General features: G+C 37.3%; 7 protein-coding genes and 1 long non-coding RNA gene across 26 annotated transcripts; 5 read left to right on the top strand and 3 right to left on the bottom strand.

The window, feature by feature from the left end:
• Nucleotides 1–2,280: 2,280 nt before the first annotated feature.
• Nucleotides 2,281–7,084, top strand: them6 (thioesterase superfamily member 6). Of its 2 annotated transcripts, none has more exons than XR_013797620.1 (3): nt 2,281–2,400; nt 3,751–4,506; nt 4,844–5,803. XR_013797620.1 is itself a non-coding variant. In XM_079612834.1 (3 exons), coding segments are annotated over exons 1-3 (618 nt in total). In that variant the 5' UTR covers nt 2,281–2,398; the 3' UTR covers nt 6,134–7,084. The 2 variants fall into 2 exon arrangements, 1 of the variants encoding a protein (XP_079468960.1); XM_079612834.1 differs by lacking the exon at nt 4,844–5,803 and adding an exon at nt 6,023–7,084 and having other exon boundaries at nt 3,751–4,255.
• A 142-nt stretch (nt 7,085–7,226) lies between these two features.
• On the top strand, nt 7,227–10,928 carry LOC306998624 (protein THEM6). Of its 2 annotated transcripts, none has more exons than XM_079612839.1 (3): nt 7,227–7,349; nt 7,786–8,290; nt 9,997–10,928. In XM_079612839.1, the coding sequence occupies exons 2-3, from the start codon at nt 7,790–7,792 to the stop codon at nt 10,102–10,104; spliced, it is 609 nt and encodes a 202-aa protein (XP_079468965.1). In that variant the 5' UTR covers nt 7,227–7,349; nt 7,786–7,789; the 3' UTR covers nt 10,105–10,928. The 2 variants fall into 2 exon arrangements, 1 of the variants encoding a protein (XP_079468965.1); XR_013797621.1 differs by lacking the exon at nt 9,997–10,928 and adding an exon at nt 8,823–9,120 and having other exon boundaries at nt 7,302–7,349; nt 7,786–8,676.
• A 1,299-nt stretch (nt 10,929–12,227) lies between these two features.
• On the top strand, nt 12,228–20,297 carry ftr67 (finTRIM family, member 67). The gene is made up of 7 exons (XM_079612809.1): nt 12,228–12,920; nt 12,994–13,089; nt 15,749–15,982; nt 17,756–17,909; nt 18,033–18,092; nt 19,000–19,086; nt 19,221–20,297. Exons 1-7 carry the CDS (start codon nt 12,324–12,326, stop codon nt 19,274–19,276), a joined length of 1,284 nt encoding a protein of 427 aa, XP_079468935.1. The 5' UTR covers nt 12,228–12,323; the 3' UTR covers nt 19,277–20,297.
• A 1,153-nt stretch (nt 20,298–21,450) lies between these two features.
• Nucleotides 21,451–27,522, top strand: ftr87 (finTRIM family, member 87). The gene is made up of 7 exons (XM_079612785.1): nt 21,451–22,092; nt 22,180–22,266; nt 24,041–24,274; nt 24,475–24,634; nt 24,753–24,812; nt 24,929–24,982; nt 26,655–27,522. Exons 1-7 carry the CDS (start codon nt 21,517–21,519, stop codon nt 27,203–27,205), a joined length of 1,722 nt encoding a protein of 573 aa, XP_079468911.1. The 5' UTR covers nt 21,451–21,516; the 3' UTR covers nt 27,206–27,522.
• Nucleotides 27,520–40,395, bottom strand: eef1da (eukaryotic translation elongation factor 1 delta a (guanine nucleotide exchange protein)). 11 transcript variants are annotated; one of them, XM_079612793.1, is made up of 10 exons: nt 40,042–40,155; nt 35,233–35,738; nt 34,006–34,126; nt 33,587–33,658; nt 30,688–30,753; nt 30,163–30,250; nt 29,168–29,268; nt 28,859–29,056; nt 28,565–28,759; nt 27,520–27,652 (listed from the first exon to the last, which is right to left on the bottom strand). In XM_079612793.1, the coding sequence occupies exons 2-10, from the start codon at nt 35,733–35,735 to the stop codon at nt 27,614–27,616; spliced, it is 1,383 nt and encodes a 460-aa protein (XP_079468919.1). In that variant the 5' UTR covers nt 35,736–35,738; nt 40,042–40,155; the 3' UTR covers nt 27,520–27,613. The 11 variants fall into 11 exon arrangements, with proteins under 11 accessions (XP_079468919.1, XP_079468922.1, XP_079468928.1 ...); XM_079612796.1 differs by having other exon boundaries at nt 35,233–35,742; nt 40,042–40,127; XM_079612802.1 differs by lacking the exon at nt 35,233–35,738 and having other exon boundaries at nt 40,042–40,180.
• Nucleotides 40,396–45,626: 5,231 nt separating this feature from the next.
• Nucleotides 45,627–73,389, top strand: ghrhra (growth hormone releasing hormone receptor a). 4 transcript variants are annotated; one of them, XR_013797615.1, is made up of 14 exons: nt 45,639–45,797; nt 46,321–46,429; nt 52,063–52,170; nt 55,157–55,257; nt 55,729–55,826; nt 55,994–56,126; nt 57,369–57,522; nt 59,093–59,153; nt 59,390–59,459; nt 59,598–59,689; nt 61,158–61,287; nt 61,404–61,445; nt 61,952–62,205; nt 73,272–73,389. XR_013797615.1 is itself a non-coding variant. In XM_079612806.1 (13 exons), the coding sequence occupies exons 1-13, from the start codon at nt 45,753–45,755 to the stop codon at nt 62,105–62,107; spliced, it is 1,299 nt and encodes a 432-aa protein (XP_079468932.1). In that variant the 5' UTR covers nt 45,627–45,752; the 3' UTR covers nt 62,108–63,694. The 4 variants fall into 4 exon arrangements, 3 of the variants coding, with proteins under 3 accessions (XP_079468932.1, XP_079468933.1, XP_079468934.1); XM_079612806.1 differs by lacking the exon at nt 73,272–73,389 and having other exon boundaries at nt 45,627–45,797; nt 61,952–63,694; XM_079612807.1 differs by lacking the exon at nt 73,272–73,389 and having other exon boundaries at nt 59,643–59,689; nt 61,952–62,905.
• adcyap1r1a (adenylate cyclase activating polypeptide 1a (pituitary) receptor type I) lies at nt 66,966–98,330 on the bottom strand. Of its 4 annotated transcripts, XM_079612789.1 has the most exons (15): nt 98,094–98,307; nt 95,590–95,693; nt 91,277–91,382; nt 81,925–82,032; nt 81,286–81,386; nt 80,491–80,588; nt 79,422–79,554; nt 75,322–75,475; nt 75,031–75,091; nt 73,575–73,644; nt 73,367–73,458; nt 72,370–72,453; nt 69,852–69,981; nt 68,888–68,929; nt 66,966–68,125 (listed from the first exon to the last, which is right to left on the bottom strand). In XM_079612789.1, the coding sequence occupies exons 2-15, from the start codon at nt 95,683–95,685 to the stop codon at nt 67,922–67,924; spliced, it is 1,479 nt and encodes a 492-aa protein (XP_079468915.1). In that variant the 5' UTR covers nt 95,686–95,693; nt 98,094–98,307; the 3' UTR covers nt 66,966–67,921. The 4 variants fall into 4 exon arrangements, with proteins under 4 accessions (XP_079468915.1, XP_079468917.1, XP_079468916.1 ...); XM_079612791.1 differs by lacking the exon at nt 72,370–72,453 and having other exon boundaries at nt 98,094–98,330; XM_079612790.1 differs by lacking the exon at nt 72,370–72,453 and having other exon boundaries at nt 66,966–68,138; nt 98,094–98,280.
• Nucleotides 98,331–106,061: 7,731 nt separating this feature from the next.
• On the bottom strand, nt 106,062–110,464 carry LOC306998634. The gene is made up of 4 exons (XR_013797626.1): nt 110,402–110,464; nt 108,439–108,479; nt 106,933–106,981; nt 106,062–106,166 (listed from the first exon to the last, which is right to left on the bottom strand). It is a non-coding gene; the product is annotated as an uncharacterized lncRNA (long non-coding RNA).
• Nucleotides 110,465–121,896: the final 11,432 nt, after the last annotated feature.

The raw sequence follows: 121,896 nt of genomic DNA, 5'->3' as shown, positions 1-121,896 counted from the left end.
TCTTTTGATATGCCACTTTATATCTACTTTATATAGATTAGTTTGTGCAACTCCTAGTCCACCTCATCATGCGACATGACTTTATATGAATAACCAACGACCACATTTTCTGCTAAAAACTTCTTTACTGTTCTACTGAAGAAGAAGAAAAAGACGCCTACATCTTGGATGGACTTTGGGTTAGTAAATTAACAGCAAACTTTCATTTTTGGGTGAACTATCCCTTTAAGATAAATCTATCTGAAAGTCCAAGCCACTCATTCCAACTCACTGACGCAAACACTCACAGCCCATCAACACCGTCGTCTGTAAATACTCCTCAATGCTTTTCAGCAGCTACCCCTCAATATGCTCATTACGATTTCAGAAACACATTGCAGCACAATCGATACATTTCCATTAACGTGATGGACGACTGTTTTTCAAATGCTCTCCTGTCTCAACAGAACCACAGGATGCCGTTTATGAGACAGAAGTGTCATGACTAATGCTCGCTCGCTCCTCAGACGACGTCTGTCTTCCTGGAATTTCAGCCCATTTAACTTCAGCCGATTATTCACATTCAGACACACTGCAGAGCTATTATTTTCACGTTAAAGCTTTGATGAATTCATGTAGTAATGCCTTGTGTGAAAGGAGAATGGGGGAAGATGGCTACAGTCATTTTCCGTTTCTTTCAGACGTTTCCGAAGGCCCGTTCATCCCTCTCCGTCACTGACAATGCCAGACTCAATCTCCTATAATTCATCATTCATATTGACTTACAGGACTTCACAGAGGACACAAACTGCAGCCAAAGCAGGAATGAATCCAGCAGATATGAATACCTGAATTCATAAAATGACAAGGAACCTTAAAAACATGTAAATTTATGCATCCCACATGCTCATTAATAACAAAAAAGAAAAATGAAAACACATTAGCAGCATGGATGTGCTATAGTTTTTAAATAAACACTCATTCACAACATGAATTCTGTGAGAATTTTCTCAAACTAATGCAAATCTGCTCATGCTAGGATTTTTTTAGATAGTCAGTACATCCAAATTTGAGCTTCTGAGATTCATAGCCTACTTAACGTAATGTAAAACAATATGGTTATATGCAGCATATCTACTGCTACTACACACACACACACACACACACACACACTGTGTACAGTATACAGTATACACATTTTATGTAAGAATGGAAAACCTACAACATTTGCCAAAATGTAGCTTACGTTATAAACAGCATCCCACAATGGAACGTGCTTGACAAGAATGTTGCAACGGAACCACAATAAATCCCACAACCTCTTTGATTCATTTTTTGAAAAGGCATTTTTACACAATATTAGAATAAAAATAGCCGTATTTATTTCTGAGACTGAAAATACCTACTCTTATAAATACATTGAATATTTAACTGAATTATTACTAAGGCTGTATATAAGCAATAACAATTCCGATTATTTCTACCATTAGTTTTTTTTATAAATAAATCTATTACAGATTTAAAGAAAAGAAAAAGAAAATACATAATACAGTTCAATTAAATACTTTTTATTATTAACCTTGAATAACAATAACATAAGAACGTTGCCAAGGGAATACACACACACACACACACACACACACACAATAAATTATTTCTACATGATTTACGCATGACCAAACACATCTTACAAAAAATTGAAAATAATTACAAATTAGTCTAATATCAATTACATAAATAAAATAAAAATCGAAAAGTTTTTAGAACAAACAACATAATCAAAACCTTGCGAAACAACATGACAGCGACACAAACACTGCAATTGTATTACTACATACAGACACTGATACAAAAATGCTTCTAAATACATGGATTTTCTTTAAATATTTATTCATAATATTTAAGAAATCTCACGGTTTTAAGGAGATTTAAGAAGAGTTTAATTCAATTTCAAAGTGGGGATAGGATGGAATACCATTAGCAAACTTCTGTCTCCTGAAACAGAGTGTAACATTGGCAGAATCAAATATGTGAGAACCTAGGTCAGACCAAATTTGTTTGGATATAGGGCAACCAAAAAACAGATGTGCAAATGTCTCCTCTGCTTCTTTACAAAAATAACACGAGCTGTCAATGTCCAAATAACAAATGATAAATACATATTAAAATATTAAATATTACTATTGTCAGGCTATATTTTATGTACAATTTTGAAATGTATTTAATTTGCCTCGTTAAAATACAACATGCTCCAGCACTAACAGGTAAAAGCCAGGCCCTTCTCCAATCTGCCAATCTTCTACCATTTTCCTTCCGAAGCGTTTCACGTTACGTCATATTTAGGGGGCGTGTCATCGTGCGTTCAGTCTGGAGACGTGAAGCACGTAAAGCAGCAGCTGGTGGTGGAAACAGCGTGGACATGTAAGTGCTGTGTTTGACACTTTCACTACTGTTCATTTACTTTTAACGAGTAGTTTTATCGTTGTAAATGTGTAATCGATTTAGCCAAGGTTTAACTTTACACAGTGCACAAAGTTGACGGTTTTCTTTAACAGTTTCTGTTCAAATGACAACTCTGGTCCTTCAACGTTGTAAATAATGTGAAAGTGCTGCATAGTAGGCTAGTTCATACAACAAAATAGTATGTTAATGCATGAAATACAATGAGCAATATGTGTTACAGTATTCATTAACCTTTGTTAACGTTAGTTAAATTAAACAAAAGTACATAAAAATACAGCTGTTCTTCGTTAATTCATGTTAGCTCAGGTCTATATTAGATATAACTTTTGATCTTAACTAAGACATTAACTAAGATTAATAAACACTTTAGAGCTGTGTTTTATTGTTAGTTCATGTTAACTAATGAAGTTAACTAAATGTAATGGCTTATTGTAAAATGTTACCACAAAAGCACAAGTATGCTGGCTAGTTAATAGTTGTAGTTTTCGCTCAAACAAAACCCCTATGTTAAAGTGTTAGGGTTAGATTTAAATTAAAGTGGCAATGTGGATTTTAATCAATTTCTCAATGCATTAATCAAAAAGATTACTCAAAATGTATTTATATATATATTTTTTTTTTTACCACAAATAATACATTCTCTGGTGTCTGGTACTGGAAATACGTTTAAAATCAGATACAAACCTCGTTTAAAACGTGTTCACAAACCAGCCTAACTAGTCCTACTTGAATGAGGCTTGTAGCAAAAACCTAAAAATCTGTCATCATTTACTCACCCTCAGGTTGTAACCTGTATAAGTTTGTTTCCTCTGTTGAACACAAAAGATGATATTTTAAAGAATGTTTGTATTAACCAGACAATTGACGGTAGCCATTGACTTCCATTGTACTTTTTTTTTTTTTTTTGGTATTTTTCTGTATTTTACTATGGACGTCAACTGGTTACCGTCAACTGGTTACCGTCAACTGGTTACCGTCAACTGGTTACCGTCAACTGGTTACCGTCAACTGGTTACCAACATTCTTTAAATTCAAAATATTATCTTTTGTGTTCAACAGAAGAAAGAAACTCATTCAGGTTTGGAACAACTTTGTGAGTAAATGATGATAGAATAAAACATTTTGGTTGCACTATCCCTTTAAGATAAGTGCAACTTTTTAAATAACAACATAGAATTGTAATAATAAAATAGAATAATTTTAATGCTAAAATAAATTAAAATAGTTGTTTAAATCCCTGATATGGCGTGTCAGTTGCCCATGCATGTGTTTAATATGTCTCCTCACTTTGACTTCTGTCTATGGCAGGGAGGACACACTGCTGTGGATTCTGGGTGTGTTGCTGCTCCTGTTCTGCAGTGTGGATGTGTGGTATTACATACGCGGAGTGGTTGTGGTGGTCAGGGCCTGGTTCCTCTCACCTGTATTTGACATCACAGGAGAGCAGACCGCTGGCGGACGAGTCCTTCTCCATGACGTTGACCTTTGCCATATGAACAACGCCCGCTACCTCCGCGAGTGTGACTTTGCCCGTTTGTCTTTATACACCCGCAATGGGGTGTTCAAGGCGTTAAGAGCTCTAGGGGCCAACATGGTTGTTGGGGCAAGTACCATCCGCTACAGACGCCCACTGTGTGTCGGGGAGGCGTTTGAGCTGCGCAGTCGAATCATCACCTGGGACGACAAGTCATTTTACCTGGAGCAGCGCTTTGTGTCTTGTAAAGATGGGATGGTGTCCGCTGTTATGTTCTGCAAACAGAATGTCCTGCGCAGCAGCCCGGACAAGATCCTGCAGTTCCTGTGCAAAAGAAAGGTGAGCAGCTTTAAAAGATTTATTAAACCTTTAGTTTTAACTCTCTGTTGGTCATCGGTGAATGCGATTTCACCAAGTACAACATGTTCCTGGATCAACATTTCAATCATCCAAACCAAATTTTAGGGACAGGTTTACAGTTTGTCAAGTTTAGACTAATAACCAGGGTTTGGTGCTTCTACATTAGTGTTATTCACCTATCATAAGTTATGGGTAGGGATAGGGTTAGCAGAGGAGGACTTAAAGGATTAGTTCACTTTTAAAATGAAAATTCTGTCATCATATACTCACCCTTAAGTTGTTTCAAACCTGTATGAATTTCTTTCCTCTGCTGAACACAAAGGAAGATATTTAGAAGAATGTCAGTAACCAGACAGTTTTTGGTACCCAATGACTGCCATAGTAGGAAAAAAATATACCATGGCAGTCATTGGGAACCAAAAACTGTCTAGTTACTGACATTCTTCTAAATATCTTCCTTTGTGTTCAGCAGAGGAAAGAAATTCATACAGGTTTGAAACAACTTAAGGGTGAGTATATGATGACAGAATTTTCATTTTAAAAGTGAACTAATCCTTTAACCATCAGGCAAAGGTAGGCGGCCCCCAAAAACCAAAGCCCCCCTGACATGCTTTTTAAATACGAAATGCGTGTTCATCCACGTTGACCGTGCTTCTTGTGTATCCTGCTTGTAGCAAATGAAAATATCATGCATCTGAATCTAAATACTGAGCAACATTGTGTATTATATTTGTATTGTTATAAAATGACACTCACTCGTTTCTGTGAAGGGCCCAAGTAGAGGATGCATGTGCAGATACTTTGCACAACTCAACTTCATTTTTGGTTGAAATAATCCTTAAGTGTGTGAATGTATAATTTCCTTTTCATTATTTTTTCACTTTCATTTAAATTTGTACCTTAAATAAAAACAAATGTGTTTTTAAAGTTTAGAATTACAATGAAAATTACCCCAAAGCACCACCTAGTGTCCAACCTACTTTAATACTGGTTTCACCTGTTTTAACATGAATACTGTAACATGAATACTGAAAATTATAGGGATTATTTTTCTGGGGCCTCCAAATCACTACAGTGTATATCCGCCCCTGAGGGTTAGGACTACATTTTTTGGACAGGAATGTTGTTCCTTAGACAGGAACATGTCTTTCTTGGGAAAATCACGGTGACTGGTGGTCTTCGGTCATTTTAGACTAAATTATTTCATGTAATGAAATGATAATGAAATATATTATTGTAATATAAACACACACAAAAATTGATTAGAAAACGTAAATGGTCTTAAAAAATACAGAGCAATTTTTGGGGTACAATCTACAAATCAGCCTTGATGAAATAGTCGTTGTTAATGTCTAAATATATGCAAAACTTAATAAAAGATAAGTAATGTCTCCAAATAAACTTATAAGCAACTAATGAATACTCAACCTTATATATACATTGTATTAATTGAAAATATAAACTGTTTTTATATAGAAATAAATGGTGCATCATTAGAGGGGAATATTATACCATGAAATCCATCCCAAAAAAAAATAAATATTAAAGAATAAATATTATTGAAATAAAAAAGTACATTAATTTTATTAAAAAAGATATGCTTCTATCTTTTTTGAGTTTGACTCACCCTTAATTGACGAATACCAGAGAGTTAAAGGAATTGTTTACTTCATGTTGTTCCAATCGAATATGAATTCCCGCATTTTGAAAACACTGAAGCCTGACATTTATAATCTGACTTTCTAGGTTGAAGTGCCAGAATTTCCTGAAGACCTGCAGCACTGGATCAATTTCATCTCGGCCAGCAGTAAAGCCCTCAGGGGGGAATGCCAGCTCGATAATAGAAAGAACGAATGATGGCTCACTGCCTTAAATGAACTCTTAGTCAATGGTTTACAAAAACACAAGAACGTTCTGATGCACATTAATGTTGGATACTCGTATGCAAAATAAAAATGAGTTCTGCTGTACTCTAAAAGCCTTATTCGTGCCCCATTTTGTCTCATGCAAGCTGGAAGATTGTGAATATCTAAAAATATATTCTTAAAAACAATGGATGAATATTTTCTGGTGTATTTCACGGTTTATTAACGCCACCTACTGGACTGGAGTGGAAACAAAATAATATTTAAGGTGAGACACTACATACAATTTTTTTTTTTCATGCATGAGTTAATTTTGGGCTTTTTACCTTTTCAACAAGTTTTTTTTTTTTTCAGATTTATAGTGGAAAAAAAACATCGAAAAAATACTATTAAGTGTATATTTTATAGCACCTTATCTATTTGCGTCTGTAGTTTTCAATTACAGTACGTAAGGCCGTTTTTTTCTCTAAATGTGTTTTTCTGCATTGAGCCAGAAATCTCCACTTCAGCAGCACTTGCATACACCAAACTTCAGTTTGATTCCTATCTATATCCTGAAGGTTTTTACAGAGGAGGTTGTTCATATATAATTTACCTAATATTATACATTCTATTAAAAAAAAATGGTGAAAATTACAGTGTTTTGTTTCTGGCTGTATTTTCTGATCTATGGAGTAATAAAAAGAGAAATTCAAAATCCCCTTTATAAAAACCTTTCCCTTTAATATGTAAAAAAAAAAAAAAAAAAAATTTGAAACTTGACTTCATCCAATGTTTAGATTTTCGTTCTAGAAATTTTTAATCAGAGAAGTCCTCATTTGCATATTTAAACATAACTTTTCAGAAATATTGTAATAAAACATGTTTGCAAATTTTTTTTTACCCTATTCATCTGGGGAGTTTTAAGTAGGCCTAATTAAAATGTAATAAACAACTATTTCATATGTTTTAATCCTGTTTCTCTGAGATAATTATTTCTCTATGTATTTTAACTATCTTAGTACACATTTCTGTAACCACCATCCAAAATATTTTGTATAAATATGAAATATGTTTTGTCTTGGAAACCTGTTTTCTAGTGGGATGATAGAAATCTGGCGTCATGTAGTGCGGCCTACTGCTCAGTCACGTGATCTCATTACACCAATCCGAGCGCAGTATCTGTCATTGCGGAAGTGCGTGAAGCCGGTTTTTTGGGTGTCCATCGCGTGAGTAGATCAAGAATATCATCTTTGCCAAGATTATGCTTATAAACATTGATAAATGCACCTAATTCACCAATTTATATGTATTTAAACTCAAACCAGTAGACTTGGGATAGGTTTCGTTGCACGATATTGTCAATGTTCTGTATGCGTTTTGATATTTAATCTAAATGTAGATTTTTCATTAATTTCCGAAATGAATGAGTGAACGTTACATGTGTTATAACAGCAACTATTACATTAACATTTTAATAATGACCTAATAATGTCTTGCGTCGTATTTTGCAGCATCTAAAGCCTGTCAGCATCGCTTTTTCTTTACTATCAGAGTAGCCTAAATGTAAAAAAAAAACTCAATTAACCCAGTTCTGTATCTCCATCTGACGTTCGTGAATTATTCATGATGTGAATAATTAATACTCTTCACTGTGTGTAACAGAATCATGCTGCTGTGGATTCTGTCCGGGTCTCTGGTTCTGTTCGGCAGTTTTGACGTGTGGTACTTCCTGAGAGGCTCGTGGATGGCGATCAAGTGCTGGTTCCAGGGTCCGGTTCGAGATGTTCTGGCCGAGCAGGTCGTTCACGGACGGGTTCTGCCTCACGACCTGGACTTCATGTGTCACATGAATAACGCCCGCTATCTGCGCGAGTGCGACTTCGCTCGCTTTGCGCACTGCACCCGGAACGGGCTCTTCGGGGCCGCGCGCGCGCTCAACGCCACCATGGTGGTCGGGGCCACAACCATCCGCTACAGACGCTCGCTGGCCCTCGGCGAGGCGTTCGAGCTGCGCACCCGCATCGTGTCGTGGGACGAGAAGTCCTTCTACATAGAGCAGAGATTCGTGTCCAAGTCAGACGGGTTCATCTCTGCGGTCATGCTGTGCCGACAGAACGTGATTCGCGGAAGTCCACAGACAATCTTGGATTTCCTTTGCAAGAGGGGGGTATGCATTTTTCTAACATTTATGTGCATTAAAGCAGTTGTTGTTTTATATATGTTAAAAGACACTGGACTTGTCCTCGTGTAAACCCCATCCTTCCATTTAAAAGGCAGTTAGCTATATGTTTTTATAAAGACCCAATTTATACCGTAATAGAATAACATTATGGTTACACTTTATTTTGTAGACCTTTAGTTTAGGGTCGAATTCTCACTATCAACTAGTTGCTTGCATAGGATATTGGCTGTTTATTATAAAGCACATATTAATGCCTTGTTCTGCATGACCATATTCTACATCCCTTAATCCCAGCCTACCTAAACTTAACAACTACTAACTATTAATAAGCAGTAATTAGCAGTTTATTGAGGCAAAAGTCATAGTTAATGGTAAATGGACTGCATTAATATAGCGCTTTCACAGACCCAATGGCCACCAAAGCGCTTTACATTGCCTCACATTCACCCATTCACTCACTCATTCATACACCGACGGCGGTGTCAGTACGTTATGGGAGCTGAAACGTACGTAATAGTACGTTAATAGTGAGAATTGGACCCTAATCTAAAGTGTGACCCTTTATTTTAAGGTGACATAGTTACATTGTACTTAAATAAGTACTTAGTAATATTAATAAACTATAACTTACTATAGGTTAGGCTTTGGTTTAGGGTTAGTTACTTTTACATAATATGCTAAACTTACTCTTATTACTAAGTAGTAACGTGCAACTACTGTAGGTCACCTTCAAATAAAGGGTTACCTAAATAGTCATAAATATTGTTTTGAAAATATTTAATTTACGTTACTTAAAATATAAAACCCCATACTAGAAAAAAAAAATATGTATAAAGACCCAATTTATAGTATAAATATACATAACATACTACTAAAATTGTGTGTACGATATTATTTTGAAAATATTTAGCTTCCATTTTGCTACATTACATATTTTAAGTATTATTTTTTATTTAAATGGAAATGTGAAATTAAAGGCTTTAATTTAATAAAATGTAAGTGAAAATGTGTGTAATAAATATGTGTAAAATATTATTTGGAAAATTAAGTTTCTATTATGTTTTTCCGGTAACACTTTACAGTAAGGGTCATTAGTTTACTACCTTATTTAACATGAACTAAAAATGAACAATACTTCTTCAGCATTTATTAATCTTAGTTCATATTAATTTCAACATTTATTAATATGTTATTAAAATCAAATGTTGTATTTGTTAACATTAGTTAATGCACTGTGTAGTGTACTAACATAAACAATGAACAGCTGTATTTATATTAACTAATGTTAACAAATATTAATAAATACTGTAACAAATGTATTGCTCATTGTTAGTTTCTGTTAGTTAATACTTTAACTAATGTTAACTAAAGAACCTTATTGTTAAGTGTTGCTGTTTTTCCTTATATGCCTAGTACTGTACTGTTAGTTGTTTTTTTACTTTATTATTATTTGTAAAAAATAATAATCATATTTTTGTTTATTTTGTTTATATAAAATCAATGTTTTAATAAAATGTTTTATTTCTCAACTTATTCACGGATCATCTTGCGGCCCCCGGGGTCCCGGTCCCAATTTGAAATTAGAGCATATATTGTTGGACATGTACAGTACCGTGGTAATACCATGGTAATTTTCTTTGAAGCATGTTCCTGTTTGACTAACCTATAACGCATATGTCTCTAATTTTAAGGTGGACTGCCCTGACATTTCAGAGGATCTTCAGCACTGGATTAGATTCATCTCTGCCAGCAGTCAGGCTCTGAGAGCAGAGAGCGGACTAGACGAGAAGACCAAATGATCATACCTAAAACTCTTACCGTAAGCCTTCCTTGTGCATGTAAGTTTCCCGTGATGCTAACCTTCAATCATGTAGCTTATCTCTAAATGTCCGTTTTAAAATGTACAAAAGGGTTTTCTGGTCCAGAACCTGTGTTTGGAAGCTTCAGTGTTTACTCTATCATATACCAGCCCTTTGTAGAGTTTATTTTAGTTCAGAAGTATTGCACTCTCATTATTGCATTTACAAAATCCACTCCAGAAGCTGCAAGGAATGAACCTGACAAACGCAGAGCATGTTTCTCTGTTGACAAAGAGAACGCATGAACGAATGTTGAAAAATCTTGAATGCTTGGAGCTTTTGAACGCTCCCATGACCAAATACGCACATGAACGTAACGAAAATCACTTTAAAAGGATTTGCACTGAATATTTTAATAGTTGAAATGGTCAATGAGATCTGAGCGTGTTGTTTTATCATATCACCTCATGAATTTGTTGTGCCGGTCAGATATGTTATTATAGTTTACCTTTGTTATTATTATTATTTATGAAAAGGGAACATGTATTTATTCAAGTCAAAAAATCAGAAATTTGCATCATTTATTTAAGAAGAGTATTTATGTAAAGTTATTTAACCACCTGTAATGAAACCTGAAGACTTGCATTATGAAATAAAGTACTGCATCATAAATATTGTTTGTATATGTTTCTAAGTTATTAGAAGCATTTGCTTATAAACACTGTTCATGTATCTGTATCAAGTGAAAGCAGCACTGCTGCCATCTAGTGTCGTGTTACACTCTCAAAGTGGGGAAAGTTGAATTAAAAATGTACATGAATTTCAGAATGTCTCAGCGTTTGTTTATTTGATGAACGGCAGCAGCACTGGAGATTAACATGAATAAACCCTGATGATCATGTTCTCCATGATTTGAGATGTTCCAGAGAACATCTTGTGCTTCAGTGTAAGCAAACACAAATCTGACAATTATGTTTTTCTAATCAGTGTTACTTATTTAGTTTTATCTGACCAGAGAACTCCGAACAATCGGAAATATTTTGTATTAGTTTTACGATGCAATGTTTCTTTGTTACGATATGATGTTTCTTTGTTTTACTTTAAAAATTTTAATTATTTAGTTTTATTTCCAAATTCCAAATATTATTTGTGGACCTCGGAGTGTATATTAAATAAAAAGATAAGATAAGATAATAAAGTTTAATATATGATCCTAAAAACGTTTTTTTTTTTTTTTTTTTTTACCTCTTGTTTATATAATATAATAATTATATATAATTTAATTAAGTTACCTTTTTGAAAAAAATCTTCTCTTTTATTTAAATATATAGGCTATAAGAGAAAAATAAGTTAAAATAAATAAATAGAAAGGTGTAAAACATTTTATAATTGTATTTATATAATCATATTATATATATATATATATATATATATATATATATATATATAAAATCTTATTTTTATTTTGTATTGTTATAAATAAATGTATATCTGAATATAGAATATAAATCATTCAAATAATTATTGTTTTAACTGCTGGTATATATATTTATATAAATATTGAAATATATTAAATAAAATATATTTTATACATGTGAAACTCGAATTAGAACATCGTGCAAAAGTTCATTTATTTCAGTAATTCAACTTAAAAGGTGAAACTAATATAGACGCATTACATGCAAAGGATATTTCAAGCCTTTATTTGTTAGAATTTGGATGATTATGGCTTACAGCTTATGAAAACCTTTTCACAATATTCTAATTTTGAATTTGGGGTTTTCATAAGCTGTAAGCCATAGTCATCAAAATTATAACAAATAAAGGCTTGAAATATCTCACTTTGCATGTAATGAGTCTGTATAATATATTAGTTTCATGTTGAATTACTGAAATAAATGAACTTTTGCACGATATTCAAATTTTTCGAGTTTCACCTGTATTCATATATATATATATATATATATATATATATGTGTGTGTGTGTGTGTGTGTGTGTGTGTGTGTGTGTGTGTATATTTAGATGTGTGAGATTCACCATCTAATACTCGTAACAGAGCTGAACACTGTTTTCTGACATGCTCAGTTGTTGTGAGAGCAGCTGTTCCGCCCCTCCCCCTCCTGTCAGACTCTGGTCACATGACTCACTTCCTGCATAAACAAAGCTTGCCTGGGCTTCGTTCTGCCACTGGGGCTGGACGGCAAGAATCCTTTTCAAAATGGCGCAAGCTGGGGTTTTCCTGGAGCATGACCAGTTCAACTGTTCTATATGCCTGGATGTCTTAAAGGACCCTGTGACTATTCCATGTGGACACAGCTATTGTAAAGACTGCATTAAAGGCTACTGGGACCAGGACGAGTATCTGGGGATTTATGGCTGCCCTCAATGCAGGCAGAGCTTCGCTCCCAGACCTTTGCTGGGCAGGAACACAATGCTGGCTGATGTGGTGGAGAAACTGAAGAAGACAGGACTTCACGCTGGGCCGACCCCGTCCGATCCCACCCAAGCTGAAGCTGGAGATGTTGAGTGTGATGTGTGCTCTGGGAAGAAAAACAAAGCCTTTAAATCCTGCCTGGTCTGCCTGGCGTCTTACTGCGAGACTCACCTTCAGCCTCACTTCGAGTCTGCTGCCTTTCAGAAACACAAGCTGGTTTCTCCTTCTAAGAAGATGCAAGAACAGCTCTGCTCTCGGCATGATAAACTACTTGAGGTGTTTTGCCGCACAGATCAGCAATGTATTTGTTACCTTTGTTTGACGGATGAACACAAAGGACATGACACTGTTCTAGCAACAGCAGAGATGAATGAGAAAAAGGTAAAATTGTAGAGCATTTGGGATTTTTACGAGTCAGAACAAACGATTATGTAACCTGTGTTTTTCTTCCCAGAATGCTCTGGCGGAGATGCAGATGATTTCCCAGCAGAGGATTCAGGAGAGAGAGAAGGAGCTGGCAGACCTGAGACAGGCTACACAGACGCTCACTGTGAGTGCTTTCTGTTTCCCAACACAAACTTCACTGAAGCTCAATCCGAGGAAACCGCTAGCTTTTTAATAATAGTTTATTCATTGGGTGCAAATAACACTGCTGTCTAGTTTAATTTATATATTAAATGTTCATTGTGAGAGGAAAACAAGTTTAATGTATTACTATTTTATAGTTGTATGTATGCTACCGTTTGGGATCAGTAAGATTCTTATTTTTAAAGAAATTAATACACCAAGGATGCGTTACATTTATAAAAAATGACATAGTTTTTAAAAGATTTCTAGTTCAAAGAAATTCTGTTCTTTTGAACTTCTTATTCATCAAGGAATCCTGGGGAAAAAAGCCCAATTTCAACAAAAATATAAACAATATATTAAAAAATAATATACAGCACAAGTTTTCAATATTGATAATAATCGGAAATGCTTCTTGAGCAGCAAATCAGCATATTATAATGATTTCTAAAGGATCATGACACTAAAGACGGGAGTAATGATGCTGAAAATACACCAGATATATGTATTTTATATACAAATATTCATAATATACACCAGTATATGTATAATATATACAAATATTCATGATGTATAGTTATTTTAAATTGTAACAATATTTACTGTATTTTTGGTAAGACATATTTATTACTGCTCAAGTACAGAAATAAACCTACTGTATATCGAGGCAAAATCAAACAAAATGATTACTACGTTTCACTAAAAGTGGACACAATTTGTTTTTATACTTTTATTCTTTTAAAGCTCTTGACAATAATTTAAATCACAGTAATGTCAATATCTCAAATGAAAGAACAAATGAAAATAAGATGAAAATGTTTATCTTAAACTCTGTCATGGAAACGAGCACTTATGAACCTTAATTAAACTATTTAATAATAAAAAAAAAGGAATTTACGCTGTAGCCACATTGGACGAGCGGTTTGGAAAATGGATGGATGGATGTTTCAGTTGCTGGCGCCATCTTCTGGTCAGACGCTGGAATTTACTCAGCGCTCCATTCTCACAGTGCATTATGGGTATTCTCTAGCTGTTGAGCATACATTGGTTGTACTTATTATTACGGTGCATTATGAGATTGAATGAGTGCACTCGATAATGTCCACTACTATGGTTTCAGACACCACTACAAATGGCTGTCCCCTCACATAGTGCCGTATTTAGGGGTATAGGGGGCGATTTTAAACACAGCCCTAGACTAGACTGACTAAGACTAAACTAAAAGATTCAGATCCAGAGGAAACCCCTTTGAGCCACAGATCCAGGGCAAGACCCATTGGTTCATCAATCAGGCAGTCCATGATTGAAACAAATAAAATGCTGAATGTATTTCAATAGTCATTTAAAAGGCTCAAATTGTTTTCAACTTATTTTTATTAGTTCTGTTTTTTTCACAAAAATATCAATACACTCCTACGCGAGTATGTTACATCTTTGACTACGACACAGGCGCAGTTATATGGTCTCAAATCCAAAGGCCGTATAAAGACGAATAAAGATTTCTGAATGAGTTTTTGCTCTTAAAGGGAAAGTTCACCCAAACATGAAAATTAGCCCATGATTAATAAATTGATTAATGGTTAATAAAGGCCTTCTGAAGCTATATGATGCATTAGTGTAAGAAAAATATTAATATTTTAACACATTACAAAATAAAATTCTAGCTTCCGGACAAACAAACATACGCAGTGTACTTAAACCTAAAGCACAACTTGCGTAACTTATGACGTCAAAAGCAGTGTAATAAGTCATGGCGTAGTGTAAATATCAGCAGTAGCCTACGTCTCATTACTCGCATAAGACTTAAGTGAAATCCATATGTTTGTTTGTTGAAGTAGGGCTGGGTATCGATTCAGATGTTCCAATTCGATTCGATTTTGATTCGCAAGCTCTGAATTCGATTCGATTTCGATTCTCGATTCAATTCCGATTCTAAATTCGATTTCGATTCCCGATTCGACTCAATGACTATAGATTTAATACAAATCCTATATTTATTTATTTTTGAACATAAGTTTACGAGTGGTTAATTAGTAAAAAGAAATAGAGCCACAAACCTGTATATTAAACTCTTTTTATTTTAGGTACTCTTGGGGACATTAGAACCCACCTTCAAATGCATACAATGAATAGACAGGATTTTGATGCAAGATGAAAAATTGATGCTGAAAATTAGACAAGTCAGATCAGCATGCCTTGATCAATCAGGATCAGGTTATTTTATGTTTAAGAGAAAACTAATATAAAATCTCACAGCATTATCTGTAACATGGAGGCTGCAAGCCTATGAACACTGTAGGAAAACTAATACTGGCTTTTGGGTGATAGGTATAAATAAATATGGGAAAAAATTTATTTTTGGCCTTTGAGAATCGATTTTGAATCGACCACAAAGAATAATGTCATATACACACACCTAGGAGGAATTGAGGGTGAGTAAATCATGGGCTAATTAAACATTTTGGATGAACTATCCCTTTAAATTTCAGTGAATGTTCTGGTTGGAAGGAGTTGAAAGTTACAGTATGTCTATAGTACATCAAACTCTCACTTCAAAAGCGCAATACAAATCCTGTTTTCCACGGCGTGACCCCTTTACAGCCGAAGTCATGCGTTCTGGTTATGCTTTTGTCTCCCGTCAGCTCTCCGCACAGTCAGCCCTTGAGGAGAGCGAGCGCATCTTCACAGAGCTGGTGTGCTCTATAGAGCGACGGCGCGCTGAAGTGAAGGAGCTGATCCGGGGTCAGGAGAGGGCGGCAGTGAGCCAGGCTGAAGCGCTTCTTCATCAGCTGGAGCAGGAGATAACCGAGCTGAAGAAAAGACACCGTGAATTAGGAGAGCTCTCGCAAACAGATGACCATATCGCCTTCCTTCAGGTAATGCTGCTGGTTATTCACAAATTGCTTTCTTATCCAAAGTTACCGGTAAGTGCCTTATCCAAGCACACAATGGTGGTTAGTTCATGAAGCACATTTTCAAACCTAATCAGTGTCTTTAACCACTAAGCAACACTCACTTACTCGTTTTATTGTTTTGATTAGATTTTTCAGGTACAGATTTTTCACGTTCATATGAATAGTTTTTTCTTCACCTTCATGTTGTTTCAAACCTGTGAGTTGATGCAACAAAAGAAGATATTTGGCAGAATATCTGAGCTGCTTTTTTCTTCTAATGAAAGCATATAGCCTAGCAGCTGGAAGCTTTTTAAAGTCAAAAAGGCACCATAAGTAGGCCGTGTGACTCATTTTGTGTTCAATAAAAATCTGTAGCTTCTAAATCTATTTTGTATGGAAGCCTGTTTCCACCTCAGAATAAAAACATCAAAAAGGAAATTGTTACTTTTTTTTTTTCAGATTTCAGACTTCTTTTTTTTCTCAATTTATTGTAGAAAAAAAAAATCAGAATTGTAACATGTTTACTCAAAGTTGTGTCTTTATTTCTCACAAAAAAAATCAGAATTGTGGCAAAAAAAAAGTTGAATTAGGATATGTTACCCTTAAATTTGCAATGTATAAACTCATATATATGTAGTATTTGTGTTGTGACGTATAAACTCATAACTCTGAGAGAAACTTCTGAATTGCGAATAATGTCAGAATTGTGAGATGAAAAGAAGCAATTATCTTTTTTAAAAAACGTGTATTATTCCGTGGCAGGAACAAGCTTCCACACTTCCAAATACTGTATTGTTTTAGGATTAAAGTTTGCATGAAACGGAAGTTTGCAATTAGTCTTTTCTTCCTTTTTGTGGCTGGGGCCAGATTTACCTTATATTATGACATAGGAAAAAAAATTTTTTACTAAATAAAAAGTCCCAAAGTGTACACAATATTAAAAAAATCAGTCGGACCAAACTGCGCGCGGCACTTCAGATGAGGTTTGACTGACAGTTAGAGGAGCCAATGGAGTTACGAGGTTTAGTCACACGCTCTTTTTAATATTTTTCATTGGTTAAATATTTGCACAAACCATAGACAGACATAATTAGAGACCTGTAATGATTTCTGAAAAAAAAAAAAAAATGGAGACATGAGGTTTCTGCCCGACAGCTACAATATGTAATTTTGTATTAATTGATAAAGTAATTGTCTTACAGAGAGATTTAGCATTATAGTGAAATAATAATCATTATTTTGCCTCTTTGTAATCCCCCCCCCCCCTTTAATTAAAGATACTATAAAATATCATGTATGAAAAGAGAAAAACAAAAAGAAAAAAACGTGTGCACGGAAATGTAATTTATAATAAGCACTGCAAAACATACTGTAAAAAAAAAGAGAGATAATTGGCCATTTTTAATTTCATGGTGACTTTAAAAATGTTTATTTTTGGGTGACCAATTCCATCAAATGTGAGCATACGGAATTGTCCTCTGGACTGTTTGGTATTCCTGGTTTTCACTGAGTTTCACATGGTGAGTCTTTATTTGAAAACTTCAAAGGACTCAAAGAGAGACACAGAATTGAGATTGCATCAGTCTGTGCTTTAATCTGTCACTGTGTGCTGAGATGAGATGAGAACTAGCCTTTGTGAACTGAGACCAGTATCAGGAATTGGATTTGGGTTGCGTTCGCTTTTGGTTGGCTAAAATCTCTGCCTATGGCTAACATAGTTGCAATCATTTTTTCCCCCCCATTGTTCTTCTTCAGAACTGCAAGTCTCTGTGTGCTCAGCCCGCTCCTGTTGACTTGCCAAACATTACCTGTGACCCAAACTTTGGGACAGTGATGGCGGTGCTGACGGAGTTTCAGGCTCTCCTCGAGGACGTCTGCCAGGGGGGATTTGAAAATATCTCCGAGATAGGTAAACAGCCTTGCATTGTGTTTTAAATGCCACATTTCAAGCCATTTAAAACTAAATCAATATTTCATTGTATTGTGAAATGACTCTTAATGCTCAGTCTAACACTCCTGTTCCGGTTTGCAGTGAGTGATGTTACTGTTATTCAGAGCATTAAACCAAAGACAGATTCAGAGTCAAATGAAGGTAAGAGTCCATACAGTTAAAAATGCCTTAAATGAAGTCTAGACAAAATCCTGCTTCTAGAATCTGTTCTAAAACCTAGTGAGCTGCTTTGATGCCTGCTGTCGTCACACACACTTAGTGTGAAGAATATTTTGTGGATTGGAAAGTGTTGATGGATGTTAAGGGTTCCTGAAACATCAATGCTAATAAAGAACAGTTATTTTTATATAAAGAACTCGCAATTGATTCCAACAGGATCTGGCATTAGCTTGTTAAACCACTAATTCAAAATTGTAATATGCATATAAAAATACATTGCACTTTTACTATTGTTGTCTATACTTTTTAGATTTCAATTAAATAAAAATAGAACAGTAATATTGTGAAATATTTTTACAATTTAAAATAACAGCTTTCTATTTAAATATATTGTAAAATGTAATTTATTCCTGTGACCAAAGCTGAATTTTCAGCATCATTACTCCAGTCTTCAGTGTCACATGATCCTTCAGAAATCATTTTAATATGCTGATTTGCAGCTCAAGAAACATTTCTTATAATTATCAATGTTGAAAACAGTCATTTTTTTTGGTAACCGTGATGCATGTTTAAGGATTCTTTGATAAATAACTAAAAAAAAAAATTATTTGAAAAATATTATTTTGTGTTACATTGTAACTGTAATTTTTGACCAATTTAATGCATATTTGCTTTAAAAAAGTAGCATTGTTTCTTAAAAAAAAAAAAAAAAAACTTAAGTGATGCCAAACTTTTACTTTGTAGTGTAGATATTGACTTAAAATGCTGTCTAGGTAGGCAGCTCACTAGGTTTTGGAACAGAGCTTAACAATCAAAAACTTTAGAGGAAAATATTATTAATACTTTATTAGCTTCAAAAGCTTACAGGATTTTTTATTTTATTTCATAGCTTTAGCACCGTTGTTTGGCCAGCCTGTACAGATCCCTTTTACCGTCAGCGTCCCGACAATTGGTGTGTTTCCATTCTCGTCTTTTGGTGAGTATCAGGAAAAGATTTTATTCTATACTGTTGACATGAAGAGATTACTGGTAAAACTGTGACCATGGTCTCATCTTTGACCTCTTTGTTTCTGTATACGGTAAATCATTGTCTTCTCATCTTCTCTTCAGGATCGAGAACACAAGGTCCTCGTCAGAGACTACAGCCACGTAGGAGACGAAGGTAGCCTTAAGTGTGGCCTGAGAAACGCCTGAGTATAATTCATTGAAGAGGCCAAAGTCGGATTGTCATAGTGGTTTGAAATATGTACATTTTCAAGGTAAAAAATGTAAAGCTATATTAACCACAAACTCTTATTACTAAATAAGACAGAAATGTAAATGCAGATGCGTTTCAGTGTCTACTGTCCAAGTCTCAATGGTGTAAACTTTAAACTTACAGAATGTTAAACTGTATATCTTATAATTACAGATGTGCTTGAAGTGAAAGTTAGAATATTGTGTGTTCCAAACTTTTATTGAGGCCATTATGCTCTTTTATGAAGTTTCATGCTTGAATGTAAAAAAAACAACTTAATTTCCACATATTTGATATTGTTGCAGCTCGTCTTTTCCCAGTCTGTCAGTAACTCTGTTTAGTTCCTGTCTCTATGAAGCGCCTCCTTCTGAAAAAGCACACTGTGCTCTGATTGGTCATCTTGACAAGTGTGTTGTGATTGGTCAAGCGAGTTTAGGAAGCAACATGTTTAGGAAATGCACCGTGGCATTTACCAAAACCGTGAGTTTTAACAAACTAACTCAAGGCCTCGTCCATTAATTCTGCGTTGGGTGGGAATTATTTAAATGAGGAATATAGTGATGTTTTCGTTCCCGGAGGCGTTTCAGGAGTTCAGAAACAGTGACACTGATATAGAGAATAACTCCCGCTGGAGGGACTCGTTGTAACTTTGCAGACCATTTTCATGCTCAAACAGCAACAGATCAAAGAGAGTTGAACATGTAAAAAAAAAAAAAGCAAAACCTGTTGACTATAAGCTATGATTATAGTATTTTCTTAAGTATTAATCATACACATTATATAGAGTGCTATATTGGTGTAATTTATCAGTGTTTATAAACTGATGTCTATATTAATTGAACTGTTATTTTAGCTTCATACGTTTGAACTGTATTTGTGTGTATTAAACATTGTTTAATTGCAAGTATTTTTAAAATTATGATTTAAAAAAAATAAAGTTTCTTACAAGTAGTTTGATGGCTCTGAGATTTTACTGTGGAAACAATTTAATTTCACACAAAAAATCTCTCTCTCATAAGAAGAATCAAGGAAATAATTATCTGAACATCTGGATCTGCACAGATTTGCAAACGCTTGCAAAATCTGCATTAAAGGGAAGATAAATCTGCTCGTGAAAAATAGACTAATGAAGGTGGATTTTATAATCTGAGTCTGTCACATGAGATTTACATTTGCTTTAAAATGAACAGCTTCATTGTAAATAAACATGTAAAACTAGACAAACTATCAAAAACTATCTGCAGGTTTTATTTTACTATGCAAAAAAAAGAATAGAAAAACAGAGCTCACATGAAACACATACATTGACTACAACATAATCAGTTATTAATATTTCATTGGTTCTCTCTTGTTTTTGCATGTTCATTATTTCTTTGTATGACAGCCTGATAAAAAATGATGCCCACACAATTTGGCAAGTTTCATTGCATTATCACAAATAAAACAATTGAGCACAACTTATGCTTACAAAACCTTTAACACATTTTTAATAATATTTAAATAAAGGATGATGTCAATTTTCCTAAGCTGGACATGACTTTTGTCTGCAGATTATATCTCACACTCATGCCTTTATTCAGGAGTCCCATAATAATACTAAAACTATTCCAAAGAAAATACCACATGTCAACTAAAAAGAACAAGTGCACTTATATTATATTCTAAAATGTTTTTGGCGGGTCTTAGCATGAAAATATTTGGGAACCCCTGTTCAATGAAACGAGACTGAAGAATATATGTTTAGAAATTGATGGAATATTTTCTCAAAAACGTGGTTTATCACAACCACAATTTAAATAATGAGAAACAATACTTATATCAGTAGAAAGCAGGGACTTTCCTTTTTTTATGCTTAAAACCCACAAACTGTGTTTCTCAGAATGGTGGAGCAGACCACAAAATATAATGTATGTATGTTGCATGTAAAGCAAGTTTACCCACCTGGAACTTGGATTTGCATAAAAGCAAAGAAGTGGCCCTTTCCTGTTCTTGTGTGTGATTGGCCGCTTCAGGCTGTTCAGACTGAAACCTGATAAGCTTCTACTGTACCTGCATTATGTTCACGCCCAGTATATACACAAACAATCATTGTTTCGTCCTCTCTGTCCTTGGCGACCGGTTTACTGCCTTTCATTTCACTCTCCTCTGACTGTACACATGTAGGGGGAAATGGCAGGAACAAATATCTCCGTCGATAAGGACCAATTCTGTTGCTCCGTGTGCTTGGAAGTGCTGTGGGAACCGGTCACTATTCCCTGCGGACATAGTTACTGTATGGAGTGTATTAAAGGTTACTGGAGGAAATGCGAGTTAAAAGAGGAGTACAGCTGTCCTCAGTGTCGACGCACCTTTAGCCCCAGACCTGCGCTGTCCAAAAACACCATGCTGGCTGATATAGTGGAAAAGCTGAGGAGAACCGGCGTTCATGATCCTGGTGCCAAGGCAGAGGATGTGGAGTGTGACGTTTGCACCGGGAAGAAACACCGAGCTGTTAAGTTCTGTGTGAAATGTCAGACGTTATACTGCGAAATTCACTTGAAGCCACACAATGAAAGGAATCGCGGTAGAATGCATCCACTTATTGAAGTTACAAAACAAGCGCAGAAAAGAATCTGTTCTCGGCACAATAAATTGCGGGATGTTTACTGTCGCACAGACCAACAATGCATTTGTAGTTCGTGCTTAAAAGACGGACATAAGGGGCACAGCGTGGTGTCGGTGATGGAGGAGAGGACGGAAAAACAGGTAACAAAAACTGTAAAGAAAATCTTTAAATTGCACAAAATAGAGTTTGAAGAAGGCGAAGTTCTCACGTGCATGGTTTTCAAACAGAAAAATCTTGAGGAAGCGTGGAAGAAGTCAAAACAGAGGTGCAAGGAACGAGACAAGGAACTCCGAGACATGGTGAAATACATCAAGGTAGGTCTACTGTCATTGTGCTGAAAATGTACTGTGCTTTTGCTTTATTAACCCCTGGTCCTGTTCGAGGAAATAAAATAAAAACTACTTTAGAGGAATGGAACAAAACTTGGCGGTGAACACCAAATGAATGAGAAATATGAAAACAGAGCAATTTTTGTGGGATACAAACTACAAAAAAAAATCCAGCAATGAATGTTAAACTCTCTAAAACATCTAGGCCTGGATTCACAGATAGGGCTTAGATTAAAGGAACACCACTTTTTTTGGAAATAGGCTCATTTTCCAACTCCCCTAGAGTTAAACAGTTTTACCGTTTTCGAATCCATTCAGCCAATCTCCGGGTCTGGCGGTAGCGCTTTTAGCATAGCTTAGCATAGATCATTGAATCTGATTAGACAGTTAGCATCTCTCTCAAAAAAATTACCAAAGAGTTTCTATATTTTTCCTATTTAAAACTTGACTCTTCTGTAGTTACATCGTGTGCTAAGACCGACAGAAAATGAAAAGTTGTGATTTTCTAGGCCAATATGACTAGGAACTATACTCTCATTCCTGCGTAATAATCAAGGAACTGCTGCCCTACCAGCAGCGCAATGATATTACGCAGCGCTTGAAAATAGTCCCCATCTCTGTAACTTCCAACGTGACCGGCACTAAGTTTGTAATATCATTGCGCTGCTGGTATGGCAGCAGTTCCTTTATTATTACGCAGGAATGAGATCTCTCGAGAATTTCTGTTGCTCTACATACGTCATCTGGTATAATTGAAACGACTGGCTATGAGCTACGTACATTTGATAGACATTCGTAGCGGCCAATAAACGGCTCTAGGCATTTGTAAACCACGCCTCAAATACGAGAAAATTAACATGTGATTCCCAGACCACGTCTCAATGAGACGAGGTCTGACGTTAGGCAGGCTAAGGCTGCCCATCAAAAAGTGTCCCAATTGATAATCTGTTTTGTATATATGATTATTATATATGAATTTTACAATCGCTAGCCGCTAGGACAGATTTCTGAATACTAGGGTCACTTTTTCAAAACTCTTCCCACAGTGAGCACAACAGCAGTCTGTGCGCTAAACTGTGGATCATTTATCATTGCTTTGGAAGAAAATGCATTCAGTGACTACTTCTTTCAAATAGTATGAATTAATTTCTTAGACACAAACACCACCAAAACTACAGGCCAATTTGCACATTTACAGCACATACTGTACTCTTTTCAAAACTGCTAAGCTTAAGTTCAAAACCGAACAGAATAAGACATCAATTTGCTGCATTTCTACAGTAATACCATATCAAAATATGTTACAAATCTAGATCTTAGATGTAGCTGAACACCCACGCATGCGTTTCATTACCATCAACAAAAGGGGAAACTTCATTTTGTGAGTGTGTCATTCTTGTTTTGTAAAGAAATTTCACAAAACAAAACATTGTGTAATGCTATCTATTGTTGGTGTTTTTTATGTAATTGTTTTTATGAATAATAAAGTCGATTTGTTGCATTATGGATGTGAAATTGAAAGCTAGTTATAACTTTGTGAAGAAAATTGACCTATGTATTGAGAAATGTATCCTAATGATTGTACATTTTTAAATGGATTAAATTGGAAAAATTTACTAAGGAAGAAAAATATAGCACATTCATTTTGTTTAAAAAAGATACATTTATGGTATTCGCTCTAGACCAGCGAACAGTGCGAGTGTGACCTGTAAGTGAACAGGGCCGGAGGGTTAAATAACCCTTTCTGTCATTGCAATAGCGTTCTGCACAAGCGTTTGAGGAGGACAGTGAGAAGATCTTCATCCGACTGCTGCGCACCGTTGAAAAGAAGCATTCGGAGGTGAAAGAGCAGATCAGAGGTGAGGAGAGAACGGCTCTCAGTCAGACGGAGAAGCTTCAAGAGCGACTGAGTCAACAGATAGTCGAACAAAGAAGAGGAGAGGCCGAGCTAGAGGCGCTCTCAAACACTGAGGATCATATCCATTTCCTACAGGTGAAGTCTGAAATATCAACTCAATTTGTTTGTTTGTGCTGGAGGTTACGATACTCCACTAGAAACGAAATGTGAACAGCTGAAGAAAAGAAGTTGCTTTCATTCTCTTTGTTTATAGTCTGTGGGGGAAATTGGGCCATGCAGTGAATTAAAAGGTGTGTGTTTGCGTGTACATTAACACACTAACTTTACCTGTGCAGAACTATAAGATGCTCTGTGCTCCACCGGACACTGGAGGTCGGCCCTGCATTGATGTCCATCCGTACTTTCCTTTGCTGATATTGAGGAAAGCTCTCACAGAGCTGAGAGATAAAGTCAGCGAGGTCTGTGACAGAGAATCGACAAAGATCTCAGAATTAGGCGAGTATATAAACACAGATCCACGAGATCTAGCTCTCCAGAGCCGACGCATGCTTTGAATTGTATAATCTGCTGATGCACAAATGACTGTTGACTGCGATCACTGTTATATTTACAGTTGTTGAGCACGATCAGTCAGCTGAAAACTCCTTGAGTTGTCCGTTGAACACTGAAACAGGTACGGACACTCACATCCCTCCCAGCAAGTGAGTCATCAAAGCACATCAACTCACCCTTGTTTACCGGTGTAAGTTAAATGCATCTGACGTCATTCAACTCTCTGACCTTTTCCAGCCCATAGACATTTACAGCAGACTGAGCCGAGGACCAGAGGAGATTTCTTACAATGTGAGTTCGGATTTAGCACACATTGGTTATCAAGTACATCCAGTTGGTTGTTATCGCAAAATAAACCCTGACAGGGTGTTCAGAACCCCCGACACGAAGCTGAATGAACATTATCTCGCTTATTACACAGCTACTTTGCACATAAGTCATTTTGAGTTGAAATATTTGATTAGCTCATTATACCATGGTCTGCCTGAATACTGGATTTTTATTGGCAGGAAGGTGCGCATTAAAACTGTTTAATGCAGGTAGTTCCAGTCAGTTTAATCAACCACCACCACACACACACTTTATATTAGGCATCTTTAACTTATTTACTTACTTGCATAAAAAAATAAGTATACTTACATTGAAATTTGCAAAACACTTTTTCTGCTACTGAGGTGAGAGACAGGTATGGTTAGGGACAGATTTAAATGTATAGGTTTAAGGGTGGGTTAAAAGGGTAACTATAACAGTGTAATAACTTATTATAGCTTTAATTACATAAATTAATTACAGAAGTAATTATATGCAGGTAATTATAATAAGTGCAATGTAAAACATGAACATAAGTGCATTGTATAAAATGATTAATTTAATGTTAGTTCACAGTTAAAAGACACCTAACATAAAGTGAGACCCTTGATCTCGATTGGCTGGAAGGTGTGCATTAAAACCGTTTAATGCACATGCACTGATTTCATTGAAGCGTGCCGAGATCACACACAAAAACATTCCAGAGCACAGAAACTGGATATCAACGCTGCCATGTAACTTTTATTAATAAAATAGCTACTACATTATATTTCTCAGTGAGGTGCACATCGCTGTTTTTGAAGTTATTAACCTCACAGCTCTCTCTCTCGATAATTAATTCAAACTAGTGCTATGATTTATTTAAATAAATATAATCTTACCGCACTACTATATCTGTGTCTGATTCAAAGCAGGCAGAATAGATCTGACAAGCCGTAACTGATGAAAGTAACCGTCGTTTTTACTTTTCCAATCAAATATTGCACTGCAAACATCAATGTCCAGTTTTAACATACCAATGCTGGAAAATGTCCATGGTATAACCGTGATAATCCATGTCTAGCTCCATTTCGATTCGAGTGGTTCTTTGCAAGCTGTGTAGCCTATAAAAACGATAAATGCACGACTTGGAGGAAGTGGATTATGCCTGACTTAAAAGAAAAAGTTTCCACAAAGAAAAGTTCCTAGCTAGCAGTTTTGAGCCTAGACCAACAAGTTCAAACAAAACAAGGATTTTAGGAATAATGTACAGTCATTTCACATACTATACAGCTTTTCACCACAGAAAGGGACAGGATATTGATTTGAGAAGAAACAGTTTTAAAATCTTACCTGTGTTATCTTACAATCCATTACAGTGTACAATCGTTCAAGACGAACACTTCAAAAATATTTCTGCATGCCTAATATTAATACTGACGCCATCGGTTTCATTTGACCGTAAATACAGTCGATAATTCAGGTGCAAGATGGCACTAGCACCCATCTGTGGTGTAAACGTGAGAAAGAAGCACTGGAGTCATTATACAGCATTGCTATTGATGATGGTCATTATCGGGGAATAACTGACCAATCACAATAAGACTTCAGAGAGCAATGTAATAATGTAAATTGTTAGACGAGACTTCTTAGCAAAGTATCTTTCCTCTTTCAGACTTCTGTGATTTGACGTTAGACCCAAACACCGCCAACACTTTCCTCCATCTTTCTGGAGATCACACAGAGGTCACGACGGTCCAGGAGCCTCAGCCGTACCCGGATCAGCCGGAGCGCTTCGGCAGCTGGGCTCAGGTCCTGTGCACTGAAGCTCTGTCTGGATGCGGATACTGGGAGGTGGAGTGGAGAGGCGCTGGAGGAGTCTCTATTGGAGTTTCCTACAAATCAATTCCCAGGACTGGAGGGAATATGGACCGAAAACTGGGATGCAACTCAAAATCGTGGAGTTTAGATTTCTCCGATTCTCTTTGTTTGTTTCGGCACAGTAAGTTTAGTGTAGAAATACACACTGCGACACCACGCAGAGTCGGTGTGTATCTCGATCGCGGCGCTGGAACTCTTGCGTTTTATAGCGTTTCTCTGGCGGATGATACCATGTTTTTGCTGCATCGGGAGCAGACTATGTTTGCACAGCCTCTCTACCCTGGTTTCTGGGTTGGACTGGGGTCCACTTTGAAACTCTGTCGAACTTTCAGCTTCTCAGCTTAGTAATGCATTCTGTGCTCTCATTTTGTTTAACAGACAGTTCACCCAGAAATCATAAGCATGTCATTGTTCGCTCACCTTCATGTTGTTTGTTTTCTTCCAGTGGCTTGTTATTGTGGAGGCTAAACCACCCATGCAACCATTATGAAAAGGAGGACTCAGACCATAATATATCTTTGTGTTACATTTTTCATTTCATTTTTGGGTGAACTAACCCTTTAAATAAATAATAATAGTTCAAATATAAAGAATGAATATAATGGAAACTTGTAAAACCAGGACAGGAATAAAGAGCATACAAATAAAGAGTCAATACAGTGAGTTTGTTCATGTGGCTGAACAGTTTATTGCAAACCGTGTGATATAAAAGCAGCATGACCCAGTGTGAGGTGGTTCTTCGTGGTGAGAGGCTCAGATCTTGTTGAAAGCAGCAATATCAACACTCTGGACCTACAACAAAATGAGGAATGAATGTAGTTTTGGTCAATAAAACTTGATTTTTTTTAAAACATTTTATAAATCTTATCAAAGAGTAAAAATATCACAAACATTTCCATTCATATTTCACCCAAACAAAGTAATTATCGTAAATAATTGAAGACCAATATGTTTTTTTGTCATAAATATGTACTGATACACAGCACATATACACACACACATTATATATATATATATATATATATATATATATATTTTTTTTTTTTTTTTTTTTTTTTTTTTTCATGTATTTTTTAGATACCGGTAACTTATTTCTATTTTCATTACAATTAAGTAAATTTGTCAACTTTTCCTGAATTATTTTATTACAATTACTTTAATGCAATATACACACATTTGTAAATTGTTCATACATAAATATAAAACCATCTGTATTTTGCTGCAATTCACAAAATTACTAAAAAAATGCATATTTGCTTTTAGATATCCAGCTTCGATGGTACTTTAATTCATTTTTGTTTTGTCAAACACGCCATCAGGCAACTTTTTAAATGCAAACTAGCCCTAGTTTTTCAATATAATATTATATAATTATCTTATTTAGTTATTTTTATGACAATGAAATGAATGTTTTCATCCATTTTATAAAAATTACAGTAATGTAATAAAATAAAACACATTTGTAAAATATACATTATTGTAATATAATCAGTATTGTTCTACAGCATATAAAACAATTACTGTAATAAAGTAAATAAAAAGTAAAAATGCTAAAGTACAATGTCACATTGGACACATTACAGTAATGGAAATTGAATGAGAAAATGTGGGGGAAAAACAGCCCTAAATTTTTTTTTAAATGGAAAATTAAAGTGACCAGATTTTTTTAAAATCATGATTCAACCAAAAACATTGTGCACTTACGTAGTCCTCATATTTGGTGATCTCCTCTTCCAGAATGTCTGTTCCTACTTTATCGTCTTCTACCACGCAGTTGATCTGCAGCTTTTTGATGCCGTAGCCGACAGGAACCAGTTTAGAAGCTCCCCACAGGAGCCCGTCCATCTGTATGGAGCGCACACACCCTTCCAGCTTGGACATATCGGTCTCATCGTCCCACTGATCAATGAAAGACACATGATATATTCAAAACTAGAACTCAGCAGGAAGGAATTATACTTGCTAGGTTAAAGCTTGTGTGTGCTGAAGGTCTCGTACGGGTTTGACGTCCAGCAGGATGGATGATTTGGCGATGAGGGCTGGTTTTTTGGCTTTCCTCTGAGAGTACTCCTTCACCCTCTCTGCTTTGATACGCTCTGCCTCCTCATCTTCCTCATCACTGCCAAACAGGTCAATGTCGTCATCATCGTCAGCACCGTTATGTTTCTCAACCTTGGGCTTCTGGACAGGAGCAGCCTTCAGATAAAACAATATATATGGTATGTAAATAATTACAGTTGTATTTGCTTAATGCACAAAGCCGGCCTTGTTATTATTGACTTCAAGATGGCAGTATCTCACAACTACCTTGGTGACGGTAACAGACTTTGAAGCCGGCGATTGGCCCTTCTCCAGCGTGGCCATTCTGGACTCCAGTTTGGACAGCGTGGCTCTTAGATCATCCACCACTGATAAACCAAACACACCATTAATCTCACACGGATCACAATATGCTCAAACTGTGTCAATCTGTTCCAAACCCTAGTGTGTTGCATCACTGTCCACACAGGCATTTATGTTGGTCTTATGTAGGAAATAGGGCTGCACGATTAATCGCAATTGACATGTAATCGCACTTAAATCGAGATTGCTTATGGCGATTTTGAAATTACAAAGGCTGCGATTATCTTTTCTGCGCAGCTCGTCATTGTTGTACGGCTCTGTAAATGCTGCTCCATCTGAAAGCACTGTGAGTTTGAGTCTCTTATAACGTGCATTTGAAAAAGCAACATGCGTCAAAGATCTTACCAAACATGAGAAGCATTTATGAACCTCTTGTCCAACAAAAGACAACATTTAATAACATGCATTTACTCCAAACTCACTTCATAACGACAGATGAGCATCATTTGTGAGATGATGTGGCTTCTTACACAGAATAAGGCAATCGTGCATTTATAAGTCATGTTTAATCAAAGCATTTAAATCTTCTGTTTATTCAGTTATTTATACGTTATTGTACTTCAGCGGTGGGGCATATTTATCATGTCTGAGTGAGAGCGCCCTCTGGCGTTCAGATGAAGCAGTATTTACTGCACTGACAAATGGTGCATAAAATAATCGCAGCCTTTGCCAATTCGCGTGCGGTTTCATTGTGATTAATCGTGCAGTCCTAGTAGGAAAGCCTGTGGGAATTGTGCATTTATGGACATTCCCACATTGCATCGCTAACAATCACCGTGTCTTGACTTCAAGTCACTCCAAATCACTGTTGTGCACAAACAACCAACAGCCTTCTGGTCAGGAACTACAAAATTGTTTTCTAAGTAGGAAGCCATATCTCAGTCTTTTCTCATACGTACCTTTGTGCAGATTCTTGTTGTCCAGTTCTAGACTCTTGAAACGAGAGGCCAGCTCACTCTGATCCTCAGACTTACTGGCATTCTGACTCTGCAAATCAGATGGAGGAGAACTGAACATTAGTGAATTACATCTCATAAAGAGCTGACTGTTAAAATCACACCATGCAGGGCTGCAGACATGCCCAACAAAAGGTTTGTCAACCAATTAAGAACCACAGGAAACCACTTGAATGCATTTATAGCAGGATATGTTTGAAACATTGAAATACAATAAAAAATTCCACTTGATTTGCATGCAATTTACTTTGGTGACGGCTAAAACTTTAAACCAATGCATGAAAACACAGTCATGCATGACGTCTGTGCCCTTAATGTGTAAAAACCTCCCATGAAAACACTAGTCACACAGTAAACAGGCTGTTTTGGATGAGTCAAGCTGAAATGTGTGTATAATCCACGCTGCTCCAGGCTCCATTCACATGCTTTTCACACAGATGAGCAACTGAAGCGCCCCAGAGCACTTACGGTCTTCCTCTCCCGCGGTTTTTGAGAGCGCGTGTGCCCTTTACTACCCTGTAGAGAAGTCTTCACCTGAGAGATTCACATTTAACCACCACAACCAGAAAACAAATCAGAAGAGAGACAGATAAACTGCTGTAACAGAAACTGAGTTTTCCTCTATTCAAATTCAAAGAAAGAAAGACATCAGAGTAGTATGGAAGCTTGTTTCCACCGGGGAATAAAAGAGAATTGCAACTTTTTATCTCACAATTCAGATTTTTTCTCAGAATTGCAGGAAATAAACTTGCATTTGCAAGCTATAAAGTCAGAATTTCAAGATATAAACTTGGCTCTCACATTTCTGCTTTTCTCAGAATTGTTAGATAAAAACTTGCAGTTGCGAGTTATACAGTCCAATTCTAAGGGGGAAAAAAGACTGACTTTATTTTCAGAATTGCGAATTTATCTTTCACAATTCTGACTTTATAACACGCAATTCTTAAAAAAAAAAAGAATTGTTTTTCTTATTCAGTGGAGGAAACAAGCTTTCATAGAAGAGATGCATGCATTAACTGTGTATATTGCCATTCAGTTTTTGCTTCACTAAAAAAGGGTACATGACGATTTTTTTTTATAAAATGTTTGAGGTTTAATTATAATGTTAATAAAGTTTTATTTGCACAAAAAAGGGGCGGCTTCTTTAAGGATTGTCAGTAAACAACCACTGTTATGATTGGCTAACGTCATTTTATAGAAAACAGTATCAACACCCATTCGCTATTGCGCACAAGTGTCTTGAAAACATTATCCATATAAAACCGTCATTTACAGACAAAGTATTATGAAAACATTTACATATGGTTTGTAATGCAGCTTCTGTCAGATAAAATGCCCGCATGATCTCGCAAATCCCACAATATCCAAACAAGCCATTTTTGGAGCTTGATTAAATAAGTGCTTTGTTTATTACAAGGAGGACGTTTTAAGCTCTGAACCTTGCATGATATTTTAATGGTATCTCATGTCAAAAAGTAAGGCAAATTTTATATCTCATGTCACGATTCCTTTAAAGTGGTAAATAGGTTGCTTTAAATATATTTGCACAACTGTGCATAGCTCTTTTAAATAAAATTACAGTTGCACACATATCTTTGCACCTTTTCAAGAAGCAAATAAAAGCATATGTTTGCAGTGCATGTGTGAGGTCTGCTCACTTGAATCTGAGTCAGACCAAGAACATGCCATAAAAGCATAAACCACAAACACACACTAACATCTTCAGGCAACTGCAAAGCAACCTGCTTCCTTTTATAATATGAATGATGACAGATGAACAAGACTGAGAACGACAGAGCACAGCACATGCATTGCAAAATGAACAGGCACATAAAGACAAATAAAGATGTCATGTTGTAGTGAACGGAAGGAGATCAAGCTAGACCCACTTGCATGACAGAACAGTTTGCTATAGATAGGTGCTTTTAGGTGCACACAGTTGGATTATATAAAATCTTTGAGGTGTCAATCTTAGTTGATGTATTTGTGGGATTTTCTGAAGTGTCTAGAACGCATATGCTTTGATGATGCGGGAGGTGTAAAGTAACTGCTGACAGAGGAATCAAATACTGCAGAATCAGTGAGAAGAGACCGTGGGAGATTATGTCTGTTTTGGGAAAGTTATGGAGCCTTTTAGGTATCGAAGCAATTCAGTTTAGAATCTGTGCACATGATATCATAAAATTACCCCAAAATGAACCGGATAAACCTACAGAAACAAAACGGTGCACAAGCTAAATAACCAAAACAACGTCAGCTAAAAGAGTGCAGCAAGTCAAAAGTTTGTTTTCATTGATCAAATGCAACAATACCAACTTCTGTGCCCTAAAGTTTTTTTTTGGGAAAAAGCACAAATGTAAATCTTCCTCGGTTTAAATTTTAAATCACAGTTCTCAAATGTAAAGGCATATTATTCACACCCAGCATGATGCAAACATGTCTCTGTGAAAAGCTTTTTGATCATTTAGGTGTTTTAATGCAAACCCATGTATAAAAGGGCACAGAAAGTATACATTACGTACAGAAAGGCCTTAAATAACTGCTAGATCTGCTTATCTTTTACCACTTTTAGAAGAAAATAAACAACCCTAGGTATCCAAACAGTACAGCAGTAATGACTTGAACTTCTTTACTTACAAGATTGATAATATTAGAGAGAAAATTATAACTATGCAACTGTCTATTACAATATCGCATCAGACAGTGCATTGTAGTCTCCCTGAGGAAAATTTTCATTTAATATATATATATATATATATATATATATATATATAATTAACTCAAGTTTGGGGCAGTCGGAATATAAATAAATGTAAATGTTATATATATATATTTAAATAATACACATTTTTTTAATGTATATATATATATATATATATATCTTTTATTTTTATATAATAAATAAATAATTTCGGTAAAAGAAAAAAAAAATCTGCCACTCCAAATCATTTTAGAGGTCATAAATTGTGTACACGAGTTAGTAATCTGCATGTACAGTTTACTAATCCATATCTCCAGCTGATTTTGTTCTCCCTGCCAAAGGCACAGAGGGGGCTCCGTAAACATGCTAAAATAGCACAGGGATATTTCGGGAGGGCGAGTGTTTGTACTGTAGCTCCAATCTTGTGGTTGATCAGCAGCTGAATGAAAAACTGTCCTGTTCATTTCACCTCCAACTTGGTTAAAGTTTCATGACGTAGATTCAAAGTGGTCCCATGCAGGACGACAGTTACAGAGCGTCAGTAATCACTCTAGTTAAATGCGGTTCACAAGAAGATTACACTACAAATTCAGTATGCTCCAAAAAATGATTAATACCAAGAGTTGAGTTTATGATGAGTTCTTTCATTTTGGGGGCAGTACTCACTCCGGCTAGGGATTGCTGGATATTCTGTCGGGCTTTAGCAATGTCCTGCAGGATGGCACTAGAATCTCTCTCCTGGAAGGGTACAGCGGGGTAAAAAGGCCCATGTCAAACAAACCAGCAAGAGGCAGAGAGTGAGCATGCAAGCAAGCAAACAAACAAACAAACAAACATACATACACAGGTGAGGTACATAATGAAGCGCTGTCAGAGCAGTGAAAAGAAAAAGCAGACACCTGGATAGCAGCTGAGTAAACATGTATTCATGCCTCACCATTAGGATTATATCACCCTCATTCATTGGGACAACTACCCAGCCTTATACCAGTTTGTATGGCAACCCAAATGTGGAAGTTTTAGACCCTCGAATTGTGCAGTTGAAACTGCTTAGCTACAGCATCCTGATCGCTAGTGGTCAGTACCTGAGATGTCTGAGGTACGCCGTTCCTGCCCTCGTAGAAGCATCTCTCGGCCTCGTCGTATCTGGACTTGTCAAACCAGATGTTCTCCTGGGCGAGTCCCTGAAGTCCACTCATTGTGATGCTAAGAACACGAAAGAAGTAGACGTGGAAGTTAGAATTATAGTTTGTGTCAGAGCAAACATACAACTTTAGAAAGAGACTTAAAGTAAAAAGAAAAAAGCCAGAATTCAAAATGCAAGTCTTCAATGCATTTTTTAAGTAATTCATTCATGAATAACTGTGCAGCACAAATGCATTAAAACATAAGCAAACATAAATCAAGCAGAACAAGCCGAGCACCACGTGCCACATTTCCTTTCCTGTATTTACACATTATGACAGCTTACAAATTCTCTATAATTTGGATCTTAAATTGAATATGCAATTAATCATAGATTTTTCTTGCATTCAAGCTAAATTCTTGGCAGCCAATACAACCAATTATTATTATTTTTTTAATACATTTTATTTTTAATTGGTATTTTTCTATAAAAAAAGTCAGAATCTCCAAAAGTTGTAGAAAAACAAAACTTGTTGAGCAAGATTAAACTTTTAGTGAGCGTGAAGAACTAGCTAACTGCTGGTTTAAATAAGGCAGCCATGACTGACAATAACTAGCTAAATACAGCAATTTTACTCATGTTGTTGCTCACTGAGAACAAGGAACATAACAATAAACAAACAAACAAGCAATGAAAAGAAGTTATGAACAATATGCTGACAAAATAGGAATGTTTGGCTTGGCAATATACAACTATACTAAACCAACCAATAAACCCACTTTATGCCTGGCTAACTTTATGATAACGGAAAAACTATATCATCCAGCCAGGTCTTGCATTCACGTTGATTTTGTAGAATGGTTATTTGGAAGATTGATTGTCCAAGTCCTTTCAACCACTAAAACTCCTTTCATTTATTTTTTGCTGACACTGGCTTCAGACAATAGGACAGACTTTGCGTGCTAAAGCCCTCGGATTAGTTTCACACTGATCAACTTTCACCCAGCAGCCAATGGTGACCCAAACCAGGTTGAGGCTTTTGAAAAGAGAAAAATGATCTACATAATACGGTCCACAAACAACACAAAAACACACCGTTCAACAAGTCAGAAGACAATTTTCAGAGTTTCTTAAAAAAAAAGAAACTAAAAAAATTAATTGTCCCATGCCCCTAAACTAGCCATACTTGTCCCTTTTATGAGGGGCGCGCTCAGTCTCGGAGAAGACCCTCTTCCTTTCACTTTTTGGGAAATGCCGATCCCTCTGGGGTTCAGACGATGAGCGCTGGTGGGTCGAGCCCCGCTGCTGTGGATGTGACGCATAGGAACGGGTGTACGTTTGGTTCTCCTTCTCTTGGGATTGTTGTGCAACGTTTCGTTTTGCCCTAAAGACCAGGGTGCGGGGAACTCGGTCTTTGGAAGACGAAACTGGAGGGGTCCCGCTCCCAGCGCTCAACGAGGTCTGATAGGCATCGTTGGCTTGCTCATATAGGCTGCTGTTAAACCAAACCTTCTCTCCTTTAATGCCCTGAGAGGTCAGATCATGATGGAAACGACCTTCTTCAGAAGCTTGATTTTCAGACCTGGAAGAACGAGTGCGGTTTCTCTTTCCGTCATTTGAATTGGGCAGATTCCTTGTCTGTTCGTGTCTAGTATCTTCTTTGGCTCGAGACCCCAACTGGTTCTCCATCCTCTAGCTCAATTACAGCATATAAGGAAAAACAAATAAGGTACATGCTAAAAAATTAGTTTGAGCTGATGTTAGACAGTAAACGAGGGCAGAGATGGAAACAACCAACGCATCCAGAAGCCTTGCAGAACAGCCGGTTTACACCAGCAGAAGTCAGATCATGAGGGAAATGTTTTCACAGAGATTCATCAAGGGAACCAATACATTACTGGACGTTTCGCACTCAGACAGTAGGCGCGTTTCCATTACAGATTTCCGCAAAACTTTTGCGATTTATTAAAAATTTCAATAAAAAACTATTGCGAAATGACAGCGTTTCCATTAACCGATGTTATGCGACTAAAACGTAATTTTGTTTCCCTCTCGCGATCAGTCAGGATGGATGGTAGGTTGATATGGTTTATATATATCCCAGTCACCGCACGGCACTAGCCATTATTCTTAATGGAAGAAGACGTAGGCATGTTATCCAAGCATTAATGGCAAGGAAAGATCCATGTGAGCGGCACATATGTGTTTCTTGGTGATTCTCGTTTATTTCTGCTTCAAGCTCGTGATTGTGGCATTTCTTTGAGGTTTAGGCCCTGTTTACACGAGAACACTCGCGGGTGAAAACGTAAAAATATTTTATTAGATCTGCCTTTCGTTTAGACGGCGACAGTGTTTTTGGGGCTTAAAAACACAAAAAAGTGAAACCACTCCCCAGAGTGGAAATCTTAAAAACGCTCCACCGTCGCGTTCCCGTCTAAAGGGTAAAAACGCAAAAGTCTGCTAGACAGTGAAGACACCGATCTAAACGGTGGATCTCGTCGCGTACGCGTTTACGTCACAGGCATGCGCCAGTACAGGAAAATAACAAAACATTGTCAAACTAAAATATAGTATTAATTTCATTGACAAAAAAAAAAAAAAAACTGTAATTTTTGAGGTTAAAGCAGGGTTAAAGCAGCAGCTTTATCGTATTAAACATGAAAAACAGTCTCAGCGTCTCTTTCACTTTCAGTGCTTCACATTGCCACCTAGCTGCCTGGAGTGCACACTACATCCAATTTCACACACTTTTGCGTCACCATATGCACGCAGATTACCCCCCCATAACGCTCGTCTAAACGCAGAATAAAAAGTGATAACGCAACACCACTTTTGCGTTTTCTCTTCAGATCGTTTCCGTGTAAACATAGCCTTAGAATCCAGTATTCCTGTAAATCTTTTATGAATTTAATAAAGAACTCTGTCCAGTCTTCTGTCCAAACACACCGCGTCATCGACGTCAGGTGACTGTAAATGCGCAAAAACTGTTTTCATTGCAGTTTTGCGAAATATTCCTTTTTCGAATTGCCTGAAAAACCACCTCATGCAAGCATAAAAAAAAAACGTTTTTGTGATAAATGGGAGTTTTTGCGAAATTTACGTTTCCATTGAGTGTATTTTCAATTCGCAATTTGCGCAATTTGAAGGGTAATGGAAACGCGGCTAGTGTGACTTTATTCGAACTTCGTATGAAATTGTGCAGTCTGGCCAAAGATGACAGAATTAGCTAGAGGTCGACCGATAGTGGATTTTACCGATAACGATAGCTAGGTTGGGCCATACTTGCCGATAACCGATTAATGAACCGATAGTTTTTAAAATTGATACTGGATAAAAACAAACATAACACTCCAAGTAAAACAGTGCTGAACTTTATTATATTATAAAAAAAAAAAACTGTATTGAACCATGAAAACATGCTAAATGAAATAAATATATAAATGTGATTGTGAATAAATATTTAAGTCAATAAAAGACATTCATTCAAACTGAAACAAAAAGTAATACTCTAAATTACAAATAAAACCAGTTACATTCAAAATGTAACTATTTAACTGTTATTTTCAAGCCAACTTAATTAATAAAAAAGTAACAAAATTTGTATTAAAGTGAAGATGAAAAAATAAAATAACCGAAATCGAATGCTTTTCTGATTCGTTTATTTTCTGTCGGCTGTATGAACATATCAGTTTGCTTACGTCTCTAGCTTTAAATATGCAACTTCTCTGCATATTTAATGCATAAAAGTGACCAGCTGGATATGAACTAATGCAAATAGAGGTAACAATTGTGACATTAAACATTCGGGTCGGACTTACGTTTATGTTTGTCAGTGTTTTAACCGCTTGAGGTAGGCTACTTCTAATGTTAGCATCCTCTCAGCCTCGAAGGCAAACAAACATACTGTTGTGCTGTTCTTTCTCTACTAATGCAGCATTTAGTCAACAAATTAATCACTTTATAATGATATGACAAAATGTATACATACATTTTAGCTGTCGGTGCTTTAAACGCGCATCTGATGTCAGCGCTCTCCACGCAGCATGTGCTCTCAGTGCAGCACGCAGAATCGCGTGTCGAAATGAACAACACGAGGCGATTGTTTTTATTACACCTCTAGAGGCCGCTCTTGTACTGCATCATGCCAGCAGACCCTTCTCAGCTCTGACACTATGTAATGAATGACAGCGCGCGCTTCTCAGCCGCTCCAGCAATGGACGCAACCAGGAAAAACTATCGGTATATATTTTTGCCGATAACGATAGTTCCACCAGTCAACAATCGGTGCCGATTAATCGGCAAAACCGATGAATCGGTCGACCTCTAGAATTAGCTAAATTGTTGTTGTCCCTTTAATAAATAAATGTAAAAGAATATTTCACTTTTTATTTTAAAGCCATGCAAGGTGAGCAAAACAAAATATACAAAACGAACAGATTTTTTTTTTTTGCTTTTGCCCATATCCAACAAGTTGCACAAAATTACAGCCAAATGCCTCAATATATTCTGGCTTATTTTCAACTTGATCTCAATTATTACATGAGTGGCATACTGATGATTACAACACGTTTTAAAATATAGCCTAATCATTCTAGTAATAAATGAAATCTGACAAGTAATTGGAACAGAAAACAACAAAACATGCACACCTTTCACTCGAAATTAACCTCAGCTGTGATTTAAAAAGAAGAACTCTAATAACAATTTAATTAAAAGGTATAAATATTTGCAGTACTTTGCACAAATAAATGGTGTACATGGCAACAATCAAGTTGAAAATAGACGGGAATATTCCATTACCAAGGGTGGGAGGAGGATTACAGAAAAAAACAGTCCCTACCTTATAATGGTGAAAATTTGGTCATGCCAAATTTCTAACTAAAACGAAATCCAACTCCCAAAACTACGGACAATCCATCATTCAGGCTACAAACACAACATGCATTTCCATCACAACAAACTATTTAGCCAATAACAAGTTATGCTAAGTTAGTGTACTTGGTTACACAGTTTCCAGTGTCGCCAAATGTCATCACAGAGCATGTTTGCTATGACATATGGAGTTAATTTAACATTTTATTGTTTGCCATCTCCAATCAAGTTATTATTTGTATCACTTTACAATAAGGTCCTAGTCCCATTAAGCAATGCATTAACTAACAAGAACTAAAAATAGGCAATACATTGTTTATTAATCTTTGTTAACATTTGTTAATAAAAACACAACTGTTCATTGTTAGTTTGCGTTACCTCAGGTACAAGTTGATTTTAATAATGTATTAGTAAATGTTGAAATTCACATTAATAAATGCTTTAGAAGTATTTTTAAGATTTCATTATTAGTTCATGTAGTTTACTAATGTTAACAAATGTAACCTTAAAAGGTAACCGGTATTGTAAAATTAAATATTAATTGTATTTCAGATACATAAATTGTAATGAAATTAGTCTTTGAGATGAAAAGAATGAGAAAGAGATGTTGAAAAGAAAGATGAAGAAACTCATTGCAAGTGTGACATAGATGTCCGTTTTATTTATGCACAATAAAAGGAGTCACTGAGACTGACTTTGGCTTGAAGGACACGAAAAGCAAATAAACCAGAGTAACAACAACAGGTCTAACCCAGATTTAAACCAGCAGAGACCTGTAGGTCAGGATTAGATGACACGCACAGATCCGTTACAGATGCGAATATGACCCACCCTGTTTATGAACATGTGAAACATAAACTTCAACGTCATGTGTGCTGTCTATCAGTATCAACTCCAGATGCTTCATGGAAGCTTTATAAACTCATGAGCTGAGATACTGTATGGTGTGTATGAACTGGAGTGGGAACAAATTCAAGGAGTTTTAAATTCTGCAGCGGATTAAACTCATGAGTTTTCGCAGCCACGTGGCACGACACGCACAGCGGAACACTTCAGCAAGAACACGATAAAAGTGAAACATATTTACCACTATCGTGTTAGTGGAAACTTAAGTTTTACTTACTTTCGAAGAGTTTGATAAGTGACAAGCGGTTCGAGTTGAACTTCTCCGCCGGACTCCCTATAACAGAAAGAGACCGAGGAAGTCGGGTAACACGAACTTATAGCTGATAGAGGGGTGTCCTGCTAAATGTCATTGTTCATATTGAACGATGCAATGCAGGTTATGCGATTTTACCATTATAATATACGTATTTATTAGTCAAGAGTTGATTCTAATCTATACAATATGTACAAATATGTATATATTCATTAAAGTGACGGTAGTTTATGAATATCGCCCCCCCAGAGCAGAGATGGTACATTCAGTTACGTTGCACCGAAACATTCCGTCCTCCTCGTGCCCCGAACTAACAGCTGCACATAACTCAACAAAATTTGGATTTATTTTTTTATTCTCTTGACTCAAAGGGTAAAATTATATACAGATATGTGTGAGTCTATCGATAAGCTGAAATTAAATAAATTTAATGGAAATGATGGTCTTACTGAGTTTTACAAGAAATTCTCAAATGTTATTTCTCCATCTCCAAGTGTATTTAGATAGTCGTCAACTCACTCACCACTCACCAGGCGTTATAAATTTGATCCCAAAACCTTAAAATGTCCTATAACCTGTTAAATAATTATTACAAAATATTAGCCATGATTTTTGCTACAATAAATAAATGTGTTCTAGAAGATAATACCATATTGATGACTATCAGGTAATAGTAAGACTTCAAGACAGACTTGTTCTTTATATTTTAGATTTCTGATCCCTGATGACAGATTATTGCTTTTTCTTGATTTTTATAAAGCTTTTGATTCTGATAAGTTTCTTTTTATTCTTAAGTCTTTGAGTATTTTTGGTTTTGGTCCCAATTTTATCAATGCAATTTACACTTTGTACAATAATGCCAATGCTTTAATTAAACTACAACATGCAGATTTAATTGATGGAGGCATCCATCAAGGCTGTCCAATATCGCCATATCTTTTTCTGCTTCCTATGCAATTAGCCACTTTCAAAATAATAATTTGGAAGGTATGTATCTCTGTTGCAAACCCATACATATTAATAAATAAATTGGCTGATGACAATTGACAATTTTCATAAACAGGCTTTAATATGCTGGTCCCTAATATAATTTTTATCTTTATCAACATAGCTATCTGAAGTAACCAAAATATTAGACATAAAAATTAATTTCTTATTTTTAATAATTGGTTTGATAAAAATATACTTTTAGTGAGTCGACTCAACTTTTAGATGATATGTGTCTTGCTCTCGTATGAACACTTTATGCCAGAACTCTTTTCACAGTCCCCCCAAGAGAGTATGCCATTGATTTTGGTTCCTGATTGTGTGAAACCTTTAGTCAAACCTGGCCCTTAAAGGTCCTTTATGCTCTCCTCCTACTATTGACAGCAGTGGTCTGTGTTGATCGATGTCCTTTCAGCAACTTGTCAAACTAAAATATTTGCTCAATTCTTAACATAGCTCAGATGTCTTTACCTGCATGCTTGTGTAAGCTTTTGGAATAAAAAAATTAATGATGTAATATGGGAAGATTTCTTGCTTCTTCTGCGAATTTGTTTTATCTAATAAAGTTATTGAAGTCAATATTAAAATTATTAGTAAATGCTACCCATTTAAATATAAACCTGCTAAATTGAATAATCATATTTTCCCCATGTGCTCCTTTTTTCATCAGTTTGAAGAGACAAAATCATTTGTTTTGGGACTGTGTGTTGCAAATAAGGTTGACTCTTTAAACTTCAGATAGACACAAAATTCAAACAATTTTTTTATTTATTTTTTGGTGACTGAAATTAGACCATTCTCATTTTAAATTTGTTCTTAATTTACAATTTTTTCTTGACACATTTTATATTCACAAATGTACATTTTCAAAGAAAACCTTTTTTATTTTCAAGAAAGAGTTTGATTACGTAGTATTTATGTATTTATTTGATGTGCACATCAAAGCTTAAAACAAAGTAAAAACATTCTATTAACATTTTGACGCCTTATTTTTTATTTGATTATAATACTATTCTCTATTTTTCCGTCACTTTTATGTTTGCCAAAAAAGGAAAGATACTGTTTTTTTTTATCAGTGTTATGTTGAGCATTTTGCCAACAATTAGAAAACAGTAGTTGCCTGTAATGAATGTTGTTATGTGAAACTCGAAAAATGTGAATATCGTGCAAAAGATCATTTATTTCAGAAATTCAACTTAAAAGGTGAAACTTATATATTATATAGACTCATTACATGCAAAATGAGATATTTCAAGCCTTTATTTGTCATAATTATGATGATTTATGGCTTACAGCTTATGAAAACCCCAAATTCAAAATTAGAATATTGTGAAAAGGTTTTCATAGATGTAAGCCATAATCATCAAAATTATAACAAATAAAGGCTTGAAATATCTCACTTTGCATGTAATGCATCTATATAATATATTAGTTTCACTCTTTAAGTTGAATTTCTTAAATAAATTTGCATGATATTCAAATTTTTCGATGACACCAAGACACCGTATAGATTTATTGTTATGACAATACTTTATGCATTTTTTTTTCAGGTTTCTTGAAGAATCAATCTTACCAGGAGTGGGGTTCGAACCCACGTGAACATTTTGTCCATTGGATCTTAAGTCCAATTCTTTAAAATGTTCATATCCTTATTTTCCACATATGTCAACAAAGAATGGTGAATAATATTGACAGTTTATAGTTGGTCAAGTTTTTTTTCCAGTATCCTCAATATCTCTTTTCATTCTTTTACTTTTCCAAATCTAAAAGCTAATCCTAAATCTAAAAATCCAAATAAGTGATTTCAAAAGATGGTTAAAACATCCAAATTAATATTAATATCATGTAAGCTAACGCTCAGTATGAGTAACAACTTTAGTTAGGCCTATTTATATAGACCTACATATTGAAATAAACTTACTTAAATTTCTTCACAAATAAAGTAGCATTTTATGTCATCTGTTTGGTTGTATTTTCAAGAATCTCTCATCTTTGAGTATGCAGTACTGCAAGATTGTTGTAATTGTCACCTAATCTCTTGGTTTAGAGCGCTTTTCTACTAAATCACTACCAGGAGTGGGGTTTGAACCCACGAGGACATTTGTCCATTGGATCTTAAGTCCAACGCCTTAACCACTCGGCCATCCTGGTCTACAAATGAGCCGTCAGACATAGATCATGGAAGGGGAAATAATTAACTATAAAGTGTTCTTAACTAGATCTGAGATGTCCATATCTGATCTGATTGATCTGGTCAAAGCGGCTTTTTGGAGTGGAATAAAACTGTGTGATGTTCATATGCATTAAACACTTCTCAGAATATGAATTAAATCAATTCTAAACAATGTACAACCCCAGTGTTGAGCACAGTAAACTTCTAGCAGGAGTGTGGATTCGATGTGGCCTTTTGTCCAGTTACGCCTTAACCACTCGGCCACCCATGGTCTCAAATAGCATCTATTGTTGTCTTTCAAACACAGAAAAATGGAAAGGAAAACAATTAATCATAAAGTGTCCTTAACTAGGATCACCACATTAGCTGACCGATCCAGACAAAGTAAAGTGGCTTTTTGGAGAGGAGTAAAAGCTTTTGGTGTTTCTTTGACAAGTCACTTCTATTCACAATCTGGATTAAAACATGTCTGAGAATGACCTTTTGCAAACTATAGTTTTGAACAGCCTAAAGTAGGCTATCAGGAATGGGGTTTGAACCCACAAGTACATTTGTCCATTGGATTTTAAGTCCAGTGCATTAACCACTTGGCCAAACTGTTCTGTATAAATAATGCCATTACTAAAGGCTCAATGGTTCGAGTTGAACTGAGCCAGAAGGCCTCTCTGTGGAGCCTTCCTGAAACCCTTTACAAGCAGTTTCTCAATGTCAAGGAAGGATCCTCGGAAGCCGGAATTTCGAGGATGCTACGTCATCGACATCCGTCAAAGGACTGATCCAATGTCGAGGACTGAGTCCTTTGTTCGGAAAATGTCTCGTATACAGGAAAGGATGCATATGTGTATCCTTCGCACTCCCAAATCTCCCACAATCCTATGCGCGCAGCTTCGCTATCTCATTCAAAAAAGTGGGACAATTTAAAAACCAAGTACAAGGTGGGAGAAAAGTATGGAAATAATGTTTTATTTTAACCATTTCATTCATGAATAATGATCCTCAGTCAGGATTTTTTCCCTGTGTTTTTATGTCTCTTAGGGCATGAAAAACAAGATTTGATTATATATATATATATATAATTTTTTTAACAAATTTTTCACAGACATTTTCAGATGTCCACTTGAGTTCAATTGCTGTACAGCAACCAAATCAGTAGCACTTCCATTTCTGCACCGAAAGCTGACCTTTTCACTGACGTAATGATGCAATGACGTGCACTTGCTAGCCTGTTCCATACATGTTCTCCGAATGCTCGAGAAGCCTCGCCTAGCCTCTGAAGGAAATGACTGGGAAGGAAGTATCCTTGACATTGAGAAACAGCAACAGTCTGGATGGATGTATGGATGATGTTACTAATGATGTGTTGTTTAGGTTTGAGCTTTCTCATCTTACTTCAAGAGTGTATCAAACTCAATGGAAGGGAAATTTCGTGTTCTTACTGTAAGTAGAATTGCCACATCCAATCAGATTGATCTGGACAATGTGGCTTTTTAGAGTGGAGTAAAGTGACTGTTGCATAAACTAGATAGTGGATCTGGATAATCTGGATAATGAAACCTATCAATGTGATGACAATGTTCAATATAAAATCGAAAATCAACCTCCTCAATTAAAAAGACAGAGAAATAATTTAGAAAAAAACATTTGGATGATGTAATATAAGGCAATTGGTGTTATGTAAATGTTAATACTGAATCACAAAAAATACTTTATCACTATAAAATAACCACAAAGTAATTACAAATGTGGGTTAAATGTTATTAGTTTGGTTTGTTAAACATTGTTATGTTTTCTAGTTGCTTTCTCGCTTACAATTACAGGCAACCCCATTAGCCAATCATTTGTTATTGATAACAAATGTAATTTTAGTACAACATAATTTAAGTTGTTTTGTAAGCATTTTTTGACTGTTTATGAATCATAGCTTTCATTTGCACCTATTGTGTAATTACTGCCTGCTCCACCAGAGATATTCAACAATGAATGAAAAACTGTGCCGACCAACCCCTGTGCCAACCAATCCCGGTCTTCCCTGCAAAATCCCTAGAAATGGCTCACTGTCTTTTTACCAATGTTGTTTTCAATTATTCACTTTTTGTCGGACTATATTTCCTCTCCCCTGAATCATCTGCCCCTGTTTAACAAACTAAAAATAGATGTTTTCTCATATTAAATATTGATGCATCAAGAATGCGTTTGTCTGCAAAAGCATGAAGTATAGCTTACCTCTACAAAATCCCCCACACACACATCTTTGAAAAGATCAGCATTTCTCCAGATGCATTTCACAAACAGCTGCTTATATATTCAGCTGTGAAATTAGGTTACATTTTAAAGTCAATCCGTCAGTGCGCGCACCACGAGCCATGATGAGGACGCGGGCACGCGCATCAGTTCAAGAGAGAGAGCGACTGTGAGTGTGACTTCAGTCTGTCGAGTCTGAATTGAGCAGATCACTCTGTTGGAGGAGTTACAGGGATATTTCGTGTTTCTTGGGTCATCACACAGGGACTTTAATATGAAGGTTCTACATCTGTGCTTATTCACGACTTTTTGGAGAGCTGTAAGTATTTAATTGTATACATTGTCTCCATATGACCATTATATAAAAATACTTTTAATAGATTCCTTTCAAAATGTAGCTACTGAACTTGCCTATTCGTTTTTTTATGTCTTGCTCAGATTTCTGCAAACAATTTCTGAGTTTTGCGCATCTGTCAGAATATTGGTTACACAGACGTCCGTAGTAAAAACGCTAAAGGAATCATATTGGAATTTCCATCATAACATGGAATCTAGAATTCTGAAAAGAATTATGAAAAGTGAAAATCCAATCTTTTGGATTGACTTCAAATGAGAATAAAAACACTTTTTTTTTTGTCCAATTTCTTATTTTTTTTTCGGGGGGAAATGTAAACAAGTGTGACTTTATGTAATTCAGAATTGGGCAAGATGGAAAGCATGACTTCTTTGAAATAATTTTACATTTTTACATTACTTTAAAAGCTGGAATGAACCAATACACATACTATACAACCATCTTGTAATCTACTGTGCTGGTTAATGTGAAGTTTTTTTCTCATTAGGTGCATGCTATCCATCCAGATTGTGCTATTATCTCCCAGCTTATCCAAAACCAAAAGATCTGCATCAAAAATAGGAAGAGAGAAATGAAGAACCAGTCCCAACAAAAAGGTTGTATGATGAAACATTACATTACACTATATATTTATACTGATAAAAATTTACACTCTGTGTATTTGTGTGTGTGTGTGTGTGTGTGTGTGTGTGTGTGTGTGTGTGTGTGCAGCTGATGTGTTCATGCTTAGATTGGCCTGGTTAAGTAAAGATGAAATTACCATGCAGAAATATAACCATGTTACTTTAATTGAATATGCGAGTGAAAGGAAGGAAACGGTTGTGAACTCAGCAGAACTACAGAATTGACCCACATTAGATCTTTCGTCGACAGAGCAATTCTGTTGTGTAATTTTAGCAGACTACTACTGAAGTGTTGTCCTTTCTAATAGGACTTTCTAATAGGACCCCCCCCCCCCCCCCCTCTTTAGACCAGTCAAGCATAATCTCTGAAGTGACTTGCAGAGTTATTAATTATTTGAAGTTTCAATTGGGGTTCTGTTCCTTCCTAAGACGTAAGTTCTATGAATATAACTTTTTTTGAATGAGATTGATGCAGACAGATGGTTCAACCCACAGGACATATGATAATTATGTTACGTGGCAGCTTAAACCTCCGGAGATCTGTGTTCTTACAACTTGACAATATGTGAGTTGAAAAGGAGATTGTGTGAAATGGTATTATTGCTGTTTTCTGCAGCACATGTTTATATATGCTTTATTTGAGCTTTCATCAAACAGGGTAAAATGCAACAATATTGTTACCCATGCAAGTCAAATTAGGACTCCATGTTGGTAGAACATTTGTTATGCCGTATTTGAATTCAAACAAAATTCAAAAGCTTCACCTCAGGATTTAAGATAATAGTAGTAATAATAAACATCAATTAGAATGATTACAATTTAATCAAAATAATTACATAATTTGCAAATTAATTAATCCCAATTAAACTTATATATATCAATATTTGCTGGGGGGGAAAAAATCCCAAAAAGTGTGCTGGGGCATTGTCACACGACAAGCTCTTGTATTCAGTCTGGAGCATTTTTATATTGCTAATCCATACACACTGTCTGACCAACTTTGACCTACAGACCTTAAAAGGACATGTCTTCCCCTCAGCAAGAACATACAGAGACAAAGCTGTCTATGTCTTTAAGGTGAAATGCAGTATATTCTTAAAAAATGAAGCTTACAAACAGGGTTTTCCAGCCTGATGAGCCATAAGACCTTTATAAGATTGGATGAGGCCATAACATTACCCAGGAGGGATGCACTTTGCCTTCGTTAACAATGGTACACTGATCTAAAAAAACAAAACAAAAAAAAACTATAATCAAGCATCAAGAACTCATATAACAAGCAAGACAGAGCAGGACTCTGGAGTGGACTTTGGAGTGGACTTCGGCTGGCAAACAGGAGTGGAGGAAGCCGAAAGGCGTGCGCTGCCCAGGCACACAGGACAACCATGGCGTAAAAGGTGAAGACTAACCTCTTGGCCACGGCAGGACTGACGGGGAAAACGAGTGTCTCAGGAATGGCCTCCATGGCAGTGACTGATAGATCAGGTGGCTCAGGAGAGACTGGAGCAGAGGTAGCCAACAGGGAGGTGTATGCAGTCCAGACACATATAATGGTGGCAATGTACAGGCCATGGCAGAACAGGCAGGAAGAGCGGGCTGCTCAGGGATGGACTCCATGACAGGGAGCTCAGGGACCACCAGAGTCAGGTCCTCCAGGACCATCGGACTTGAGACCACTGAAGTCAGGTACACCAGGACCACTGGACTTGTGACCACTTGAGTCGGGTCCTCTTGGACCACCGGACTTGGGACCACCGGAGTCAGGTACTGCATGACAACTGGACTTGGGACCAAAGGAGTCAGTTCCTCCAGGACCATCGGACTTGGGACCACTGGAGTCAGTTCCTCCAGGACCATTTGACTTGGGACCACTGGAGTCAGTTCCTCCACGACCACTGGACTTGTGACCACTGGAGTCGGGTCCTCTTGGACCACCGGACTTGGGACCACCGGAGTCAGGTACTGCATGACAACTGGACTTGGGACCACTGGAGTCAGTTCCTCCAGGACCATTTGACTTGGGACCACTGGAGTCAGTTCCTCCACGACCACTGGACTTGGGACCACCAGAGTCAGTTCATCCAGGACCATCGGACTCGGTCCCACTGGAGTCAGGTCCTCCAAGACCATTGGACTTGGGACCAACGGAGTCAGTTCCTCCAGGACCATCGGACTTGAGACCACTGGATTCGGGTCTTCCAAGACCATCAGACTTAGGACCACTGGAGTTAGGACCAGTGGAGTCTGGTACTCCAGGACCATCAGACTTGGGACCACCGGACTTGGAACTACTGGAGCCAGGTACTAGGGGTGTGCATTGGCACTGCCCTCACAATTCGATTCGATTACGATTCACCAGGTAACGATTCGATTCAATTCGATTCTACGATGCATTGCGATGCATCAAAATTCTACTGCACACAACAAGGCAAATTTTTCATCAGTCATGAGGCAATACAAGCAGTCATATATTGAACAACAGATTTTATTGGCTGCTATATGTGTGTATTATCACTACCATTATCACTGCTGTATCTTTGACATAAATGTCATTAAACAAAATAAAATTGAATGGTACAGGGTATTGTATATGGCATTTTCAAACCTGAAAAAGAAAACATAAATCACTGCTTTCTAGGGCTGTAATCTCCCAATCGATTAGTCGATTGTTGGTCGATACGTTCTGGCTTGACCAAAATTCTGATTGGTTGATTTTTTGCCGCGTTCATTTCATTCGTTTTGCCGCGTTCATTTCATTCGTTTTGCGCGTTCATTTCATCAGTTTTGCCGCGTTCATTTCATTCATTTTGCGCGTTCATTTCATCAGGAGGAAAGCACTAATTGCTAATGGGGGTGTTTTCAGAGCACCCCTGTTTCACAGGTAACAGTCTGTCTTCAGAACACCCCCCCTTGTTTTCACTTCTTTTGGATTATCCCAACCCACTGGAGAAGAGAGACAGATTGAAGAAAGTAGGCTACTAAGGTTTGCTGAATATTATTTATTTAATTGAGAGACCGTTTAATTCATAGTCAGTCCTCTTCTACCATGTCAACAAAGACATCGGCAGCATTTTTTTTTAGAAGACGGGAACATATTATTGGAGCCCAATGCGCGCACTCGCGCAGTGCCACTGTTTGTATTAGTTTTGAGCCTATGCTTTATTTTTCAGTTATTCACTTTATTTCGTTTTTGCTCTTGATCTGGTTTGTTTAATAAATATCATTTTTTTTTATTAAAATGGACGTGCCTTTTGTGTTTAAGAGTAAAGCTTTAAGTTAATAATAGTCTATTCGTGTCTCAGCCGCGAAGCTGCGCTCCTGTGTTCAGCCTCGTCTTGTTAAGTTTCCCATTAACTTCGTAGAATCGAAATGTGCCCAGATGTCCGCTTTTCCAAGCTTTGGGTGCGTTTTTAATTACCCGTCTATCGCGGTCATCTCCCTCCGCCTCAGCCGTCTTGATTGTTGTTGTTGTTATGCCCACGGAAGTAATAAACTTCACAACTTTATTGTCCAACTCAAGGCCAGAAAATAAACAGTGACATAATCGATTATGGCACTTTGCCGCATCGATGCTGAATCGTGCATATCCCGCATTGCGATGCATCGCCGAATCGATTATTGTTGACACCACTACCAGGTACTCCAGGACCATTGGACTTGGGACCACCGGAGTTAGGTACTCCACGACCACTGGACTTGGGACCACCGGAGTCGGTTCATCCAGGACCATCAGACTCGGGCCCACTGGAGTCAGGTCCTCCAAGACCATTGGACTTGGGACCAACGTAGTCAGTTCCTCCAGGACCATCGGACTTGAGACCACTGGAGTCGGGTCTTCCAAGACCATCAGACTTAGGACCACTGGAGTTGGGACCAGTGGAGTCTGGTACTCCAGGACCATCTGACTTGGGACCAATGGAGTCAGGTCCTCCAGTACCATTAGACTTGAGACCAACGGAGTAAGTTCCTCCAGGACCATTGGACTTGGGACCACCGGAGTCAGGTCCTCCAGTACCATTGGACTTGGGACCAACGGAGTCAGTTCCTCCAGGACCATCGGACTTGGATCCACTGGAGTCAGTTCCTCCAGGACCATTGGACTTGGGACCACTGGAGTCGGGTTCTCCTAAACCATCAGAGTTAGGATCACCGGAGTTGGGACCAGTGGAGTCATGTACTCCAGGACCATTGGACTTGGGACCACCGGAGTCAGGTCCTCCAGTACCATTGGACTTGGGACCAACGGAGTCAGTTCCTCCAGGACCATCGGACTTGGATCCACTGGAGCCAGGTACTCCAGGATCATCGGACTTGGGACCAATGGACTCAGGTCCTCTAGGACCACTTGATTCGGGACCACCGAATTTGGTCGTCCAGGACCACTGGATTAGCGATAGGAGCCCTCATTCTCCTGCGCTTGTGAGGGAAAGGTGATAAATAGTCGGCTGCCACCCACAAAGCTGCAATGCACTCCGCATCCTAATAGAGTTCTGCAGTGGTCTCCGGCACCTCAGGAGAAGCTGCAATGGGCTTGGCCACCTCTCAGTGGGCGGAAAATGAGGTGGACCTGTTCTTCCTTCTCCGATTCCCGGTAATTGGAGGACTGGGGCATCCACTGACTGAACGAGGAATGGAAGGACAGTCAGTGTGGGAAGACCTCATGCTGCATGTGGACTCTGACTCCACAGTGTGAATAGTGCACAAAGTCCCAAAATGGTAGCCTTGTACACTTAATTGTCTAAAAAAATTGGCTTCATTAAATTGAGAAAGCATCTTCCAGATAGTATCCATGCCACCATGTATATCTGCCAAGTGTCTGAAATCTGTTGAAGACTTGCAATTGCACAAACCATATTCCTGAGTTATTTGCAAGGAAGCCATGCCCTTGATGTATTTTACCTTATGTTTTTTTCTCCTCAAAGAATTGTCATAACCCCCAAACTGAGTATAAAAAATTAATGTTGCTATGAATAGCCATAGATATCTAGGTCACTTTGCAACAGAAGTCTTGAGTGTCTTGAAGACACTGTTATACTACAACCTTTCTTTATTACTCGATTTGATTGTTCCAGCTTTTCATCGTTTTAATAGACTGGAATTTGTATGGCATGAATGCATGCAGATATTGACTAGTGAACAGAAGCTTACTGACCTTTGAAAACTGGATGCATGTCTATCTAATGAATATTCAGTTACATCATATTAAGGACACTAATAGATGTCAAAAAGTTGCATTTACTAACGGTCCGTATATGCCTTTAGGCAGCAAACAAGAAAATAATGTTTTATGTGCAGATGGATGAGCAGTCAATAAGAGTTCATCCAATGCAATCACTGACCTGCTCATGTTAGCATGACAAAAAACTGTTGTTAGACTTGGATATAAATAAACCCTGTCTATAAGATAATATGGGCTGACTGGGCAAGCTGGTGCTGCTCTGTTAATGTAGATGGATCAATCACGAGCTTACTTGAATCATTTTGTGTCAATTATACAGTTTGGAAACTTCTGACTATGGAAATATTGGTCAAGGAAAGGAAGAGGGATAGAATGAATTTAACATATTGTCAACAGCCTTTGAAAACAGTTCCTCTGTGTATCTCAGGTTGTGGGACGGATTGGGATGGGATCCGCTGCTGGCAAACAGCCAATTCTGGACAACTCATAAATGTGTCCTGTTCGGAAGTCTTCCAGCATATATCTAACACTCAAGGTCAGATCCATCCACCCACCCATCCATCCATCCATCCATCCATCATTTCTCTGGCTCTTTGTCATTGCTGTCATTCTTTAATATCAGCTGGTGTGAGCTTCAGGCTCATTTCGCTTGAAAAGTTTGTCAAACAGATGATTTTTTTTTTCTGAACGCTGGTGTGCAATAACTATAGCTGAAAGCTGTCACAGTTCTAGTTAGGGGTTGTAATATTGCACGGGTCAGTAGTCTTTAAAGTTACAGGGCTATGATTCTGTGAAATGTTGAATATGCAGACAGAAAGTCACAGAGCCCTTGAGATATTGGGATTCAGCTTGAACTGCGATGACCTGTGTATATGCACTCGAGAATGGATTTTTGCAGCTGGCTAAATTTAGTTAATTAAATTTGCTAATGCAACACAATTCATGAACATTTTTTCACAGCTTAATTTCATGGCATGCAATCAATTTAAATTCCTAAAATGGAAATTTACTTAATGCATTTGCATTGGGACTACATTAATAATTTCCGTTGGCCATAACTGCATATATGGAAATAAAAGATGACAGAGATGTTGGGCAGATATTTAGTGCTCTACTAAATTAAAATGAGGTTATTTTATTTATTCTTGTCGCATGTCCGAAAAAAATAAAGTGCTTTATAAATAGCCACAAATTAAAACATGGCTCAGTTCTTTTCATTTTCATTCTGTGTGAAAGGCATAACAAAACAAAACTGTTTACATAGAACATAATCATAATCATAATTTAATTCGGAGTGCAGACTCTGGTAAAATATAACACTTTGCCACTGCGGTGTAGATTCAGCTGCAACAGTGTGGCAGCAATGAAAATCTGTGAAGGAAAGAAGATCGATCTTTGGATTTTAAAATCGATATCGACATCAAATGAGGATTGCGATGAATGTGAAAGTCGATCATTTTACCCAGTCCAATTTTAGTCCTCATATAAGATTAATCTTTAACTCTTGACAGCGTTTCCTTCGCTGCTTGTCAGTGTTTTCATAAAAAAACATCTTGGGGATGTTTTATTTTTTACAAATATGATTGTCTCCTTCTGACAACAAACAATTTAGCATTTTTATAATCCATTATTTCATCAAAATTCTCTTCAACAAGGAATTGTAACGTCTGTTACTGCCACTAAATATTAAACATCAGGTGGTATATATCACATCTGTGTGATTACTTTTCCCCTAAATCCGCAAATGTAGGATTAAATCTAGTAAGGTTTTGTAAATGTTTTAAATCCTCTAGGAGTGCTTACAGATCAGGATGTTCAGATGACAGTAGACACTTACCAACAGATCTGAATCAGGGCAGACACCATATTTCAAAATGAGAATGGGAGGACCCACACGCAAGCACACAGCCACACACACACGCACACGCACACACACACACACACACACACACACACACACACACACACACACACACACACACACACACACACACACACACACACACACACACACACACACAAACACACACACACACACACACACACACACACACACACACACACACACACACACACACACACGCCTATATACTGTAAACGTATATATTCTAACAACGAAAAATTGTAAGAACATGAACGCTCTGGACAGTTGATGGGGCAGTGTTGCATTGTCATTAAAGTTTAAGCTTTGCCAATTTTAATATTAAAGCTCAAGAAGACGCGAAAGGGAACTCAATTTGTTACTCACGCTCTAATCATATGCTTCGCGCGCTCAGAAATCCGCTTCTCAGACAGCAGGCGAATACTGAATCGAGCTCTCTTTCACATCTTCTTGTGCTTGAACAGACATATTCAAACAAAATTATGTCAAAATTCACATCTTGGTAAGTATCCTTGTAAACTAGTCAGTTATGTCTTACTGTAAGTGAACGTAAACAGTTGAGAAATAAAACGCATGTGTAATAGTAAATTTGATCTGTGCATTAGCTCTTGAAGTGACAACAGCCTATTATTCCTGCTGCTGTTCGATTTTAATGTTAATTAAACAACAATCACTCATTGCTCTTGACTCAATAACTTTTGTAACTTTAATAAGGATTAATCTACGTTTCATGGCTGGCAAAAAATATTTATGGCCGGTAAATTTTCTTAAATCATCTGCCTTTAGCAGGTGTGACAAAAAGTTACTGTGAGTGTGTGTGTGTGTGTGTGTGTGCGCATGTGCATGTGTGGTCCATGGCAAACCCTACATTATGAGAACAAAATGTCTCAGTAAATATCCAAAATCCTTGCCCTTGTGGGGAATTTTTTGGTCCCCATGAGGAAAATAAATCATACAGAATGGTCTTTTTTGAAAAGAAAATGCAGAAAGTTTTCTGTGAGGGTTGTGTTTATAGGTAGGTTTAGAGTTAGGGGATATAATAGACTGTTTGTACAGTATATAATAATCAATATGTCTATGGAAACTTCCCATAAAACATGAAAACCCAACATTTTTCTGTGTGATTCCATGTTCTAATTCATTTCCAGCTTTATTGTACACCTTATAATTGTAAAGTAGTTGCTGGTCGGACTCACACTGCTGTTCAGATGCTCCGGTTAAAGCAGGTGAAGCCGTGATGCACATATGGGGGCTGAAAAACACCTGCTCTGCACAGGAAAGCAGCAGATTTTATCCCAGTTCTAGTGATCATGTTTCCCCCAAAGCATTCTCCAGGCTTCTGTTGGTATTTATGGAAGTGTTATGGAAGTGTTATGAAATGGGAATTGTGCTTACTTCTCTCTGAAATGAGGGCTGATCAGCAGGAGTCTGTAACAACTCACAAACTTGAGACTTATTTGGCACTCATGCGTATGAGAGATTTGAATGACTATTCATTGTGATCAAGACAAAGGCCCTTCAACTGGGGTTCTCGAGCAATAAGGTTCAGCGAAATGTTACAAAGCCTGTCAGAGGGACAAATGGTGCTGCCTTTTTTTTAAAATCTTTAAACCATAAATCTTTGCTGTCTGTTCGGCAGGTTTTATATACAGGAACTGCACGGCTCATGGCTGGAGTGACCCATATCCTCCATATGACGAGGCCTGTGTATTTGAAGATGATTCAGAGTCGGGGACTGTGGTGAATATATTCCCATAATACATGCATGATTGACAGCAATGACCATAATTCTGAAAACATTAGCTGTGTCTGATGAATGACTTCCAGTGCATGTGCTGTATGTGTACTTGAACTTCCCATGATGACCACCAGTGGTCGCTGTGTTTTGTTTTTGCACAATGCTTTGACGTCCTGCTTTCTGTTCTTTTGTGTCCTGTTCTTCTTTTAGGATTATTTTAAAACTAAGCAGGTCATCGACCTATTCATGCTGAAATCTAAAAACAATAATTACACAGAATATACATAGTAGTCAGTTTTTGGCCTTTAAGATTTGGAAGGGCTTTCCTTTAGACAGTTTTAATCAAAAAAAAAAAAAAAGGTATTAGTCACTGACGCATAATGAAATATAAATCTGGTGGAATAGTTTGACTCGATGCAGTTTGTCGATTGATGTAAATTACTTTTCTCTCAGACTTGGCCTTTATTTTTCAGACAACTTACTTGTCGACTTTGAAGCAGCTGTACACTGCAGGATACGCAACATCGCTTATATCACTCATTACAGCCGTTATCATATTCACATGCTTCAGGTAACACTTATATATTATCTTTATGATATCCAAAAGCAATTGTGATACACAAAATGGAATCAGAATGAATGGAAATATCTGTAAATATTCAGTATGCAATCTTCAGAATAACATTATATTATATTACATTATGTTTCTAAGTACCCATCATGCTCTGTTCATTACAGGAAGTTTCACTGTACCAGAAACTACATACACATCAATCTGTTTGTCTCCTTCATCCTGCGGGCTAGTGCAGTCTTCATCAAAGACACCGTTCTGTTCTCAGATGAAACTCAGGACCACTGTTTAATGTCCACGGTGAGTGAGAGTGTCTCTGTACAATTAAGAATTCACAGATAATCAAAAATGATCCAAACATATTTGTGAAGTTGTTAGTTAAAGGAACACTCCACTATTTTTGGAAATAGTCTCATTTCCCAACTCACCTAGAGTTAAACAGTTTTACCGTTTTCGGATCCATTCAGCCGATCTCTGGGTCTGGCGGTAGCACTTTTAGCATAGCTTAGCATAGATCATTGAATCTGATTAGACCGTTAGCATCTCTCTCAAAAAAATGACCAAAGAGTTTCGATATTCGATAGGCGCTGCGTAATATCATTGCGCTGCTGGTACGGCAGAACAGTTCCTTGATTATTACGCAGGAATGAGAGTATAGTTCCTAGTCATATTGGCCTAGAAAATCACAACTTTTAATTTTCTGTCACTTAGTACACGATGTAACTACAGAAGAGTCAAGTTTTAAATAGGAAAAATATCGAAACTCTGTGGTCATTTTTTTTAGAGAGATGCTAACTGTCTAATCAGATTCAATGATCTATGCTAAGCTATGCTAAAAGTGCTACCGCCAGACCCGGAGATCGGCTGAATGGATTCGAAAACGGTAAAACTCAACCGTTTAACTCTAGGGGAGTTGGAAAATGAGCCTATTTCCAAAAAAAAGTGTTCCTTTAGGCAAAGTAAGGCCCCTTCACACCAAGGATGATAACTAACCAGAATGATAAAGATATAGGTCTAAATATAAAAGAATAGCAGAGTTTCCACTACAACTATACGATGACAGCACAGAGAAACCATAAAAAAAATTCCAGCTGATGTACGATAAAAAAGTTTGACAGTCAATCAGAATCCATTCCACTGTAAAGAGTTTAAGCATTTAAAATGGCAGACGACAAAACTGCAGTGTGCTTAGAATAAACAGAGCGTTTTCGTTCATTGGTGTGGACACTAATATAGTTATTGTTATTGTTTCCTTTATAGTTATCGTTCTTGGTGTAAACAGGCTTTTAGTCAAATGCGATAACATTAACTAGCATTTTCAAGAAAAAGAATTAACTTATTTACTTATAAAAGAAAGAACTTATTTAAGTTTAAGTATTTACTAATAATATTTTATTTTAACTTTATTTCAATTACCAAAAATCTTTTATAACAACACTGCAATGAACGCAAACCTTTTCATGTTTAAATGAGGTTGATGTGTTCCAGTGCAGGTGAGGGATGTGCTCTCATTCTGTACCCGTGTGTTGTTGTTGTTCACAGATAGCGTGTAAGACTGCCGTAACCTTCTTCCAGTTCTGCATCCTCAGTAATTACTTCTGGCTGCTGGTGGAGGGCATGTACCTGCAGACGCTCCTCGCCCTCGCCTTCGTCTCGCAGAGGAAGTACTTCTGGTGGTACATTCTGATAGGATGGGGTTGGTACATCCTGAAAAATGGCTTCCAGGAGAAAGGCTGTGTGTAATCAGATTAAAAGATCTCCGGCAGTTTGCCAGGATTTGAGCACTAGAGGAGCTACAAGTATACAAATTAGCAGTTTGTGTCACCAGTGTTGCTTTTAAAAGTAATGCGGGTTCCCACTGTACAATTTATAATGTCAGATTGTATGAACATGATCCCAGCTGTAAGCCATGTCACACTCTCAGTTGTCATAAAGGTCAGACTCTGTACGGCAGCTAGACATGGTAAAAAGAGACGCATGCAAGAAGAATGTCCGAAGATTTACATGATCAACCCGTGACACGTTCAGTGATGTGAGCTGCATTTAAATGCGGGATATAAATGGTGGCTATAGCAAACAAAAAAATCTCTAGCGTTCATTTTTGATTTGATGGTTAGTTTGTCAGAGGCAAAATTTTATCGCAATGGTCATTAATCAGCTGTCGGTAAACATGTCAAACTAACGATTAAAGACTTCCGATTTTGGCCTAGGATCCTAGGAATCTTTTAGGATTTTTTGTGGGCTTGCTGGGCTGGGCTTGCTTGTTTGTTTTTTAATTTAAAAAAAATAAGTTTTTTTGGCAAATGTTAAGGCCCTTGGAAATGCAGATTCATGGCTGTACAGTAGAGGACGGTGCTCAAACAAACCTGTCAGCTGTTCTGCTATTCTGGATTGCAGAAGAATAGGACACAGGAGAAGTTTGACACTCTTAATCCAGCAATAAAAAAATGTGATGTGTATCTAAAGTCATTTTTGCATAATTAGTAAAATTGAATAGGATCATTGAGGGTCAGCAGCAAAGATATTGGTAAAAAAAAGTGAGATTAAATACATAAAAGTATTTTGAGTTTGCATTTCACTGCTTTTCATTATTTCGAGGAATACTGAATCTGTTTTTGTGTAAGTGCAGTATTGTGACGTAGAGGCAGAGACGTTCGGATCCATTTGCAGATATTTATTTAAGATGAAGATAAACAGAGAATAAACAGGCAGGACCTCAAATGCAGACAAGGGTAATCCAGAATCGAAGTCAAACAGGCAAGGTTCAGAGGCAGGCAGCAAAGGTTCATAAAACGAGTTCAGAGTCCAAGTTCAAACACACGAGATCAAATCCAAGCACAGAGAAAACAAGGGTCACAAACTGAGACAGAGGTTGGGTAAAACAATACTTCACAAATGACAGAGAACAGAACAGTCCAGATAAAGGGTAGCTGAGGGTGCACAGGTGAGACTGGTCAAATCATAATGGGCTGATTAGGGAATAACGAGCATGGAGGATAATGGGAAATGAAGTCCTAGTATGCAGGAGAGAGGGATCTAGTGAAACCAGGAGGAGGCGTTGTCGTGCGTTCCGTGACAAGTATCAAGTAAATACTAGTTACTTGAAAAAGTAATCTGATTACATAACTCGCGTTCCCCCCAACACTGTGTGTCAAATTATTGAGATCTGTTAAATCTGTTCTGAAACAAATGATATGTTAAAAACCTGCAGGTTGTTTTTCTGTGAATTTGAAATATGCATCTTCTGTTTTGTTTTTTTCTTCTAGGCGTCCCATTAGTTGTGCTGATTGTGTGGGTGTTGACCAGACAATTCTTTGATAACAGAGGGTATGTCACATCTTCAACATTCAAATGATCATGAAACTAAACAAAAATGACCCTATTTACTTTCTTAATGCACTTTCCTGGTCTGATTGAGAATTATTTATATGAGAAATGATTGTCTTTGTAATATTTAATTGAAAAGTAGAACTTATTCCATTTCTGACATGACTTTCCTTTTTGGAAAAGCCCCCCAATACAGTTTAATGTTGTTACAATTAACAATTTTCTCATGTTTGCAGATGTTGGGATGATACAGATAATATGAACATCTGGTGGATCATTAAAGGACCGATCACAGCTTCACTGTTTGTGAGTTATGATGTTGTTGTATGTCAGATTTTGAGATTGACAACATTTATTACAATTTGACAACATGTATTCAAATAGATAGTTATTCAGAGATATTACCTGCTCTACTGTTATTGTAGCTCTTTCTCTGTCTGACAGGCTAATATCATCATCTTCCTAAATGTGATTCGTATCTTGGTTCAGAAATTGAAAAGTCCTGGAGTTGGTGGAAATGACACGGGTCACTTCATGTGAGTCAAATAATAATGTGCAAGAAGTGCTGAAAATTAACGTTTTGCCAGACCTGTTAATGGTGGGTAAAAAAAGAAGAAAATAAAATAGTAGTTATTTCTTGCAGGCATTTTGTCAAACCAAATAGTTTATTTATTTCATTAGTCTTGCAGCAAACAGCATATCATAGCACAATATTAACATTATATCACTCAGAATCACTTACCAGACAGTTTTCTTGTCTTTCATTAAACATATTGAGTGTACTCATAATTTTGTTAAACTGCAGAGAATATTCAGCACAGAATTTGCTGGAAAGAATGCACATTAAATGGGATTCTATACAAAAACACTTTATGCCAAACAGGTTGTATATAAGACAAACGACTTCAATTATTGCATAATACTGTCATGTTTAATGTGTATTTTCAAATGGTTTTTTTTATTTTTATTAAAGTATGTTTACAAGCTGTTTAATTCACAAAATTGAATCAAAGTTGAAAATGAATTAAAACCAAATGAAATCCATAAAATGATATCATGATGGAAACCCTAAAAGATAAACATATTATGTATGCTGTTCCAGATGAAACCAGTTTAGAATCAAACAGATGGCACGTGTTAATGCGAGTGAAACGCATATCTTCATTTCGCTGCAAAATGTCTGTTCATTAGAATACGGCTTCACACACTGCCAGGTCGTGCTTCATGCATGAATAATATTTAGCTTGCCGGTTCGTGCAAAGGTGAGTTTCTATTTTAGGCCCCGTTGTGTCTCAATACCTGTTCCTCCTAATAATGTGATGTATATGCAAAGACGAAGAGAATTTGCATTTATCCCATTATCCGGGGGCTTATTAGTTTCTGAAAGTTCAGATCCGTCTTTCAAATTTGATTATGTGCGATTTAACTTCACACTGGCTCTGGGTTTGACCTCAGCATTTATGAACGCACTAACTTTTGATTATTCTCTATCAAAATAAAGGGATGAGGCTTGGTTCAGTTGCGTTAGTAGTGTGTTGAAACTCGCTGTAATGGTAAGAGGAGTGACACACTTGAAGCAGTTGATCAATCACAACACACTGGTCCAGCCGGCCAATCAAAGCACACTGAAGCTTTTCGGAAGGAGGAGCTTCATAGAGACAGGAACTAAACAGCGTTACTGACAGACTGGGAAGAGAGGTGCTGCAACAATGTCAAATATGGGAAAATAATGAGTTTTTCAAGCATGAAACCCTATTCTATAGAGCCCAAAAACAAAATCAAGACTTGTAAAAAGAACATAATATGGCCTCTTTAAATTAAATAAAACTTTGCTAACAAAATAAAACATGTTACAAAATATGTACTGTTCTTAAATGTAATAAATTACCAGTATGCTAAAGATGTTAAACGCATAATAGGCTACTCTACAGTAGTAGATGTGCTCTGAATTGTTTGTGTGATGGCATTAATATTGACTCATAATTATCTTTGATCATCACACAGGAGACTGGCCAAGTCCACCCTGTTTCTGATTCCTCTGTTTGGGATGCACTACACTGTGTTTGCCTTTCTGCCAGAAAACACGGGTGAAATTATCCGGTTCTACATCGAACTCGGCCTGGGCTCCTTCCAGGTACAGATGAATTCATATTTTATGAAGAGATGATCTGCTAAGTATTATTTTACAGATTCAATAATGCGGAAATGTCTGATTTTATTCCTGAAAGTCTTTTTTTTCCCCTTCCCCAGGGCTTTGTGGTGGCACTTCTTTATTGTTTTCTCAATGGAGAAGTAAGTATTCCTATAATGGAAAACTTCAACATGATATTGATAAAATATATATGGTATAGACGTTTAGAAAATGTTTTTAAGATGTTTAAACTACTTTTTAAAGGCGTTTATCAGATGTTTGCACACAGCAGATGCTTTCCAGACAAAGTGTTCTTTATAAGACATCTTGGAGACGTAGGCTAGTGTGCTTTCTGGGCTATAATACAATATCGGCAATCACAGACATTCGCATTCAGACAGGATTAGATTTCTCAGAGGATCTTTGAGTTTACAGAACATTTTTAGGTATTTTGCATTGGAATTTGTATGAGGAAAAACACTGACATGGCAGATTCGGACGTGGTATTGAATCATGTCCTCCATGAAATCTAGTCTTAGGGCTTTTTCTACAACACAACTTTCTGTGAAATCTGTTAACTCTGATTGCCCAGATTTCGGCAACAAGTGTGGACTACTACAGACTAGATGAGCATTAAGTGTGTGCAATACTTTCTCTCCTCCTTCAGGTTCAGGCGGAGTTGAAGCGCAGGTTATGGACGTGGCAGACCCAGACTCATCTGAGCCCCAGTAAAAAGCGTCAGGTCACTGTTACTCAGATGATAATGCATGAGACTGCTCATCCACACACTGACATCTGCAACGGCTACATCACGTCTGTGTGAACACACCTGCAGGTTGCAGACGGAAAGACACGCTAAAGACTTCAAGGGCTTCCCGCTCAGCTCTGGAGAGTGGAAGACGGTCACGTGAGAGGAAACAGGTACCCGTACAGGTCATGTTGAAAACACCAGAGTTGTGGATTTGTAAAACTACAACCAGATGTTAGAGTTTGTGACACAGCAAGTGTGGAGGCTTGATTTCTCTTGATTTGACCAGTTGATCATTCATGTGGCTTGTTCCTGAAGGTGGCTTTTTTGGCAAATGGCTGATTAACATTTGAAAAGTCTGATTGTATCAGTATTTTATTTTGGTATGCAAATGAGAATGATTATAAAATGTTAAGAATTTTTATTTACATCCTCATTCCAAGTTGAGCTAGATGGCGCTAGATGGTGTAAACTGTAAACTGATAATAACACAATTCATATTTATCAGTTTGGAGGCATTTCATTTTTACAGTTATTAATAAGCTATTTATTATTGCTGATGGCAGGATGTGCCATGACTCTAAGGAAACAGGTTTTTCTTACATGCCAATGCTAACTTGAAGCTGTTTTTAACTTAGGAATTGTTTTGAAATGAACACTTCGTATACATTGACAGCAACTGATAATAATAGTGCTTTTCATCATATCGATGTATTTAAATGGTACTGTGGGATATAATATTGTCAGTTTGATTTTTAAGTGTACACTTCTGTTCCAAAGATTGGGGTCAGTAAAATATATATACCGTATATATTTTTTAAAGAAGTCTCTCCTGCTCACCAAGGCTATCCTTATTAAATAAAGATAATGGAAATGTTGTGAAATATTATTACTATTTGTTTTCTATTTGAATATATTTTTCAAATGTAATTTAATACTGTGATGTCGACGCTGAATTTTCAGCATCATTAATCCAGTCTTCAGTGTCACATGATCCTTCAGAAATAATTTGAATATGCTGATTTGCTACTCAAGAAACATTTCTTATTATTATCATTGTTGAAAACAGTTGTGCTGCTTCATATTTTTGTGGAAACCGTGGTACATTTTTTTCGTAGAAAGTTTATTTAAAAAATTAATCTTTTGTAACATTATAAATGTCTTCTTTACTGTCATGTTGACCAATTTAGTGCATCCTCGCTGAATAAAAATAGCCAATTCATTTCATTAAAAGAAAATCTTACTGACCCCATACTTTTAAATGGTATTGTACGTCTGCAGAGATTACAGCTGAATACCAATAGCTTTATATAAAAAAAGGGGAATCTTCAGAAATGTCAACAGTTAATGTTACACTGAGAACAATGTTTACAGCTTTAAAAATATGTATTGTACTGTAATTCATTTATTTTAACTTTTTACCGCTTTTAGAGATAATGAGTTTATTTGTATGTTTTTCCTGACTGACAGTTCTTTAATGTTTTGGTTTTGTATGAAATATGTATTAGATCAAATTACAGCTGACTATTTTAATATTTAATATATTTGTGAAAATATTTAAATGTATCCAGTTAATTTGACTATGCAGGCTGTAGCTTATTTTACTGTTACTACTTTACTTGATTTTTTTATTTCTAATTAAAAAAATGCATTTGCATGGAGGTCCCTACACATTTTTCTTTTTGTCAAATTTAAAGGTGCTATAAGCGATTCCTGAGAAACTGTTGATATTTGAAATCACCTGAACGAACACACCCCTCCCTTCATTGCTCCGCCCCCAAAATCCTCGAACATACAATTCAAGAGTGGATGTCTCTTTATGATACCTGAAGCAAAGCAAAATAATGCTTAAAAAATAAAGCGATACAGTACACAAGAGTATATGTAAGCAAGAGTGGGTTGTTAGTCGCCAACAGCACACCAGCTCCAGGCACAAAATGATACTCAGAATTGTTCTGTTACTATTGCTAAAATTACAACATCAGCATATCTTGGTTCTGTGAAACATAGTACAACCAATGTTACTCACGTTCGGAGAAGTAACAACACAACCTCAGCGTCTGTTTTCAGGCTTTCTTGCTTCGTTCTCTCCAGCGCTGGAAAGCTTTTCTAATACTAACACAGGTCCTGAAGCTCTTGCCTGACCATAACCCTTCTTTTACCAGTGATATTCCTCTGACCTTTTCTCTTTTGTAATGCCTCTCAGCTATCTCTCTCTTCTTCGATTTTATAGTGGGTGGCACCAACGTTAAGGTGCATTATCGCCACCTACTGTGTTGGAGTGTGGACCAGATTACCCTTTTTTTTTTCAAATCTCCCTCTTGCTCACTCTCTCCTCCCCCCATCATGAGTGGACACACCCCCTACTGCTGATTGGCTCACTCACTCTCCTCCCCCAAAACAAGTGGACACGCCCCCTGTTGCTGATTGGCTACAAGTGTGTTGTGCCACTCTGTCAGATCAACGCAGACACACAGTGTTTCTAAAATCGCTTACTGCACCTTTAACTAAAATAAAATCATAGGAGTTTAGCATTTTTTGCCCAGTGCAGTTAACAGCCAACCATATTTACACTTTATCTCTCTCACACACATTCAAAGAAGACACATGTATACATACATACATAAAAAAAACTACACAAATTCCATAAATTCAAGAGTTGTATGTCAAGAATGGAATTCAGACACGTACAAAAATGTTCACAGGTCAAACATAGACATCATCTCGACATCAAAGCAGAAGAAACAGCAGGCAGCTTTACAGAGCAGCTGAATGTACAATACAGTTGTTGTCCGGGTGTTACATTCAGACTGAAATGAGTTAGTCCACAACATGAAGACATCTCAAAGACACAATGCAACTTCAGACCTAAACGACAGACAATCCTCGTTCCTCAAATATACAGCGCTCAATTATTCTATGAAATAAAAGCGTCATCTACTGGCAGATAGATGTATTACAAGCACAAGAAAACACGTCTGTAACAGCTTTGAGACATGGTCGTTACCTTCTGAGCGCTCACACTCAGAATGACGGCTGGTGTCAAGAACATAGAAAGCAGCAAAATTCTCTCTTTTTTTTCATTTTCATGCAGATATATTAAGAAAGAGACACTGAGGGAGCTCGGCCCTCCCGTTACTATATCCAAACACATATGAAGATCTATGTCGTAAGGTCACATGATCCAAGCAACATCTGATGCTCTGTTAATGACACTCTGTTAGAATTTCACAATTTATTTCAACAGACAAGTTCACTATCACTGAGAGCTCGTTCAAGATCATTAATATTTACAGACTGAAAAGTGACGATAAGACAAAAATGAGAAAGGTTTTCATCACCGGTGAGCACTCATGGAATATTTTATTTAAAGACTCCCCTCGTCTGCCATTGGTCGGCAAACAGATACAGCCCCGCCCCAAACTCATGCCATTGGTTGACTAATGTTGCTGTTTGTGATGCTGAAAACAAACATGTTTTTTTATAGCACCAAAGAGCCGCAGTGTTTACAATTTTCAAGCAGAAGCCAGCTACAAATGACTTATAGTTGTCTCTATTAAGAATAAAACGTATTTTACATTAAAAATATTACTTTTAAAGGAACTGCAATTGTTGCCTCAACCGGGGTGGGGCTATTTTTATTCGGCCAATGAAAGATGGGGAGAGTGTATGAAACCTGACATTATTTTCGCACTTTTGTATGATGATTCTAGAACAGATTATAAATTACACGCTTCAACTTTAAAATAACTACCGAGGGGGGGAAAAAACATACATTTTCCACATTGTTTAAAAGAAAGATTTGTGCAATCTACACGACCATTACTTTTACTATACATTTCAATAATTTCAACTCTGCCTCCAATACTGTATGATACACCAACAACCGAGCTGCAACAAAAGCATATTGCACTTCAAAATTGGCACGTTCATAATCACAGAAGTTTTACATACATCATTAGTACTTCATGTTGACTGCAAGTGTTGGCTAATGTAAAGAGAGAGTGCTGGTACATCCATCATTTACTGGCGCATGTGCGTCTTTAACATATACAGAGAATCTAGAACTTCACAGCAGAGAAAAACACTGTACTGGAAATAAACAACACCGTTAGCAGAGACTGTTGCCGCTTTATACACTGATGCACGGCGTCCTCGTGATCAAACATGTCAAATGTGAGGGATAACTAATCATGATTGTCAGTCAGTGGTGATGCAGTAAATTTGGTTGGCTTCATAGATTGACATCAGAGATTGTACTTGTAAAGGGTTGGGGTTAACTGTCTCTCAAGCTTTAAAAGAGTTCAATCCAAAACTAATTAAAATCTGTCATCATTTACTCATCGTCATGCCATTTCAAACCGGTATGAAATACTTTCACTGTACCATAAAAAGTATTTCATATGACTTGTGCATCGTTTATGGTTGTAAAACGGCACTTTGTTGGACTTTTACATTTTCATTCTAAGAGGATAAACGTTCAAAAAGTCAGATATTGGAATGACATGAAGGTTAGTACATGATGACAGAATCTATAATTTTGGGTGAAATACCCCTTTAACTCTATCACATTTCATTCAGATGTCTCCTGTCAGCCCTAAAAAGCATTTATAATGCACCTGATAGTAACGTAATGGCATTGATTTGCGCATCTCAAAGCTTTAGATATGACTATATATGCATTCTAAGACCACGTATAAATGAATATATTCCTACTTGGTATAAATGAAAGATTGTAAAAGCAACCTGAACACTGAATCTGTTAATCTACACTACTAATTGACTAAAAATTAAATCAATACCGCACGGCACTGGTTGTTTAGAATAGATCCATCAAAGCTATTTTTGTGACCAACAGGCACTTCAGAATAAATCAGAGGGAATTGTGGGAATAGCTTCCTCGCTCCGGTAAATGTTTTTTTTTTTTTTTTTTGACAATCCTTGGTTTGTTTAAATTGGCTCTGTGTAGTTATAAACCATTCGCATGACAAGAATACACTGTCTAAAAGCTAAATCGAAACAACATTTACATATAATCTAACGACATGAGTCATTCATAAGTCTTTATATTATTGACATACTCTGTACTTACGGCTGATTGTAAAAAAATACGTTTTACAATCTCTCTGTGGAGAACACTGAATCAAATACACAGCATTTGAACGAGCAACACGAAGTCTGTACATTTTCTTTTATAGTGTACTTCTGATAAACACAGTAGCTTGCTGAAAAAACAATACTTAAATAGTCATGTTTTGGCACTTTATGTTATTATTTTTTCCTTGATCTTGTAACCCGTCTCTCTGTCTCCGATTAGACACTAACTAATGTTCATAACTAGAAAGCAATGTGCTATTGGTTTGACAAAAAACGAATGTATGAACGTTTCTCTGACTACATTCTAACCACACACGATTCACATTCTCTATGGCTCATAATGCGATATGAAAATTCACTCGAATTTCTGCTGCGATCTCATTTTGGCGTTTAGGGCAGCGGTGTGAAGCGTACGACCCCCTGCTCTGCATTATTATTGTCTGAGAAAGAACGTACAACTCTTGCGATAAAATAACATTCTTTTATGCTCATATTGTTGTTTTCTTATTAGATTAATTAGAAAGCCTTCAAAAAGTTGCGTTGTGGTCAAAAAGCTTTCTAACCTGAACTGCAACTTTTGGTAGCATTAGCTCAAAACAGTTTTGGCACTATAAATATATTTCGAACCGATAATGGGCGATGCGTTCAGGATCTTGTTTGGAATCTTTAAATGCTATCCAGAGAATTTATGAATAATGAATAGTTCTTCTCTCATTGTGAATGGCCGGCCCTACTGCAGGTGAAGAGGGTGAGTTGAGGGCGGGGCTTTAGGGACGTGGGCCAATCAGGCGCTCAGGTGGGCAGGTTGAGGTTGACCGTCTCGGCCAGTGGGCTGGACATGCGTATCTGTGAGCTGCTCTTGCTGAGGATGGACAGCTGCGTCCCCCCGTTCACGCCACTGCTCGCTAGCGAAGGGTGACGCTGCTGCTTCAGGTCCACAGCAAAGTACCTGTTCACCGTCCAACTCCTCCATTTCCTCTTTATCTCCGACTGCACCTTTAGGGAGAAACTTGAAAAGGTCATTTTTTAATGTACTCAGCTGTAAGGGTGCACGCGTTCTCCACCAGTCAACACTCTCTCCCTCATGCTTTGCACGATGTCCTAGCCAGATGTGACACGTTTCAAGCATCAATTTGACTAATCGTGATTAATCGCATCAAAAATAAAAGTTTGTGTTTAAATAATATATGTATGTGTATTGTGCATAATTATTTTGTATATATAAATACACATACATGCATGTATATATTTAAGAAAAATTTGTTATTTATATATAGAATATTTATATTTATATATAATATAAATTATGTATAAATATATACATGCAAATAGTTCTTAAATATATATTCATGCATATGTGTGTATTTATTATATACAAAATAATTATACACAGTACACATACATATATTATTTAAACACAAACTTTTATTTTGGATGCGATTAATCGCGATTAATCGTTGCCCATCCCTATGAGTTATTTGATGTTTTATGTTTGGACCAATGAGATTTTACTATGTGCGGGGCTATCTACAGCAACGCAACAATTTTTTTACAACTTAACTGACAACATTTGTTTTTGTGTGTAACATGGATGAAATTGATCGCTTGTCACTATCGCGTCATGCCTGGTTAGGATATGGTAGTAACAAAAAATAATTGTTTATGTAGTTATATTGGAAAAATTATTGTGGAAATGTATTGTTTTCTAACCAAAAACTGATTGCATGCATTTGAGAATTTCAAATGAAATGCTCTTACCTCTCCATTCAGAAAGCAGTACAGCACGGCCACCACAAAGCCCTGCAAGAGTTAATATTATTACGTAATTGCATTAAAAGTTCGCATTTAATTGCTTAATAGTGACAATAAAGACACTTGTAAAGTATCAAAAGATTTCACATAAAGCTGTTCTTATGAACTTTCTATTCATCAAAAGAATCCTGGAAAAAACACTGTATCACGGTTTCCACCAAAAAAATATTAAGCAGCACAAATGTTTTCAACATTGATAATAATAAGAGCAGCAAATCAGCATATTAGAATGATTTCTGAAGGATCATGTGACACTGGAGTAATGATGCTGAAAATACAGCTTTGCATCACAGGAATAAATTACATTAACATATATTCAAAATGAAAACAGTTATTTTAAATTGTAATAATATTTCACAAAATTACAGTTTTTACTGTATTTTTGATCCACAGCCTTTGTGAGCATAAGATGCTTCTTTTTGCTGAAATCTTACTGACCTCAAACTGTTAGTGCACACACAAAAAAGTCTATTTATTCAATAAAGCTCCAAAACCTAGTGAGCTGCCTCGTTGTCTACATAGGCGACTACCTTCTAAGGCAGCATACTAAAAATGAAACAACACAAATAATAATGAAGTGAATTGAAACGCTCTACATAGGCATAAGAAAAATATCTCTCACGCATGCTACACTCGGCAAACCCTAACATAAGCATGTTGTTAAGCTAATGGTTTCAAATAAATACGTCATACTCACAAATATTGGTTATATATTTGAGACAGAACTGGATACGTTTACTGAATAATTTTGATTACTAATATTTTTTAAATGCATTCTGGAATTGCCTAAACCGCAATTTCATAGAAATGGCAGCATCTAATATCCATGGGATCGCATAATGAAGCTCATAGGGTTTGAAACAGAGAATGCAATGCTAAAGTTGCTGCTGTAAAAGCAGATGCTCAGTACCTGGAAGGATCCCAGGCCCAGCTCAAAGACCAGTCGCTCCCGCTTGCTGAAATCCTCCGGGGAGAAGGCAAACACAGTGTAGTGGATTCCAAACAGAGGGATGAGGAGCAGGGTGGACCGTGCCAGCCGCCTGTCAACACACACACACACACAGCGCTTCAGACGGATGATTGAATCTCTCACCATGTCAACACACAGTTTCTGTAATACACTGGAGATCAGAGCCATCCACAACAATCTTGCTCCATAGGAAAGATGGTCTCTAGATCTATAGTTTCTCCTGGACAGTAAAGACAGTAAATAGAGACCTGCTTTTCCTGAGCAAACGACCCCAATAATCTCACGTGTCTTCTCTAGTCTAGACTGTGATCTCAACAAGGTCTTTACAAAATACCAAAGTCTGCAATTAAAAGTCCTGTAAAGCCTGACATGTGAAATAATAATCTGAAAAAAAAAAATTAATGGAATGGTTTGTTGAACCTTTAGACAATATGATATATTGTGAGAATATAGATCTCAAGGAGGAAGAAAACAACTATGATATCTTGTAATGTAAACCAATGAGATATGTATATTAGTATAGCATAAATGCATATCAGTTGTCACTCCTTCCCAGTAATATGTCTTAGTGTGATGATATTTAAATGCTTAGTTTTATGATCAAATCTCTGTAGCTTTTTATTGTGGAGGGAAAGACATATAATTCAATGCAATACAATAATGATTGAGAGATGGACGTTCCTCAAAAGCCTGTTGTCATATTTGATAATCACATTTTAGCATGAAATTTCTATATTATAAATATATAATATAGAAACATCAGTATAATATATCAGTAATATATAGCATGAGATTACTTCAGTCAAGTGTTCATCTTGAAATATTAATAACAATATAAAAATATTTTTGTTTACTTTATAAAATCAATAAATATTTAAAAGCAAAAAGACCTGAAGGTGGACATCAGACTGCAGAACGCATGTGATCATGTTAATAATTTAGAGGCCTTAGAACTGATCAAATATGATATGCTTTATGGTTAATATGAACTGAAATATTTATCATCAGAAGAGCAGTATACTTATATATATTTTAGATTTACTCATTGTCACGTTTCAGTCCAAAGGCGATGAAGAAGATTCAAATTGAAGTGTTTTTATTTAAAACAATGTAAACTCAGGTAATCCACAGATGCAAGAACAAACACCCGATCAATGCCGGACCATGAATGTGAACTAGAGGAACTTAAAGGGATAGTTCACTTAATTGTTTTTATTCTGTCCTCATTTACTTACTCTCAAGTTCTTTCAAAACTGTATGAATTTCTTTTTTTTCTGCTGAACACAAAAGAAGATATTTTGACGAATGTTTGAAACCTAACAGTTGATGGACCCCATTCACTTCCATAGTTTTTTTTTTTTTCCTATTAAGTCAATGGGGTCCATCAACTGTCTGGTTACCGACCTTCTTCAAACTATCTTCTTTTGTGTTCAGCATAAAGAAATTCATACAGGTTTGAAACAACTTGAGAGTGAGTAAATGATGACAGAATTTTCATTTTTGGGTGAACTATCCCTTTAAATACACAGAGATAATGAACTGAATACAGACAGGTGTGCTCGTCAAATGAGCAACTGATTAATGGCGGGAAACTAGAACAAAGGAAACGGGTAACAGAAGAGAAACAAACTAAAAGCCCATGAAAAAGAAACTAAAGCTAAACTGAACATAATGGTGACACATGCATATGCATGTCAACAATTATTTCATTTTTTTCCCCTTAGAAATAGGAAGAACTAAACATCTGAGAGAAAGTTGATATTACAATAAAACAACTAACTATGCATCAACAAATGTCTTTTTGTCAACTACTCAATAATGCATTTAGTTCTCATCTAATAACTAGCTTGGAGCAGAAAAAATGCTCAGCAAATATTAATATCAGGCTAAAAATGGCCCAAAAAGTTTTGGCAGCTGTGTTTTGGGGTCATGGTTTAAGCTATTCTGCACTGGCTGAGCTGGTGGACCATTTTGGATCAGCAATAAGTGATCTGCCATGTTACAAAAACCAGCTGGACCACCTTAAGATGGTACGTAGTTAAATATGGTATTTATCAAGGGTCAATAACCATAACTACTTGGCTGATTTGAACATTTCTGGTATAGTTCACATTGTATAAACCAGATTGGACCAGCCTGAACCACCAGTTCCAAAACACAGATGCAACTGCATTTTCCAGCAGGTAAAAGTCCTGTAGCTCAAACAGTAAAGCATGGCACTAGCAACAGCATGGGCATGGATTCGATTCCCAAGTGAATGCAACTGATAGAAATACTGTATATGTATACAAACAGGAATGCAATGCAATAAAAGCATCTGCCAAACATGCAAATGTACAGAAAAAAACACACAAACTATCAGCGGGGAATATTCACAGCTTAAAAACAAAAAATGCACATTTGGTGGCCAACACAGACTCAGACACACACATTCACACAAACAAACACACACACTTACAGCGTGATGGTAGAAAGCTCTGACATCCTGCACGAATGCTGGGCGGCCTGTGTGGGCTCACTGAAGCATTTCTGTGCACAGCTGCTAAACACGACAAAGACAACAAACACTCTTTAGGACAGAACACACACGCACACGCACACACACACACTCACTCATAAAACTGACCGCACACAACAGACCTCAACACTGAGAGACCTCAAGGACATTTCATAGCTCAAGCACAATACTGTTTTCCATGCAATTACAATAAATAGGGCTTTGAAAGCTTTAAAAAATAACGCAAAAGCACCATATTATATTCTTTCTTGTGCACTAGATTATTTAGACCCCCAAACATGAATTAAAGTCACTCTCAATAGACTTCAGGCTTTCCTTCCTGAAACAGTAGATCATGGCGCTAGCAACTCCAAAGTAATGGGTTCGATTCCCGGGGAAACTGATGAAATGTATACATTCAATGCTATGTACATCGCTTTGGATCAAAGCATCTGCCAAATGCATTTATGTGAATGTTAAGACATAAGTCCTCATACACAATATTATCCAGAAAACTAAATTTTATTTTTCACTGCCACATGTCACTTCGATCAACACAACAATGATTCCTAATCAGCACACGACTAAATGACTGAACATAAACTACAACCGTTCTAACAACAATCAAAAAATAAACGGCCTATGGAGATTTGTGACACTATGAAACATCATTCACACATGAATGTTACCGATTATAGCCTACTATCAACACTGAAATGATTTCAACTGAATAATGACTTTTTAGAGCTGCTATACTTCATTGAATCGTTATTTTCCTGTTTATCACTATAAATTGTATAAAGCGCTATTAAGTAGGCCTAGTTTATTGTATAAAACTATTAAGACTTTCAATTTCATTTCAGCCACCGAGATCATCATGAGATACTCCATATCGACCAATCAGACACAACACACCAACAGTACGCTGTTTCCATGGTGACTGAGGCAAGCTACTCACAGGTAGATGCTGGACTCGTTCCCGCCAATGTCTGGAGACTGCAGCTTCTGCACCAGGATTATGATGATTCCGATGAAGAGGACAAAATTGATCTAGAAGCAAATGCATGCGGTTATTATGGCTCACAATCAAATTCATAAATTCATATATATGTTTTATTTATCCATTATTTATCTTTTTATTTATTTATTCAAATTTCTTGGCTTACCATGATTGATGCCACAACAGGTCCCTTGATCACCCACCAGAGGGCAGTATTATCATTCGTGTCCCAGCAACTGCAGAAATACAATTGATTTAAGAAACTGGCCATTGGTCCGTTCGGTCACATGATTTAACAGCTAAGAGTTGCATGCTTTTGAAAGAGAATAGCTTGCAGTATGTGTCAGATGCCCGGCTACATTTGCCTAAATGCACATTATTCGACAGCGCACACACTGCCTGGAAAACTGTCACACAATGCAATGTGCTCGAATCAAAATTGACCCTATTTATTTTCATTGTCTTACCCTTGTAAAGCCTGACATGAAATTATAGTTAGAAAATTTGATTCCAATTTATTGAACATTTAGACAAAATGTATATGTATATATTTTTAATCTAAATAAAAAGTTTTAGTGTTCTTTGTTGAGTAACATATTTGATACACCAGGCTTTTATGACTCATATAGAGAGAATATGGAGCTCATACTCGAGGAGGAAAAACACCGCAATTTTATTTTGGTGCAGATACTGATATTCATATGGCCAAACAGTAAAATGAGATTCTGGTAGCTTGTAATGTAAATGAATGAGATCTTTATAACATCATAGCAGATTCTTACACAAAATGCATATAAATATCAGTCGTTTTTTATTATCAAAGCTCTGTAGTTTTATCATATAATGCAATGCAATACAATGATGATTGAGAGATGAACAAATAAACGTTCCTCAAAAGCCTGATGTAGCCTATCATATCTGATACATTTTAACAGGATTTTAAAGATAATTATGTTTTGATAATCAAGTTGCTTCTGTCCATTTGTGAAATATGAATAAAAATACAGTTATTCTTACATTTACTTTATAAAAATCAGTTATTCACAGCAAAAAGACACGTGAACCATGATCTAAAGGTGGACAGAAGGCATGTAGTAGATTGTGTACAACAGTTTTGTTTTTCTTCATGATAATTTAAAGGCCTAAAACATTTGCATATCAGATATGATACAGCCCTTAAAGGGTTAACAAATGTCATATTGTGCATTATTATATCACATTACAGAAGTAAAATGAGTTGCACCTTTACATGTTGATCATGTCCAACTCATTACTGACTAAAAACATATTTTTGGATTAAACCATGTGCATCAGATCTGGCACTCGCCGAATTAAACATGCAACATAGTGAGGTTATGTAACAAAAGTAGTATAATCTCATTTAAAACATTTATTGTTCCATACTGCATACATTTGCTTTAAATAGTATGCAATATACAGTATATACTGTGCAATTATCATTACACATTTTTTTTTACATTTGTATTCCTTTCCAAACATAGACTCATTCCTGTGACTAGTGACACTGAATGCTAATAGTGCAGTTCAGTGCCAGCATCTGCGTAGGTATCAAAGCAACAATTACAGTATATCACTTTTTGTTTATGCGGCATTACACGTACCCAGAATCATCAAAATGAAGACGCAGAACAGCCCATATGGTCACACAAATGGTGGGCGTTCCTGCAAGTGTGAGAGGAAGAGGAAATTTGTCAGACCTCAAAGCTGTTCTCTAATGCATTTAGACCGTCAATATTAATGTATTACATATGCCAGCACAACAAATCACATCATAAAGAGCCAGTGGCCAGTTAATACAGACGCTGCACTCCATTTCCTTCCATATCTATGAGTGTGACGCATAATCAATCACGTAACAATCCGCTTTCGTATGATGCATCGCTGTGACATACCCCAGCCGATGATGGTGTACCAGTAGAAGTAGCGTCTCTCGGGGAAGAAGGTTTCCACCAGCAGTGTGAAGAGATAGAGACCTTCGATGAAGAGCCAGAAGTAGTTTGACATCACACAGTAATGGAAGAACACCATCACTGCCTTACACCCCACCTGAACACAGAGAGACACATTTAGAAAAGCCTGTTAGTAACCCATCAGGCGACCTCATAGTCACAGTTTTCAGTGTCCTGTACCCGGAGATATATAGCACATTCAAAACACCCTGTAAATAATAACTTGGTTGCATGCCGCTACTTTAGCCGTGAAAAACTAAACCTGGACTATCAGAGCAATACTATCTGATCATCAATGATGATTTCAAGGTAGTCACATACTAACTATTCATGTTAAATTGAAGTAATACTGTACTATACAACAGGCAATGCAAATGTTTTGTACAGAATTTTAAATGTTACCACCCTCACAACACAGTAGTTCCCACAAACAACACGTATTAACGATACGATACAATACAATAATACTTCATTGTCAGATAAGGTCTGATATTTGGCAGAAAAGACACCACAATATGAAAACAAAATTAACTGAAAAATTACACTGGCAACAATTACATTAGCCAAAAAACATACTTTGTTCTAAAATCACCCTAAATTGCTAAATAATATGCATTAATTGGGACAGTGAAGATTATTTTCCAAAATCAAAAACATTAAAATGGGAAAATAATTGTATACAGTATACATTCACAGTTATTGAAATTAAAATTAAAAAAAATATTTGTTATATACAGTTTTTTTTATGATCAAATGCACTCATTTATTTGATTAATTTTTGTAATGGAAGTCGTAAGTTTAATATTGTATAATTTTGATCTATTTGCTATTTGAAAAGCGCTATATAAATGTAACAAATTATTATTTGCAATTTACTATTTTTTATGGTGTGATTTTTGGCGAATTGTATCAAAACCAGTTAGGGTCAGTTTGACTCGCAGTCGCAAACATCATACAAATGATTAATTATAATAATAATGTAACCCACAAAAAATTATAAAACAAAAACACACACAAATCTATATTGTCCCCTTTTTTAATTTCTAGAAAATGAGAAATAAGTGAAATTTCAATATTTTGACCACTACTAAAATGTCCAAAGTTCACCTTAATTCCTATTCTGACATATTTTAGAGTAAAAGAGGATGTTCAACAACAACATAAACAACAACAAAAAATTAGGACATCGTGCAATTATTTGATTGCAAAAAAACTGAAATTAGTATGAATTAGAGATTAGATGATTAGTATCAAAAGCCTCCTCAGGTTAAATAAGTTTAAGTCGGTCAAGCTGGTTATTAAGAACATAGCTGATGTGTTGCTGGTTTAAAGTGCGCTAACCAGGTAATGCATCAAACAAGCCCAATGACCAGCTTAAAGCAGCTATACGCATCTGGATCAGTGATGCATCCTTCGGTCTGAAAGATGGCATGTACACTGTACATTTCAATTCACAATATATACGTAGGCCGCTATGTGTCAGAACACCCTGAAGTCTTTATGTTCATCAGTTGCCCTCTGAACCGATTCAAAGCTAAGTGATGTCATTACCACGGCCTCTGATTGGCTGGGGGAAAGAGCTCAAAGCCCTCATTCAGGTGTATAATGAGAGCGTGCACGTTTTGATAAGCTATTCATATGCTAATATGGAAATAATGGAATATTTCCAGAGCTCGCTGAACTCGGCTTCATGATAATTACAGCTGTTTGTCAGGCACAGATGGGGGAAACAGAACATGTTGCTGCAGAACGTGGGCTTGAACATAAACGGATCGAGTTATTATTAGTCTGTGGGTTTCACATGCAAATGGCATCCAAGACCAACAGTTCAGTCTCATATTCATACGTATCCGTTTGTGGGCGATTCATTGTGAAAGCAAAGCTTATAGAGACACCGAAACCGAAATTAAAGTTTTAATTTAGCCGAAAAATAACATATATAATTACTTCATCAAATGTATTTAATAATCAGCACTCAAATAAATAATGAGTTGTATATAAACAATTAAATTGCACATAAGGCATATATTTTTATATAATTATATTTCTACTACAATTCCTTGTTGAAATATAAACGTTTAAATGGTGACTGTAAAATAAATTGTTTTCATGAAAACTTGTTATCAATTATTTTTAAACATTAATTAATGAAGTCAAAAGGTTAAACAAAAAATAATGAATTTGTAATATATTTAGCAAAATGCTCTTCTCTAGAGTTATTTTTCAAGCGAACTATTGAGCTATGGACATTAAACGTTTCACTTTTAAACAGCAAGTTCTGTCATGAAACTCTAGATGGCGCTGACAATTACATCATTAACTACACGGCACAAGCTAATTGGTTCATGTTGCATCTGCAGCCAATGAGCTTGCTGCTCAACATTTAAACAGTTGGTCGGTGTTTGCTGTTGCAGTTTGCAAGTTCCTCTTAAACCCTCCACCTTCCCCAGCTCCACCTGTATAAATCTGCTACAGGTACAGTACTTTCATATAGTCTATCTGTACAGCAGCAGTATGTCTTAAAGTAGAGACACACCAAACCGACGCCAAAGAACCAGCGCTGATGAAAGCCGACTGTGTTGTCACCATGCGTCGGGGGAAAAACAATCTGTGCTTGAACACACCGAAAGAACTTCAGGCGCCTGTAAGCTAGCCTGCGTGTAAAGAAGGTAACTGTCTATTTAAGCAGATATATTCGTCTATATTCCCCAAACTAAGACTGCAGGTTCACAAACCATAAACAAAGCAGCGCTTGCTTACAATTTTGAACATAAATCATGCTGATCACGGTCTTTATTCCACTCCGCTCATGTTAAAGCTCATTGTCGAGTTCACGCGCATAGGTTTAGTTACCAATGATCACGCGCGTGAACTCGACAATCGACTACTTTGGACTTCGACCGAAAACAGGAACTAAATACAGGTATGTGCGCTGGCTGATATAACATCATTTTTATGAATATCTTTCACATCTACTGCAGTCAGATTCACTCGTGTTCACTCTGAAGGAATCACTCAACATGACTGGGCACTTGTATGACACATCAAGGATGATAAGAGAAATAAAAGCAGGTTTAAAATTAGACCCCATTCAAGTCAATAGGGTGCAAATTTTAAAAAGAGGATAACACAGTGTAGGCAACACCGATTTTTGTCATTGTTCTCTGTATTGACAGCACTCCAAATTTACAAAAAATTGAGCTCAATGTTAAAATTGACCGGAGTTCTCCTTTAATATTAAAATATTCACGCAGTGGAATGCTCAGGTAAGATGACGTAAAATTAGACCAGCCTTCTGTCAGTGCCGTCATGACTTCTTTGCTTGCTTTCATCACTTTTTCTCTTATTCTTGAGCAACTGAACAGCCAATCAGAGTTCTCTCTCTCACCGACGGCCCGACACCGATTCTTCATGTTGAATCGGTCCAAAAAACCCGGCAGCGTCCGACTAGAGCCAACGGTGCGGAAACACAATGAAAAAACTAAGTTGGTCGTCGCTCTAAAACGGCCCGTTGTTGTCCGAACCATGTTGCCATTTGGCTTGGTGTCGACAAGCGTAAGTGCAAAAGAAATTCGTAATATTTAGCTGGTGATGTGCTCTCAACTTTAGATAACTCTTTATTTTTATAGTCCACTTTAGAAATTCTACTAACTATAAGTAACTTTGCAACTTCATGCCAACTAACTGTCATAAGAGTATTAGTAGACTGTCTGCTTAATATCTGCTAACACTTTATTTTGTTGGTCCCCCAACAGACGTTCTACTGACTACAAGTAACTTGGCAACTACAAGTCAACTTATTCTCCTAACCCTAACCTAACAGTCTACTGACAGTCTACTAATACTCTAATGAGAGTTTGTTGACATAGTTGAAAAGTTACTTATAGTTAGTATAATGTCTAAAGTGGACTATCGAAATAAAGTGGAACCCAACTTGATGTCAAATAAAATGGCTTCATTGTGTATTAGCGAACATAATTTAATCAGAATTGTCATTGTATTCATTAGCATTAAAAACAAAATGGCAGATGTGCATTACTCACAGTGTGAACAAAGCAGTGGTCACTGTCCTCCTCTGCGTACAAAACCCCATCTTTAATAAACACAGAGATGGCTCTCAGCATGAAGGACACAAACAGGTTCATGTGGATGAAGTTCCTGGTGCAGTGAAGCTTCCTGTTGACAGACGTTCAAAGGAAGGATTACGCCAATATATGAGATTGAAATTCTAATTTGGGTGGGAAGCTGAGGGTCTGTATCAATGACTGTGTAAACACTCATCAATGCTTCTTTGAAGTCCGTAGCATCTTATAATAATTTACATTATACATTGGTTCTTCAGATCACTCTATTTGGTTTCAGGGTACTTTAAAGCACCGTACAAAAAAACGAAAACAAAGTACATTGTACATCTCGAAAATCTTCTTCAATTGAACCAGGTTGTAAAATCCTTTTTCTTTCTAATTGAAAAACTGTATTTTTGAAAGTTATGGGGACAATCTTACACAAAAAAATCTGGGTGATAATACACACCAAAAAGAAAAGAGAGAGAGAAAAAAATAAATTATATTTTGCATAAAGAATATGTAACCTGTATTTATAAGATATCATGGTAACTCCATGTTTTAACATTCATCGTGTACTTAGAGTTTGATCAATATATAAATCTTTAAAAAAATAATGTTACTGATTTATGTTACGGTACGATTAATTCAAAATTAATAGTTTACATTGCTGGATATAGCAAATAATGGCAAAATTAACGTGTTAAACAAGATACATGATATATGCTTAATTTCACGTTAAGTATTCGGTTAACCGATTGCGATTCATTTAAGGAGGAATCGACAAACGATTCATTAATATTATTTTTTATACAGTATATATATGACCAGAGGTAAAAATGTGCTTAATTGTTGAACATAATGTCACAATTCTTGACAAATATGACATGTTCTTGACAGTTTTCGAGAGATTCCCGCTAAGAGGCCTTTGCAAGCAGGTTGGACACTTTTCCATTGAATCTTCCTCAAGTGACCAGCACAAAATTACATTCTCAAGAGAAACAGCATATTATGAAAAGGTCAATGTTGACACTGCTTTCAAACTGACCTGAACCGGCACAGAATGACCATAGCTGTGGTCAGAGACACTAGAGACGTGCTGTAGCCCACCGTGTAGAGAGCCTTCACAGATGCGTAGTACATGTCCTTGAAGGGAAGAGAAAAACAAAATTGCTTTTGGTTAGCAGCCATTTTGCAAAGGTTTTAGTTTTCTTCCATTTCTTTGAGTTGAATACAAAGCATGCACTGTCCTAGAGTAAATACTTACCACAAATTACATGAAGAAAGTAAAATACTATATGCAAATACGAAATGACCACTACTTTAAGAATTGGTCTAATTTAAAGGTGCAGTCGGCAATTTCTGAGAAACACTGTTGACATTCATTGCTCCGCCCCCCAAATGTATGAACACACAATGCAAGAGTGGATGTTTCTTTCTAGCTGAAACAAAGTAAAATAATGCTTCATGAAAAACAAAAGTGAACGAATGACAAAGGAAGAACAAAACATGAACATCCAGTACACAAGCAAAAGTTGGTTGTTAGTCGCTAGCAACACATTAGCTCCAGACAAACAATGATGCTCAAAACTGTCCTGTTACTATAGCTAACATTACAACAACAGCATATCTTGGTTCTGTGAAACATAATAAAACCAATGTTACTCACGTATGGAGCAGAAATAACACACCCTCGGGGTCTGTTTTCTCAGTTTCTCAGAAATAGCTTACTGCACCTTTAAATAATGGGGGTCTCTTATAACCCTAAATAACTATGGTGGATATAACCATCATGATTCAAATGCTTTCTATCATTAAGATTTTAGTCAGATGAAATACTCACAGGCTTGGTTGCGTTGTAACCTATCATACAGGCATCAACATAGTGTGGAAACGGTTCAGACCAACCGAACTCGGTACAGTTTCTGCTGATCTTGCCAAGCCCTGAAAAGCATTAGGGCAACAACCAGAACAACCATAAATCACATGTGTTTCTCACTTAAAAAAAACCTGTAAGCAACTGCTGAATTGTGCTGCTGTCAGCAGAACTGCTAGAACAAAAGCATACATACATCACCACATACATTTATATTGACTCGTGATCTCACTTATAGCCTAAAGTTCACTGTTTGTTGCTGTTTTGCACCATACATAAGGGCAAAAACTATTTTTGACAAGATACAAAATACAGATTTATAGTTTAACTCTTTTATATATTTAACTCATTTTTAGTATACTATTTATTCTTCTCAAAATGTATTATTTCTGAAGGATCGTGTGACACTGAAGACTGGAGTAATAATGCTGAAAATTCATCTTTGCATCACAGGAATAAATTACATATATTAGGTATACCAAAATATGTTGGTAACAGTTTACAATAAGGTCCCATAAGTTATTGTTAGTTAATGCATTAACTAACAATGAGCAGTATTTATTCATCTTGTTTGCAGTATTTATTCAATATATGAATGTCTCTCACCCTCCTCTGGACTCATGAAATCAAAGAGCTCGGGACAGTTGACCTCCACGACCTCCCCGACGTCGGCCGGCTGCCAGCAGGTCAGATTGTCCCACTCCCACGGACACTCTGAAAACAACACAACAATCTTCACATTAGCACACCTCACATCTGACAGACGCTGGTTGTTTTTGATGTGTTGGGACTGCTTTTACCAGAGATTTAAAGGCCTCTTTGAAAAAAAGTATGGTAATGAATAAAAAATACTCAAATAAAAATTCAAAAGTTTACAGCATCATTACAATTTTTGCAAATGATTTATTATTGTACCATATATTGTTTTCAACATGAACCATGGTATTATACGAACTACCCTAGAGTACCAAGTAAATAGCATGGTATATATGATTATAAGAATAATTCAAAAGCAAATTGCTATAAGTAACACTTTACAATAAAGTCTCATTTGTTAATATCCATTAAATATACTGTACCTCATATTTTTTTCTTCTATTTGGGCAAAATGGTTTAAACCCCAAATAATATATTTTAAATGCAATCATCTGTGAAAAAAAAAACAGGCTTTATGATGTGAGCATCTACTGTTTATTATAGAGGATTGTAATAGGATTGTAATAGCAATAATATGCTCAGGGAAAAGGGGGTTGCGCATATTGGACATTATACAACATAATAAAATGAGCGAGTACCACTTTACGGTAAGTTTTCATTTGTAAACATTAGTTAATGCATTAGATAACATGAAGTAACACTGAGCAATATATATATTTTAAATCATTTAAATTCCTGTTAGTTCACAATGTTTACAAATAAATTAACATTAAAGATAAGAAATGCTTGAAGTATTGTTCACTGTTAGTTCATGTTAAATAATGTAGTGTTAACAAATGAAACCTTACCTTCGATAGATAAGAGTTTACAGTAAGGTTTCATTTTTCATACTGAAACAGTATCTGTACCACAACATTACTTTTGTAGGACTGCACTGAAAACAAACTTATAAAGCATATAAAACCAAGTCTTCCTGAAAACACCAATGCCGAATTACATCTGGACTCCTGACATTATAGCAGATGTCTGTGTTTAATTCTCAATTATAGCGAGGCCTTTCTAAGATTAGCTCTTGAGGGGAAGCCAAGGTGAATGAATGTAACCAGCAGGGGGCACCAGCACGGGCTCCTGTGACTCAGCGCCTGCCCGTGGACGTGAACATGATCAATATGTGATATGGATCAGAATCCATCACATTCAGAACTGCAGTTGACTCCTCGTTTCCCTCAGCTCATTACAGAAATGATTCTAGAATTAATTACAGAAATGCTTCTCGCTCAATCTAGTGGCAAAGAGAGGTTGCAAAAGATGAAGGAAAGAACGTGGAGATTCTCGATGCCGTCAGGACATCAACAACAGCTTTTGAAATGAAACGTCGGCAGATTTTGATTTGAATGTGTCTATTTCTGTTCATTAACATAGAAGCATTGTAACGGCCACCTAGTGTTAAATAGTGTTCATGACATGAATGTTAATATGTCTTTAAGATGCCTTCTATGGTGTACGTTATTGTAGGCGCGCTGTTCGTATGTGAGCGCGCACGCACGCACAGTGAGAGTGAGAGTGAGAAGGCTCACGCAAAGAGGAAGATGACCGCTCTACTGCTGACTGTTATGTTATTTTACTGAGTTTACTTTCACTTTGATTTGTAACGTGTTTTAGAGTGTTTTCATTTTCCCTGTTAACATACGCTCTCTGGCATGTATGTGAAGAGTGTGTTTGACTGAGAGGAAATATATAAAAGACTCGTGGAACTACCAGTCCGGTGGCACTGTCTTTTTCTATTCTTCATCTGGGCAGACTTCGAAGTCTGACAGACGTTACAGCATTTATGATACATTCATTTATTCTATTGCAAACCGTTTCATTCTGTTGTATAATGAGAGAAAAATTCAAGATTGAAACACTATTTCAACTGGTTTTCAACAGTAGAAATTAAAACAAACATCTCCAGAGTTTCAGAAGAGACTTGTATGTGTCAAACTCAGATCTCAAACTAACGGCAGAGATCTGAACACTATACAGTAAATACTAAAAATAAATAAATAAACACTGAGTCTCAAAATGAAGACTACAAATACGAACAAAATTAAATTAATGAATGAATGAATAAATTAATAATATGCTAATTCTATAAATAAATTCTATTAATACTATAAAAACAAAATAAATAAAAACAGTCAAATAAATAATACGCACACACGCACGCACGCACGCACACACGCACACACACACACACAAACGTGTACAAACTGTATATTCCATCTCATAACCTTAAGCCTATCCATCACATTAGACTTTCTGCATTTTTACATTTTCAAAAAACATAAGCTGCTTTCCTCATAGGGACCAGAAAATGGGGACAAGGATTTCAGATATTGCCATAATGTAGGGTTTACCTAAGCCCACACACACACACACACACACACACACATGATTATAATTAATGAACATCTTGTTAGATGTTTTGCTAACTCACATGAGAAAAGAACAATGAATCACGCTGTTGTTCAGAGGATGGAATGAAGTCATAGTTACTTTGGCCAAGAGCCTGATTAACTAAAAGTTGTACATTAAGTTTGATGTACGCTCTAGAGCAACGTTCAGTTTCTCCGCACACACTTTCACTTCGCATATTAACTCTCATATAGGCTGTGTGCCTGTCTGTTGTTTCTATATGAGAGTTCATATGTGAAGTGAAAGTGGAGAGCACTGGGTTTTGTCTGTCAGATGGCACATGTTCTTTCGCACAGATCTCCAACCAATCTGGACATAAAGCCAATTACGTGAAAGGCCAAACGAGAGCTCGCTAAACCGGCGGGGGAGCGCAGGAGAGAGACAGAAGAATAGTGAACTAACCAGACAGATAAAAGTGTTCATATTGACACAGAATATTGACTCTCTGAATCATTTCTTCTGAAAACTCTCGAAAGCGAACCGCTTTAGATGAACACATCTGCTCATATCAGAGACTGACTCACTGCTATAAAGGTCATTGCTAAGATCGTAATCAGTTTATTGGTGAGATTTTGCGATTGGACTCGAAGACTAATTAAAGTGTGACGTCATTGATGAGTCATGAGCCCAAAGGGCATACTGCTGTTTTAGCATAAACGTCATTAGAGCGTCAGTCATACTAAAGAACATTTCAAAACGGATTCAACTAAACACAAATATAGAATAAACTGTTAGTTTTTTTTTTTTAAAGCATGCAAAGAAGCATTCATAATGCAATGACGAAACAGTAGTATAACTAAAAGCAAAACTATTAAAAATCACTTTCAGTAATTGAAATAAAGCTAAAATAAAATATATGAAAAACTTTTTTTCTTTTAATGTGAACAATGGAAAGATGCCTTTACAACTGACTAAAATATATAAGTTGAAGTACTAAAATCACTCAAACTAAATCTGACATAAAAATACACTTGGCTACATAAAACATATTTTAAAGAAATAAAAACTAACACTATAATCAAAATATTAATAAATACTACAATAGTATAATAAAACTATATCATATATAAATAAAGCCTGAATAACACTGTCACATGAGCTAATTTTGCATACATTTAATTCAAAAGTGTTCCCATTTATCATCTTTCAAATTTGACATTATAGCCCATATTAAGATATTTTGAAGATTTTTGTTTATCCCAATTCTGTGTAAAATGTCTGATCGTTTGGTAGCAGTGTTATTATATCATTGAGGAACTATTTTAGGCCTGGTTTCACAGACAGGGCTTATATTAAACCAGGATTAGGCCTTAGTTCAATTAGAACATTTAAGTAGCTTTATAAACGTGCCGTAGAAAAATTACGTGTGTGCATTGAGACAAAACAATGGCACTGATATATTTAAAGATATATCCGTGCAAGTTGCTTTAAATGGAAACAGCTCAAACATGCATTTTAGTTTGGGACTAGGCTTAAAGGGTTATTTCACCAATAATTAAAATTTTGTTTACTCAACCTCATGTCGTTCCAAATCCGTAAGACTTTCGTTCATCTTTAGAACACAAATGAACAGTTTAAATTTTGGCTTTTACTCACAATAAACATTGATCAGCGAACATAAACAGACGGTCAACCGAACCTGCTTGAAGCACGAGAACAAACCTCTAGCTGAAGCTCAAACGTGCTGCGTAACACGAGAATGAACCTCATTGGTTCTTGCTGAAGCTCAAACGTGATGCGTAACACGAGAATGAACCTCATTGGCTCTTGCTGAAACTCAAACGTGATGCGTAACACAAATGAACCTCATTGGTTCTTGCTGAAGCTCAAACGTGCTGCGTAACACAAGAATGAACCTCATTGGTTCTTGCAGAAGCTCAAACGTGATGCATAACACAAATGAACCTCATTGGTTCTTGCAGAAGCTCAAACGTGCTGCGTAACACAAGAATGAACCTCATTGGTTCTTGCTGAAGCTCAAACGTGATGCGTAACACGAGAATGAACCTCATTGGTTCTTGCTGAAGCTCAAACGTGATGCGTAACACGAGAATGAACCTCATTGGTTCTTGCTGAAGCTCAAACGCTATGCGTAACACAAGAATGAACCTCATTGGCTCTTGCTGAAACTCAAACGTGATGCGTAACACGAGAATGAACCTCATTGGTTCTTGCTGACGCTCAAACGTGCTGCGTAACACAAGAATGAACCTCATTGGTTCTTGCAGAAGCTCAAACGCTATGTGTAACACAAGAATGAACCTCATTGGTTCTTGTACGTCAAGCAAACATGCTTGATCATCCATTTATCACAACTGATGTGTGAGTTGATGAATGTTTGTGAATAAAAGCCTAAATTCATTATGTTCATCTTCATCATTAAAGCAATCGCGTCTCTTCAGAAAATTTGGACTAAACCGCTCAATTCATATGGGTTCGTTTTACGATCTCTATGAACTTTTTGAAGCGTCAAAGTGGTAGTTGTGTAGCTGTCAACGGAGGGACAGAAAGCTCTCAGATTTCATCAAAAAGATCTTCATTTGTGTTCTGAAGATGAACGAAAGTCTTACAGGTTTAGAACGACATGAGGGTGAGTAATTGACAAAATATAAATTTTTGGGTGAATTAACCCTTCAAGCCTTGTCTATATGAAACCGGGGATAGTTTTGTATATTTTATTTTATTTTATTTCAAGTAACACATTTTTTTTATGGTTTTAGTTATAATAACAACCCTGTTTTAACCCAAACAAATAATGAATCAAGAAGAAAATCATAAAAAAATAGTTGATTCTGCTTCCTTGTACATCTGTCAATTGACAGCAATAATGATGATTATTTGTAGCTGTGTTGTCTTGCTTACGCTCATGGTCCAAACGACACTAGTATCGCTCTCGCACACTATCTCTTTTATTTTCTCTCTCTCTCACACACTCTCTCTCTCTCTGTCTGCGTCTGTCAATCTCCTTCTCTCCCCCCTCTTGCAAACGTGGCTGTTTTATTTCCGGCTGAATGATTTTCTGCCTGCGCAGCGATGAGCCCGCTGTGCTTTAAGGAACAGGAGAGGATGAGGATCAATGAAGCAGATGTAAACAGGCTCCACACAGAGGTCATTCCTCCGAAACACTCCGAGACGTGACCCCTGAAAGTATGCGGACACTGAAGTCACGTGTAAAAATTGCATTATATGCACAAAATATCAAACCAAGGAGCATTTACTCTAAAGAAAGATGACATAAGCACACATTTCCAACTACATTTTTCACAACAGAAGTTTCTTAGGCCATGCCAATTGATCAAATGCATTAAAAGGTGTAAATTGCAGGTCTCTGTCTCAGATTTACCTTGAGTTCACTAAAACCATGTCAGTCAGCGATAAGTGAGCATGAGTATTTTGCAGCTACAACATCATTCTTCCAGTAAGAGCTTTCAATATAACAAGGTCTTCAATTACTGCAGTTTTAATGGTTTTCACATATCTTGAAACTGACGCCTAATTCTCAGCTGGTAAGCATGTTGCTCTCCGTTGCGGTTGAGGGTACTATTGTCGTCTAATTAGCTTAACCGCCCCCAGAGGATGCTGATTGGATGGCTAAAACTTGCCAAGAATTGAATGGGTTTGAAGTGAAACGTGAGGGAGATGTGCCTCAACACACGAAGCCAAACGTTGTACCTCCTTGTACATCACATTTGTTAAAGTTGCTAGTTTATTTTGCACTTCACGGTGCATTTTCAATTTAAGACTGTTGTGGAAAAAATTGGTAACACTTTACTTAAAGCCTTTATGTACAATGCATTATTAAGAGGTATTCATAATGTATGTTATAATGCACTGTATCTTACCATAAATAATTGTTACCAAAGTAAAAACACATTATAGTAGATTCCTCGTTGGATCTGAAACTGATTGTTTGTCATGTGTTTTAATGAATTATACTGTCTAAAGGTGTTTTCAATTTATAGATAACATATGCATTATATGTTACAGGTAAAACTCGGAAAATTTGAATATTGTGCAAAAGTTAGTTCATTAATTCAACTTAAGAGGTGAAACTAATATATTATATATTATATAGACTCATTACATGCAAAGTGAGATATTTCAAGCCTTTATTTGTTATCATTTTTATGATTATGGCTTACAGCTTATGAAAACCTTTTTACAATATTCTAATTTTGAATTTGGGGTTTTCATAAGCTGTAAGACATAATCATCAAAAATTGAACAAATAAAGGCTTGAAATATCTAACTTTGCATGTAATGAGTCTATATAATATATTAGTTTCACCTAAGTTAACTTTTGCACAATATTCTAATTTTTCGAGTTTCACCTGTATTATAACTGGGGTTACTGGGGTTTATTTAATAATAAAAAATACAGCAAAAACAGTACAACTCAAAATACTGTTTTCTATTTGAATATACTTTCAAATGTAATGCATTCCTGTGATGCAAAGCTGATTTTTCAGCTTCATTACAAACATTTGATTATTATCAATGATTATTATCAATGTTGAAAACTGTTGTGCGACGTGTTTTCACCCCTTTTTTCACCCCAAAAACTTTTTTTCTGGGATTCTTTGTTGAATAGAAAGTTTAAAAGAACAGCAATTATTTGAAACAGAAATATTTTGTAGTATTATAAATGTCTTTACTGTCAGTTTTGATATGTAATGCATCCCTGGAGAACAAAAATATTAATTTCTTATACTAAGCCCAAACTTTTGAATTATAGTGTACATTTAAAACCCAGATTTCACCTCACATATTGTGCCATTTTTGTACATCTGAAAAAGTCTAAAGAGGACCATCACAAACCAACACAAACCATTCGCCACTGAAACAACCAGCTTAAAACCAGTCTAAAAGGAAAAAAACTCTATTTACTGCTGATGTCTGAAAAGAAAAGTTGAGTTTGCTGAAAGAATAACAATGACAATATAAATGCAAATGGCACAGCACTGCGCTTCTGGTTATTAAGTTGCATTGTGGTGGTTATTGAATAACACTGAAATTCCACATGCAAACTTTCACCGTTCAGTCTTTCTAGCAACTCGAACTGTTTCACACCTTATAATCTGTTATTTTCTGCTCCAAACAGTCCGAAATATCTGGAGTGTCCTTGAGGCTGTAAACATATGAGTCAGAGTCAAAGTGCTTTCTCTCCATCTTCCTCTTCCCCCCTCGGCCCATTTATCCACATCTCGCTGTACGAGTCCTCCAGCTCTCACAGAAATAACTGCTCTTCTGTGTAATTGCTGACAGGTGTCACAGCCCTGCTTCCTGTTTACCACAACACCTGAATACCTCTATGGGGACGGGTGACACATTTAGTGCGCGGTGAGCAAAATCAACCCAATATATGAAAGTTCTGGTAAACTCAGTGAGGAAGAGATGGAGAATCATGACTAATTCATTTTAAAGATAGCAAGAAAGAGCTATGAAGTACAGAGCTGAATACATGCGACTTGATATGCTGCACTGTATCTGTCCCGGATAGGGGGACCGCCATCAGACAAACCAAATGTGGGATGATTATAAGTTTGTGTGGGACAATGTGGTGTTACCAACGCTAAAACATAACCTGAAACTGTTATAATGTCTACAGTCTATCTAACTTAATAAAAAAAATTTGAATTCTGCCTTTCAGCTGATAAAAATGATTTGTTCTTTAGTCCCTTCCAGAAAACACCACATAACAATGTAACATAACATGTCTTTATTTTACATGTCATTTAAATTCAACATCACTGAGCCCAAAGGCATCATGCAGATAACTATTTTTGAAACAATTCTGACCAAAACAAAATAAACAATGAATAAATAAAATATAAAACAACATGAAATTAGCTCATTGACAGTCTATATATTAAGAATATTTTAAACCAAAAACTTTCATATTTTTAGACAACCACAATTAAAAATTAAAACAACCACAGCAGGCAACACGTTGATAAATTATGTTAAATTAAAATTAAAATTAACCTAATTATTAATTTGTTTTCTGACAGGGAACACATGGAACGAATCACCGGTCCACATTTTGATTGACAGCCGTCACAACTTACTAGTGACCATGTTTACTCCTTTCTTCTCAACCATTGGATAGGATTTTAAAAACGGCTGTTGTACTTCTGACGAAGCGCTGTTAAAAATAGGGGGAAAACTACGCCGCAAAAAGAATCAATAAAATTTTAAAAGAACGCATTAACGTTTTCTTAATATGATAATTAAAAACCAACCGGCTGATGAAAATGCGGGACATTTTCTCAATATGCGACGTGCGGGACAAGGGGTGAAAATGCTGTTGCTCATTTTAATGAATCGGTTAAAAAAAGTTCTCTCACATGGTCCCTGATATCCCCGCCTGACATATTACAGGCCCTTAAACAGTCCATTAAAGAAACAGTCATTTCACAATATTACTGTTTTTTTCTCTGTATGTTCAACCAAATAAGTGCAGTCTTGGTTAGCAGAAAAGACTTATTTCAAGAACATTACAGACCTCAAATCTTACTGACCTCAAACTTAACGGTAAGTGTACCAAAAAGGTTAGCAAGTTGTAATAAAATGCTACATAACATTTTTAACTGTAATCAGCTATTAAAGTAACTTTTTTTTTTTTTTTGCCACATCAGTCAAATGTTTTGCTCACTTAAAATCCTCTCACTATCAGCTAAAATGATTCTTTGTGAATTAGTCATGCGCAAAAGAGACGGTTCTGTTGTTACGCAGTCCGATAAAAATGTGTCTAGAATGAGAAGAATAACAATGATATTGTTTCCTGTTCATCTTTCACTATAATCGGAAGGTCAAGTCAAACGCATTGCATTATGTCTCTTACCAAAGTTTTCGTCATCTTTGCGGTCATGTAGAGCGATTCGCTCCAAGCATCTCTCCTCCTCGCGCTTGGTGACACAGTTGGAGATCTCAGAATGTATGGGCCACATCTGGAGCAACACAGATAAAATAAAATAAAATGAATAAACCAGAACAACACAGGAGCAATACCAACAAATAGCAGCAATGGAGAGGATGAAATCACGCCAAAAAAAACACAAGAATGTTTCCACTAACAATATACAGTAAACATATCTAACTAAGTTTAGAATAATAATCTAACTATTTACTCCTGGGGTAAATAAAAATCACTTTCACATACTTTATCTTTTATAGAAGTTGCGTTATTTCTGTCTCTGCTATATAGGGTTTGATGCTGGGTTGGATTGAATGTCCATCTCTGTAAAAATCCAGCTAAAACAGCTCATTTTACGTGGTTTCTAGCTGGTCTCAATGGCTGTAGGTGGATCAAACTGGTTAGAGGTTGTCCTAGACCACCCAAACCAGCTGCTACATGTCAAAAGCCAGTTTAAGCTGGTATAACCTGGTTTGATATCACTGTCCAATCCACATCTAACCAAACATCTATTTGTAACCAACAACAAGACATGGAGTAACAATGATGTTTGTGATATGAACTTGAATTTCCCTCGGGATAAATAAAGTATCTATCCATCCATCCATCCATCCATCCATCCATCCATCCATCCATCCATCCATCCATCCATCCATCCATCCATCCATCCATCCATCTATCTATCTATCTATCTATCTATGATACCTGTTCAGAAAGCAACGTGTGCAGCTGAGGTTTCTTGGACGCATATCTGTTGCCAAACTCTTGCAGAGAGTTTATTTATATTTTTGTCATTTATATAATTGTTAGGGGTCCATTTAAATGAGTTTGAGTTTGAAGTTTATTTGCTGGTTGTACAAGCACATCCAGTACGAGTGCATAGGAATTTTTGAGGAAAGCTCTTGGAGTCAGCAGTAAAATAAATAAATAATAAATAGAGCTATTAAGGCTACACTGTAAAAAAAATATTAGTTGACTCAACTTAACTAAGTCAAGTCATATTGTTGCTTTGACTGAGTTAATTTGAGTCAACTTAGTGTCAAGTTTATGCATCAATTCGTGTTTTGAAGTGTAATAAACTTGACACTATAAGTTGACTCAAATTAACTCAGTCAAAGCAACAAGATGACTTGACTTAGCTAAGTTGAGTCAACTAATCTTTTTTTACAGTGACACGCAATAAATAAGGACTAAAAAGTACAGTACACACACTATAAACACACTATAAAACAGTTACTTCCATACAAGAATATTTAGTGTCAATCATTTAAATCTACAATAAAGTTCCAAATAAACTGATGTACTGTCCATTGATCCTAATGGAAAGCACTTGAGCAGCCAACTGTTGCCATGGTTACCTCCCACTGCAAAACACATGCTGTGAGTAACGTGTAATCCTGTGGTTACTCAAACGCCATTCTGTGAAAATCCTAACATTTCGACAGTAGTGTGTTGATAGCGGTGGGCGATATGACGAAAATCTCTGATATCACGATATGAGTCATTTTATTTCACAATAACGACAATACATCACAATTTAGTTATTTATGTTTTAAATAAGGTTTTTATATAACAATTTTTGATACCATTGAAATGTCATAATTATCATCACCAATTTCAATATCACAAAAAAAACTAATACTATAGCCTACTGTAAGTAAAAAAGAAGAAAAAAAACTCTCAAGCTTACTGAAGACAAACAAACAGTCAGTGATAAAATGAAAAAAGAAACAAATTACAAGCAATAGGGCAAAACTACAATAGAAGACAGAAATGAAATAAACCTACCTGAAAAACTTCAAGCACTATACATAAAAAAGACATACTGCTGTACATGCATTGTGTAATGTAATTAAATGCACAAAAACACACTGCTGTCATGTCATGGCTAGGTTTAAGGTTTGTTTCATATCCTTTATTTTTTGAAGTTTGTTCCAGGTTCTTGTCATGTGACTTCCTTGCCCTCATGTGATCCAGTTATGTGCCTCCTTGTCTCATGTTATGTTCTCATTGGTTAGATTGTGCACAGGTGTCCCTTGTTTGCTCTTTAGTTTCATTGTTCCCTTGTCTAGTATTGTCCGCGTAACTGCTGTGCAGCGAGTTTTATGTCAAGTTATGGTCAAGTTTAATCTTCAAGTCGAGCCAAGTCTTGGTTTATTTGTATATGTTTTGGTCAATTAAAAACTGCACTCGGGTTCTCACTACACTCGCCTCCAGTGGATCTATTACAACTGCATTGTCTTTACTGTGTAAATTAAATATATATTTATTCTTATTAAAGTTACAAAAGTGATTCAGTCAAGAGCAGTGATTGATTTTCTCTTAGTCTTTTTCTGTTTGATGAATATTAACACCACAGACGACAGCAGGTATATTAGGCTACCGTCACTTTAAGACTTTATGGATCTAATATACTGATACACATGTACTTTCTCAACTTCTTACATTCAAATGCAAAGACAGGCATTTTAACACGTAAATGTGTGTATTTGACCGTTCAAGCTCATTAAGTCGCCAAACGCGCCGAATAAATATACCGAAATTAATTCCTTTTTGCTGCTTATTGCACTTCAACAGGTTAAAACGTGAGATTACTGTGGTCTTTTTCTCAAGAAAATCATCTGAGAAACAGGAGACTATAGCAACATTCTTGATTTCTAAAAGAAGATTGTAATTGGTCAGTTGTCTTTGTCCTATAAGACAAAGAATATGAATGGCCACTTTTGCATGTGTGTATTATCTCTTATTCTAAAGGCAGAAACTCAACAATTCACATGCATGTATTTATTGATATACTGAGTAAAATGAATGACATGCTGAGTAAAATATCATGTTTGAGTCAATAAATGCAGCATTCACATAATCCAGATGGCTCAGAGTGGTCAGCTGCAACAAAAATGGATCCATCACTCATTTAATTATTTGTGTTTCTGGGAAGATTTTATTTTTGTTGGATCACAGCAGACAGGATCTTTATAGATTGGAGATTTTTAGGTCTGACCCCTGTCCTGACCCCTCCAACTAAGCCTTGAATGTCCCAAAGGAAGGCAAAACTGGTTGGCGAGGGGGACCAAAATATATACAAAAAGTCTTGATTTATCTAAAATATTTGATGCTTCATGTTTGTGGGCGATATACTGCTTTGTCTCATATGGCGGTTACGCTCATGACGTTGCCGTGTTGCGCCGTCATGAAAGCTTATCATTTACAGTTAAAAAACAGGTGATTTTCCACCATTCAAATATCTTTTTATCTTTATTTTGATTGAAAAAGACCATTATAGATGACAGATTAAAGATAAGATTCTCTTGTTACCTCACTGTATGGAAATTAAAAAAATATAGACAAAAATGCATGGTTACAAGACCGTGTAGCCTACTACAACAAAGAACTTCAATCCCATGAAGCATTGAGAACAGCGTAATTAAAAATGATGGGGAAATATAAAACTACTCAAAAATATGCACTCTAAAAAATGCTGCATGGGTTGTTTAACCCAATTTTGGGTCAAATACAAACGGACAAACCCAAACGTTGGATCAAAAATGCAATTTAAAAATTTAACCCAATGGCTGGGTTTGTCCATATTTGACCCAAAATGGGGTTAAAACAACCCAGCATTTTTTAGAGTGTGCATACTTAAATATGTAAGTTTTTTGAGAGTGTAGATCAACGCAATTACATAATTTGCAGTGTTTGGCAGTGGGCGGAGCGAAAGAGATATTTTGGTGTGTCTTGCTTTTTTCAACCCTCTGATTGGTTGAATTTTGTGTACAGCATCATGGGTAAATGTTTTATTTTTATTTTATTTTTACCATGAATTCTGCTGTTAAACATGATTATGTTAAAACAATGTGGGCCAAAGGCTTCAACAAAAGCAAATACTATTGATTAAGAACCTTGTAGGTTACAGTAAGACATGTATATAAAAGCTTATGATTTATTGTTATAAATCAATTTCCCTACGGAAAGTTTTTACTTCTGGAACCCGACTGTTCTCTGTCGGAAGCTGGTTTCTGTGGTTTTCTTGATGGTTGCAAGAAGTTTCTATGATATTCTAGTCTCTAAATAATAATAATAAGGGTTAGGGGTTTGCTCAAAACACTAACTTTCTAATGAGAAACCATAATAGTGATTCTTGCCATTTCAAACTTCACTAATCGTCACATTTGTGAAAAATGTGAATCCATGAGAATACAGGCCCACAGAACACATAAATACATGATCATCTCTGCTCTTACCAGGCTGATGATGAGGAAGAGGACGAGGAAGGACGCTCTTGCCGTGTGTCTATGCATTCTGCTCACGATTGTTCCCAGAGATCTCACGCACAGCATTATAAAGCCTAAAAGAGAAGGTACATTGTTTTAAAATACAGAGAGAGAGAGAGAGAGAGAGAGAGAGAGAGAGAGAGAGAGAGAGAGAGAGAGAGAGAGAGAGAGAGAGAGAGAGAGAGAGAGAGAGAGAGAGAGAGAGAGAGAGAGAGAGAGAGAGAGAGAGAGAGAGAGAGAGAGAGAGAGAGAGAGAGAGAGAGAGAGAGAGAGAGAGAGAGAGAGTACTACTGCTACATCATAACACACTGCAGTAGCTGATGTTCAGTCTGGACCTACAACAACACAACCAACCCATCTCTGAATCACCCCTACATTCTTTATTATAACCCCATCTCAAATAATCAAATCTCTGATCGCTGAAGTGCGCAGGAAGAATGGGGAGGGAGGGGTTTACGGGAAATGTGTGTCGACCAGATTTACTGATCCACAGCGAATCTAAGGAGGTATAAAAACCCCTTAAGACGAGACCTGTGCGAGGATGGTGAGCGGTCTCCGAGCCCCCGCTGTCTTACTCATCTTTATTAGTTCCCCCAAAAAATTAATAAATGGATGAAGCATAGCGAATAAAACACACAGAACGACCACAGATTCAATTACATGCAGCCGAAGAACTCCTTTCTTGCGTGATCAGAAAAACACCAGTGATTTAAGAGTAAAAGAATCTGATTTCACACGGAACCTCTGAAGGTTTGTTCTGGTCGAATGTGAATGCTTTACATTCACCGAGCTCTCCTTTTGTAGAAAATGTACGTCTTTTGCTCTTTATATGCTATTTTTGTAACCCTATGGGACGCAAACAGGCACTTCAAGGAGAGAAAGACAGAGTGTCAATCAAACAGAAGGTTTTTTTATATATATGGATGCAAACACAGTGAGGCTCTGATAACCATCATAATGAGAAGCACAGGGCTGAACACGGCTCTGTTTTGAATGGGCTCTGTGTCTTGAAGCAAAGGCAAAACAGCATCTGGCAATAATAACGACGGTCATTTAACATTGTATGTTCTTGTGTATTTTTATAACGCTAATGCTATTGTGATCTACTGTATTGCTGTAGCCTGTTAATGGTGAGGCATCTTTTCCACTACACAAAAAGACACACTGTAACACAAAGAGAAAAGCATCACATTTCCAGCACCAAACCAACACAGAGTGCTTCATATGTTCTTCATATGGTACTTCATATGGTTCATAATGCCAAACCTTTACAAGGTCAAATGTGTGTAAGGATGCTGAATAAAATAGAGGTCAATACATGCACTTTTTGAAAATCGGATTAGTTCTGAGGCAATCGTTTGAGAGGGAGTATACAGTGTTTTGCATGGATGTGATGGCAGCATTAACATGTGACTCACTGCATGCCTTCATATTCACTGCAGAAATCTGGAATGATTTACTGATGATGATGATGATGTGAGGCGTTAGAACGAAACAACAGACCTAATGCATGAGAGAATCCATCAGAATGCTCTGATTATTGGCTTTGCACTGGTGCTTTGCTTTAAATGACACTGGCAACATTTCTCTGGCTAAGACACACATGAGTTTGGTTCATGAGGTGCATATCAGTGTATAGCTGTTTAGATCACATTTCACCCCAAAAGAAAAAAATACATAATGCTATTGAATATATGTTTATCACACTTTAAGATATTTTAATTATTTTCATTACAATATAACATATTTTTCCTCGCTTTTATTGTCAGTGTTAGCCTCAAGTTTGACTGTAATTCTCATTATTCTTAATGATGGTTCTCATTAGATTCTCATTACTGTAATAGAGTAATAAAATCATCCTGTCTGGACAATTTTTTTTATTTAGATCAGTGGGATACGTTAAAGATAGCACAACAATAGAGCCTCAATGTATCAATAATTGACTGTTCAAATAATATATAAATATTTGCATTACAGTCAATTAAAATGTGATGAATTGTCATTAAATAAGGTCACAGTTGAAAAAAAACTAATATAATTTCGTGAAATGTAAAATGTTCTGGACAAGCTTCGTGAGATAGCCTACACCTATTATAGTTTTTTTTTTTTTTTTTTAACGATCATACTGAGCAACGATTTGCGTCAAACATGTTTGGGATGCATTGAAATGCATCCTTTTAAAGTGATGATGTTGATTAATCGGTGCATTATAACCCAGAAATCATCTTTAAATTACATAACTGAACATATATCAAACAAAGCAAAGCCCATAATCTCTGCGGTCCCTGAATATTCACTTATCGTTTATTCATGATTAATCCGTCTAGGCTATAGAAAAAACGCGTGAACCGAATGAGAAATATGTCGTTGATAATCGTGTATTATTGTGAACGGAGGTCGCCCACATTCAATGCATCGCTGTAGCGCCAGACTGCGATCAATGACTGAAGAAACGCGAAGAAGCGCAAACTCACCATCACAGAACGGCACGCGATGTAATCCTCCTTCTTCTTTATAACGGCTGCAAATGGACGGTTCGCTTCGTGCACCTGCGGTTTCAACTTTGTCATCCGCGTCTCACATCGACAGACTGGAGTAATGAAGGTCTGTGGAGCACTAGAGGAGCGTGAGACTGAAGAGAGCTCGCGTGTGTGTGTGTGTGTGTGCGTGCTTGGTGATTCCCTCACTGCCGACAATCACCTGCACTGAGAAACACCAGCATCACTCACATCACATTATTAAACCATCACACACTATTATCCATCATCACTGAACCATCATTCACCAACAGTCAACACGGCACAATTTTTCAATAATTGGCAATGGCATTACCCATTCAATGCGTTTTTTTGTCTTTCTTTTGTGATTTTCGAATTGTGGTTTATAATACATTAGTGAATAATTCTACAACTGACTCATAATCTCTAAGATTGCTCTCCAAGACTGAGCATTATTGTAATCCACTAACTAGTTAACAATTATTGGTTATCATTGCTAATTTCACTCTCCAACACTGAACATCATTTTTTATAAATAAACCATCACTCACCATTATTTACCATCATTCACCAACAGTGAATCAAGTTTTAGTGATTGTGATCATTCATACCATTATTCATCATCACTAATATTGCTTTCCAATATTGAACATAATTTATAAGCCATCACTCACTTATATTCATCATTATTCAACATCACTGAACCCTCATTCACCACGAGTGAACGCTTCACTATTATTCACGAACCTGCATGATGCATTCAATGTATTTTCTTGCATTTCTTTGTTTTGTGGGTTTATAATTGTGGTTTATAACCCGTTAATTAAACAATCATTATTCATCCTCACTGATATTGTTCTCAAACACTGAACATCATATAAATGAACCATCACTCACCATCATTCAACAACACAATTTTTACAATATATCATCATACTTATAATCCATTAGTGATCGATCCAACCAGCCTTCATCATCACTAATGCTCTCCAACACTGAACATCATATTAATAAACAACCACTCATCATTATTAATTATTAATAACCAACAGTGACCACTTCACAGTTGTTCACCACTCAGCATAATGCACATTCGATGCTGTTTCATTGAAGACTGTTTTTATGTGGTTCATAATCCATTAACAAGTGAACAATCAATTGCTTATCATCACTGACATTCCTCTCCAACACTGAACTTCACTTATTATTAAACAATCCTTCACAATTTAGTCACCAACATTTCACTAAACAGTCTTTCTTTGAAGGCTGTTTTGCAAGTTTCTAATTGTGGTTTGCACTCAATAACTAGTGATCAGTCCTATTATTCATTATTATTTGCCATCACTAATATCACTGTCCAACACTGAAAATCACTCATGTTGATAAATCATCACACACCATCACTGAACCATAATAACCAGCACTAACAATATTAACCAATCAGTAAACACTTGACAAAACTAACCATCACATAACATAATTCAAACTCACACACCATTATTCATCACTGTCATTCCTCATCATTGAAGATCCCATACAGTACCATCACTCGCCATTACACACAATCAGTGAACCTCATTCAACACAGATGATTGATGCCTCAGTGGAAGTAAAAATCATTTTATACTGCCTTGTGATAAGTTAAAATAGTTTGCACAGAACACTGTAAATGTAACTAGAATAGTCTGTCTGTATGCTTTCATACCAACACATGGATCTACTGTACATAATACTGTACGTTAGCAGTGCATGTTTCTGGTGTGTGTTTCTGTGAGGTCTAGTTAGAGAAGAGTTGAGTTTACTTTTGGAAATGGTTGCTGTATGAGCTGGAATTTGTTCCACCATTGAGGCCAAGAATAAAGAAGCTGTACAATGTGGACAAGCAGGAATCCATCATGTGGAGAGAAGCGGAGCAGATCACAGCGGTCCGGCTGGGCTTCACCGTCATAAGAGAGTGTTGTCTTCTTTAAGTTCTGTCTTGCTGTGCTGTTGTCTCTCATTCTGGAAAAAAACAGTCAGCATTGAAAAGTTTTTTTTTTTAGAAATTAATACTTAATACTACAATATTCATTGATGTTGCATTCAACTGATCAACAGTGGCATAAAGACATTTGCAATGTTATAAACTATACTGAATATACACTGAAGCACTTAAAGCGGCAAGAACAAAGTACTTCTCATCCATCGTTAGACAATATTTTGAAGACTTAAAACTATCAACAATATTCAAATTAATTCATCAATTTGTTCCTCTATGCAGGAGTGTAACACGTTTCTTAGTTTCTTTATGGAAAAAATTAATAGCATTCATAAGTCTATCAGTTCGGTCCCTTGGTCTGTTCTGATTCCTATCCACTGAGTTTTCCCTGAAACCGCATTCTGTAGCTTTAAAATAGTCACTATTGATTGTATTTTGAAATTAGTGATGGCAATGCATATAACTACATGTACTCTCGACCTAATCCCAACATCTGTTTTTAAGAAGTGTCTGTCATCCCCTCATTTAGAACAATGTAAACACCTCCATAATCCATTACTACTGGTATTGTTCCAAAAGCCCGTAAGTTCGCAGCTATTACAAAGTCTGGATGTGATGTCTGACCTATCAAATTACAGGTCTATCTACCCTTTCTCGCTAAGGTTGGAACGTGTCGTTGTGGCACAACTCCATTCACACTTGTTATGCAACAAGCTTTTCAAACCTTTTCATTCTGGGTTCAGAAAGGGACACAGATAGAGACAGCCTTGGTTTGAGTTATAAATGAATTGCTGAATCTGGAGCCTCTACCATCTTGGTCTTGTTAGATCTGAGTGCAGCATTTGACAGTGTGTGCCATTTCATCCTGATAAATACTGTAGGCAAGAGAGTTGGCTTGGTATCACTGGTACTGTGCAAATGGTTTAAAGGGCACCTATTATGACATTTAAAATGTTCCTAATGTTGTTTAGGGAGTCCCCAACAACAGTTTTACATGCATGCAATGACAAAAAACACTTTTGTTTTCGTATAATATGCATTTATTTTTACCTGATTTGCCCACCGACTCCCAAATGATTCGTTCAACGACTCGTTTTTCCAAACCCCTCCTTTGCGCGACGCTAATCTGCGTTGATTGGTCAGATGACCCAGCAGTGTTTACAGAGATAATACTTATTTTTAACACGGAGTACAATGATGCTTTTATCAATTAAATTGTATTATAATAATGATTATAGTCCACTGCTTTATAGTTTGTAGTAAAAAACGAAAAATAAGATAAATAATTTAATGTTATGTTAGCGAGCATAGCCCATAGTTCATATTGTAAAAGCACAATCAGTCTTTGTTTGCGTTAGCCCGATGCATAAACATAACGTTTTTACAAAAAAAAAATGCAGTTACGTTACTACGAGACAACTCCGAAAACAACGACAAACACTTCACATATCTCAATACAATTGTCATTGAAGACCTAGAAGCTAAACGGTGCTTACTCAACAAACAAGATAATAATTAAGCATGCTACATAAAATATAAAAGCAAAAATTATTAATAACACTTACAGGTTGTGATACGGAGGAGGAAGCTGATGCAAATACACTTGGAACTGAACCTTCCTTCAATATCAGCCGGCTCGCGAATCCAAGTTTGATTGCATTTAAAAAGCAATCGTCTTCAAAATGACGCGAACAAAGCACAAGGCTCGGACTACTTCTGTGGTATAGTGAATTGTAGCCACTTAGTCTTCAAATGCTCCTCCTTGGGCAGATGAAAAAAGTTTGCTTTTGAGCCGCACTTCAGAACACAGCGTCTCGTCGCCATGATATTTTCCCTGCTGGCCTTGGAGAGCAATAAGTGGGCGTATCGTATTCAAATAACTTGACAAGTTGACGTCATCTAGTCAGAGAAAAAGCTTCGGTCTTCTAACGATTCATAAAAATGACTCAGAGTCGACTCTCACTTTTGAAAGACAATAACTTTATATACGGTGCACTTTCATATTTCAAACTTTGCAGGATGTTTTTGTTCACCTAGATCTATGTTACACACTACATGAAAGGTAAATTTCAAAATTCCATAATAGGTGCCCTTTAAATCTTACCTTACCCTTACTGATCATTCGGTTTGTTGTCTTTGGGAAACAACAAATCTAAAATTAAACAGGTCTACTATGGTGTTCCTCAGGGATCTGTCTTGGGCCCTTTATTGTTTAGCATTTATATGCTTCCTTTGGGGCAAATCATTGGGAAATAATACGGCTTAGGGTTATCACTTTTAATGCTGATGATACCCATATTTACATTAGCTCCAAATCTGATATTACTGTCACTTCTGCAAATCTCTATGTGCAGGAAATAAAAATGTGGATGCACCATCATTTTTTTTTTATTGATTGTTCCAAGACAGAGGTTCTACTCATTGGCAAACCAGCAGCTATTCTAAAGGGAACCATTTTAATTTGATTAGATGATAGTGTCGTATTGCAATCTACTCGAGATATAACCTTAGTGTGATTTTTGACACTCATCTGACATTAGACTCACATATTAAATCTGCTTTCCATCATCAGAAACCTTGCTAGAATTAGGCCTTATCTTACACTGCCTGATGCTTATTCACGCATTTGTTACTTCCAGGATTGATTATTGTAATGCAGGTTGGTTTACCTGCTAAATCGATCAAATGGGTGCAGTATATCCAGAATTCAGCTGCAAGTGTTCTTACACACCATCACATAGCACATCACAGGCGTGCTTTATTATCATTTGCATTGGCTTCCTCTTTAGTCGCTTATCATTTTTAAAACTCTTACACTAACATACAGAGCTACAGTATGCATGGAATAGACCCTTCTTATACTGTATCTGTCACTAAGTGACTAAGTTTTTCAAATAATAAACGTACTACAGTTGATCCAAAACAAAGCAGCTCGAGTTCTTACCAGAACCAGGAAGTATGACCATATTAGCCCGGTTCTGTCAACACTGCATTGGCTCCCTATTAAACATTGTATCATAATCAGCAATATTGTTTCAATTTTTCAGTATTGATGATTACTTACAAAGCACTGGTTTGCAGTACTTGAGCAAGCTCTTAATGCATTACAGTCCTTACTATTGCATAAATTTGGTCAGCCGGAACCGGGAACACTTCCCATAACACCCGATGTACTCGTTACATCATAAGAAGAATGGCATCTACGCTAATGTTAGTCGTTCAGCTTATTCCTAGGTTTACTGTAATCAGCTGGATATAGGCCATATTCAGATCAGATGGAGGACCTGCGCCTGGACATGACCACAACACATGATGTAGTCAGCCAGATCTGGGCCGTATCCAGACCAGATGGAGGACCTGCGCCTAGACATGACCACAATGCAACGTGTCAACTAGACTCTCCCCTGTGAAGGCCTCATCGACACGACAGCCGTCGGCACTGATCCTCAACAAACTCATCTCCCTACCGGCGTGACTCAGATCTTCAACCAGATGGAACTGGATAATATTCTGATTGTTCCAAACCAAACTGACTTCTGACCTATAATGCTGCCTGAATCAAAATCATACACTGTTTGTTCATTGGCCAGAGGAGAACTGGACCCCAGACTGAGCCTGGTTTCTCCCAAGGTTTTTTTCTCCATTCTGCCACTGATGGAGTTTTGGATCCTTGCCACTGTCGCCTTTGTTGCCATTGGCTTTTGGCTTGCTTAATTGGAGACATTCAATTTAACATTTCATTTAATATTCAACAATAATATTGATCTGCCTGCATTGACACCATTATGAGAACTGAACTGTTTCTGAACTCACGGTTTTCTCCAGAGCGGCTATAAATGAACTAAATTAATAACTTTTTTTACAATAAAAATGAAACATCACTGAATTATCTTAAGCTGGACTTTGTTGCATTATTTTCCAGTTTTTTCTTTAAATCTGCTTTGACACAATCTGTATTGTAAAAAGCGCTATATAAATAGATGTGACTTGACTTGACAGTCACCCTGTACATGCCTTCTCGTTCCTTTCCTTCTGCTGATTCTCTTATTCTTCAGCAGCCTCCGTTTAGATTCAAATCTATGGGGGAGAGAGCTTTCTCTGTCGCTGTATCATGGAATGCACTTCCTCTTGCTGTTAAATGCTCCCACATTAGCCAGATTCAAGAAGTTACTTTTTAAAACCGCCTTCATGGATTCCGATGGTTTTCAATAGAAAATAAATGCACCCTTGTTGAGCATAAGAGAAAAATCACAAATTAAATCTTAGGCTATTTAAATTGTTTCTTCTAGGCAGCTGTTTAGATTATTAGATTCAATAGAAAGCAAACATAGACCTTTGTCATGTCAGATGTGTCTAGAGGTTTTTGTGGTTAAAACAGGTCACATCCTGAAACAAAACCAGTTGAAAAACATTGCTCAACAACATAGATCTTAACAAAATTATCTGAGCTGCTACACATTTTATAGACCTATAATCTTACTATTATATTTCTCTATGACAATTTGTGTCTATTTTTATTCATCTAAACATTTTAGGAGAAACATCTGAGACTACGTTATAGGGTTAGTTCACCCAAAATGAAGATCCTGTCATTAATTTCTCACCCTCATGTCGTTCCAAACCAGTAAGACTTTTGTCTTCAGAACACAAATGAAGATCTTTTTAATGAGAGCTTTCTGTCCCTCCACTGACAGCTACACAACTACCACTTTCAAGCCCCAGAAAGGTAGTAAAGACATCGTTAAAGTAATCCATGTGACTCCACTGTGGTTTAACCTCAATTTTATGAAGTGATGCGAGTGCTTTGAAATTGGGTTAACACATTTACATGTGCAGTGTCAGCTTATTAAGCATAATCGGGTTAAGAACGTGCATGAAAACGCACTCAATGACAGAATTTTCATTTTTGGGTGAACTAACCCTTTAACATATCCAGTAAATCTCCTGAAATTAAAAGAGAAACCTTTGAGCAATAATATATTCCTCTGGGAAAATCAAGTCTGCCTCAAGTTTGGCAGTCTGTTAACAGATTAAAGGAGTGTTAACAGAGTATAGTTCATTGAAAATGAAAATACCCAGAAAAAAAAGAGCATTTGGGTTTGGAACGGCATGAGGATGACATTTTTGTGAACTATTACATTTCTAAAAGTTGTGAGTTTTTTCTTCAGTTTTGTCTGTCAGATCTCCCTGTAAGTATTTAAACCAGACAGCAGGTTTTTCTCTAGTAATCAGCAGAATAACAAAAGCCAAATGCTTTCACCCCGGCCGCATGACCTGTGCAATGATACACAGCGCCGGAGATGACAGTGCATTCAGAGCTCACGGCAGGGGCTTTCACCCCTCCAACCCACTGTCCTGCTGGGATCTGTTCGCCATCATTTATACTGTCTGAGATGAGGTGAGGGGGAGCACACTAACTCACAAAAACTGACGAATATCTGCAGAGAATCTAAAGGTCAACATATGCACACATTCACGCAGAGAAGAAGAGTGCTGTGTTATATGGGCTATAGCATAATTGTGGAAAGTGTTATTTTTATATCACACTGTGCTCCAAAGATGGGAAAGCAGTTCAAAATCAATAGCTGCCAGAACTTTCCATGGTAAAAAAAACACTCAATTTCCAGCCATAAATCAGCAGGAGAGACTTCTCTTAATTGAAGACCTCGCCAGAATCAGATGTCCTTCAACATCAGAGCACTTTATAAAGCATCAAAAACAGCATTGTTTAGAAGGCATTTTAAATTGAAGGTTTTTTTTTGTCTACTTTTCTTGTATTGTTCCACTGCGCGAATGATCCCCATCCTCGCGGCTCAGCAGACGTCTCAAACAGAGCTGGTGCCTCATTCAGGGCCCTCAGCGCCCGCTATCGCCATGGTGATTTGCTGGTGACGCAGAGCCGAGAGATGCTTGAAGGGTTGAGCGCTGAACTCTTGCGGCCCCCCGTGAAGAGCGCACTGCGGGGAGGAGAACGGAAGCACTCGAGAACGGCCATCAACATCCACTCTCATTAAGAGGAGGAGAGCATTGGCGCTCACAAGCGCGAGATGATGCCAGGCGCAAAACCTTCACTGCAATAAAGTTTGCCAATGTAAAAACACAACACAGCTTTATCTTTAACAGTTAAAAGTGAAATACACATGGTTGAGGTACACTACTGTGCAAAAGTTTGTAGGCCTATTTTTTTTTTTTAAGGAATCCATTTTATTCAGCAATAATTTAACAAAAAAATTATATTTCATATAAATTCTGTTCTTTTAAACTCTCTATTGGAAGAATCCTGAAAAAAATGCATCACGGTTTCCACCAAAAAATTAAGCAGCACAGCTGTTATCGCATTGATAATAATCAGATTTTTTTCTTGAGCAGCAAATCATCATATTAGAGTGAATTCTGAAGGATCATGTGACACTGAAGACTGGAGTAATGATGCTGAAAATTCAGCTTTGCATCACAGGAATAAATTACATTTTAAAATATATTCACATAGAAAAGAGTTTCCTAATATTACAGTTTTTACTGTATTTTTTTATCATTCAATAAGTTAGTCTTGGTGAACATAAGACTTTTATCAGAAACAAAAAAATATTTTTGAACAGTGGTGTGACTTAGCTTATTAACTTGAACGCTAACAATGCAAACATTGTACCAGATCTCTGTCGAGTCAAGATACTGTTTTTACTAAACATGTGGTTACTTAAGTCAGAAGCGTACTGGACAGACTGCAAGTGTGCAGTTATACAGTATGTGTTCTTGTGTTCAGTTTCTGTGCCATTAAACCAGATATGTTCAGGGATCTAACTCTATAAACATATATTTTAACTCATTTTAACTTACTTGGTAAAGTTCTCTTCAAAAGTGTTGCTCTCTCCTGACAGTAGTTGATCTGAAAAAGGATTAGAGAAAATGAGCTTATGCAAATTCCTTCTTTAATGTCAAGAAGTCAAAAGGCTGTTAAATATGTGCATATTTACAAATACAAACATGTTTTGTAAAGCGACTAAACATTATCTTAACGGAATAAATACAAATAGTTCTTCTAATTACAAACTAATTTCACTCAATATTGGTGTTATGTATCTTAGCGAAATGCCAACATCAGACCTTGCTGCACAAGCTGCTGCCTGTAAATGATATTTTAGTACAGTGCACTGAGAACGCTGCTTCAGACGGCAGCTGCCTGTGGACGGCGAGGTCGCTCTCTCTATAGGGTTTGTAGCGGATGACACACGTCGGGGCAAAGCCTCCCCTCGTGTCCAGGCTGCGAAATCTTTTTGCAATTCAGGCTCACACATTTGTCTGTTTCATTTTGTTCCATTTGTCTTTGACAGGCCTGTTCTGCAGTCGTCTGGCAGCACAGGCCAACTGGTGTGTGGAAGAATAACTTTGTGAAAAGCTTTTCTCATGTAATTACAGCATGCCTAAAACGAGGGACATACATAGGCATATGATTGACGCGTGTCATTGTGTTTTCACTCTTTTCTGTGCTTCAAAGAACAATCGCTTCACGTCAACGTGTCAGCAGGGTGTGCAAATGTATATACAGTATATATATATATATATATATATATATATATATATATATATATATATATATATATATACTCACTTTATTAGGTAACATCTTGCTAGTCTTCGTGTCTGAAGTCCTATTCTTCATGGCAGAGATTCAACAAAGTGCTGGAAACATTCCTCAGAGATTCTGGTCCATAGACTCGAGAGCATCACACAGTTACTGCAGATTTGTTGGCTGTACATCTATGATGTGAATCTTCGTTCGACCACATCCCAAAGCTGCTCTATTGGATTGAGATCTGGAGACTGTGGGGGGCATTTGAGTTTAGTGAACTTATTGTCATGTTCAAGAAACCAGTTTCAGAGGATTTAGGTTTGGTGACATGGCGTTTTATTCAGCTGGAAGTAGCCATCAGAAGATGGTACACTGTGGACGTGGTCAGCCTCAATACTCCGTTAGGCTGTGGTGTTTAAATGATGCTCAATTGGTACTAATGGGCCCAAAGTGTGCCAAGAAAATATCCCTCACACCATTACACCAGCAGCAGCCTGACCCACTGATACGAGACAGGATGGATCCATGCTTTCATGTTGTTTACGCCAAACTCTGACCCGACCGTCTGAACGTCACAGCAGAAATCGAGACTCATCTCCAATGAGTGCAAATAAAGGTAGTGCATGAGCTAAAAAATTAAACAGCTTTTCTGAGTGATTACAAATACAATTACAATAGGTTTTCAGCACTTCGTGCTTGAACACCAAATGGCTAAAGAACAACACACTTGAAGGATAGTTCACCCAAAAATGTAATTTCTGCCGTTTACTCACCCTCTTGTCATTCCAATCGAAGGTGTTTGACTGTCTTTCCTCTGTGGAACACAAAAGAAGATATTTTGAAAAATGTTTTAGTGTTGAAAGTCAATTAGGTCTAATGTGAGTGTTTGGCTGATGATCACCAATTCCTCTTATTTCTCAACCCCTCCCTATCAAACATTCTTCACCATGCAATCATCCAATCAAGTCCTGCTTTGTGCCTCCTTGATTTATCTTGTTTCACTCGGAAATGTCCCATTACTTCAGTAAAACAGATTGCAAATGCAGTTTTATTTTTTCTTGGGAACATTATGTGCATGCCGCACATGTCCAGTCTTTCAAGAAGAAAATACTCCTGTCAAAAAAACTGGGTGAAGCAAGATGTTTTGTGTGGGAAGAGCATTTGGCATCCAGCTGAGATGATTATGAGACTCTATGAGAGACTCCAAAACTAAATATAGAATTTACCATACAATTCCATAAAGCAATATTCACACATTTTCTTTTGATGTAATTATTATTATTATTATTTTTTAGAGAAAATGCATGGTCCCTAGATAATACAGTACCTCAAAAACATCAGACATGTCATGTTCTCATGTGAACAACTATTTACAAAATAGCACAACAAATAAAGCCGCTGCTGGTGATCTCCCATGACGAATGTGGTCTGGCAGAGTTCCTCAGGAATGGTCAGATTTCCAGCTTACCGTCTGGATCCAAGTTTTAGTCACATGTGGCTTTAGGTTCATGTTCATCAAAGCCCTGAATTCATATGGGAGTAATTAAATCCATTCTCACAACAAATATGAGATTCCACATTATTAACCTCTTGGAGGATGGTTAATGGCCAATGAAATGTTAATAGTTAATGAATGTGTTTATCACTTGCAGAGTGTGATGTGATCACATACACATGCAAAACAATGAAGAGGAGGACTGGTGCGGCCTGATACCATTACAATTTTTTTATATATATTTTTGGTCTCTGCTGCATTTATATGATTTAAATTTAATTTATTCCAGTGATGAAAAGTGACGAAAAGCTGAATTTTCAGCATCATTACTCCAGTCTTCAGTGTCACATGATCCTTCAGAAATCATTCTAATATTAGAATATTTTTTCAGGATTCTTTGATGAATAGAAAGTTCAAACGAACCGCATTTATTTAAAAAAATATAAATCTTTTGCAACATTATAAATGTCCTCATTGTCATTATTGACTTTTTTTCCTCAGATATTTCACGTTCACCACCACCTAATATCTGAATTGATAAAAGCACTGACTAAACCATGCAGCACGTCTTGAGGTTGTCATGGTTACGCTGCACTCAAACGCAAAAGTCACATGATAAGCGCGTCCGTTTTATGGTTATGATTGTGAGAAACACTGTCCAAAAAAACAGTGTGATGTACAGTGTTGCCGGGAAGAGTTTGGAGTCAAGTGGGCGTTCTGCGTGTACCCTGTCATTTCCTGAGGATTCTTAGCATTAGAGAGAGAGAGATTGAGGGGGAGGTGAGAGAGAGAGAGAGAGAGAGAGAGAGAGAGAGAGAGAGAGAGAGAGAGAGAGAGAGAGAGAGAGAGAGAGAGAGAGAGAGAGAGAGAGAGAGAGAGAGAGAGAGAGAGAGAGAATTGCTCAATTGGAAAATACATTGACGATGCAAGGAAATCAGAAAGACTGCTTTGCAATTGCATTTTGCATTTATGCATTTGGCAGACACTTTTATCCAAAGCGACGTACATTGCATTTTAGGGTACACATTTAAATTCTTATCAGTTCTTGCTTTCCCTGGAAATCGAACCCATGACCTGCTCTACAGTTTGAGCTACAGGAAAGCATTGTTGGGTAAACCCGCTTGTCACTATTCAGATAAAGTTGGAAATAGTCTGTCTACAGTCTGTCAGCAGCACAAAAAAAGCATGTAGCCCTGCACAGAATGTCTTCTGAGATAGTATGCATTATTTATGTACAATACCATGACAAGCTCCTTCCAGGAAATGACCCGACTGCCACCTCAGGTCTCCTTCCGTTTAATCCCAGTTTTCCCTGGAGTCCTGGACTGGATGCATGCAGCTGAAATAATAGAACAATATCACTGATATCATGTTAAAACTGATTTAAAACAAGGTGAAGTTTATATCTTTAAGCTGTTTTAGGTGCCGCAACTGCTCGCCATTTTTTAACACCATTTTGCAGTTCAATTTAGTATTTCAGTGTGACAAATTCATTTTTAAAAGAACAAATATTTATTCTGCTTGCAATGGCTGCATTTATTTAGTAACAAAAAACAGTAATATTGTGAAACAATATTGAAATTTAAATAAGTTTTGTATATTTCAATATATTTGAATTTACTCAGCAACATTACTCCAGTCTTCAGTGTTACATGATCCTTCAGAAATCATTATATGCTGATTTGCTGCTCAAGAAACATTTCTGATTATTATCAATGTTGAAAACAGTGATTCGTATTTTTGTTGAGACCATGATAATAAAAAAAAATCAGTATTCACTTATGGTATACACTTACAGTATTCACTCTATTTAAAACAGAAATTATTTGTATATTCTTAACATTATACATTTATTTGCCACATTTGTCCAATTTAATGTCCTTGCTGAATAAAAATGTATATATGTATACACTGTATAATATATATATCCATATATATATATATATATATATATATATATATATATATATATATATATATATATACATATATACATACACACAAGCCTTCCCGTGTGCTCACCACCTGCAGGAGGGGCCGTAAGGGGCCGGTGCTTAGAGGATCGGGCGGCAGTCGAAGGCGGGGGCCTCGACAACCCGATCCCTGGACACGGAAACTAGCTCTAGGGACGTGGAACGTCACCTCGCTGGCGGGGAAGGAGCCTGAGATTGTGCGTGAGGTTGAGAGATTCCAACTACTAGAGATAGTTGGAATCACCTCTACGCACGGCTTGGGCTCTGGAACCACACTCCTTGAGAGAGGATGGACTCTTCACCACTCTGGAGTTGCCCATGGTGAGAGGCGGAGGGCTGGTGTGGGTTTGCTCATAGCCCCCCAACTCAGCCGCCATGTGTTGGAGTTTACGCCGGTGAACGAGAGGGTCGTTTCCCTGCGCCTACGGGTTGGGGATAGGTCTCTCACTGTCGTGTGTGCCTACGGGCCAAACGGCAGTGCAGAGTACCCGGCCTTCTTGGAGTCTCTGGGAGGGTTGCTGGAAAGTCCTCCGACTGGAGACTCTGTCGTTCTACTGGGGGACTTCAACGCCCACGTGGGCAACGACAGTGTTACCTGGAGGGGCGTTATTGGGATGAACGGCCTTCCTGATCTGAACCCGAGCGGTTTTCAGTTATTGGACTTCTGTGCTAGTTACAGTTTGTCCATAACGAACACCATGTTCAAGCATAACGGTGTCCATCAGTACACGTGGCACCAGGACACCCTAGGCCGTAGGTCGATGATCGACTTTGTGGTCGTTTCATCTGACCTGCGGCCGTATGTCTTCGACACTCGGGTAAAGAGAGGGGCGGAGCTGTCAACTGATCACCACCTGGTGGTGAGTTGGATCCGATGGCGGAAGAGGAAGCTGGACAGACTCGGCAGACCCAAGCGTACTGTAAGGGTCTGCTGGGAACGTTTGGCGAGTCTCCTGTCAGAGAGATCTTCAACTCCCACCTCCGGCGGACCTTCGACCGGATCCCGAGGGAGGCTGGAGATATTGAGTCCGAGTGGACCATGTTCTCCACCTCCATTGTCGAAGCGGCCGCTCGGAGCTGTGGCCGTAAGGTCTCCGGTGCCTGTCGAGGCGGCAATCCCCGAACCCGGTGGTGGACACCGGAAGTAAAGGATGCCGTCAAGCTGAAGAAGGAGTTCTATCGGGCCTGGTTGGCTTGTGGGACTCCTGAGGCAGCTGACGGGTACCGGCAGGCCAAGCGAACTGCAGCCCGGGTGGTTGTGGAGGCAAAAACTCGGGCCTGGGAGGAGTTCGGTGAGGCCATGGAAAAGGACTATCGGCTGGCCTCGAAGAGATTCTGGCAAACCGCCCGGCTACTCAGGAGAGGGAAGCAGTGCCCTACCAACGCTGTTTACAGTGGAGGTGGGCAGCTGTTGACCTCAACTGGGGAGGTTGTCGGACGGTGGAAGGAATACTTCGAGGATCTCCTCAATCCCGCCGTCACGTCTTCCATGGAGGAAGCAGAGGCTGAGGTCTCAGAGGTGGACTCGTCCATCACCCAAGCTGAAGTCACCGGGGTAGTCAAAAAACTCCTCGGTGGCAAGGCACCGGGGGTGGATGAGATCCGCCCTGAGTACCTCAAGTCTCTGGATGTTGCGGGGCTGTCTTGGCTGACACGCCTCTGCAGCATCGCGTGGCAGTCGGGGATAGTGCCTCTGGGATGGCAGACCGGGGTGGTGGTCCCTCTTTTTAAGAAGGGGGACCGGAGGGTGTGTTCCAACTACAGGGGGATCACACTTCTCAGCCTCCCTGGGAAAGTCTATGCCAGGGTACTGGAGAGGAGAATACAGTCGATAGTAGAACCTCGGATTCAGGAGGAACAGTGCGGTTTTCGTCCGGGCCGTGGAACACTGGACCAGCTCTATACCCTCTCCAGGGTGCTGGAGGGTTCATGGGAGTTTGCCCAACCAATCCACATGTGCTTTGTGGATTTGGAGAAGGCATTCGACTGTGTCCCCCGTGGCGGCCTGTGGAGGGTGCTCCGGGAGTATGGGGTCCGGGGTCCTTTGCTAAGGGCTGTCCGGTCCCTGTACGATCGAAGCAGGAGCTTGGTTCGCATTGCCGGCAGTAAGTCAGACTTCTTCCCGGTGCATGTTGGACTCCGGCGGGGCTGCCCTTTGTCGCCGGTTCTGTTCATAATTTTTATGGACAGAATTTCTAGGCGCAGCCAGGGACCGGAGGGTGTCTGGTTTGGGAACAACGCGATTTCGTCTCTGCTCTTTGCAGATGATGTTGTCGTGTTGGCCCCATCAGACCAGGACCTTCAGCATGCACTGGGACGGTTTGCAGCCGAGTGTGAAGCGGCTGGGATGAGAATCAGCACCTCCAAATCCGAGGCCATGGTCCTCAGTCGGAAAAAGGTGGCTTGCCTACTTCAGATTAGTGGAGAGTTCCTGCCTCAAGTGGAGAAGTTCAAGTATCTTGGGGTCTTGTTCACGAGTGAGGGAAGGATGGAACGGGAGATTGACAGACGGATCGGTGCAGCTTCCGCAGTAATGCGGTCGATGTACCGGTCTGTCGTGGTGAAGAAAGAGCTGAGCCGCAAGGCGAAGCTCTCGATTTACCGGTCAATCTACGTTCCTACTCTCACCTATGGTCATGAGCTTTGGGTCATGACCGAAAGGACAAGATCCCGGATACAGGCGGCCGAAATGAGCTTTCTCCGCAGGGTGGCTGGGCGATCCCTTAGAGATAGGGTGAGGAGCTCGGTCACTCGGGAGGAGCTCAGAGTAGAGCCGCTGCTCCTCCACATCGAGAGGGGTCAGCTAAGGTGGCCCGGGCATCTGTTCCGGATGCCTCCTGGACGCCTTCCCGGGAAAGTGTTCCGGGCACGTCCCACCGGGAGGAGACCCCGGGGAAGACCTAGGACACGCTGGAGAGACTATGTCTCTCGGCTGGCCTGGGAACGCCTCGGTGTCCCCCCGGAAGAGCTAGAGGAAGTGGCTAGGGAAAGGGAAGTCTGGGCATCTCTGCTTAGACTGCTGCCCCCGCGACCCGGCCCCGGATAAGCGGAAGAAGATGGATGGATGGATGGACATACACACAGATTACATTTTCTTACCATGGCAATAGAGAATACATTTTGCAGAACCATAAAATTAGTGGTTGCACTATATATTAAGTCTTTTGAAGCTGAAAATCTTCCAGGTCACCATAGTTTTCAAATTTCAATCGTGCTTCTGCACTTTCACACCTTGAGACTCAAGATGCATTACACTCTGTTTTTATATCAGTGATTGTTGGATTGTTTTGTTATATTTCTGTTGTTTTGTGAGTGTAAGGCTACATCCGAAATTGCAAACTTCCCTATAGTAGGCAAAAAACAAATGCAACAAAAGTAGTATGTCCGAATTCACGGCACACATAAAAAAGTAGGCAAAAAGAACCCAGGTGACTACTTCTAGAAGTACTACTTCTGGAGAGATTCTGAAGTGTGATTTGATGGACACTTTACTATCCCATGAGGCCACAGGAGAGGATTTATGAATGGCAGTGACGTGACGCTGGTAGGTCACATGATAATGACAACATGCTATATGCAGTACATCCAGATTACATTCATACTCCACACATACAGAACATACTTTTTTAGTGGTCAATAAGTAATTATATTTAAAAAAGTACCAAATCAAGAGAGCATGTGATTTTGGACGCATCCCAAGTCTGTCTAGGAACGTCGTCTGATTAGTTCCTGCAGGCTGATTGATGCTGTGGCCTGATTGGTGCACAGTCCTTTAAAAAGCACATCATCACTTCCTCTGGAGTTCTGAGCAGAGAAAGTTTTGATTGTATAGTGCAGAGTTTGAATGTGTGTAGAGTATTAGAGACTGTGAGTCTGAGTAGGCTATTGTTTGTTTGAGTTGAAAATGGCTTGCATCTGAGGAACTGTGTTGGTGTATTTGACCCCTTTGCCTGCTTTCTGGTACTAATTTTGGATTGCCCTTTCAATTTTGTTTGGCTTTGTAAATAGATTTGTAAATATAGTGTAAATTGAGGATTTGGGAAAGAGTCTGACGCCACATTTATTTATCGTAAACAGTTTGATCTCTGTTTTGGTTAGGGAGTTAATGTTTGATTTATTTTTTGTTTAGAGATTAGGAAAGAGGTTTTAAGAAAATAAAGTTTTGTTTGTTATTTTTGGCCCGGTCAGCTCCGAATCTAGTCCCAATTTAAGACTGTAAATGCATCATTGTTGTTCCAAATTCATTGCATTCCAGAGTCTATTTTTATGTTGCACCATTTTCACTAGACGGATGTAACAGAGAGATCAAATGCCATTGGTTCTCACGTATCATGCCCAGTTTTAAAATAACTTATATAACCTGATGTCTCTGTTCACTATTACGTGACTTCAGAAGGCTTGGAATATATAGCACAGGAGAAGTACAGTATGGACTCTGAGACAAATCAGACACAATTATTTGGTATATGTACTAAACAATCTTTAAAACTCACTCTGGGATCTGTGGTCCCATCCCCCAGTGAGTGCAAGAAGGTCTTGGTTACCTTGACCACGAACAGATAAGTTGGTTTTATGGCTGTTAAAAAATGTGGTCACGTGCTCAAGACAGAGAAAATGGGGTATACAGAAACAATCTTTAATACAGACTTTGCTGCATTAATCATAGACGACCTGATCTATAAATGAACATGCATCCCAGAAACTGTGCGAATGATTTACTGTCTTGTGTAGTGTCTTTTAATTCTATTATTCTTATTTTTGATACTGTGTATTTTATGATAGAACCAACGGTCAGTGTAACCTAACCTATACCAGGTTTGATCTCTATAAATTGGTACCTTGAAGATTGAAATGATTGTGTAATGATATGTCGATAGCTGCGCAACATATTAGTATTACAAGAATATTTCTTAGTTTCTTCATCAGGAACCAATCCAGGCCTCTGCGGCCCAGGGCCGGCAGGTCACAATCTGCATGTGCTCAGCCACGTGCCCATGGAGAGAGAGAAAACTTTCAACCAGAGTCGAACTAACCATGCAAGTTCATCATATCGTCTTCATCCAACGGAGAAGAAAGCGATTGCAACTTCAACATTTGACACTCACGGAACCAGTAACAACTTTAATTTTCAACAACTTCAAGAATTGTGTAACCGGCACAGAGACCATGCAAGTATCAATGTAATGAGGTGCTCTGAAAATGAGAAGCAGATGGTTCTTTTCATAGTTCAATGGATCATTCCCATAGTTCCATTTCCTGCTTCCAATTCCATTCTGTCACTCACCCTGCGATGTCACTCACCCTTTTACCCGTGCTTGTGTGTGTGTATGTGTTTAGATTAGTTATGTTTGTGATTTAGTTAATAAAACTTGTGCACAATACGTATTTGGTTCTGCTTCTCCGCTTGCAACAAAGTTTACTTTACGATTTAGATTTTGACTACAGGCTCTTAGTACTGTACAGTAAGAAAGGCATTTCCCTTCCCCGGAAATTAATATTTCTTAGAATTAATAAACAATTAACGCTGAGTGTTCACAGGACGAACAGGTGGGTTTATTGTAATATTAATTTCATTAAGTTAATTATATTAACTGATCCAAATATTCTAATTATATCAACTGATCAACTGATATTGATTATTAATATTTCATAGAGTTAATTGGTTACAACTCTATTCTTTAAAATAAAGTAAATGCTATTACTGTACCCTTTTTCAATCAGCAAGATCATTTCCTGCAGATCATGTGTGTTTGTAGTTAGAAACATCACAGTAATTACAAACACACACGCATCCCAGCCTCATTCTGTCAGCCAATATTGTCATCAAACTCAGATATTTGTCATTTCAGATAAAAAGCATCTGTTTCGAGTGTGCAGGCGAGGAAGAAACAAGAAGCCGTAATCTACGGGCAAAAAATGGATTCATGTGGGTTTTCACATCCAGCTGTCAACACTTCACCGTTCTTCGGCCATCATTTGACAAAAATAAGTTTTACCTGCCCTCTGTGTCTCAGCAACAGATCACAAAGGTCTCATGGTTACAATTTCCATGGTAACTATGACCAGATCCTCTATTCATCAGATAAAAACCCAAAGGGCTTCATGCAGATCAGAACGAACCCATCCAGCACAGTTCATGACTTCAAGATCCACTGATAAAACTAATACACATATGCAGTTTGCTATTATGTGCATTAAAAAATCAAAATATACCGTATATATATATACTGTATATACTGTATATAACAAATATACACTCACTTACACACACACCTCACACACATATATGTTCATATTTTAAAATATTTTATTTTATAATTACTTTTATAATTATAATATGCGAACAGAATATTAGTTGATAAAAAAAAAGGTTTATAATATTTTGACACTTTTCATGTTAACATCTGTTAACTGTTACATATACAGTATTTATTATGTCAAAATATAAAATTAATTATTTAGTAATCATATCAAATAAAATAATGTGTAATAATGTGTTTCTAGCATGTGCAAACTTGAACACCATAACAAAGGTTCAATTGGGTTCTATATGCCAAACAATTTCTCTATGTGAAATGATTGCATAAGAACATAGTTCCTTGCATAGAACCTTTTCTTCTAAGAGTGTGAGATGTTTGTAGCAACAATGACTCTCTAAAACACTTCATTCGTTGTGTGAACAAACAAGAGGTCTCTGTCTCTTTCTCCATTACACACACACAAAGAGACACGTAACACGACACCCCAAAAATTCCAAGGAACACACGTGACAGAACACCCACGTCTCCAGAGAGATACGCACACACACACAAGAGACTTTTCTTCAAACGAATCATATTTAAAACATTACCAAATGTATTATGTGTTGCCATTTATATGTCATGACAGTTTGGGATTTAATGTAAGTTTTAATGTGTATTAATCAAAATCTAAATGCTTCTAATCTGTATATCTTATGTAACTTCGTTATCATATAATCCAACCTGAATGTGTTTGATACCATTTTAAATCTTGAGACCTAACGGAGTTGAATCTCGATAATAGACTGCAATGATATGATTATTACTAGATGAATCCTTTTTAGTCATAGAAATGACTAAGGCAAAGCTCTGTCATAAACTACACAGACTGGGGTCTTCTGGCAGGACAAAGAAGATTCTCCCGCTCCCAGATCACTGAAGGTGATTGGACAACGCGCCGAACGAAGGAGTGACCCATACAGTCTTTAAAGGAAAGAGCAAAGCTCTTCCTGCTCTCTTGCTCTCTTGTCCCCTGCTCCCTCGTCTGCTCATCATGTGAAGTCCGCGATCGGACTCCTCTGGAGTCCGTCCTTTTTATTTCCTTTATAAAGTTTCTTTTGTTTCATTTTCAAATTCTCCTTTGTCGAACGAACGAAGCCTGAATTCCTTCAGCAACTTCACTTGCAACCAGCTTTCGAAGCTCCCGCGGAAACGTGCTCTGGCAACGAGCACGCGCCCTGCTTTCGAAGCTTCACGGAGAACGCGCCTCAGTCCGAGAACACGCGCAGGCTGGACACAGCTCGTGCACGCAAACGAACCTTTTGCAAGTATCAAGCTCTACGAGTTTTAATGTTTTAAGGTGTTTGATTGATGTCTCTCTCAAGGGTCTGTGATGTTTGCTGTTCTATGGTCACACGTGACCATTCTCTCTCTCTCTCTCATCCTCTCTTTATCTCTCTCTCTCTCTGTCCCGCAATCAAATCGAGCGCGGGCCCCAGAGCGCCCCTCCCCAACTCTCTATAACTCTCCTTCTCTCATCAGCTGTTACCTGTTTTTGTCTGGTCTGTTTAATGTAAGTAACTGTACATAGACGTATAAAACCTATAATCACTATGTGTAATCCGTTATACTCTGTAGTTTGCATTTATTAAAACAATATATTCAACTGTTTCCCGGAAATGCTTGTAAAACGAGTCAATGAGATAAGATCCAAGAGCTGCCAGCGCGCTCAATATTAACTACATTAAGTAGTTTAATTTTATAAACACAGGAAAATTAATATTCAAGGCCAGAAGGTTAATATTTCTTGGAGTTTATAAGAAAGGATAGCTTTATTGAGAAATTAATCACTTAATCTGACAGTTGGTCGCTGGACGAACGACGATTTGATAATTACATTAATTTCCCTTAAAGATTATCTCATAATCGAAGTTAAGTAAGATTATTGATATATGAATGAGGAATTATAATTCGTTGTGATTGATTATTCATGTATTCATATAATCCACTTTCAATTTCGATAATTTAATGTAAAGTAATATGCAGAATATTAATCATATTCATGATTAGTTATTAAAATTCCCTATAGATCATTTGAGCTAATTCATACGGACCAAGAGTCCGAGGCATAAGGTCTACATTATTTGGTGGAGAATGCGGGCAATCTCAAACTTCGTTTTATAAGCAATTTTCAGTTCCAGTCAGTTTATATGGTTATTAATAATTTTTGTGCACATGTGTTATGAAATTATGAGATAAGTCGCAAACGCGAACTCACTCCTAACTGACCAGGCAAAAAGCCTAAGTCAGTAACGTTACACTTTAACAAGTCGTTAAAATATGCCTAGACAATTTTAGCACTGTTAAATGCTAACTGAAGTATTTTAATATTACTAATGTGCTGTTAAGAGATAAATAAATATCTCTGCAGTCGATACATTTCTAATATTTGTTGAAATCGCTGTGAACGAATAATTCTCACGTGCGTATTACCGGTATTAATAAATATGTTTCTAAGCGAGATTCCTTCCAAACATATTAGGCCTTGCATGCAAATGTCGTTATTGAATTCGTGGTAAACCCAGTGATATTCAACAAAACGAAAACTCCTGGTTAAACGTTGACTTAGCTAATCAATCGAAAACCTAATATATTAATCCTAAGTGCTATTTGGATAAATATCTATGGGAGTCTAGCAACAGACGATAAATTCCTGTCGCCCACAATTGTGTTTTGCAGCGAAGAAACCCTGCTTCACGCTCTTGTGCAGTATTATAGCACTCGAAAGATCAGCAGAGATCTTTGTTCCTTTGTGATTTTTATTGCAGAAAATCAGCGCGTGACCGAGCTGAACGCTCTGAGCGCTCGAGTCACATTTAACATTGGTTGTAATTCCGCGGACTAAACACCAGAGGTCCTTTAGGTGTTCAAAAAGTCTCAAAATAAGCGCCCCAACGACGTCACCCTGCGTGAGCACCGCCTCCCACTGACGTCAGCCTGCATATGCGCAACTACGCCATCTCGTGGCCGTTTCAGACAATGCTCTCGTACTGCTAAATTCCAAATTCAAGTGTCATAATGAATGGTGAATTAGCTTGTCTAAAATTCTCAATAATTATTGGCATTTCCAGCTTTGCTCGTGCGAATATTAGTTTGTGTTAGACAATTTTCCTGCTTGTGACTGGTACATTTACTTTGAGTTTGGTTCAAACAAGAGTTGAATTAAAACTTAAATTAAATCCCAGCCCAGCCATTGAGAGCCCAGTTAGAGGGAAGTCCGCCACCCAGTGGCCGCCTCCCGCTAAAGCGGTTCATTCAACTCGCTTTTCTCTTTCCAATTCTGTGTGAATTGCTTTATTTCTGTTTTCTCGTCTGATTATTTTATAATAATTACTGATACTTCAATGCATCTTAATTATTGTACAATATCATTCTGATTTCTCAATCCCCTTACACGCTTATCTAAATTCGAGTGAAACCAGATTTAAATTTTGGATTTAAATTGTGTTTGGCTGTCAGCCACTGTCATCCACTAGAAGGAAACAGCGCCACCGCGTGGCCTTGTGGATACTAAGTCGGTGCCACTCTTTTCCTCCCTTCACTCTTTGAAGTGTGTACTTATTTCGTATTTCCCTTCTGATTATTTCATAATAATTACTGATACTTCAATGTTATCTGGATTATTATAAAATATCATCCTGACTTTTCATTATTTTATTTTATTAATTTTTTTTTATTATTAATTTTTTTTTCTCAAAAAAAAAAAATGTTTTGTCATTACTTTTTATTCCTAATTTTCTTATCTCTCTTTTAGGTTAGGTTATTCTGATAATCACCAACATTATCATAATTCCCTTTTTGTTTTATCATTATTTCAAAGCCTTTGCCTTTATTTCTACATACATAATTACTAAACTTGGTTAAACAAGAAAGCCTTAATTGACTTTAACTTTCACCTGTTTACCCCTTTTTGTGTGTTTATGTGTAGTTCTCCCTAGGGCGCTGTGGTGATTTGACGGTCATCTCTGGTTGGTTTCCGGCGAGCGGGGTCACCTGGTCGTTCACTACCGACACTAGCCGTGAGTGAACCTCGGACGCTTCTGTCTCTTACCATTGGGGCGGCACGCAACTGCTACATCAGCAATTTAGCACTCCAAGGGTAAAGTCAACCACGCCAGCTGACACACAAGGCAATTTCGGGACAATTACCTGAACCAGGGCCTGCTGCAGGGGCAGGGTTCCGGGGAAAACCCAATTTTGTCGTGCTGTCTGGCGGTTGACACCTTGGTGTTGCCAGGTTGTGTTTAAGGTCGCAAGTTGTTTGAGAAGGTCGTACACAGAGTAACAGAAGGCCCGGGTCCACTGCGGTCGAGTGTTTGGGACCGTCAAGAAGGTTGACCGCGCCGCTGGCTCCCACCTGAGTGACCTCATTTCACCCCAGGCAGACTAAATAAGGTAAAACCCATACACTTAGTATAAGCCACAGAATATTAGATATTCCCCGGTCATTTAAGTGTTTGGCCC

Source organism: Phoxinus phoxinus, assembly GCF_949152265.1.
Source record: "Phoxinus phoxinus genome assembly, chromosome: 5".
Classification (NCBI taxonomy): Eukaryota; Metazoa; Chordata; class Actinopteri; order Cypriniformes; family Leuciscidae; genus Phoxinus; species Phoxinus phoxinus.
Note: the sequence above shows the minus strand (reverse complement) of the source record. Positions and strands in the feature narration are given on the sequence as shown.

Excerpts from the sequence above, each read along its gene's own strand:
- them6 (XM_079612834.1), top strand. Across the intron at positions 4,256-6,022 it reads AGTTCCTGTGCAAAAGAAAG|GTTGAAGTGCCAGAATTTCC; the intron begins GTGAGCAGCTTT and ends CTGACTTTCTAG.
- LOC306998624 (XM_079612839.1), top strand. The coding sequence starts at position 7,790 with ATGCTGCTGTGGATTCTGTCCGGGTCTCTGGTTCTGTTCGGCAGTTTT. Across the intron at positions 8,291-9,996 it reads ATTTCCTTTGCAAGAGGGGG|GTGGACTGCCCTGACATTTC; the intron begins GTATGCATTTTT and ends TCTAATTTTAAG.
- eef1da (XM_079612793.1), bottom strand. The coding sequence starts at position 35,735 with ATGGAGAACCAGTTGGGGTCTCGAGCCAAAGAAGATACTAGACACGAA. Across the intron at positions 34,127-35,232 it reads GCCCCTCATAAAAGGGACAA|CATCACAATGAGTGGACTTC; the intron begins GTATGGCTAGTT and ends TCGTGTTCTTAG. Across the intron at positions 30,251-30,687 it reads AACCGCGGGAGAGGAAGACC|AGTCAGAATGCCAGTAAGTC; the intron begins GTAAGTGCTCTG and ends TCTGATTTGCAG.
- ftr67 (XM_079612809.1), top strand. The coding sequence starts at position 12,324 with ATGGCGCAAGCTGGGGTTTTCCTGGAGCATGACCAGTTCAACTGTTCT. Across the intron at positions 15,983-17,755 it reads ACCATATCGCCTTCCTTCAG|AACTGCAAGTCTCTGTGTGC; the intron begins GTAATGCTGCTG and ends GTTCTTCTTCAG. Across the intron at positions 17,910-18,032 it reads TGAAAATATCTCCGAGATAG|TGAGTGATGTTACTGTTATT; the intron begins GTAAACAGCCTT and ends TCCGGTTTGCAG.
- ghrhra (XM_079612806.1), top strand. The coding sequence starts at position 45,753 with ATGAAGGTTCTACATCTGTGCTTATTCACGACTTTTTGGAGAGCT. Across the intron at positions 59,460-59,597 it reads CGATCACAGCTTCACTGTTT|GCTAATATCATCATCTTCCT; the intron begins GTGAGTTATGAT and ends TCTGTCTGACAG. Across the intron at positions 61,446-61,951 it reads ATTGTTTTCTCAATGGAGAA|GTTCAGGCGGAGTTGAAGCG; the intron begins GTAAGTATTCCT and ends CTCCTCCTTCAG.
- adcyap1r1a (XM_079612789.1), bottom strand. The coding sequence starts at position 95,685 with ATGCTGTGCGTGAGATCTCTGGGAACAATCGTGAGCAGAATGCATAGA. Across the intron at positions 91,383-95,589 it reads TCTTCCTCATCATCAGCCTG|ATGTGGCCCATACATTCTGA; the intron begins GTAAGAGCAGAG and ends GTGTTGCTCCAG. Across the intron at positions 73,459-73,574 it reads CTGTTGTGGCATCAATCATG|ATCAATTTTGTCCTCTTCAT; the intron begins GTAAGCCAAGAA and ends ATTTGCTTCTAG.
- ftr87 (XM_079612785.1), top strand. The coding sequence starts at position 21,517 with ATGGCAGGAACAAATATCTCCGTCGATAAGGACCAATTCTGTTGCTCC. Across the intron at positions 22,267-24,040 it reads ACATGGTGAAATACATCAAG|CGTTCTGCACAAGCGTTTGA; the intron begins GTAGGTCTACTG and ends TCATTGCAATAG. Across the intron at positions 24,635-24,752 it reads GACAAAGATCTCAGAATTAG|TTGTTGAGCACGATCAGTCA; the intron begins GCGAGTATATAA and ends TTATATTTACAG.